This window comes from Dipodomys merriami, unplaced genomic scaffold (assembly GCF_024711535.1).
Source record: "Dipodomys merriami isolate MVZ:Mamm:240054 unplaced genomic scaffold, mDipMer1.0.p SCAF_286, whole genome shotgun sequence".
Taxonomy (NCBI): Eukaryota; Metazoa; Chordata; class Mammalia; order Rodentia; family Heteromyidae; genus Dipodomys; species Dipodomys merriami.
The window spans coordinates 680445-824623 of record NW_027204337.1 but is presented as its reverse complement, the minus strand read 5'-3'; the positions used below and the strand labels follow the sequence as shown (position 1 = coordinate 824623).

Genomic DNA, 144179 nt, shown 5'->3' with positions numbered 1-144179 from the left:
CTTTTTCAGGCGGTGGTACTGGTGGCCCTGGTCTTCCTGCCCAATGTGGGGCCGTGGGCTTTGGACCGTGAGAGGCAGCTCAGTGGCACCCGTGGGGGTTCAGAAAAAGTGCTGGTTCTAGCTGCGGGCAGGTGAGTGCCTCGGTCCGGTATGGCATGGAATGCTGCGCCCCCCCCCCCCTTCTCCAAATACTTTTCTGCTGCCCCTTCTTGCTCCTTCTCCTCCTGTCGGAGTCCTCAGAGGTAGCATGGGAAAAGTCTGCACTTTTTCCCACTTTTTTCCCCCAGATGGGGCAAATTGAGGCTCCAAGGATGAAAATGTGTCCACTCAATTGAGTCAGAATTAGAACCCAGGGCCATTGGTGCCCCAGTCTGGGACTCTTATTTCAAATTTCCATGCTTTACAGTCAGTCCTCCTTTCTGTTGCCCTCTCTCGTCCCCTGACCTCATCCAATGTTCTCTTTCTGGAGAGAACCCTGTATCCCAGGGTATCATGCCTTCTGTAGGACTGGTTCCCTCATCTCTGCTCTCCTCCCTCATCCCCCCCCCCCCCACCTCACCTGATCCTGTTGTTTCTGCTCAGGTCAGTCCCTTTTTCATTTTACCATTTGCACAGGGGCCCCTGCGCCTCCCTGCTCCCCTCTCCCTATTTGGCTTTCCCCATTCCTATTTTTTTTTCAGATCCTGTGGATTCCTTGGGGAGTGAGTGCAGAGATCCTCTTGGAGCTTCAGGTGCCTTGGATAGGGCGAAAGGTGAGTTTCTGGTTCCTGAGGAACTTGCCACCTTTAACTCTCCAGGAGTATGGAAGTGTCCTGGTGGAGGGATTCCCAAAATGTCCCAAAGCACAATTCCTTGAGGGTAGAATGCCACATGCCTTCCTCCTCTCCTCTGAATTGATGGGACTTGGTATTTTTTGCATTTCAAACTGTGATCATTTTTGTTATTGCCTTTTTGAAACTTAATCATGTACCTGTACCTGTGTACATGCATTAGGCTAAATTTGCATTTTTCTGTGTGTGTGTGTGTGTGTGTGTGTTCAGATCCTGGGACTTGAACTCAGGGCCTGGGTGCTGTCCTTTAGTGTTTTTCACTCATGGCCCGTGCTCTGCCGCCTGATCCACAGCTCCACTTCTGGCTTTTTGGTGGTTCATTGGAGATAAGTCGTACAGATTTCACTGGCTTAGAACAAGGATTCTCATATTTCAGCCTTCTGAGTAGCTAGGATGGCATGTGTGAACCATTGGCTTTGACTGCTCCCTCACATCATTCCAACTCCCTTATCTCCTAGCAAGTCTATGGGTACTTAAATTGCTTCCTATAGTGGGGCATTTCAGATTTGCTTATGGGATTTTTCCTGGTCCCATAAGAAGTGGGTAATTTGTGTATCAGGATCTGACTTGACTGACTGTTGGCTGGACTCAAAGGAAGAGGCTGAATTTTTTTTTGTTGGGGGGGGGGTCCTGTCGTGGGGCCTGAACTCTGGGCCTGGGTGCTGTCCCTCAGCTCTTCAGCTCAAGGCTAGCACTCTACCACATGAGCCACAGCACCACTTCCGGCTTTTTTCTTTTTGCTTATGTGGTGCTGAGGAATGGAACCCAAGGCCTCATGCATGCAAGACAAGCACTCTACCACTGAATTTTTGAGGTTGATGCTTTTCCTTTCTCCTCAGTCTCTGGCTGATCTCTGGCCATTCTGGTGTGTTGAGTACAGAGGGCTCTTTGCCACAGGGCTAATCAGTGGAGATTAGCAAATGCTCTAGTTAATACCTTGAGGTTAACTTGGCAGCAGAAGTATGTCCTGTAGCAGTTAATTGCCCTTGTCAGTGTTTGAATTGTGTGAGTTGTGTGTCTTCTGTATTTTGCATATGCCGGACCCTCTGCATTTCATACATGTGTCAGAGTCAGAAAGACAAAGACTTAAATGAAACTGTTGCTTCCTAACAACCACAATGGAACTGGGAATGGAGGGATCTCTCTTTGAGACCTCTCCTCTTTCCCAACTTCCTATGGGAACTGAAGGAAAGCTGGTAACCAGAGCTGCTAACACTAGCCCAGGGCCTGCAGGCAGGGTTAAGCTCCAGAGCTGCTAACACTAGCCCAGGGCCTGCAGGCAGGGTTAAGCTCTCCTCAGCAGGGATGATTAGCAGGTCTGGCCTTATCCTGGAGGAATGGAGCTGGCAGCAGGGGAGGTTCAGGAGCCTCTAGAGAAGCTCACCCCCACTTCAGGGTGATGGGTCCTACGTATGAGCCTAGCTCCAAGGTTTCTCAGTGGGCCCTGGCCTTATGGATTACCAGAGTGCTAGTTAATAAAGGAATATAGTTAGTTAGCTGGGCACCAGTAGCTCATGCCTGTAATCCTAGCTACTCAGGAGGCTGAGAACTAAGCTCATGATTCAAAAACAGCCTTGGCAGAAAAGTCTGAAACTTTGCTCTCCTATTAACTACTAAAAAGCCACAAAGTGGATCTATGGCTCAAGTGATAGGAGCACAGAAGCTCAGGGACAGGATCCAGGCCCTGAGTTTAAGCCCTAGGACCAGTCCCCAAAATAAAACAAAACTGAAACACAAAGTTACTCTGTGCTATGGCTGGCAATTCTAGGTGCTAGTAGGACTCTCATTCCAGAAACCTATAAGGAAACTAGGGTTCTGTGGGGCTTGAACTTGTTTAAGATCCCTACCATGAGCTAGATTACCATTGGCCTTCCTACCAAGGCTATCTAATTATTGGGCATGTACAGCCTTTTAATTTAACTTTCATTTCCTTGCAAGTGAGCTGCGGCTAAAGTGGTAGAGCATCAGCCTAGAGAGAAAAGGTTATGAGAGAGCACACAGACCCAGACTTTAAGCTCCAGCACTGGCACAAATAAACGCACTCTCTTTTCCACCTATATGAGCCATGGAGAGACTGGTGTTGGAGTGAATGCAGTTGTGCTCTTTTGCTTACTAACTGGTGGGTCTTTATGTACTTTATAGTGCCAGCTGTGGCTTGAAATCATGGCCTGGGTACTATAAACTGAGCTTTTTTGCTCAGTTCTACCACTTGAGCTACAGCTCTAATTCTAGGTTTTTAGGTGGCTCATTGGAGGTAAGAGTCTCATGAACTTTCCTGCCCAGACTGGTTTGACCCATGATTTTCAGATTTCGGCCTCTCCTGAATAGCTAGGATAACAGATGTGGGCCACCAGCACCTGGCTTAGCTGGCTAAAATGCAAAAACCACCTGGAGGCAGCCCCAGAGACTTGGATTTAGTTGGTTAGGTTGGGGCTGGCACTATGCTGTGTGTCTGTGTCTGTGTCTGTACGTGCTTGTGTAGTTGCCTAAACACAGGACCTCATATTCTATTTTGTTGTTGTTGATGCTGGGGTTGAACTCAGGAACTAGGGAAATATCCATGAGAGTCTTTTTCTCAAGGCTACCACTGAGCCACAGCTCTATTTCCAGCTTTTTCTGAGTAATTTACTGAAGATAGCATTTCATGGAGTTTTGTGCCCAGGCTGGCTTTGAACTGTGATCCCCAGCATCCTGAGTAGCAGCAGCAAGGATTACAGGTATGAGCCAGCAGGTCCCAGCTCATATTTGTAAAGAAGGATGAGGTAGTGATTATCTTTTATCATAAAGCTTGCCTCTGGGCATAAATAGTTTGTGTACTACTTGTTGTTGTTATTGTTGTTATCACGTCAGAGGTGGGGATGGAACTCAGGACCTTGTACTTATCAGGACAGGCTTCTCCAAGAGCTAAATCCCCAGCCCCACCTCATATTTTTTATTGTTTTTTTTCCCCTCACAATTGGTGCTCTACCAGATGAGCCCCATCTCTATTTCTGTTTTATGTTTTTGATTTTTTTTCTTGTTAATTGGAGGTAAGAGTGTCAGACTTGCCTGCCCAGGCTGGCTTTGAACTGCAATCCTCTCATCTCAACCTCAGGAAGTAGAATGGTGGGCTTCCAGAGGCTGGGAAAAGGCATGGATGGGTGCTGCTAATTAATAGGTACCCAATTTCAGTTTGGGATACTGAGAAAGTTCTAGAAATTGGTATCAGTGAGGTTGCTTGAAATGTGACTGTACTTAAAGCCACTTCTACTTGGTTTGTATAGCATGTTTTGTGCTATACTTATTTTCACACAATGAGAGAATAATTAACATTGCAGCCAGAGAGGGGCTGGACAAGAAGGGTTGGCAGGAGGTGTAAAGTTCACTCATTCAGTTTCTCACCACCAAATATCTGTTGTTGGACCATTTGTGCTGGGCCTGTGCCAAGTTGGAACAAAGGCAGTGGGTGGTTGCTTGGAACTGGTGGTCTATTACTTGAGCCACACTTATACTTCTGGCTTTTTGCAGGTTAATTGGAGATTAATCTCTCAGATTTAGCTGCCATGGCTGGCTTTGAACTTAATATACTATCTTAAACTCATGAGTGGAACCTGCTCTCTCTCATTTTTTTTTTTTTTTTTTGTCAGTCGTGGGGCTTGAACTCTGGGCTTGGGTGCTGTCCTTGTGATCTTCAGCTCAAGGCGAGCGCTCTACCCGCTTGAGTCACAGCACCACTTCCGGTTTTCTAGTGGTTTATTGGAGATAAGTGTCTCATGAACTTTCCTGCCCGGGCTGGCTTTGAACCATGATCCTCAGATCTCAGCCTCCTGAGTAGCTAAGATTACAGGCATGAGCCACCAGCTCCCGGCCTGCTCTTTTTTTTTTTTTTTTGATGTTTTTGGTTATCAGGCTGGGCACTGACCCTGAGTTCTTCTGCTTAAGGCTAGTTTTCTACCACTTAGATCCACTGCACTACTTTTGGTTTTCTGGTGATTAATTAGATTTAAGAGTCTCACAGACTTTGCTGCTCATTAGCCTTTATCTTCAATCCTCTGATCTCAGCCTCCTGAGTAGTTAGGATTACAGGCAGGAGCCCCTGCACCTTGCTGGAGACCTGCTCTTCTATGAGGGAAGGGGCTCTGATTATCTCCATTTTACAGATGTAGAAACAGAGGCAAAAAAATTAAAATGACTTGTCTATGATGTCATGAGTTAGTAAATGCCAGAGCTGGGACTTTTATCTTTTAGCAAAGCTCACCCTCAAATAATACTCCATTTGTGTGTGGCCTTTGTCATCCCATCATATTCCTGTACCAAGGAATCAACACCCACAGGTGTGATTAAGAACATGGCCCTGTCTGGTGAGGAGAGTGCCTGGGTTCGAGTCTCATGTTCACTATTGAATTTGGATTGAGATGTTTGTATGGCCAAGATTCAAGTTTTATGATCTTGGCCCTGGCCAATCATTTGTTCTGTGTTCCAGTGGCCAGGTCTGTAAGACTAGGATAATTTATTACCAAGTTCACCCATTAAAGTCAGCTTTATAGTTCATTTGAGTGAAGATGGCAACCTTGGGCTGAGTATCTCATTCAGTGGTATTCTGTACATTTTTAGCATGGTGGGAAGGAGGAGGGAGGTGAGGATAGAGGAAGAAGAACCAAGAGGAAGAAGTAGAGGTGGAAGTTGGCCAGGTATCAGTGTCTGGAGCCAGTAATCCTAGTTACTCAGGGGGCTAACATCTGAAGATGATAGTTCAAACCAGCCAGTACAGGAAAGTCTAAGATCTTTGTTGTTGTTGTTGTTGTCAGTCATGGGGCTTGAACTCTGGACTTGGGTGCTGTCCCTGCACTCTTCAGCTCAAGGCTGAGCGCTTTACCACTTGAGCCACAGCACCACTTCCGGTTTTCTAGTGGCTTATTGGAGATAAGAGTCTCAAGGACTTTCCTACCTGGGCTGGCTTTGAACCTTGATCCTCAGATCTCAGCCTCCTGAGTAGCTAGATTTACAGGCGTGAGCCACGAGTGCCCGCCAAGATTTTTATCTCAAACTACTCAGAAAAGACTGGAAGTGGAACTGTGGCTCAAGTGGTAAAGTACTAGCCTTTTTTTGTGTGTGTGGGGTCTGGTCCTGGGGCCTGGGCGCTGTCCCTCAGCTCTTCAGCTCAAGGCTAGCACTCTACCACTTCTTTTTTGCTTATGTGGTGCTGAGGAATCGAACCCAGGGCCTCATGCATGCAAGGCAAGTGCTGTACCACTGAACAACCTTCCCAGCCCTAAAGCACTAGGCTTCATTGAACACAAAGAGGCTCATGGACAGTGCTCAGGCTCTGAGTTCAAGCCCCAAGACTAGCGAAAAAGTAAGAGACAAAAGCAGAAAAGATAGGGTTTTGTGTTAGTAATATAGTTTGTTGTTGCTGCGACAAAATACTTGACAGAAATAACCTAAGGGAAAAAGGATTTCTTTTGCTTCATGTCAGAGGCAATCTTGGCAAAGCAGAACAACTCATGGTAGCCAGGGAGTTAGGGAAAGGGGTAAGAGTGGGAAAGAGAATGCCTGCCTGCATTGCAGTATTCTCTCCCCCACCCTACTTTAATTTCATATGGCAAGCCTGCCTATGGAATGGTGCGACCTATATGCAGGAGAGATTCAGTTAATCTGATATCCAGCCCAACCCCCCCCCCCACACACACACAAAGGCGTGCTTTACTCATCAGCTGGATGCATCTAAACCAATCGATCTCAATTAAGTTCATCCTCAAGATTTAACCATCACAGATGTCAGCTTCATTTGCCTCCAGATTTACCTTACTTGTTCTCTCACAACTCACCTATAATTTGTCATTGTTGGGTTTTGTTTTGTTATGTTTTGTTGGTTATGGGGCTTGGGCCTGGGCTCTGTCCCTAAGCTCTTCAGCTTAAGGCTAGCACTCTACCACCTGAGCCACAGTGCCACTTTGAGTTTTCTGAGTGGTTTATTGGAGATAGGAGTCTCACAGACTTGCCTGCCTGGGTTGGCTTTGAACTATGATCCTCAGATCTCAGCCTCCTGAGTAGCTAGGATTACAGGCATGAGCCACCAGCACCCAGCTTCATTGTTGGTTTTTTTTAAGCACTCTTAAACTACTATGTGTGTGTGTATATGTATGCACCTGCACGCATGTGTACACATGCTGATACTGTGGCTGGAACTCAGCCTCTGTGAGTGAGTTCTTCCTTTTGTATTCAAGATAAGGCTGATGCTACCACTTGAGCCATGCCTCCATTTTGGTTTTTTTAGGCCAGGCTCAAGTGGCTCACACTGTAATCCTAGCTACTCAAAAGGCTTGATATCTGATGTTGAGGTTCAAAGCCAGCCAGAGCAGGGCTTTTATCTCCAATTAGCAACCTACTGTGATTTAAAGTGGTAGACCACTTGCCCTGAGGAATAGGAGTTCTGGTGGGTACAGCAACCAGGCCCTGAGTTCAAATTCCACAAACAACAACAACAAAAAAACTGAAAACTCTCATGAACTTTCTTGCCTGACCTGAGCTGACTTTGAAACGTGATCCTTAGATCTGAGGCTCCTGAATAGCTAGGATTACAGGTGTATGTGAGCCACTGGCACCCAGCTTTTAAATTCTGAGATAATGGATGTTCCTAAAATTGCCAGAACTTTTTGCCTTGAATGGAGCCTGCAAGATGCAGAACAGGGTCAAAGCTGGGTGTAGAGTGGCTCTGCCCAATGGAAAGAGCAGAACTGATCATCTTTGCAAGCTGAGTGGCTTAGACAACAGTTGTTAACCCTCCCCTGGGGTCCACATCGGTCAGACCTTGGGGCCTTCCAGAGCAGCTCTGTATGTCACGGGGGGGGGGGGATGTTGTATATAGAGTTATTCAGTCAACTAATCCAGTAAACAGGATCAGCAGGACCTAGCTGGATTTATGGATTGCCAGAGGGCCTTTCACTGAAGGAGATGTGCCTGCTTGTGGCTCTTCTGCTCACCACTGGCCAAGCTTGAACTCAGTATCTGAACACTGTTCCTGGGCTCTTTGGCTCCAGACTGCTACTCTACCACTAGAGCCATAGCTCCATTTCTGGTTTTCTGGTGGTTAATTGAAGATAAGAGTCTTATGGACTTTCATGCCCAGGTTGTCTTTGAATTGTAATCTTCAGATCTCAGCTTGCTGGGTAGCTAGGATCACAGGTATGAGGTACCAGCTCCCAGCCATTTTTTTTTTTGAGCCCAAGTTTTTCTGTTTGTAGAATAGTGATGTTCTGAGTACATTTGCAGTATTGTTATTTTGTGTTTCTGTGTGTCTGTGTCTGTGTCTAATGGTCCTGGGACTTGAACTCCGGGCCTGAGTACTCTCCCTAAGCTGTTTTTTTGTTTGTTTGTTTTTGTTTTGTTTTTTTGCCCAAGGTTAATGCTCTACCACTTGAGTCTAAGCTCCATTGCTGGCCTTTTGGTAATTAGTTGAGTAGCTAAGAAACAGGCCTAAGCCACCAATGAGAAAGGTACATTTTACCAAAACAAATATGCTTACATCCAAAACAAGAATACACATGTCATGTCAGGTACCCATGGCTCATGTCTGTAATCGTAGCTCCTGTGTGAGCCCTGTGACAGGCTCTACCTTTTAACAGCAGTCATTTTTCCTCACTTACTTACTGTCTCCAGAATTCTTTCATTAGCTGGGCACCAGTTGCTCATGCCTGTAATCCTCACTACTCAGGAGGCTGATATCTGAGGATCACTGTTCAAAGCCAGCCTGGGCAGGAAAGTCCCTGTGAGACTCTTAGTTCCAATGAACCACTGTAAAACTGGAAGTGGAGCTTTTTGGCTCAAGTGGTAGAGTGCTAGCCTTGAGAACAAAAACTCATGGATAGCACCCAGATCAAGATTTTCAACCCCAGGACCAGAAAAAAAAATTCCTGCATTGTGAAGAAGTGACAGTACATACCACTAATCAATACTTAGAGGATTGAGTGTGATTAAGATTCCTTCCTAAGCCAGGGACCAGTGGTTCACGTCTATAATCCTAGCTACTCAGGCAGTTGAGATCTGATAATCAAGGTTTAAAGCCAGCCTGGGCAGGAAAGTCTGTGAGGCCCTTATCTCCAATTAACCACCTTTTGAAAAGCCAGAAATGGAAGTGTCACTCAAGTGGTAGATCACTAGCCTTAAACAAAAGATCAAGGAGGGGGCCCAGACCTTGACTTCAAGCCCCAGAATTGGCACACATGCACAATTTTTTCCTATGGTCTCTGTTCTCTTGGCCTCTGCATGCAGGCCATGAAGCATGGCTGGTGTAGATTCAGAACCACTGCTGCCTTGGTGGGTGCCAATGATGCCCATTGAGCAATGCCCTCTGACCCTTTTACCATTTCCATGGCTCTGCTCCTCAGCCCTCAACACCTGTGGCTTTCTTTAGAGGAGAAAGCAAAATAGAGGGATGACCAAATGGATTAGGGCAGCAGGAGGAGATTGTTCACTGCAACTCAAGGCTCTCCAAGTTCAGGTTTGCACAGAACCCCATATCACCCCGTTATACTTTGCTTCTGCTGCTGATCCCCTGGAACATCATACACCTTACATATAATCATTTCATGGACTCCCTAGAAACCTTGAGGAAGCATCACTCCTTCATTGCTGTCTATTCTTCTTCTCTGTCCACATACTGACTTCACTGAGTATATCCCTCTTCCCCAGCATTCCTTCAGTCTCCATGGAAGTGCATTGAAGGGACATAGGCATGTAAATGAGAGTCACTGTCTGACAGATCTATTGTGTGTGTGTGTGTGTGTGTGTGTGTGTGTGTGTGTGTGTGTGTGTGTGTGTGTGTGTGTGTGATTCCTAGGGTTTGAACTCAAATCTGGGTGATGCCCCTGAGTTTTTTGGCTCAAAACTCGTGCTCTGCCGGGTGCTGGTGGCTCACGCCTGTAATCCTAGCTACTCAGGAGGCTGAGATCTGAGGATCACTGTTCAAAGCCAGCCTGGGCAGGAAAGATTGTGAGACTCCTATCTCCAATAAACCACCAGAAAACTGGAAATGGCGCTGTAGCTTAAGTGGTAGAGTGCTCGCCTTGAACTGATGAGCTGAAGGACAGCGCCCAGGCCCAGAGTTCAAGCCCCACGACCGACAAAAACAAAACAAAACAAAACAAAACAAAAAACAAAAAAAAACTTGTGCTCTACCACTTGAGCCACAGCTCCATATCCAGGTTTTTGGTAGTCGATTGTAGATAAGATTCCACTTGCTTTCCTTCCCAGGCTGTCTTTGAACCATGATCCTTAGATCTCAGCCTCCTGATTCAGCTAGGTTTACATGCATGAGCCACCGGTGCCTGTCCCTAAGCCTTTTTAATTTACCTTCAAGGTCACTGAAAGCCCAAGAGTTCTTCAGACAATCTGACAACTCTCCAGGAATCATAACTGTCCTTGATTCTCTGCCCTCATGAGGGCGCTCTGAGTATTTGGATACAAGGAAATGTGCCATTTGACAATTATCATTGAAACAGTATAACACAAAAAATATGTGTTGTGTACATTTTCCCTCTATAAATTTAGGTGAAAAATACTGAGTTACAATATTCATGTTCTCCATGGTGTTTAAATATGTAAATGAATGTTAGAATACAAATGCTCAGTGGAGTCCTAGGATGTCTTTGCATTAGTAGAATAATAGATCATACATCTCTAAGTGTATTTGAGTAATAGCTAGTTTTAGTGAAGATGTGACTTTTTGATTATTTAATTATTTTTGTAGGAACATCAGTTTTTATTAATTCTGTATGTACATTAACGGAGAAATGAATTGCTTTTGTACTATCTGTTAGGGTATATTAGACTTTGCAAGAGAACCATGCAAACATCCAGGTACAAAGAACAAAGAAAGTATTATTGACAGCAGTGGAACTGGCAAGACCCCTTCTCACAAGTGAAGAATGAGAAGAAGTGCAGGCTATTGTTTGCGGTGACCTATATAACTCGGGGCTAGGAGGTGGAGACCCCAGTGTGGACATGTGGACCAAGGGATCCATCATGGTGGACTAGGATTTATGGCTGCTTGCCCAAATAGTAGATAAGGGGCTCTGCAGCTGCCCAGACCTTAAGGTCACTCTAGGGAGTTCTTGCTGCCCTATATCGTAGTAGCTACCCCAGAAGAGTGCCATCTCAAGATAAAGGGGGCTTGGAGGGAGGCTGATTATTAACTGCCTAGTGTTGACCAGGAAGGGAGCATGCCAAGCTGTGGAAAGGGGAAGGAGCATGCTTAGCTATGGGAAAGAAGCTTATTGGGCTAACAGTATCTAGCAACTAAGGACTGTGGATTTGTCTTTAGTGGAGAGTTTGATGCTTTACTTGAGACAAAAGATTCTTTCTTGTGCTAGTACTAGATCTTGAACTCAGTCAGTCAGCTTCCTCAATCGCTGTTGACACGCTCATTTAAACCATGCCTCCAATCTGTTTTTAGCGACTTAATTTGAGTTGTCCACCAAGGCTGCTTCCAGACCTCAACCTCCTTAGTAAATAGGATACATTCTCGTTCCTGAAACACTTGCTTTTGTTTTTCTTACCAGCATATACTGTTATTGGCTTATGTGGAATTAATATTCAACCTCAACTCCAAAATTTCAAATGAATTTGAGTTGTCTACCATGCTGGCTTCCAGACCTCAGCCTCCTTGAGTAGCTAGTGTCTGATAACAGTCTTGAGCTAGAGCACTTGTTTTGATTTGCTTTTTTCTTACCTGAACATTTAATACTAACAGTTAATTTGATACTAAAACAAGATTATTGTTACTGGTTTATATAGAATTAATATTCAACCTCAATTCCAATATTTCACGTTTCAAATTAAGTCTTGTATTTTATTTCTAATAGTTTTAACTATTCTAACTGGTATATTTTCTTCACTAAGCAAACAGTTTAGGCTAGCACAACTACATGGAAGGATTGTTTTATAATTAATTTAATTTATTGTTATAGAGATACAGAGAGATTACAATTACATGAGTCAGGTAATGAGTATATTTTCTTTCACAGAGTGTCTTCCTTACCTTACTCTCTCACAGTTCCTCCCTCCCTTCTCTAATCATGAGTTGTATAGTTTATTTTTGTTAGTGTCTAATGAATTCCACTGCTGTACTTTTTCCCTGTTTCCCTGGAGTTCTGACTTTCCCCCACCCTCCAGAAAATATACCTGTGAATAGATCATACATAGTTAAAAGCATTTGTTTTTAGTGCAAAGGCGAAGTAACAAAGTGACTGCTTTTCATAGCCTATAAAACATAGTGATAATGTACATTTCTCCCATATCCATGCTAATTTCCCTGTGTTTATTTCACTCATAGATTTTTAGAAATATATTACTTAACTGTAATGTGTTTATAACCTAGCTTTATATCTCATTTTTTCCTAGGAAGTTTGTCTTGAGAATTACTCTCATTGTTTTAGTCTTCATAAAATTAACACTGCAGTACTTTATAAACAGCATTTAGTTTGAAATAATGCCAGTGATATGTATGTTCCTGCTGATGTTTTGTCCTGATGTTTATAAATTAGAGGAGTATTACTTTTCCAATAGTCATGGAAGATTAAAAAATTACAATTCTGTGGCCTTTTTTGCACAGTTCCTTGATCTCAGGCATTCATTCTCTCTAAGCTTCTTTCCCTGAAGTCTAGCACTCACTGCTTGAGCCACAGCACCACATTCAGCTTTTTTTGTTCATGTGGTACTGAGGAATCAAAACCATTACTTCATGCATGCTAAGCAAGCAGTCTTTATAAGCCATGTTCCCAGCCCTAAATTTATTGCCTTTTTATTTTCTTTTGGTAGAATTAATTCGTTGGTCTCAGGCCTTCATATTTATCAAGCAAGTAAAGTATTAATTGATACATATGCCTAGTGCAAATACTTTGTGTATAATACACTTGTGCATTTGTATATTGAATCTTAATAAATTAGTTTTTCTTCCATGAATTGTTTCAGAAAGATTACCTAAAATCTAACATATGTTCTACAGATTTCCTTTTTAATGACCTTGTCCTATGTGTACATGCATGTTGGCATCTTATTCTTTTGAAGCAGGATAATTTTTTGTAACAGTCTTAAAATGCAGATGTGTTATTAATGAATTATCTTTCCATTTAAATATCTCCAATCTACATTTTCTGAAGAGTTCCGCTACCCAATGGATTATCTATTGAAGATTATTTTCTTTCAACACTTGACACATATATTTCCTTTTTTGTGTGCTAGTCAGCATTCACCACTAGTATTGTCACGCATGGCTGGATTGGTAGGATGATCGTTGGCTATTCTTCCTTTGTAATGGGGTTCAAAATGGGAATCAAAAGACTTTCCTTTTAGCCTCTGCAAAACAAAATAGTACTATATTTCATTCCAACTTTTAAAATTTCCTTCTGTAGGTTTTAGGTAGCATCACTTTTTATCCTTTTTATTCTCTGTTGTGCTGTGGTCATATTTCACAATTTTTTTTGTCATTTTTTAATGTTCCATAAGCCTTTTGCCCTTTGCCTCCATCCTTCAATAAAAGACTGATAAAATACAATTGTAGTCAAGGAACATTTTATTCCTCTGCCATCTAAATTTCTTATTGTAGGAGGTATGCAGCGTTCACAAAAGTTCATGTAGCAGGTCTTACAGAGGAAGGAAGTATCAGGGTATCTATGACCACATTTCAATCATTAGAATTTCTTCAGGCTGGGGAAGCATCAGCTGCTGCATGGGGAGGAGGCTGCGGCCACTGCTCCATGGGCCCCTGGCCCCTCTGTGCCTGTGTCTGGGAAAGCCAGTGTGTAAGATGAAGATAGTCTTTCCCCAGCCACCTGGATAATCAAGAGTTTGGGACAGATCCTTCGATAGTGAGGAGCTAGGAGAAAAGCACAGAGTATGGTGTTACATGGATTAATAAGGAATAATGTTCTCTTATATTCTGTTATGTAATGACAGCCCATATCATGGAGGTGTATTTTTTTAACAATTCATTTTCCTACAGACTACCCAACAAACCACCTGAGGTTGCATTTACAACAAGAATTTAGCATCCAAATATTAACAATATTGACAGTATTTGTCTTGATATTCTAAGGTCACAGTGGTCTCCTGCTTTAACTATTTCTAAAGTTTGTTTATCCATTTATTTACTGCTATGTGATCCGATCCTAGAGATTGCATGGACAATAAAACAGACAGAGACAAATACAACAGAGTATCTTGGAAATAGAATTAAAAGTATGTCATGTGATGATACCTAAAAGTCAGAATAACCTGCATTATAGCTGGAATGAACTTGAAACTACTGTTCCTTTTTTGATTTCTTATCTGGCTGCTCCCCTATTAGATGTCATCTTTTCTTTTAAATTTTATTTTTCACTTAGCTCCCTCCCTCCATTCATTTAGATTCTCATCTGAGTAGACTTAAACTGTAGTTACAAGAAAGCAGTTGCCCAAGACTCAAAAATTTTTTTAAAGTTCAGCATTTGTATTATACAGCCAGTATGTTCACTTTTTTTTTTTTTTTTTTGGTCGGTCATGGGGCTTGAACTCTGGGCCTGAGCGCTGTCCCTCAGCTCTCCAGCTTAAGGCTAGCGCTCTACCACTTGCGCTACAGCACTACTTCCTATATTCACTCTTTTTTTATCTTTTTTTTTGTGCTTTTCTTTTTTTATTGTGAAAATACTGTACAGAGGGGTTACAATTACATGGGCAAGATAATGAATACATTTCTTATCAAGCATTGTAGCCTCCTCCTTTGTTTCCCCTTCCCATCCCTTCCCATCTGCCCCCCAACCCCCACCCAACCTATATTCACTCTTAACCTGATTATGAAACCAAACCATTCCTCACTACTCTAACATGATGAAGAAGCCACCTGAGGGGGCGGGAGCTGGATTCTCAGTTGTCACATCAAAGGAAACAACATTCTAGCAGCATCCATTCTTGTTGAAGCCTTCCACTGTTAGAGATTTGAGGTTACATGTACTTTATGCTCCTAACTGATGTGGCTGGAGAATTGATATTGAATTTATAGTATCAGCAGAACAGAAAATGTGGTGTATTTTATACAGGTCAAAAAAGATGTGAGCTGTTCTTCTCCAGAGAGTGGAAATTAGAAGTCAAACACCCTTTGTATTTCAAAATAGGGTGTCAAATATTTTGTAATTTTCATTTAAATTCTTAGGAGGCTTGGCGCTATTAGTTAAACTGTCTTCCAATACACTGCTTAATATAGCACTGAATAAATGATGCAAGTTGTTACTAGATAAGTGATGGATAGCTCTGCTAGTAATTGATTTATTTTTCTTCAATAAAGTTTCATAAACCAGTTAGCTGCCTGAATTAATCAGTATGGGGAATATATTTTGTAAATGGAAAGCTGTTTTTATTATTTTCCATGTACATTCCCTAAATAAACCTCTTTATCATGTGCATTTGAAGCTGTGGGGTGGGGGGGAGGGAAAAAGGAAGTAATAGTAGGTTACAGTTTACAAAATAAAGTACTGTTGTGGGAGTCGTAATGAGGCTGTGTTGACTATAACCATGAGATATTGGGCATCCGTGGGTTTGTTCAGCCATTTACATTAATGAGCATTAAATGCAGCAGATATCATTTCAGGTGACTTAACATGAATAAATAAAAGTCAATGCTACTATAAAAAATTTTAATAACAAAAACAGTTAACAAAAATATTTTTATGTGCTAAGTCAAATCTTAAAATGTCCAAATCAGTCATTAGCTACTTTCTTGAGTACTGTTAACTCTCTTTTACATTCACATGAACACTGCTTTTCATAGGTTGATGAATATGGTATATATTCGATATAATATCCTGAATGTGTTGTGCTTGCTTATGTGAGAGCACTTTTTTTTTTTTTTTTGGTCCGGTCATGGGGCCTGAACTCTGGGCTTGGGTGCTGTCCCTCAGCTCTTCAGCTCAAGGCTAGCGCTCTACCACTTGAGCCACAGGGCCATATCCGGCTTTTTTCTTTTTGCTTATGTGGTGCTGAGGAATCAAACCCAGGGCCTCGAGCATGCAAGGCAAGCGCTCTACCACTGAGCCACCTTCCCAGCCCATGTGAGAGCACTTTTTAAGTGAGGCAGAATATGAAAATGCAAGAAAAGCTTCCTGTTTACTTCATTGTCACCCTGATACATAGGAAATTTTATCAAAGTAAGCTAAACATACTCTTTTACTACCTAGACTTAATGTGGGCATGCCAGATTATTATCTCCTTAGAAATGTGTGGTGATGTATTAGGGAAACTATTTTTTTTTTATTTTTTTATTTTTTTATTTTTTTATTTATTTTTTATTTTTTTTAATTGTATTTTATTTTATTTGAGAACATACTGTACAGGGGGGCTACAATTACATGGGCAGGATAATGCATACATTTCTTACCAAGCATTGCAGCCTCCTCCTTTGTTTACCCTTCACTTCCCTTCCCTGCCTCCCCCCTCCCCCCACCCAATTTTACCCCCCTCCCGCCACCCAATTATACCCCCCTCCTCCCCCCCACACCGACATTGTAAAGCTGGTTTTGACATGACATTTTGTACTTCTCATTGTTGCAACAGGTCCACCTGAATCCTTAAATGACTTGTTTGTCCCCATCTCCTCCACATGTTATACTGACATCAAATATAGTGAAAGCGGGGGTTACACTGTGGGGGAGGGACATACAAAGCAACAAATAAATAATCTTATAAATGCGTTAGAAACACATGCATGAAAGAAACGAAAACATTAAAATACATATTTAAGGGTTCATTTTCCTAACATCACATAATCTGACCTTTTCCGCTTGACTCATACCTATACTAGATATTGCAAATAAGGGAAACCATGGGACCTATGCTTCTTTGGGCCTGGCTTACTTCACTTAATATAATTTTTTCCAAACCTTTCCATTTCCTAACAAATGGGGAAATGTCATTCTTTCTGATGGAGGCATAGAATTCCATTGTGTATATATACCACATTTTCTTGATCCATTCATCTACTGAAGGGCATCTGGGTTGGTTCCATATCTTAGCTATGGTAAATAATGCTGCAATAAACATAGTTGTGCTGGTAGCTTTAGTGTGGTCTTGTTTGTAAACATTTGGGTAAATGCCCAAAAGTGGGATTGCTGGATCATAGGGGAGATCTATGTGAAGTCTTCTGAGGAACCTCCATACTGCTTTCCAAAGTGGTTGAACAAGTTTACATTCCCACCAACAATGAAGTAAGGTTCCTTTCTGTCCACATCCCCTCCAGCATCTGTTGTTGTTAGAGTTCTTGATTTTTGCTGTTCTAACTGGAGTGAGGTGATATCTCAATGTTGTTTTGATTTGCATTTCTTTTATGGCTAGGGATGTTGAACATTTCTTCATGTGTCTATTGGCCATCCTTGTTTCTTCTTCAGAGAAGCTTCTCTTTAAGTCTTTCGCCCACTTATTTATTGGGCAGTTGATTCTTTGAGGATTTGTTGTTGGGTGGTTTAATTTTTTGAGTTCCAAGTATATTTTAGATATGAGACCCTTGTCCGTTGTATGGCTACTAAAGATCTTCTCCCAATCGGTGGGCTTTCTATTGATCTTGCCAGCTATGTCATTTGCCCTGCAGAAGCTCTGCAATCTTATGCAATCCCATTTGTCCAACCTTTCTTTGATTTGTTGTGCTTCCGGGTCTCTATTCAGAAAATTTCGACCTGAGCCAAGGAGACCTAGGGTTTCTCCTATTCCATCCTGTAATGTTTTCAGAGTGTCTGCTTTGAGTTCAAGGTCTTTGATCCATTTGGAGTTGATTCTGGTACAGGGTGATATATAAGGATCTAGCTTTAGTTTTCTACATGTAGTTAACCAATTTTGCCAGCACCATTTACTGAAGAGGCTGTCTTTCTTCCATTCTATTCTTTTAGCTTCCTTATCGAAGATTAGATGGCTATAGGTCTGTAGGTTCATTTCTGGGTTTTCAATTCTATTCCATTGGTCCTGAGGTCTGTTCTTATGCCAATACCAAGCTGTTTTGATTACTATGGCTTTATAGTAGAGTTTGAAATTTGGTATTGATATTCCTCCAGCAGTGTTCTTTCCGTTGAGGAGCGTTTTTGCTATTTGGGGTCTTTTATTGTTCCATATGAATTTTTGGATTGCCTCCTCTATTTCCTTGAAGAATGAGGGTGGAATTTTGATAGGTATCGCGTTGAATTTGTAGATAGCCTTGGGAAGTATTGCCATTTTCACGATGTTAATCTTGCCAATCCAGGAGCATGGGAGGTTTTGCCATTTTTTAAGTTCTGTGTTGATTTCCTTTTTTCAAGATTTTAAAGTTTTCATCATAGAGGTCCTTCACTTTTTTGGTTAAGTTAAATCCTAGGTATTTTATTTTTTGTGGGGCTATTACAAATGGAGTTGCTTTCCTAATTTCAGCCACACTTTTCTCATTGTTGGCATATAGAAAAGCCATTGATTTTTGGGGGTTAATTTTATAACCTGCTACTTTGCCAAAGTTTTGAATCAGCTTGAGTAATTTGGGAGTGGAGTCTATGGGATTCTTTAAATACAAGATCATGTCATCTGCAAAGAGGGAGAGTTTTATTTCTTCTTTCCCTATTTGGATCCCCTTTATGTCTGCATCTTGTCTTATTGCTGTAGCTAGGCATTCTAATACTAGATTGAAGAGAAGTGGAGAGAGTGGGCATCCTTGTCTTGTTCCTGAGTTAAGAGGAAATGGCTTTAGTTTTTCACCATTGAGTATAATGCTGGCTGTAGGTTTGTCATATACAGCCTTTATTGTATTGAAGAATGTTCCATGGATTCCTAATTTTTCCAGAACCTTCATCATAAAGGGGTGTTGGATCTTGTCAAATGCTTTTTCTGCATCTATTGAGATAACCATGTGGTTCTTATTCTTGCTCCTGTTGATGTGATGAATAATATTAATTGATTTGCGTATATTGAACCAGCTTTGCATCCCTGAAATGAATCCTGTTTGATCATGGTGTATGATTTTTTGGATGAATTGTTGAAGTCGATTGGCCAAAATTTTGTTGAGAAGTTTTGCATCAATGTTCATCAAAGAAATGGGTCTATAGTTCTCTTTCTTTGATGAGTCCCTGCCTGGTTTTGGGATGAGGGTTATGATGGCTTCATAGAATGTGTTCGGTAGTGAGCTTTCTCTTTCAATTTCATTGAAGAGTTGGAGGTGTATTGGTGTGAGCTCTGCTTTGAAGGCCTTGTAAAATTCCGCTGTAAAACCATCTGGTCCTGGACTTTTCTTAGCTGGGAGGTCTCTTATTGCTGTTTCTATTTCAATGCTTGATATGGGCCTGTTAAGCTGGTTTAACTCATCTTGGTTTAGTTTTGGCATGTCAATATTTGCTAGGAAAAGGTCCATTTCTGTCAAGTTCTCAAACTTATTAGCATAAAGTTTTGAGAAGTATCCCCTAATAATGTTCTGAATCTTGGTTGTTTCCGTGGTGATGTTTCCATTCTCATCTCTGAGTTTATTAATTTGGGTGTGTTCTCTCCTTTTTCTGATAAGGTTTGCTAAGGGTCTGTCAATTTTGTTAAGTTTTTCGAAGAACCAACTCTTTGTTTTGTTGATTCTTTCTATAGTTTTTTTGGATTCTAATTCATTTAATTCTGATTTAATTTTGATTATTTCTTTCCGTCTACTGGATTGGGGTTTATCTTGCTGCTCTTTTTCAAGGAGGTTTAGATGTGTCATTAAATTGTTAGTTTCCGATCTCTCCAATTTGTTGATGTAGGAGCTCAGAGCTATAAACTTGCCTCTGAGTACTGCCTTTGCTGTGTCCCAGAGGAGCTGGTAATTTGTGTGTTCATTTTTGTTGAATAGCATGAACATTTGAATTTCCTTTCTAATCTCTTCCATGACCCACTCATGATTCAGCAGTGTGTTGTTCAGCCTCCATGTGATACCGGACTTTCTTTGGTGGCTTTTGGTGTTGAGATCTAATTTTATTCCCTTGTGGTCAGAGAGAATGCAAGGTATAACTTCAATGTTTCTGAATTTAGACAAGTTTGCTTTGTGGCCTAAAATGTGGTCTATTTTAGAAAACGTTCCATGTGCTGCTGAGAAGAACGTGTATTCTGTTGCTGCTGGGTGAAATGTTCGGTAAATGTCTGTTAAGTCTAGTTGATCTATGCAGCTGTTTAGATCTGCGGTTTCTCTGTTGAGTTTTTGCCGAGTTGATCTATCTAGTGGGGAGAGTGGTGTGTTAAAATCCCCAACAATTAATGTCTTTGGATCTATATGGGATTTGAGGGAAAGTAGTGTTTCTTTGATAAATTTGGGTGCTCCATTGTTTGGCGAATAGATATTTAGAATTGTAATATCCTCCTGAAGGAGAGATCCTTTAATTAGTATGTAGCGACCTTCTTTATCTCTTCTCACGAATTTTAGTTTGAAGTCTATTTTATCTGATATTAGGATTGCAACTCCCGCCTGTTTATGAGGGCCGTTTGCTTGGTAGATTTTGTTCCAGCCTTTAACTTTGAAAATATGTTTGTTTTTACGGGCAAGATGTGACTCCTGCAGGCAGCAGATAGAAGGGTCTTGTTTTTTAATCCAACTAGACAGTCTATGTTGCTTAATTGGAGAATTCAGTCCGTTAACGTTAAGAGATAGGACTGAGAGCTATTTGGGAGTTCCTGCCATGTTATCCACCTTCTTGGGGGCTGTGAAAACTGGGTTCTTCCTAAGGTTCTTGGATTCTCAGTTTGGGTGCAGTTTCTTGGCCTTTGTTGCGTTCTTGTTGGTTTTCTATGTGTAGGACATCTTTAAGAATCTTTTGCAGGGCTGGTTTGGTGGAGATGTATTGTTTCAATTTTTCTTTGCTATGGAAGGTTTTTATTTGGCCTTCAGTTATGAAGGAGAGTTTAGCTGGGTACAGTATTCTTGGTTGATAGTTGTTTGTTTTTAGGGCATGGCATACGTCATTCCAGGCTCTTCTTGCTTTGATTGTCTCTGCTGAGAAATCTGAGGTAATTCTAATTGGTTTCCCTTTATAGGTGATTAACCTTTTCTCCTTGACAGCTTTAAGGATCTTTTCCTTGGTCTGGGTTGATCCTGTGTGGATAATAATGTAACGGTGTGATGTCCTATTCTGGTCTGGTCTATTTGGGGTTCTAAAAGCTTCTTGTATCTGAATAGGCCTATCTTTTTGTATGTTTGGGAAGTTCTCTGCTAGGATCCTGTTAAACAAATTTCCTAGACCATTAACTTCTGTTTCTAGGTGCTCCTCTACACCCATTATCCTTAGATTGGGCCTTCTGATGGTGTCTTCCAGGTGTTGGATAGACCTATCATATTTCTTGGACTTGTCTTGGATGGTTGTATGTTCTTTCTCTATAATATCTAGGCTGTCTTCAATTCCTGAGATTCGATCTTCTGCATGGTCTAACCTGCTGTCAAGACTCTCTACTTTGTTTTTTATCTCTTTTCCTTTTAATTGGTCAGCTTTGATGGCTTCAAGTTCTTTGTTGAAGCTCTGTTTTAGGTCTTGTATGATTTTCTTTACTTCCTTAATTTGGTGTTCAGTGTTTGTTCTCAAATCACTTAGTTGATTGGTTATGGTTTCTTTGGACTCCCATTCCTTCTGTTGGGTTCCATTCAGCATTCCCTTTGTGGTCTCCCTGACTTCCTTCAGCTCTTTGTTAATGGATTCCATGAATGTCTTTAGTGATCTTTGTGTATTCTCTACCTGGTCTCTTAATTCGTGAATTACTCTTTGATTAGTTTCCTCCCTTCTGTGGGATTCCTGCAGTTCTCTTTGAGTGTTCTCTGCCTGCTCACGCCATTCCTCCCTTTCTCTTTGAGTATTCTCAAGTTGTTCACGCAAATCCTGTATCAGTTTTTGAGAAGCTTCCTCACGCTTATGATATTCCTGTATAAACTTCTGGGATGCCTCCTCTCTCTCCCTATCACGCTCATACAGAGTCCTTTGTACATTGTCAAACTTCTTATTTATCATGTTTGCTATTAGTGTTTGTAGAGCTATTTGGGAACTCTCCTCTGGATTATTCTTTATCTGTTCTAATCCCTGATTATCAAGGTTGGGAATTGAGATACCCGAATTTGCCATTTTTCTTGTGTTTTTCCGGCTTACTCGGCCCATTTGAGATAAAGATTGCACCAGTTTTGTGCTAGAACACTATCTTAAGGCAACCATCAACCAAAGTTTGCATTTGTACAGTCAATAGTCTACAGATACAATCTAGTTCAGCAGATACATCTATTCAACATCAAACGACTATATGTTAAAGGACTTCGAACCGCAGAAAAGAATTTGGAAAACCAGAAATTATTAGGATTAGGGAGAGATGTGGGTAAAAAATAGGAATAGATTGGTGTGGGGAGGCACAGGGAGAGTTAACTATGTCTTAATCACAGTGCAGGAAATGAGTTGGGTAGGATGCAAGTAGAGAGAGAGAGAAAAAGAAGAGACGGAAAGGGGAATAAAGAGAGACCAGAAAAAGAATAGAAACGTAAAAATTAATGTTATTATAGAGGTTAAAAGACCGTCTATTTAGAGAGGAATGTGAATATGTTCAGAGAAGGGGAGGGACATAGAGGAGATGTGAAAAGCTTTAAGGATGGGAACGGGAGAAGAAAAGATCAGAAGTTCAGTAGAGCTAGATAAAAAACAAAAAGATAATTAAGAAAGAAAGAAAAAGAGAAAGAAGACAAGAAAAGAAAGGAAAACTCTTATTCACGTATTCCTAAAATAAAAATTATAAGATGAGAAAAAAAAAAGGTTACTGGAAAACAATTATTTTTTCAGAAGAGGCAAAAATTAAAGATTAATAAAAGTTTTAGAAGGGAAAAAATTTTATATATATATATATATATATAAGGTAACAAAAAACAAAAAACAAGCAAAAAAAAGAAAAGAAGAAGAAGAAGAAAAAAAGAAAAAAAAAGAAAAAGAAAAAAAAAAAAAAGAAAAAAAAGTCTTTTGATTTTTTTTTTTTGGGGGGGGGAGGAGTGGGAAGAATCCTGTATCTCCCTTTTGTCTGCAACCAGTCTCTTGTTGGAGTCTCTGGTCAGCTTGAGGTCCTGTGGCTTGATTGGTTTCTTAAGTCAGTTGGTTGGAAGAGGCAGAAAAATGCTCTGCTTTACCCAAGATTTTGAGATCCCCCTCCCAGGTTAGTTTTCTGGGAGGGTGGTCTGCTTTGAGAGTCACAAAAGAGGGGGATGTGGTGATGAGGCTAGGTTCTGGGTAGAGTTGAGGCCTTTCAATAAACAGTAGCTTTTCCCTGGGGCTATTTTGTGATAAAGCTCACAGCACCCAGCCTGGAGCCATTCTCAGGGTTTCTGTTTTTCAATTGTTTGTCGAGGCTGCTAGAGGGAGGGGCAGCCTCTGGCTCTGGTTACCCAGTGAAGCAAGGCACTCCGATGGCTGGCGCCTGAGCTGGGTGACTTTTCCCTGGATGGAGCTGAGTCTGGCAGGTCACTTCGCCGTTAAGTTCTTGTGACCTGCTAAATGACTCATTTTATTCCAAGGCCTGAGCTGGAGCTAGCAGCTCCTCCGAACTTTGTCGGTATCCAAGATGGAGATCACAGGTGCTGGGGGGGGAGGGGTGGCCTTCCCTCCTCTGCTCCCTGAGGAGTGAGGACGTCGGGCTTGTACTCACGCCGAGTCTTGGATCCTGGGTCATCTCTGGTCTGCAAACAGCAGGATGAAGATGTTCGTTCCTTGTCGGTTCTTGTTGGTGTTGAGTAGAATCTGCTCGTCCGCTGCGTTTGGCTCCTTCGTCCCCGACTCTCTGTGTCTCAGGTATGTCTCCGCGGCGGTGGTCGCCGCCGCCGCGGCCCCACCGCCGGAGCGGCAGCTGCTGCGTTTCCTTGGCTTCCCCTATCTTGTTTAACTCTCTGTCCTGTGATGACTCACTTGGTGTGATTCTCTGGCTTAGGACTGTTCACTGGAACTCTAAAACTCCTTTCTATGGGAGAGCTTGTTCAGATTCCAGCTTCTCCTCCGCCATCTTCCCGGAACTCCTCCATTTTTTTATTTTTTTATTTTTTTTAATATGATTTTATTTTATTTGAGAACATACTGTACAGAGGGGCTACAATTACATGGGCAGGATAATGCATACATTTCTTACCAAGCATTGCAGCCTCCTCCTTTGGGAAACTATTTTTTTTTATTTTTGTTGTCTGTGGGGTTTGAACTCTGGGCATGGGTGCTGTCCCTGAGCTCTTCAGCTCAAGACTAGCACGCTACCACTTAAGCCACAGAGCCACTTCTGGCTTTTTCTGCTTATGTGGTGCTGAGGAATCAAACCCAGAGTCTCATACATGCTAGGCAAGCACTCTAATACTGAGCCACCTTCCCAGCAGGAAACCTTGTATTTTAATTACCAAGTTAATACAGTGGCAAACATTTCTACTTTGATCATTCTTTCTCCCACTGTATAGATAACACAGCAAGCTCCAAACATTTTTATATAAGATAAAATGCATACCTGTAGACGAATGAAATTCCAGCCTTCGTGTTCTCATGACTCAGGCTAATTACTTGACAGAAATGTGTCCTTACAGAAGCTAGTGTCATTTGATGATGTGGCTGTGGACTTCAGCTGGGAGGAGTGGCAGTACCTGGACGTTGCTCAGAGGACCCTGTATAGAGATGTAATGCTGGAGATCTACTGTAACATTGTGTCCTTGGGTGAGCAAAAGTCACATTAACTTGTAAGGTCATGTGCTTTGTTTTTCGTAAATATATGAATATTTATGTTATTTAGATGTAGCATTCCAGAAGACTGTCTTCCCAACCTTGAGCATATTATTGTAAATGGTTATACAATCTAGAATATAATGTATATCACTGTTGGAAAGATGATCTGGAAACCACAGATGATCTATCTGTAGGTGACTTTGGTCTGTTAAAGCCGCCAAAAATCAATGTGTTTGGATCTGTGCATATTACGGGTTAAGTAGTATCTGTTTGATGAAGGGGGTATTCATTTGGGGTATAGCTATTTAGGATTATTATATCCTCTCATAGGAAAGGTCCATTTATTGGTATGTCATGGCCTTCTTAGTCTTCTTACTAATTATAATTTGAAATATATTCTATCTGATATTAGTATTGCTATTCTGGCCTGCTTGGGAGTATTTCCTTGATTGAATTTATTCTACCCATTCACATTCAGGATACTTATTTCTGTGGGCAAGGTGTGCCTCTTGAAGACAGATAGATGGGTCTTGTTTCTTGATTCAACTTATCAATCTTTTTCATTTAATTGGGAGTTAAGTCCTTGAGTATTGACAGGAGTGAAAAGTTTTGGCAATTCCTGCTATGTTACCCACCTTTCTATGGCCTGTGCCTTCTCATTCTTACTATGTTTATTTGGTTCTATGGTAAATAGCTATTTCTCTGACTATATCAAGACTGGGCTGGGTGCTCTTCTTTTCATTTTCATTTTATTGTATTGTAAAAGTGCAGCACAAAGGAGTTATAGTTACACGTGTAAAGTAATGAGTACATTTATTGTTGAACATCATTACCCTCTCCTTTCTTTATCTCCTACTATCCCTTCCCACTCCCACCTTGAAGTTGTCAAGTTCATTTCCAACATACTGTCACCCCTTTAATCCTATCACTTTTGGTTAAATCCACTATTTGAATTAATCTGGAGTGCAACTTCCAACCATGGTGTAATTGCTGTGGCTTAGAAATCCTATCAGAGGCTACTCTCTGATTGGTTCATATGCGATACTCTGTGTGGGGTTGGGTTATAAAGATGCCAGTGAGCCATCTTGCTCTCCATGAGCCAGTGCTCCCAGCTCATTCATTTCCTATGGAACCAACATCTCCATGCCCTCCCTGCAGAACCTCTTGAGCCACACTGGCAGGCTAGGCCATTTGAGATGAGGGCTCTATCCTGCCTCTCTGGAGAGCTACCAATGTTCAGTGTGGGTGGAAGAGCCAGGATGTCTGAGCTTTTCAATTCAATCATTGCTCTAGAACCCCATCATGGCACTTTTGCCGTACACGTGTCCTATGCACACTCCATCAGGAATCTGGAGTAAATTCAGCCTAAAAAAACTGGAACAAGATCTTGTTTTTACAACTAAATGGTGTGAGCATACCTCCATGTCTTGGGGCAGTCCTTGACTGTAATTTACTGTGCAAGCAATAAGTTGGTTTACAAAAGAAAGAAATTAAGTAGATGTCATTTCTCAGGTCCAAAAATAACAAAAAGCAAAAAAAATAAAGAGTATTACTTGTGCCTAGAATCCAAGCTACTCAACAAGTTAGAGATCAATGGATCACAGATCAAAATGATCCTGAACAGGAAACTCATCTCCAGTGAATCAGAAGAAATCCAGAAGTGGAACTGTGGCTCAAAATGGTAAACCACTTGAGTAAGACAGCTTAGGGACAACACTCCAGCTCCAAGTTCAAGCCCAGGATTGATCAAGAAAAGAATAAATCATCCCTCAGGTTGGTGATTCACACCTGTTGATGAGATCTGAGGATCACAGTTCAAAGCCAGTCAACCCAAGAATGACAGATAGTTATCTTCAATTACCCAATGAAAAGTTGGAAGTAGAGTCTGTGGGTCACCTGGTAGAGTGCCAGCCTTGAATGAAAAAAGCTGAGGGTGGACAGTGACCAAGCCATGCATTCAAGTCCCATTCCTGGCACACAACACAGACACACAGAAGAAGCAAAAGAGAAACAGAAAGAAAAATAACCATCTCACTTTCTAAGAGACTGAGAATGTTTATTGACTGAATAAATAAACAATGTATACATGGGTTCTGCTATGTGCACATGATTTACAACGAGCTAAACTTAAATAGCTTCTTGAGATTGGAACATCAGTAAAATACTATTTCTCATTTTAAAAATCAGATGATGAGCAACATGTCAGCTGTATGCAGTGTAATGAACACCATGGGAACTCTCATAGTCCATGGGAAGGGCAATGCACAGCCATCCTAAATACCAGAAATAACCTAACACATGTAAGTAAAAATATCTAAAGCTGTTGATCACAGGAGACTCATGACTATAAACCTGATGTCTGCGGATTGAGCCTTGAAACCAGCCTCAGAATAAAATTCCATAAGATTCTTATCCCCAAATAATCACCACAAATGTGGGAAGTAGAATTAGAGATGTGGCTCAACTGGTAGAGCAGTAGCCTTGGGAAAAGCTCGGGAACAGCCCTGAGGCAATGAGTTCAAGCCTTAAAATTGGATGTTTGTGATGTATAGAAATTAATATAGTGTGTATACATGTGTAAAATGCACACATATGTGTCAGTTGTGGGGCGTGAACTTGACCTGAGCACTGTCCTGCAGCTCTTAAGCTCAAGGCTATTGCTCTACCACTTGAGCCACAATGCCACTTCTGATTTTCTGGTGGTTTATAGGAAATAGGATGTCTCACAGAGTTTTCTGTGTTGGCTGGCTTTGAACCATGATCCTCAGATCTCAGCCTCCTGAGTAGGATTATAGGTGTGTGCCACCAGCACCTGGCAAAATTCACTTTTAAGAATTGCTCTTAGGGACTGGGAAGGTGGCTTGGTGGTAGAGTGCTTGTCTTGCATGCATGAGGCCCTGGGTTCGATACCTCAGCACCACATAAATAAAAAGAAAAAAGCCGGAAGTGGTGCTGTGGCTCAAGTGTAGAGCGCTAGCCTTGAGCTGAAGAGCTGAGGGACAGCACCCAGGCCCAGCGTTCAGGCCCCACGACCAGAACCCCCCCCCCAAAAAAAGAATTGCTCTTAGATGTAATAGGGTTGTGGGGGTATTTCATTAAGTCACTATTCATTTGAGGATGGCAGTGAACTCATTTCAAATAACAGTAAACCAATTGTGATGGAGTAGGCTTATAATTTTAATTGAAGAGGTGAAGTCAGGAAGTTCGCTAGTTTGAGAGCAACCCAACCTACATACTAAGATCCTGCCTCCAAACTAAGTTTCTGTTTGTGTGCATATATGGATGTTTGTATATATCCACACATTCAAGCATGCATGCATACATGTGCACATAGATAAAATACTGCTAGGTTATTGTAAAGAATGCTCATAGCAATGGTGAGCCAGGTAATGTGCTTAGTATCCTCTTTATATATACATACTGGTCCACATAGAAGTAGACATATTTTTGTAAAGCTGAGCACTTGAAATTTCATCTTGTTTTATGCTGCAACAGACATAAAAGTAAAGAAACAGCCAAAGGTGGTGTTTGCCTCTAAGTCTAGATATTCATGAACTGAGATGTGAAGATCAAGGAATAGAGCCACCGAGACAGAAAAGCCTACAAGACTAGCTCCAATTAGCCACCAAAAAAGCTGAGTTGTGGACATGGGATAAGAGGTAGTGAGCTCTGAGCAAGGAAATTCAACAAGCACAAAATCTGAGTTTATAAAACAAGGTAGAAGCTGAGTTGTGGCACAAGGATTAGAGCACTAGCCTTGAGGAAAAAAAGCTCAGAAAGCCCTCAAGCCCTGAATTCACCTGCAGGCCACACAAATGCACACAAAATTGTTCAACCATATTAAAAACGTTACTGTCTACTACTCTAGAGATGGGGATGGTGGCTCAGGAGTAAAGCACGTGCTCTACATGGGTGAGGCCCAAGGTTTGAACCTTAACTACTACAAACATTAAGAAACTGGCCTTGGGGCTGGGTGGGTGGCTCAGTGGTAGAGCACTTGCCTTGCATGCATGAGGCCCTGGGTTTGATTCCTTAGCACCACATAAGCAAAAAGAAAAAAGCCGGAAGTGGTGCTGTGGCTCAAGTGGTAGAGCGCTAGCCTTGAGCTGAAGAGCTGAGGGACAGTGCCCAGGCCCAGAGTTCAGGCCCCCGACCAGACCCAAAAACACCGGCCAAAACTTTATATGTGCATTCTAACTTAAATGTTTGTTACCAAAGGTTTGATGTGGAGACTTCATCTGATGTGGTGGAAGTTGGTTGGGCTCATGGTCTATGCCAGAACTCAAAGTGGAAGGTACAGGAAAGAAAAATTTGGTAAGGAGCCAGCTGAGTAGAGGAGGGCTCTGGCAAAGTCTTCATGCAACCGGCCAACCAGGCAAGCCCCTTGGGACAGGAGTGAGAAGCCCAGAGCAGGGTATGTGCTACCCCTCAGTCCACCAGCACAGCACGGCACCTGCAGCATGGGCCAAGGTGCACACGTGTTTCCTGCAGGGCTGACTGTTGACACAGGGACCTGTCAGAGCAGTCAGTAGCCTAATGTAATAGTCTTGTCCTATGTAGATAAGACAATTGCTTGTGGACTAGAAGAATTGGTAGTAAAACATTGTTAGATGAAGTAGTAAAAATACTTCAGGATCTGTGTGAATGTGTGTGTCCTAAGAAGAAAAGAAATTGAAAAGGAATTCTATGATAACTCAAATGACAAGTGTGGGACTTGAGTGCACAGCAAAATAGATCCATTACGATCACAACAACTAGGTGAAAAGGAAGGGTTTCCTTCATTTATTTTTACCAACCCTTACAAATCCTTTTGTGTTCAAAATAATAAAGGCAGAAATGTTTCTGTTGATGTTTACTGTTGTACAACAGCTAGTTTATAAGTGACAGCAGAAGCATAGGGTCTCTTCTGTATGCAGCCCCTGAACTCTCTGGAAATGAGGACAATACTATTGAAAGTGAAATTATGTCACTTGTAAGTTTGTCTTTTAAATTGCAGGGGAAGCATTGACTAATTTAAATGAGCAGAGTTTTTGTTTTGCTGGTCCTCTGGTTTGAACTCAGGATACAGGTGCTTTCCCTGAGCTGCTTTTGCTCAAGGGTAGCACTCTACCACTTGAGCCACAGCACCACTTCTGGCTTTTCCTGTGTATGAGAATCTGAGGAATAGAACCCAGTTCCTCATTCATGCAATGCAAGCACTGTACCACTTAGCTACCTTCCCTGTCCTATAAGCAGACTTTTTCTGTTAAAAGAAGAAAGAATAGGGGCTGGGAAGGTGGCTCAGTGGTAGAGCACTTGCCTTGCATGCCTGAGGCCCTGGGTTCGATTCCTCAGCACCACATAAGCAAAATGAAAAAAGCCGGAAGTGGCACTGTGGCTCAAGTGGTAGAGCGCTAGCTTTGAGCTGAAGAGCTGAGGGACAACGCCCAGGCCCAGAGTTCAGGCCCCACGACCGTGCCCCCAAAAAAAGAAGAAGAAGAAGAAGAAAGAATAGGTTGGTAGGCAGTATCCACTTTCCATGTGCAAGTCCCAAAGTTCAACCCCCCAAAGTGAAAGGAAGAAAGTAGAAAATGGAATGACAAGAAGTATTCAGTTACAACTACAAAAAAAAAAAAAAATAGAAGAACAAAGGCAATGAGCAAGTAATTAGGTTTTTGTTTGGGATTGTTTCTTTTTTCTTTCAGTTGTTAGCTGTGGGGTTTAAACTCAGGGAAGGCCTGGCATATTCCCTCTGCTTTTCACTAAAGGCTGGCATGCTACCATTTCCAGCCAGAATGTCACTTCTAGTTTTCTGGCATTTAATTGGTGATAAGTCATAATGAATTTTCTGCTGATGTGGTGCTGAGGCATAGAAACCAGTGCTTCATGTATGCAAGGCAAGCACTCCACCACTGAGCCACACTCCCAGCCCTGCCTCCTTTCTTAAAACAGTGTGGTTGGGGCTGGCACTGTGGCTTAGTGATAAAGTGCTTGCCTAGCATGCATGGAGCACTAAGTTTGAAATCTCAGTACCTAATAAACAACAACAGCCCCCAAATACCCTTAGAAGCACTGGTGCTGTAACTCAAATGGTAGAGTGGTAGCCTTCAGCATAATGATATTCAGGGACAGTTCTCAAGCCCTGAGTTCTAGCCTCAGGAATGTCAAACAAGAACAACAACAACACGATGAAATGGTAGATGAAAACAAGAAACCCAATGTCAGCAAGTTTCATTGATAAACACAACACACAAACACTCACACATAGATACACACACACACACAAATACACATTTATTAAACCATATTCACCTCTTTTTCCCTGTCTGCTCACCCTCCCTGCTCCAACTGCTGCCTACATCCACTGGAGAACTTATTCTATGTTTCTGTTGTTTGTGCATTCATAAAAAATTATTGAGTGAAAATTATGAGTGAAAATTGCATAAGCCAGTATGCATTTTTGCACAATTCCACCCAGTTATTAAACCTGGCGTTTATTTCCCTATATCACATTAAAATGTACCACTGTAAGTTATTGATCTCATTGTCTGGGTGCTATCCCTTACCATTTTAACTTAAGGCTCTATCACCATTTCTACTTGTAGATTTTTAGGTGATTAATTGTAGATAAGAGTTTCATTGACTTTTCTGAAAGGACTGGATGAAAACTCAATCCTCAGATCCTAGGTTTACCACCATGAGACACTTGTGTCCAGCACGTTTAAATAGTATTACATGCACTATGTTGTTTGTGGTGTTTAGTAGTGGACTTTTGTTTGTTTTTGTGCTGGTCCTGGGCTTGAACTAATGGTCCTAAGCTGTCCCAGAGCTCTTCAGATCAAGGTGAGCACCCTACCACTTGAGCCACAGCACCACTTTTGTTTTTCCTGTGATTAATTGGGGATAAGAGTGTCACTGACTTCCCTGCCCAGGCTGGCTTTGAACTGTGATCTTCAGATCTCAGCCTCCAGACTAGCTACAATTGCAGGCGTGATCCATCAGCATCCGGTTGTACTTCAAAATAATGTATTTACCTATCTATGCAATACAAAATGGGGCTGGGAAGGTGGTTCAGTGGTAGAGTGCTTGCCTTGCATGCATGAGGCTCTGGGTTCGATTCCTCAGGACCACATAAGCAAAAAGAAAAAAAGCCAGAAGTGGTGCTGTGGCTCAAGTGGTAGAGCGCTAGCCTTGAGCTGAAGAGCTGAGGGACAGCGTCCAGGCCCAGAGTTCATGCACCATGACCGGACTGCAAAAAAAAAAAAAAAAAAAGAGATGAGGATCACTATTTACCTGTATTTGACCTATCGAATATCTAAGCACAATCTTACTTCTGTCTCTTTGTGTCTCTCATTCCATGGATTCCTGTAACCATTTTCTAGCTAGTTTGTGCACTTCAATTTTTTAAACATATTTCTAATGATTTCATTACATTTCTGTGCTGCTACCATGTCTTAATTGTGTTTTGGTACAATTATCAAAAGGGAGCTGGAGCAAGGAATAGTAGTGGTGGTAGAGAGAGGTTTATCCTCCTGAGAACTAAGTTTCAGCCTCTAGAAAAGTGAGAAAACACAAATTCTTCACATCAGGAACACCTGTGTTTCATTATAACTCACTCAGCAGAACTACAAAATGGGCTAAGAGTGAATCAATCCAAGTGGCTTATCACAGTGGTTAATTAAACATAAAGTAAGCACTGAAATCCTTTTGGGGTTACTAATCAAAATCCAAATGCTTATGACTCTTGCTTTTATCAGCAAAGAAAGTGGAAGTGCAGGCATGGCTCAAGTGGTAGAGTGCTAGCCTTGAACTGAAGGGCTGAGGGACAAGCTCACACCCAGAGTTCAAACCCCATGAGCGACAGTAAATAAATAAGTGAACAAAAATTTAAAAAAATAAATACCAAACAAAACAAGATTAAGTGCATACAATGAAAACTTTGTATACTGAAAAGATCTATCAACGAAGAAGCAAAAGCATGGTAGGAGAAAATATTTGCATATGTCTTTAAATAGATTCCTAACAAATCTGAATTAGAAAATATAAAGAAAATCCTACAAGTAAACCCCCCACAAAAAAATTTAATTTAAAATGGGAAAAATATTGAAGAGACTTTTCTAAAAAGGACATACGCAAATAGCTGATTAAAATGTAAAAGTAGTATCAATAATCAGGAGACAAATTCAAATCAAAATTACAATATCTATTTTATACATGTTAGTGTGGCCGTAGTTTTAAACAAAACAACAAAAATCCTTCCAAAGTCTAAGAAAAGCTAGGAAAGATGTGACAACAATGTGAACCTTGGTGCATTTCTCTCAGGTATGTAAAACTATCAGAGATGGGACAATGAGTCCTAAAAAGAACCGAATATAGAATTACATAGAAATATCATCTAGTACTACTACACTTGTACATACCTTTGGGAAAAACAGAGATTTCTATAATTACCGTGAAATACAGCCTAAGAGTCAAGAAAGACAAATACCAAAAAGCAGTCCAAGAGTATTTACAGAGATTAATTGAAGTACTTATAACACACTCAGTCCTATACAACAGTCAAAGTTTTGTTTGACCACACTATTTCAGCAAATCCATTAAAACTTCATTAGGATAGTTTAATGTTATGTATGAGGCTGTGATGGCTGACCAGATTCTAGCCAACCTTTACCTTCCATGAGAAGTTACCTCCTAGGTGTCATTGAATCACATAAAAAGTGAGGCAACTTTGTCCTTGAATTAAAAAATGAGAAACAAACTAAAGCAAAACTGTACTTAACTTAGAAGGCAAGATTTGATAATCGGATAAATCTCCAAGCCATCTTTAGCTTCTTCAGAAACATGTTCCTGAAGCTGAATCTTTTTTTTTCTGTTCTTCAATTTTATACACAGTTAGGTTCATAAAATGGAATGTCAAACAGAGTGAGAAATAAAAGAATCTCATCAGAGATCCTTTCTTCTTTCTTGCTATTGACCATGAGTAAAGATTCTGGAACCATGGCTTGGAGAGAAGCCAAATGAGAGAGTCAGAAAAGAACCTGTGTGATTTTACCCTAGAAGTTCCTGGTCAGAACATGATAGGTGGGCTGGAAAAGCATAAAGCCTTCTTATGGGAAAAGAAACATTCCTGAATCAAGTAGAGCTTTAAAGTATCCACTAAAGACAAATCCACAGAAGAGTCAAGTCTTAAGTGTTACTAAACAATATTAACAGAAAATACACCCCAAAATGTAGGTGGTATTTCAATATTGTGATTTGCACTTTTTTATGGCTAGGGATGTTGAACATTTCTTCATTTGTCTATTGGCCATCCTTTCCTCTTCAGAGAATTTTCTCTTTAAGACTTTAGCCCACCTATTTATTAGGCAGTTGTTTCTTTGAGGATGTGTTGTTGGGGGATTTCATTTTTTGTATTCCAGGTATATTTTAGATCTATAGAAGTTCCTCAAAAGACTACACATAGAGCTCTCCTGTGATGCAGCAATCCCACTTTTGGGCATTTACCCAAATGATCACAAACAAGAATATCCTAAAGCTACCAGAATGACTACATTTATTGCAACATTATTTATCATAGCTAATATATGGAACTAACCCTGATGCACCTCAGTAGATGAATGGATCAAGAAAATGTGTCACACAATTGAATTCTATGCCTCCATCAGTAAGAATGAAATTGCCCCATTTATTAGGAAATGGAAAAACTTGGAAAAAATTATATTGAGTGAAGTAAGCCAGGCCCAAAGATACATAGGTCCCATAGTTTCCCTTATAATAACTGGTATATGTGTGAGACAAGCAGAAACGGTAAGATAAGTTGATGTTAGGGGAAATAAAACTGAAGATAAGGACACCAATGTTTTTTCTTGCTTCCTATTGTTGCTAATATATATATAAGATGATTTCTTTGTTGCTTTGTATGTTTCTACCATGGTATAATCCTTGTTTTCACTGTATTTGATATTGATATAATTTGTGGAGGGGAAGGGAAAAATTGTTTAAATAGAGATATAGGTGTACTCATTCCAACAATGAAAAGTACAAGATGTTATGTTGTAAAATGAATTTTACAAGTTTGGTGGGGGGTGTGGGAGATGGGAGGGCAGGGATGGTAAGAGGACACAAAGGAGGAGGCAACAATGCTAGATAGGAAGTGTACTCATTACTTTGCTCCTGTAATTGTAACCCTTGGGTTTGGTATTTTCACAACAACAACAAAAAAAAAGTAAAAAAATGGCTTTTACAAGAAGTATACTCTTTGTCTATTTAGAAAAGGATGCAGAGGCTGTAACATTTAATAAAGTGATTAAAAAAAATCAGTAATATTAAGTAAGGAGGTCAGGCCTGGCTGGTGCCATATTGGCCACAAGGTAGATGGTTGGGTCTGCCATCTTGTATTCATGTCGGGGAAGGAAATGACAAGATTCATCACCTTCCTCCCAGATGATGGATGTGCCTGGATCCCTGGAAGCAGGGGTGAGCATTTGGCTGATATGTTACTCAATCTGTTATTCCAGTGCTTGGGACTGGGAGTTTCCTGTGGACCTGCCCCCTGCTCCGGCCCTATTTAGGTTGGACCATCAGTGGCACCAGACACCATGCCACATGTCTCTGTGATCCTGTCCTGTGTCCTGTCTCCTGGCTTGTCTCTGGTAATCATGGTGTCCCAATTCCCAATTCAGTGCTGTATTGGTTTGTTGGTATTGTTTTTATTCTTTTTTTTTTTTCCCTTTCTGGCCTGTTGCCAAGCTGTCTAAGTGTATTTGTGGACAGCAATACTTTGTTACAACGGGCTGCTTGCAGACTGCTACCGGTGTAATAAAGATTCCAGTATTCCATCTTCCAAAATATGGCTTCTGTGCTCACTTCGGCAGCACATTGGCTGAAATTGGAACGATACAGAGAAGATTAGCATGGTCCCTGTTTAAGAATGACACGCAAATTCGTGAAACATTCCATATTTTTACAAAATAGTGTTCTAAACGTACCAAGAGCCTAATTACATCATTTATACAATAAAAAAATGTGACTTCTGAGATAATTCACCTTACAACAAATATACTGTCTTCATTTACATAAACACAAAGTTGGACCTAAAGTTAGAATTTCTAGAGCCAAGATAGATCCCTCTGTATAGTTACGTATTTAAACGTAGCCTGGATGCATTTAGAAAAAATGTCTGTGTTACATCAGAAAGTGCTTAATTAGTAAACCAAGACCAAGACTCCAGATCCTATATAAGCCAGTCATTCTAGATAAGTCCAGAGCTGTTTGCTTCCATGAAGAGCTCTACTTTCACACTTTCATGAACAAATGTTTTTGTGACAATATGAGGTCTTCACCTCAGGAACTGATTTAACATACTTGATATTTTCTCTTTTTTTATTTTTATTTTTTATTTTTATTTTATTTTATTTTTTTTGGGTCCGGTCATGGGGCCTGAACTCTGGGCCTGGGCGTTGTCCCTCTGCTCTTCAGCTCAAGGCTAGCGCTCTACCACTTGAGCCACAGCGCCACTTCTGGCTTTTTTCTTTTTGCTTATGTGATGCTGAGGAATCGAACCCAGGGCCTCAGGCATGCAAGGCAAGCGCTCTACCACTGAGCCACCTTCCCAGCCCTATTTTCTCTTTTTTTAAAGCAACACTATCACTCTACCACTTGTGCCACATCTTGATTTTTGGTGGGTAAGTAGAGATATTTCTACTGTCTTTTCTGCCATAGCTGGCTTCAAAGGAGATTCTCTCATCTTGGCCTCCATAAAAGCTAGGAATCAAAGCATGAGCCCTGTGGGCTTTTCTGAAGAAATCTTCTCTCTCTGGGAACAAGAGGTTTCATTGAGTACTTCACCTCAGGCTTCCTGTGCCTTCAACAATTTCAGTATTTGTTTTTATTGTTCAAAGAGAATCCTTAAATCCTGGCCACGATTCCATTTACAAGATAAGGACAGTGGACTTCACATTGCCAGATTTAGCTAGGTTGCTAGCTTAACTCCTTCCCTCACACTGTTCACCCTTCTGGTGGTCTGTACAGGCCTAGTACAAAAATGGAGGGATTGGGAGGCACTTGTGCCCTTGGCCTTCTTACTTGTGGCACACACACACACACACACATACACACACACACACACACACACACACACACATACACACACACACACAGAGGCATATACCAGGCATTTGGCCTTCCTACTTGTGGCACACACACACACACACACACACACACACACACACACACACACACACACATACACACACACACACACACACAGAGGCATATACCAGGCATTTGGAAATAGCTCATTCTCCCATGTTTACACACTGGATGCTTTCTGAGAAGGGATGGTTCACAGAGTGGAGTCCTTCTACCTAGGCTTGTCATATAGCTGAAATTAAAAGGTGGGAACCAAAATACCTCATTCATTCAACATAGGTCTGATGATAACATTTAATTATTGCTTTAATCATTTTTATTACTATCACTTGGCTAATACTTTTGGTTGAGCTCAAAATTTAAGGGACTTACTGCTCACTTAATGTAAGACCAGCAATTAAAAACGAGCCAGTTACATTCCCTCAAGTGTGGAATCTTAGCTACTCAGGAAGCTAAATTAGAACGGTAATATTTGTAGGCCATCCTGTGCAAAACCTTCATGAAAATGGTATCTTAATCAATAAAATGGTAGATCTGGTGATATGTGCCTATCTTGTTTGCTCCATGTGACATGTAATTATAAAAATTAGTCTAGAAATGCCCAGGCAGAGAAGCAAGACTGTAAGGTGAAAATTGAGTGGTACAAAAGGGCATCTGGCATGGAAGGTAAAGGAAGACTTACAAATTTTCCCCCTGAATTCAACCTGAGGACTACTAATATGACCTGTGCAAACAATACATTCTTCTAAATACTTAGTAGAAGAATTTGGATGTGGTTTACAGAATGATAGGTAAACAGTCCTTTACCAAGTGATTGCAAAAGGACTTTTGCATATGTCTATATGATGTTATAAATTTTATGTCCTATTGTGTGGAAACCATGACTCCTGCTTGAATCAAGTAGTTCAGATCTACTGATCTAACAGGGCACTGGTGCTACACATCTGAATTCTTAGTTGCTCAAGAGTATGAGTTTTAAGGATAACAATTGAAAGGCAAACTAGGTAGAAAATGCTGTGAAGGTGTTAGCGCCAATTATCACCAAATTTCCCACAAGTAGTGCTGTGAATCAAGTTGATAGACTATCATTACCTTTGTTCATTTATTTAAAAAGCTCAGGGACAGTACCCAGGCCTGAGTAGAAAAACTCCAAAGCCAGGGAAGATATTTTTTTAAAATGGGCTCTTTGTCCCTTGTGCAGAAAAGTTATCATTCCTGTGTAAGCCTAATGTACTCCATAGGGTATAGTCATTGCCCCTCAATTGAAGTTGATATTGAAATGTCTTATAAGCCAGGGTAATGATAGATTGTCATGAATATTTGGGTATCTTTTGTCATGTGAATGTACGTGCATATACCTTTATGTTTCTGACTAGTTCATAGGTCCTTGCAGAGGTTCAAGTTACTGTGTAGGACAATGTGGTCCATGTCTTTATGGAGTGGAATGAGACCTTCAATGAAAGATCTCAACATATAAAATGTGGCCAAATATTTCAGTATACTTGAAACAGTATCATAAGAAATGAAGGAGGCACATAGTGTTGATTTAAGATCCTAGAATACCAATATATCTGAACGAGAAGACTGTGGTCTTGTACTAGGTGCACATAGATGCAGGAGAAATACTCTTTTCAGTCTGATCTGTCAGATGTATTTAAGCATTTTTCTTGTTTTTCCCTTTCTGATTGCACTTTATTTCAAGGCCACTCTAAGGGGTGAGTGACAGGATATTTAGTTTCAGCTCATTCTAAAAGCTCCTATGTCCTGAGAAGAGAAGTGGTGAACCATGACTTGGGTACATATTCACCCTAGACCCAATCACTAAGAGTGGGTTAAGTTATATAATTTTTCAGAATGTCAAGGGTCCTACCACAACTTTCATCCTGTAGTAATTTCCAAAGTTAGGCCTTAGAAGAGTTCAGCTTTTGTATGAAGATTTCAGCTCTAAATTAGATTATTTTCAACAGCCATCTATTGAATGTTACTGGATAAAGTGTACAAATAAAATCATATTTATGTTATAGAAAATTGTGTTATCATCATCAGGATCAGTTAATATGACCCAAAGTCATGACCCTGAAGAGTCTGCTCTCCAGAGATCTAAGTATTTATCCAAGAACCTCCAGTTCCCAAGCAATCTTGACCCCAGTGAGAGAGCAGGATGTCAGGTGAACCTTTTTTCTTCCTCAGGTTAACCTGGAATGATGCACATCAGAGTGACTGGAAGGGACAGAAGCTGGGATACTGAGCACAGTGGATACTGAACAAGGTTATCATAGGATTTTCACTAGACCCTCAGGGACCACCCAAGACTCCCTTGCATTAGCTTGAACACTTATATCTTTATGATTCTCAAATTCTAGGTCATTTTTCCTCCCAGAATTAGGTTAACATTAAGTGTACAATTTTGTTCCATCAATGAATATTGAATTTCTTTTAAATTTTATTCTTTAAGTTTTCTGGATCACTTACACCCTTGTATGAAATTCTTGTTATAGAAGTCTCAGTACTTTGAGTACATGACTACCTGGAGCATCCACAGTCAACCATCTTTTGCCTCACTTGTATATGAAGTCTGAGCAAATCCCAGCCAAAACATTCTAACTTAAATATTTCTTACAAAAAGTTTGATGTGGAGACTTTATCTGGTGTGGTGGAAGTTGGTTGGGCTCATGGTCTAGGCTAGAACTCAAAATGGAAGGTACAGAAAAAGAAAAGTTTGGTAAGGAACCAGCTGAGGAGAGGAGGGCAGTGCCAAAGTCTTCATGCAAGAGACCAGTCTGGCAAGCCCCTTGGGACAGGAGTGAGAAGCCCAGAGCAGGGCCTGTGCTACCCATCAGTCCATCACCAGCACAGCATGGCACCTGCAGCATGGGCCAAGTTGTGCATATGTTTCTTACAGGGCTGACTGTGGACACAGGGACCTGTAAGACAAGTCAGTGGCCTAATGTAATAGTCTTGTCCTATGTAGATGATACAATTGCTTGTGGACAAGAAGCATTCGTAGTAAAACAATTGTTAGGTGTACTCATATAAATTCTTCAGGACGTGTGTGTTTGTGTGTGTCCTAAGAAGAAAACAAATTGAAAAGTAGTTCAGAGAGAACTCAAATGACAAGAATGTGGGACTTGAGTGCACAGCAAGATAGATCCATTACAATCACAACAAATAAGTGAAAAGGAATGGTTTTCTTCACTTATTTTTACCTACCCTTACAAATCCCATTGTGTTCAAAATAATAAGGGCAGAAATGTATCTGTTGATGCTTACTGTTGTACAACAGCTAGTTTATAAGTGACAGCAGAGGCATAAGGTCTGTTCTGTGAGTGTCCCCTGCAATCACTGGAAAAACAGTACTATTGGAAGTGAACTAAAGCCACTTATTGCAGAGGAAGCATTTACTAATTTCAATGAGCAGACTTTTTGTTTTGCTTGTCCTCGGGCTCGATCTCAGGGCCCAGGTGCTGTCCCTGAGCTGCTTTTGCTCAAGGGTAGCACTCTACCACTTGAGCCACATCACCACTTCTGGCTTTTTCTGGGTATGTGAACCTGAGTTATAGAACCCAGCTCCTCATTCATGTGATGCAAGCACTGTACCACTTAGCCACCTTCCCTGTCCTATAAGCTGACTTTTTATGTTAAAAGAAGAAAGAATGTGTTGGTATGTACTATCCACCTTCCATGTGCAATTCCCAAGGTTCAGTCCCCCAAAGTGAAAGGAAGAAAGTAGAAAATGGGATGACATGAAGTATTCAGTTACAACTACAAAGAAAAATAGAAGAACAAAGGCAATGAGCAAGTAATTAGGTTTTTGTTTGTTTGGGACCATTTGTTTTTTCTTTCAATTGTTGTGTGAGAACTTTAAACTCAGGGAGGGCCTGACATATTCCCTAAGCTTTTCACTAAAGGCTGGCATGCTACCACTTCCAGCCACAACGGCACTTCTAGTCTTTGGCATTTAATTGGTGATATGTCACAATGAATTTTCAGCTGATGTGCTGCTGAGGAATGAAAACCAGTGCCTCATGAATGTAAGGGAAACACACTACCACTGAGCCACACTCCCAGCCCCGCCCCCTTTCTTAAAATAGTGTGGTTGGGGCTGGCAATATGGCTTAGTGATAAAGTGCTTGCCTAGCATACATGGAACACTGGGTTTGATTTCTCAGTATCTAATAAACAACAACAACCACCAAACACCCCTAGAGGTGGTGCTGTAGCTCAAGTGGGAGAGTGAAGGTCTTCAGCATAACAAAATTCAGGAACAGTTCTTAAGCCCTGAGTTTAAGCCCCAGGAATATCAAACAACATCATCAACAGCAACAACAAATGAGTAAATGAAGACAAAAAACCAATGTCAGCAAGTTTCATTGATAAACATAACACACACACACACACACACACACACACACACACACACACACACACCCCTACACAAACACACTTTTTAAAAACCATATTCACCTCCTTTACCCTGTCTGCTCACCCTCCCTGTTCCAACTGCTACCTACATCCACAGGAGAACTTATTCTATGTTTCTGTTGTTTTTTCATTCTTAAAAATTTTTTCTGAAGATTTTATAAACACACACACACACACACACACACACACACACGTATCAATATATATATATATATATATATATATATATATATATATATGTATATATATGGGTGAAAATTACATGAGCCAGTATGCATTTTTGCACAATTCCACCCACTTACTAAAACTGGCATTTATTTCCATATATCACATTAAAAGTACCAATATTAGGTATTGATCTCATTGTCTGGGTGGTATCTCTGACCATTTTATCTTAAGGCTCTTTCACTCTTTCTACTCCTGTATTTTTAGGCGATTAATTATAGATAAGAGTTTCATTGACTTTTCTGAAAGGGCTGGATGAAAGCTCAATCCTCAGATCTCAGGTTTACCACCATGAGACACTTGTGTCCAGCACCTTTAAATATTATTACATGTACTATGTTATTTGTGGTATTTAGTAATGAATTTTTTGTTTGTTTTTGTGCTGGTCCTGAGCTTGAACTAAAGGTCCTAAGTGGTCCCAGAGCTCTTCAGTTCAAGGTGAGCACTCTACCACTTGAGCCACAGCACCATTTCTGCTTGTCTGGTGATTAATTGAGATCTGTGTCTCACAGACTTCCCTTACCAGGCTGGCTTTGAACTGTGATCCTCAGAGCTCAGCCTCAAGAGTAGCTAGGATTGTAGGCATGATGGATCAACATCCAGTTATACTTCAAAATACTGTATTTACCTATTTGTGGAATACAAAATGATGAGGATCACTTTTTACCTGTATTTTACCTATCGAATATCTAAGCACAATCCTACATCTATCTGTTAGTGTCTCTCAATTTATGGATTCCTGTAACCATCTTCTAGCTAGCTTCTGCACTTTATTTTTAACATATTTCCAATATTTTACATTACTTTTTTTTCTGCTACTATGTCTTAATTGTGTTTTTGTACAACTATCAAAAGGGAGCTGGAGAAAGGAATAGTAGTGGTGGAAGGGAGATGTTCATCCTCCTGAGAACTCACTTTCACCCTCTAGGAAAGTAAGAAAACACATCAGGGACTCTGGTGTTTCATTATAACTCACTCAGCAGAACAAAACAATGGGCTAAGAGTGAATCAATCATAAGAGGCTCATCACTAGTGATTAATTAAATATAAAGTAAGCACTGAAGTCCTTTTGGTTACTAATCCAAAACCAAATGCTTATGACTCTTGTCTTTATCACAAGAAAGTGCAAGTGTAGCTATGGTTCAAGTGGTAGAGCATTGTTAGCCTTGAGAAGAAATGATTCAGGAAAGTGTTGCTAGGCACCAGTGTCTCAGGCCTCTAATCCTACCTTCTCTGCAGACTGAGATCTGAGGATCATGTTTCAAAGCAAGACTGGGCAAGAAAAGATTAGGAGACTCTTATCTGCAATAAACAACTCAGAAAACCCGAAGTGGTGAGGCTCCTCAAGTGGTAGAGCAGTAGCGTTGAGCTGAAGAGCTCATGGCCAGTGCCCAGGCCCAGAGTTCAAGACCCAAGCCCAATTAAAAAACGTAAAGTGCCTATTCTCTGAGTTCAAGCTGTAAGACTTGTTGTAACCTGTTTGGTTTCTCTGATGCAAAATGAGTTATCTTCCAGGTGAGACTTCCCACATTTATTACATTCCTAAGGTTTCTCAGGTGTGTGAATCCTCATAGGTGAATGGAGGTGTGAATTCAGGGTGAAGGACTTACCCATTTCTTACATGCATAAGGTTTCTCTCATGTGTGTTCTCTGATGCAAAGTAAGCTTTCATTTCAATCTGAAGGGACTTCCACATTTGTTACAATCATAAGGTTTCTCTCCAGTGTGAATTCTCTTATGTGTGTTGCAATCTGAATTCCAGGAGAAGGACTTTCAACATTTGTTACATTCATAAGGTTTCTCACCTGTGTGAATTCTATTATGGCTGCAAAGCTGTGACCTCTGCTTGAAGGATTTTCCACATTTGTTGCAATCATAAGGTTTCTCTTCTCTATGTGTTCTCTGATGAAATGCAAGTTGTACCTTCCAGTTGAAAGACTTTCTACTTTCCTGATAGTCGTATGTTCATTCTCTGATGAACATGAAGGTTTGACTTAATGGTGGAAAGACTTTCCACATTTGTTACATTCATAATTTTGGTCTCCTGTGTGCTCTCTGATGCAAAGTGAGTTCTACATTTCTTGCATTCATAAGGTTTCGGGCTGGGAACGTGGCTCAGTGGTAGAGCGCTTGCCTTGAATGCATGAGGCCCTGGGTTCAATTCCTCTGCACCACATAATCAAAAAGAAAAAAGCCGGAAGTGGCACTTTGGCTCAAGTGGTAGAGCACTAGCCTTGAGCTGAAGAGCTGAGGGACAGCACCCAGGCCCAGAGTTCAGGCCCCACGACCAGACCCAAAAAAACAAATAAATAAAAACAAAATAAAATAAAAAATAAGGTTTCTCTTCTGTGTGAATTCTGTGGTGCGTGCTGAGAACTGACTTGTACATCGAAATTTTCTTACATTCCTCATATTTATAGGGTTTCTCTACTGTGGGCTCTTGTGGAGGGAAAATCAGTTCTGTTTTCTCAGACATAGATTTTGGACACTGCTGATGCTCATCAAGCTTCTCCTGTGGATACATCCTCTGAGGTTTTGTTAGGTGTATGTCCTTATTGAAAGATTTTGCAAATCCAGTACAAATATAAAGATTCTCTCCTGTGTACATTTTTTTATGTGAACTGACTGTAGGTATTTTTTTTTTTGGCTCCAGTCATGGGGGCCTGAACTCTAGGCCTGGGTGCTGTCCCTCAGCTCTTCAGCTCAAGGCTAGCGCTCTACCACTTGAGCCATAGTGACATTTCTGGCTTTTTTCTTTTTGCTAATGTGGTGCTGAGGAATTAAACCCAGGGCCTCAGGCATGCAAGGCAAACACTCTACCACTGAGCCACCTTCCCAGACCTACTGTAGGTCTTAAGTGGAATGATTTTGCACATACAGTACATTCAGGTGTTTTCCTCCCTCCCTGAAATATTTCTTGGGCAAGGACAGTAGAATTATCACACTCTTCTCTATATTCATTATGTTTACTGGAGTGTCCTCCAATACTGTCTAAAGAATATGGTCTCTTATTGTACTACCTTCCGTTCTCTACCGTATTCAAATGTTGCAGCTCATTTGGATTCTCATAATTTTGGATAAAAATGCTCAAAATATCTGTGGGGTTCTTCGACTTCAGTAGACACCCTGGGCATGCATCTCATCAGGTTCATTGAAATCCTTAGTCCTCATCCTTCAGGGTTCCCATTAGTCCTAGTCAGCTCTGCCTTATATTTTGAGCTCAAAATAAAAGTTGTTCCTAATCACACTCTTCCCTCAACTGTATCAGTAGTTGTGACTATTTCACACAGAGATTTATCCTGGAAAGACTTAATCACAGCATCTATTTTTTTGCATCTCTAAAATGATTCATAGGAAAAAAAATACAAAAACTTAATTGATATCCAAAAACTCTTCATTATAAAGATAACACATTATGTTTTTAAATTTAAGATTTTAAAATAGCAAAGTAGGAATTTATTTATGAGAATTATATGCCTTTCTCTCTAAGGTATTATGAAAGTAATAATGATATTTTATGATGGAAAATAATATTTTTCTGTGTTTAAGTTTTTCTTTCTTAGTCAATTCACACTTCTAAAAATGCAGATTATGGGTATTTTCAGGAAAGGTAATTAATTAATAACACATCTCCCTCTAAAACTGTTACAAGAAATTTATCCTGCTTCAAGACAATAAGAAAGATGTCAACATGAAACTACACATGAAAATTATAAATGTGTAGGTAATATAAAGGAATGTATAGAACATATATTTAATGTAATCTGTCTAAAATGATTTGTGAAGGGAAAACACAGCACAATATTCATGATTCATAAAGCATGAAGATTCAATATATAAATAGGTATAATCAAAACAAAATATGTGGATTAGTAATATGCATTAATTAGTACTGTACTTGCCTGGCAAATATGAGGACCAATGTTCAAAGAATACCAACAAAAAATTAAAAAGTGTAATTGATTCAGATTTTCAATGGAATTATTCCATTGAAAAGTAACTATATTATATAATGTCATAGGCTAATATTGTGAGAATATTGTAAACTCTTAGAGTACCTAGTAATAATGCAATGCAGTACCTCCAGTAACTTAACTACCTATGTCTGCCATAAGAAAAATCAGACTGTTTGGGAAATTTACTTTCTTGCAGTTCTATAGTATAGCAACAATTATGATGCATGTTTTACATATTTAGAAGTTCTGTGCTTCATCCTAAGGATGGTCTTTATTCTGTACACAAAATTTGTAGTAACTTCTTTTTTTTTTTTTAGATTTTATTTATTTATTTTTTATTGTGAAATACTGTACAGAGGGGTTACAATTACATGGGCAAGATAATGAGCATTTCTTATCAAGCATTGTAGCCTCCTCCTTAGTTTCCCCTTCCCATCACTGCCCATTCCCCCGACCCTCCTACCCAATCCTCCCCCGCCACCAAAGTTGTAAAGGTTGTTTTTCGACATAATGACTTGTATATCTCATTGTTGCAATGGGTCCACCGGCATCCCTATTTAAACGATTTGCTTGGGGTTACTTCTCTATTAAAGAAAACAGTCAAACTACAAGATTAGGTTACAGCTACTGTATAAGAGCATTTTTTTTCTTTTTGCTTTTCATCAGTCAAGGGGCTTGATCTTTGGGCCTGGGCTCTATCCCTTATCTCTTCAGCTCAAGGCTAGTGCTCTACCACTTGAGCCACAGCACCACTTCCAGCTTGTTCTGTTTATGTGGTGCTGAGCAATAGAACCCAGGGCCTCATGCATGAAAGGCAAGCACTCTACCACTGAGCCACCTTCCCAGCCCCTCTAGTAGCATTTTCAAAGGAGTATATTAGGCCTTACATATTTGTTTGTTTCACAGATTCAACAAACCATAGAACCAAAATACTTGACAAAGTATGGCACCTATAGTAAACATGGAGTCTTTGAAAAAACTGGCATTATCATGAACCATGCAGTATAACAACTATTTAGTAGGATTTAAAACGTAATAGGCATCAGAGGTGATTTGCAGTGTATAGAAGATTGCCTGAAATTATATTACAGGTGATTTACACTGTATAGAATGCTGTCTGTAGGTTACATGAAAGCAAACTAAGAAAGAAGAATCAGATGAGACATAATAAATAGCAAACATAATAAATAGCAAAGTAATTACTAAAATGAAATCATATTTATATTATAATCTAAAAATACTAAATATATCAGGTAATTTCTGATTTAAACTGAAGAAAATATACTCAAAAAACTCAATAAGCCATCCAAAGAAATATACATTAATTATTAAGAAATCAAAATAAATCAATAATGATACCTGAAGCAAAAAGCAATAATGAAAAGTAAAATACTGATAATATGAGAGGAAATAAACATCAGCACAAATTGCGTTACCACAGATACAGAGCATTGATAATAACAGGTATATCATCAATCTATATAATAAAAATTTTATTTTGAAAAGTAGTGTACAAAGGTATGGTTAAAAGGCCAAAGAATGTTAATTTCTTTAATCTATAATTATGATTGTAGAATTAATACTCCTCTTTTTTTTTTTTCAGTCGTGGGGCTTGTACTCAGGGTTTGCATGCTATCCCTCAACTCTTTTTTTTTTAAATTTAATTTTATTTTATTTGTGAACATACTGTACAGAGGAGTTACAATTACATGGGCAGGATAATGCGTACATTTCTTACCAAGCATTGCAGCCTCCTCCTTTGTTTACCCTTCACATCCCTTCCCAGCATCCCCCCTCCCCCCCAATCCCAATCCTTCTCCTTCCCCCCTTCCCCCCCCACCCGCACGGACTTTGTAAAGCTCGTTTTGGACATGACAACTTGTACTTCTCATTGTTATAACAGGTCCACCTGTATCCTTAAACAACTGGTTTTTCCCCATCTCCTCCACAAGTTATACTGACATCAAATATAGTGAAAGCAGGGGTTATACTGTGGGGGAGGGACATACAAAGCAACAAAGAGACAATCTTATAAATGCATTAGAAACATATGCATGAAAGAAAAAAACATTAAAATACATATCTAAGGGTTCATTTTCCTGACATCACATTATCTGACCTTTTCCGCTTGACTCATACATATGCTAGATATTACAAATAAGAGAAACCATGGGACCTATGTTTCTTTGGGCCTGGCTTACTTCACTTAATATAATTTTTTCCAAGTTTTTCCATTTCCTAACAAATGGGGCAATGTCATTCTTTCTGATGGAGGCATAGAATTCCATTGTGTATATATACCACATTTTCTTGATCCATTCATCTACTGAGGGGCATCTGGGTTGGTTCCATATCTTAGCTATGGTAAATAATGCTGCAATAAACATAGTTGTGCTGGTAGCTTTAGTGTGGTCTTGTTTGTAAACATTTGGGTAAATGCCCAAAAGTGGGATTGCTGGGTCATAGGGGAGTTCTATGTGAAGTCTTTTGAGGAACCTCCATACTGCTTTCCAAAGTGGTTGAACAAGTTTACATTCCCACCAACAATGAAGTAAGGTTCCTTTCTGTCCACATTCCCTCCAGCATCTGTTGTTGTTAGAGTTCTTGATTTTTGCCGTTCTAACTGGGGTGAGGTGATATCTCAATGTTGTTTTGATTTGCATTTCTTTTATGGTAGGGAGGTTGAACATTTCTTAATGTGTCTATTGGCCATCCTTCTTTCTTCTTCAGAGAAGTTTCTCTTTAAGTCTTTCGCCCACTTATTTATTGGGCAGTTGTTTCTTTGAGGATTTGTTGTTGGGGGGTTTAATTTTTTGAGTTCCAAGTATATTTTAGATATGAGACCCTTGTCCGTTGTATGGCTAGTAAAGATCTTCTCCCAATCCGTGGGCTTTCTATTGATCTTGCTAGCTATGTCATTTGCCCTGCAGAAGCTCTGCAACTTTATGCAATCCTATTTGTCCAACCTTTCTTTGATTTGTTGTGCTTCCGGGTCTCTATTCAGAAAATTTCGTCCTGAGCCAAGGAGACCTAGGGTTTCTCCTATTCCATCCTGTAATGTTTTCAGAGTGTCTGCTTTGTGTTCGAGGTCTTTGATCCATTTGGAGTTGATTCTGGTGCAGGGTGATATATAAGGATCTAGCTTTAGTTTTCTACATGTAGTTAACCAATTTTGCCAGCACCATTTACTGAAGAGGTTGTCTTTCTTCCATTCTATTGTTTTAGCTCCCTTATCGAAGATTAGATGGCTATAGGTCTGTAGGTTCATCTCTGGGTTTTCAATTCTATTCCATTGGTCCTGAGGTCTGTTCTTATGCCAATACCAAGCTGTTTTGATTACTATGGCTTTATAGTAGAGTTTGAAATTTGGTATTGATATTCCTCCAGCAGTGTTCTTTCTATTGAGGAGTATTTTTGCTATTCGGGGTCTTTTATTGTTCCAGATGAATTTTTGGATTGCCTCTTCTATTTCCTTGAAGAATGAGGTTGGAATTTTGATAGGTATTGCGTTGAATTTGTAGATAGCCTTGGGAAGTATTGCCATTTTCACAATGTTAATCTTGCCAATCCAGGAACATGTATTCCTCAACTCTTGATATCAAGGTGAGTGCTCTACCACTTGAGCCACACTGCCACTTCCAGTTTTCTAGTGCTTTATTGGAGATAAGAGTCTCATGGACATTCTTGCCCGTGCTGGCTTTGAACTGTGATCCTCATATCTCAGCCTCCTGAGTAGCTAGGATTACAGGCGTGAGTTACCGGGGCCTGGCATCTAATACTCCTCTTAATGACTGAACAACCAGATAAACGGTCATCACACACACACATGTGGAAGGCATTATCTTTATCTAAGTGCTGTTTATAAAGAACTATGCTGTTATATTTACCAAGACAGACACACTGAGAATAGATCTGAAGAAAAATTGTCTAGAAATTTGAAGTACCTGGTTTCAGATGCCCCTTTACAGACCACCAGAGACCATGATCAATGCAAACAGCAAAGAGTCGATTATTGCAAGCTTGAGCTTGGTCCTCCGTGCACTCAGTAACTGGTAATGCTCAGAGGCCCCGAGCACAAAATTAGTACAACTTTTATAGTATTAAACAAGTTCACAAGTTCAGGGCGTTTCCACACAAGCAAGTTCAGGGGGGTTTCCACACAAGCAAGTTCATAAGTTCAGGGGGTTTAAGTACACCCTGACTGTACTTCCCTTTTTCTGATGGAATACCTGGGCAACTGTTCTGTTCCTTAAGGTTGGGCAGGGTTGGTGGCAATCTGCGGTTTTTCTGAGAAATATTTTTTCCTTTGGCAGCACAGCTCTCTTTGGTGATTACTCTGAGGGCAGCACAGCTCAAGGGGCTTGATCTTAAAATAGAGTTACTTTAGCTCTTCAGAAATCAGTATGAGAAAGAAATCTATGTTATAAACACAATAAAATCCAACAATATGTTTCTAATGATCTATCAGTCAAACAAACAGATGGAAACTAGAATGGATCTGTAACAAATGTATGCTATCACTATGATTTATAGAATATTAAAGGGAGCCACACTCTTAATTCAGTTGTGAAATAATACAAGTGCTTTCAATTATGTATGGTGTATTCACATGTATATCTTCTGGAGGGTGTGGCAGAGCCACAGAATTTGAGGGATATAGGCAGATGAAAATATAGTATACAACTCAAGAGTAGAGATAGGAGGGAGGGATTGGGAGAGAGTGAAGGAATGGAAGACACTGTATAAAAATAAAAGTATTAATCTCTGTATGCATTACCTCCATAATAACATTAAATTACATTAATAATAAAATAATACCTCCAGCATAAACCATTTGCTTGGTGATCAAAATCTACCATAGTTAGAAGAACAGTTTCAATTATTAGACATATAATGCAACACTTAAATGGAAAGATAAACTATTTCAGTTTAGGTTGCATATTAATTCTACATAAACCAGTAACAATAATCTGTTTCATTGTAGTATTAAGTATTAAGTGTTAATGTTAAATGTTGAGGTAAGAAAAAACAAGACAAGCACTTCTGGATCAAGACTGTCATTTAACCCTAACTATTAATGAGGAAAATGAGGTCTGGAAGCCAGCTTAGATAGACAACTCAAATTAAGCAGCTAATGAACAGGTTAGAGGTAAGACTCAAGTGATAGTGCCAACAGTGAGTGAGGAAGCTGACTGACTGTGAGACCTGGAGTTCAAGCTCCAATAGTAGCTCTAGAAAGCTATGGTGGAGTCTGAGTTATGTGTATTACATGTGTTTCTAAATTAGAAACCTAATTGTTGTGAAAACTGGCAAGTCTTCATCTCAGACATAAAGAGAAAAGAAAATGAGTGGAGGAGAGAGAGAAGGGAAGCCAAAAGTCAGGGAAAAGGTGGAAGAAGAGGAGACAAGAGAGTAGTGGAGAGAAGGGAAAAAGAGGAAAAGGGAAAGGAGGAGGAGAAGACAGGAGAGGAAGAAAGCCTTCTGGCATTAGATTTGACAGTAAATCTTAAATAAGACACCAAAAGTGACTCATGCAACAAAGAGGCAAACAAACAAGTGCCAGGCTCTGGGGGCTCACACCTGGAATCCTAACTACTCAGGAGAGTCAGATCTGAGGATCATGGTTCAAAGCCGGCCTGGGCAGGAAAACCTGTGAAATCTTATCTCCAATGAAGCACCAGAAAGCCAGAAGTGGTGCAGTGGCCCAAGTGGTAGAGTGCTAGGCTTGAACTGATGGGCTGAGGCACAAGCTCAAACCCAGACTTCAAGCCACATGACTGACAATAAATAAATTAATGAATAAGGGCTGGGAAGGTGGCTCAATGGTAGAGTGCTTGCCTTGAATGCATCAGGCCCTGGGTTCCATTACTCAGCACCACATAAGCAGAAAAAGTCGGAAATGGGTGCTGTGGCTTAAGTGGTAGAGTGCTAGCCTTGAGCTGAATAGCTGAGGGATAGCACCCAGGCCCAGAGTTCAGGCCCCAGAACTGACCAAAACAAAACAAAACAAAACAAAGCCAAGAAAATAAATAATAAATAAAAATTAAAAAATAAATACAAAACCAAAAAAGAAAAAAAAACAAACAAGATTAAGTGCACACAAACATAATCTTGTATAATGAAAATAACTATCAAGGAAGAAGCAAAAGCATGGTAGGAGAAAATATTTACTTATGTCTTTAAATAGATTTCTAACAAATCTGAATGAGAAAATATAAAGAAAATCCTACAAGTAACCCCCACACAACAAAATCTAATTTTAAAATAGGAAAAAGATTGAAGAGACTTTTCTAAAAAGGACATACACAAATAGCTGATTAAAATATAAAAGTAGAATCAATCATCATGAGAATAATTCAAATCAAAATTACAATAAAATAACTATTTTACACATGTTAGTATGGCCATAGTTTAAAAAAAAAAACACCAAAAATCCTTCCAAACTCCAACAAAAGCTAGGAAAGTTGTGACAACAATGTGAACCTTGGGGCATTTCTCTCAAGTATGTAAAAGTATCAAAGATGGCGCAAAGTGTCCTAAAAAGAACTTAATATACAATTACATAGAAATATGGTCCAGCACTTCTACACTTGTACATACCTTAGAGAAAAACAGAGATTTCTATAAATACCATCAAAAATACAGCCTAAGTTTCAAGAAAGACAAATACCACAAAGCAGTCCTAGAGTATTTACAGAGACAATTGAAGTACTTATAACACACTCAGTCCTGTACAACAATCAAAGTTATGTTTGAACACACTATTTCAGCAAATCCAGTAAAACTTCATTAGGATAGTCTAATGTGTATGAGGATGTGATGTCTGACCAGTTTCTAGCCAACCTTTACCTTCCATGAGAAGTTACCTCCTAGGTGTCATTGAATCACATAACAAGTGGGACCACTTTGTCCTCACATTAAAAAATGAGAAACAAACTAAAGCAAATCTGCTCTTAACTTAGAAGGCAAGTTTTGATAATCTGCTAAATCTCCAAGCCATCTTTAGCTTTTTTAGAAACATGTTCCTGAAGCTGAATCTTTTTTTTTTTAATGTTCTTCAATCTTGTAAACACTTAGATTCATAAAATGGAATGTCAAACAGTGAGAAGTAAAAGAATCTCATCAGAGATCCTACCATTCTTTCTTGCTGTTGACAATGAATAAAGATTCTGGAACCATGGCTTGGAGAGAAGCCAAATGAGAGTCAGAAAGAACCTGTGTGATTTTACCCTAGAAGTTCCTGCTCAGAACATGATAGGTGGGCTGGAAAAGCATAAAGCCTTCTTTTGGGAGAAGAAACATTCCTGAATCAAGTAGAACATTAAAGTATCCAGTAATGACAAATCCACAGAAGACTAAACTTATGTGTTACTAAACACTATTAACAGAAAATACACCCCAAAATGTAGATCCATAAAATGCAAAGAAACACAACTTATATAGGTATGTGCTTTGGCTTATACTTGTTGGTTGATGACACAGGAAATTCTATTATCCAGCATTCAGTTATTTTTCCCATTTACCCACAATAGTAATTGTTAATATAAAATACATGAACTTTGCAGTGACATTTACAAAAAGCGAAAATTTATTCTATTTACTTCAGTGAGGTTGTTTTTGATAGGAAACACAATATGAATCTTTTAAAAGCAGTGTTTGCACATTAGTACTGGGTTTTTCTACATTATAAGAATATTTTCTTTCTTTGAAAAATTAAAGTGGAGCTGGGAAGGTGGCTCAGTGGTAAAGCGCTTGTCTTGCACGCCTGAGGCCCTGGGTTAGATACCTCAGCACCACATAAGCAAAAAGAAAAAGCTGGAAGTGGTACTGTGTCTCAAGTAGTAGAGGGCTAGCTTTGAGCTGAAGAACTGAGGGACAGCACCCAGGCCCAGAGTTCAGGCCCTACGACTAGACTGAAAAAAAGAAGAGAAAAACTTAAAGTTAATTTATTATAGCCTAAGTGTTCACATTCACAATACTTAAGATGAGGAGTGTTACAAATTTCAAAGTGGGATATTTTTGTGTGTTTTGGGATTTGCACTGTCCTCATCCACATTAGTGACTGAACAACCTGAGGTAGAAGGTACAAATATAGTATGGTATTCAGGGATAGATTATGGTTCTGACGTTCTCTGGAGGAAAAGGTGAATGAATGGAAAACATGGAGCTCATGCATAACACTTCTAGAATTCCTTCAGCAGGAGATGTGGTGCATCCCTCATGGGTTCCACTAGGCCTGGAGATTCCTGTGGTTGTGATGATCCACCCCCATGTAGGGCATGTGGATTATGGAGAGCCTGTGGATTTCACATCTTGTCTACTGTTGTACTGGTGGAAGTCTCCCAGTATGCATTGCATAACTGGGCTCAAGGAGTGACGTGATCAGTGGTACCTTGCTGGCCCCCATGTTTGTCAGCATGTTTGGACAAGCTCACCCTGACATCTGCAACTGGCTGCTGGCCTTTGGACTAATGCCTATCTCTATCCCATACCTCTGTATCAGAGACGTGTCCTGTTTCATGGTTTTGTATCAGTTACTGTGCAATGTTGTGTTATGTATCCATACATGCTGATAGCAGAGCTAGGTACGGTTTTCAAGGGTGGGGTAGTTTTTGATGCCTCTAGCAGGAACAATTGTGTTCTCACTAACTGCATAAATACTCTGAGGTTACTATGCGATCACCTTAACTTATGTTGCTTGTTCAGTTGATATAACCATTATGGTATGATAAATTTGGGTCTCTGTTTTCTATTGAGGTTTATAGGCTCTTAGCCATTGCTGCAGATTTTCTGGAATATTGGTTGCCAGCATTTTTGCTACCCTAAATGTTCTTGCTAGTGCTACTGCTTCTGATGTGAACCTGTTTCTGGTGCCCTGGGATGCAGGTGGGCTTGGATAAGATTGTGATATGTTTTATGATTTGGAAACAGCAATGATGTATATTGATAATCAAGTAGATGTGCTAAAGACCCAGTTAAAAATGATGTGACATGCGAATGGTTAGTACGTCTGTGTTATCCCTCAGTATGATATGGGCCAATATCAAGTGACATATTTGAGGAATCCGGACCTTTGATAATATTTTGGGGGGGAGGAGCTGGTCATAGGGCCTGAACTCTGGGCCTGGGCGCTGCAAGGCTAGCGGGCTACCACTTGAGCGACAGTGCCATTCTTGCTTTTTTCTTTTTGCTTATGTGGTGCTGAGGAATCGAACTCAGGACCTCATGCATGCAAGGCAAGGGTTCTACCACTGAGCCACACTGAGCCACCTTCCCAGCCCTCCTTTGATAAATTAAGGTTAGACATTAGGCAGCTACAGGGTCAGAAATCTGATATTGGTCACTCCACCCTATAGGTAGCACACCCTGCAGACTTAGCTGCATCAGTTCTCCATTATCTGCAGGGATTCAACCTGGGAAATAGCACTCCTTTTTCCATTTCTTAGGCATTTTCCTGTTTCTTGTTTTGGTATTCCTTTTTTTTCCATTCTTCCTGAGATGTAGGATCTGCTGAATTTTCCAGGCTCAGGCTGATAGACACTTGCTCAATTTACAAAATAAAAAGGACTTGTTGCAGACTCAGAGGTGCCAGGACTGTCAAGGTGTGAGCAAAAGCTCCACAACCATGGACTGCAACCTTCAGGGCTGTAAGTACTTGCCATTTTCATAGGAGGGAGTGTTCCTTTTAGCTTCTGGGCCTGGGGCCTTACCTGTAGGAGTTTGGTGGACAAAGGTTGAACTAGAATGAGGAAGGATTCACATGATCTGCAGTTGTTGCCACATTGAGTCCTAGAACAATGTGATGCAAGAACTGGACAGATATAGAAAGTGTCTATAGCTAAGAATATTGCTGAAATAAAGAGAGATTCATCATTGGCCTGGTCTCTGTCTCTTCTATTATCATCCCCTTGTTCTTCTGGAGCACTGCTGGTGTTGTGGCTGGCCCCCAGCAGTGGTAGTCTGCTTAACTAGCATCCCTGGTTCAAGTCCTCACTACCACATACACAGAAACACAAAATGTGGAATTGTGGCTCAAGTAGTAGTATGATAATTTTGAGCAAAAGAAGTTCAGTGACAGTGTCCATGCACTGAGTTCAAGCCCCAGGGTTGGGACATAAAACACAAGAAATGCAAGCTGGGTGCTGGTTCCTCATGTCTGTAATCATTGCTTTTGAATAGGCTGAAACCTGAGGATCCCAATTCAAAGTCAGCCTGGCCACCAACATGTGTGAGACACTTATCTCCAGAGACAATTAGAAATCCAGAAGTGTGTTGTGGCTCACATGGTAGAGTACTTGAGGTTAGAGATGGTTCCCAAGTTCAGAGTACAAGTGCCACGACTGACAAAAAAACCAAAAGGTAAAAATATAAGTAAATGCATCAGAAATATAGGCTTGAACAATGAAAACTACACTTCACATGTAGTCTTGGAAGTACTCCAATTCTTTCTGATCCTTTTCTCCTTGCCTCTCAGGAATTTACTTTTATAGAATGAAATTAATTTTTCTTTATATTATTAGAGGTGCTTGTAAGTTGAAGTCTATAAATCCAAATATACCCTTTGATTTCCATTTTCATGAGGAATAATTCAGGTCCACAAAGGAGATATGGAAAACCTATACATTGGAGAGCTAATACCAGGCATGAAACTTTCCAATCCAAACCATCTCAATTATATTGTATGTAAAGGATCACCAAAAATCACAATAAATATTTAAGAGACAAGTATAGGATCTCTGAATATGAGAGAGGGAGACTGTTGCAGACCCTGCGGTGCCTGCCAGGAGCAGGCAAACTGTGAACAGTCTCATAACCTCAATTTCATTATTAGAAGTAAGTACCAAAAAGTCAATGCATCTAATTCTCCCCATGTATATCCATTTTCTGGTAGGTCTTACAATATTTCACAAAGGAAACAGTGGTTTTGAAGAAGAAACTCAGCTCCCACAGCAGGGAGAGAAAAGTCCCAATGCATCCAAGCACTCTTCTAACCAGAGGTGAAGCAAGGTGGCGCCAAGCATTATGGGAATTGTAGTCTCCGTGGAGGGCTTTTGGTTTGAAAGTCCTGAGTTGTTTTTGTTTTGGGAGGGCGGAAGTGGCACAGAGATCCTTTTGCGCATGCACCTCCCCGCCCACCTGGGGCGTTTTAAGTCTGTCCCTTCTAGATTCTTTCCCTTTGCCTTGCTGCTGGAAGTGCACTGAAGTAAAGTTCGGCCTTCCATAGGTGGGAGCCAGGAGGCAGGCGCCCAGCTCTGTGCATTGAAGCTTGGGAGCTGTAACTTGAAAGAATCTTAAGCTTTGGAACTGATATCAGGTAGGAACTGTGGGATTGCTGCTGGAGTCTATCCTCCATGGGTTTCTTTTTCTGGTTCTGTTTTTTTTTGGTCGTTGGTGGGGCTTGAACATTGGGCCTGCAAGCAATGTTCCTGACCTCGTCAGCTCATAAGGAGAGCTTTACACTTGAGCCAAAGCACCTGTTTTCCCCTCCACGCTTTTCTCCAGTCTGGGGTTGATAAACAAGAACCTGTTTCCCAAATGTCTGAGAGCAAGCTTGGTGATTCTGCAGACAAGGAGAGCCCAAGAGCTGTGCATTTGTACTCCAAGACCAAGGGATTTTTCTATTAACCCATGTGATTTTATTTGCTTTACCCAGGTGGAAGAGGACTACAGGAAGAATTCTAGTGAAATTGTGAGGTGTGTGCCTGCCTTGAGTCCTCTTACATGGAAGTTGTATTTGGGGCTTCTGTGTTGTTTCTCCAAGACATATTTTAATCTTTTTGGCTTGAAGTTTTAATCTCCTGGCTTGAGTTCACAGATGTTTGTTCACAATCCTGTTTCTAGAGACAGTTGTACATGGGATATTGGAGTAGTGAGTGCTGGTCCTGGATTTTTAGGAATGAAGCCTAGCAATGTTTGAAGCAGAGCACCCTATGAATAAGAATCTCCATCCTAAATGGACAGACCTTTTCAATTCTGAGAAGCCCAAAAGGGAAGAAGCAGAAAAGCACAGGAAGGGGAAGATGTTGCTAGCTTCCCTTGCCTTATGCAAAAATTGTTGCTACTTCCCTAAGCACCAGATTCACGTGGTACTCTTTCCTACATCACTCTCAATCACTTTGTGTTGTTGCAAGATTTAAGCTGATTTCTAGGAGTCGTGATGAGCTGGCTTGAGGAATAACCCAGAGGCTAGTTATCAGAAGGTACCTGAGACAGTGGTTTGGTAAGGTGGGGTAATTGTTATGACTGAAAATATATATTCCTATAGTAATCCCTAATCCTCTTTTTTCTAATTTATTCAGCCTGCGTTACCACTATAATTTTTAGTATGTATTCATTGAAACTTATCTTAAATGTCCCATCTATGGATTTGTTAATGCTAGCTCTAATGTGTTGGCTGTGCCTCGTAGTTCAGAAAGTGTTGGTCGGGGACATTTGGCCTTAAATGAAAAATCACAGAAGAAAACTTGAGGTAATATGTCTTACTCAAGGTTGTATGCTTTGTAAGGGTTGCTTATCTTCAGGTGTGTCACTCCTATATGCAGTATTTTATGTTGTATCTTTAGGATGGTCAAGGTTCTTTCCAAGACTGTTAAGGGAAATGAACATTAGGGACTTCTCAAACCTGGGTTTACCTCATCTTTACTCATGTTCCTTTGGCCAAAGCATGTTAAATGGCAAATTACAAATCATTGCATATGTTTGCAATGATACAGTGAAATGTGCCATTTGACAACCATTATTGAAATAGTATAGCACAAGAAATATATTCTGTACATAGTTTCCTCTGTAACTTTGGGTGAAAACTACTGAGTTACATCATACATGCTTTCCATGATGTTTAAATATGTAAAGGAATGAGGTAGAAAACAAATTCCATTGGATTCCTAGGATACCTTTGCATTAAAAAAAGCAGTTCATACATCCCGAAGTATATTCAGTAATAAATAGTTTCAGTGGAAATGTGATATGTTTTTTCTTTCAGTTATTCAATATTTTTTGTTTGAACATTCACTTTTATAAATGTAGTATGTACATAAACATAGAAATTAGTTGGTTTAATAATATCTATGTACCAGGAAATGGACTGGATTTGTATTTATTGTAGACTTTAATCCTCTGCCTGAGACATTAAAGACTCTTCTCTTATAAGAAGTCTTTGCCATTTTCTAGCCCATGTATTGTGTTGCAAGAGGAAATTCTGGGCTGAAAGTCTCACAGATTCATTTCTGAATACATCATTTGTCTTGTATCCCAGCCATGCTTCCAGAATCTTCTGCTCATTGTCAGCAGCAAGACAGAATGAATGGATCTCTGGTGAGTTGTTTTTTTATTTCTCATTTGGTTTTATTCCATTATATGAACCTAAAGATGTTCAAGAATTTAAAACAAGTCCAACCACTCAGATTCAACCCCAGGAACATATTCATATGGCTTATAGATTATCAGATTAAGATTGCTTGTAGGTTTAGCAGATTAAATGGTTATATTCTTTCTAAGTTGAATGCAGATTGGCTTCAGAATGTCTAGGTTTCATGTTGTCATAAAATGTAATCAAATCTGTTATGTGATGTAATGACACCCAGCAGGTTACTTCTTACGGAAGGTTTAGGATAGCTTGTAAACAGATCACATCCTCATGAGCAACATTAAACTATTTCAATGAAATTTTCCTGGAATTGCTGAAATAGTGTGGTCATACACATACTTCATGTGTTCTTAAGGAATGATTAACCTGTATGTACTTAAATTACTCTCCATATATAGTACTTGGTCGACTTCATGCTCTTGGTCTTACTTGAAACTTAGGCTATATTTGTTGCTAAACTTTATGGTCTTTCTACAAATTCCTGTTTGTTTTCTAAAGTATCCTCACAAAATTTCTTTCCTCTATTTTATCTGTCTATTTTTGATTTTCTACTCACTAGTGTTGGTTATTTTTCTCTTTCTCTCTCTTTGTATCTATCTTTCTATCATTTTTTCTTCCTTTTCTCATTCCCTCTTTCCTCCATATGTGTCTCAGTTGTTTCTTTTCTTCAAATGATCTATCTGGGAGCTAGTTTTTCTTAGTGATCAGTTTTACTTTGCTGACATGGCTCTTAGGTTTGACATTTTTCTTACCCATTATATAGGAAAATTGTTACCTAGAGAGTTCTACAGGATTCCAGAAACAAACTTAGAAAATCACAAAAACATAAACAGATAGACTTAGGGAAAACCAGGGTTCCAAGGCTCTCCAGCACTTGGTCCCTTGGTGCCAGCAAGCAAGCATAGTTCCTTGAGTGCACACAGGGAAGATTACCATTGATAACATGCAAAAATGAAGTATCTATATTAATAGTACAATCAGAACCACAACAGGTTGTGAGGAAAACATGTTTCCTAATCTCCTGAGACAGAAGACTGGCTCCCAGATAAAATGCAGACATGAAGTTCACCTTACCTAGCCTTGAAGGTGAACAGAAGCTCAGTTTCAGATGCTATCTTTCCAACAGTAATGAAAAGGCCTGCCCTCCAGTCTCTTAATCCTCTCCAGAATTCTCTTTTAACCCTTCTGTGGCCAGCTCTCAGTGTTCTCATTGAAGTCAGGCTCGAATTCCAACCTCTCAAACCTTTTCCCCCTTGGCTCAACCTCAGAGTTCCCCACAGAAAAGTATTTCCTTCGCCCAGCTTATAAACTACAAGAAAATCAGTTTTCTCCTGATTCTGTTATCTTTGGTCTAACTTCATTTGATGTGGTATTCTGTTTTGTCTTTCCTTCCCACTACTTTTGAATATTTTAATTCACTGCCAGTATAGGATAGGAACTGGTTTTGATAAAAAAAAAAAATACAATGACAAGGTGTTCTTTATTAGAAATATCACTTGTTGCAAAATCTCACGGATGATTTCTCAGGAATTGATTTGGATCTCTGAGGAATTTTGCTATTAACTAACATAAGTGCAAATATATCCTTAGGGATCTACTGGAGAAATGACTCAGGAATATGTGACACATTGGAGCATTAGTGCATATTCATCATTTTTGTCATATTGAGTATTCCTTAAGCTTGTATACATTTTCCTCCACCTTCCATGAAGCCTATTAAAATGAAAATATTGTAAAGAATATTTTATTCCCCTCCCACATATATTTTGTATTGTAGAATGTAGGCAAAGTTTACAAAACCTCATGGTAGCAGTTCTTTTTTTACATAGGATGTAAATATCAGGGTATCTGTGACCACTTTTCAATATTTAGTATTTAAACCAAACATGGTTAACCTAGGATATTTTTATGTGTGAACTCAATTAAATCTTATATGGGAAAAATAAATCATTAGCTACTTTCTGGAGTATTGTGAGTATTTTTTAATATTTATGTGGACACTGCTTCTCATAGGTCTAGTAATGTTCTATGTTCTGTATTGCATGTCATATCCTGAATGTGTTCTGGTTGCTGATGAGAGTACCTGTTAATATAAAGTCTAAATAGGATTTATGGTGAAGCAGTATATGTAAATGCAGAAAAAATATTTGTTTAATTCATTGTTACCCTTATATGTACTAAAATTTTATCAAAAAATGATAATATAATTTTTCAGACACCTCCTTAGACTTATTGTTGTCATGCCAGATTATTGTCTCCTTAGAGTTTTTACCTTGTCTCTATTGCTAGCAGCAGAAATGTGTTTGCATACATTAGGGAAACTGTAATTTTTTATTGGTCTTGGGGCTTGAATTCTGGGCCTGGTTGTTATCCCTCAGCTCTTCAGGTCAAAGTGAGTGCTCTACCACTTGAGTCACAGTGCTACTTTCAGTTTCTGATGGTTTATTGGAGATAAGTGTCTCATGGACTTTCCTGCCTGGGCTGGCCTTGAACCTAGATCCTCATACCTCAGCCTCCTGAATAACTAGGAGGATAAGCCACCAGTGCCCTGCCAATCTGTGTGTTTTCATGACCAGGTTTATATATTGTCCAATATTTCTAATTTGCTATTTAATTTTCCCAGTGAATAGATAACACAGCAAGCTGCAAACATTTTATGTAAGACAAAAGCATAACTGCAGCATAATGAAATTCCAGATTGGAATTCTCATGACCTAGGTCTAATTTCTTGATGGAAATGTGCCATTACAGAAGCTGATGTCATTTGACGATGTGGCTGTGTACTTCACCTTGATGGAGTGGCAGGATCTGAATCCTGGACAGAGGAACCTTTATAGAGAAGTAATGCTGGAGACCTATAGCAACCTAATGTCCTTGGGTGAGCAAAGTTACTTTTATTTGGAAGATCAAGTGCTTTTATTTTAGTAGACATTTGACTGTTTATGTTATTTAGGTATAATCTTCCAGTCCACTCCCAGGTAAAAAACTGCTAGTATAAAAGCCAGCCAAATTCAGTTCTGGGTGCTTGGTGTTGTTTGCCTTTCGCACTACTGCATGAACCACAACTCCATTTTGGCTTTTGTTTTGGGGTATATTCTGGGTTTCCATGCTCAGGTTGGTTTCAAGCCTGCCACTTCTGATCTCACCTCGTCAATGAAGGATTAAAGTTATAAGCTTTTGAACCATATCATTTTCTAAAACAAACAAACAAACAAAAAAACTAAAAAAGATTCCAGTCCATGGGAAGTGTCATTTTTTGTAAGGGAAACTTCAACTTCATTATATGTAACTCAAGAGGTAATTTTATTCTCAATCTTTAACATTTCTAATCGATAGTTGTACAAAAGTTCTAAAGTATGATCCAATAATAGGAAACTGACTTCCCAGACTTGGGGTAATTATTATAGGTGGATCTACAGTCTAGATAGAATATACATTACTACTGACAGTATCATCTGGAAATCAGTAGGTGAACGTGTGTATTTGTAAGCCAAACTTGACACAGAGTTTAGTGCATCAAGATTGGAATTCTAGATACTCTGGAGGCTGAAATCTGAAGATTTTGGTTTGAAGCCAGCAACTGTGGAAAAGTGACCATGAAACTCTTATCTCCAAGTAACCATTCAAAAACTAGAATCGTAGGCAAGACTCAAACAGGTAGAATGCTAGCTTTGAGCAAAAGAGCTGAGTTCAAGCCACACAATGGACACAATAAACTCAAAGCTGGGGGAAACTCCACCATGGAGTTATTAAGAATAAAGAAACCATGGGCTGGGAAGATGGCTCAGGGGTAGAGTGATTGCCTTGCATGCTTGAGGCTCTGTGTTCGATATCACAGCACCACATAGGCAGGGAAATAAAGCTAGAATTGGTGTTGTGGCTCAAGTGATAGAGTGCTAGCCTTGTGCTTAAGAGCTGAGAGACAGCTCCCAGGCCCAGAGTTCAGGCCCCACAACTCGACTGCCCCTCACAAAAACAATTGAGAAACCAGATTTAGGAGCAACCTTATGAACAGGATGTCTGCGACCTTACATTAATGATGACCCAGCAAGAGCAATTGTTCTCCACTATTTCTTATTCACAGGGCACTGTGTTCCTAAACCTGAATTGATTGTGAAGCTGGAGCAAGGTGCAGAACCATGGATAAGAGAAGGCTCAGACAAGAATTTTACAGGTGAGTTAAAGCATCTTGAATGGTGATGATGGATCCAGAGCCCAATGAGTCTGTTTATATTCAGCGGTACAGAGCAGTAGTATTCCTAGTGCCCCTGAGTCATGTGTGGCAGAGAACTAGGTGATCCTTTGTCTCAAGGAATTGTCAATCCAGAATTCATGTGGAGACACACTATATTTGGTGTGCCAGTGTAGGTAGTGTTAGCAATTCCGTTTTTCTGTAGAGAAGTCATTCATAAAGAGAAAAAGAGAATAAGAAATGTAGAAAGGAGACCTCATTTTCTTTTAAACTAGTATTATGCAGGTAGGAGGAAAATAGGAGTATGCTAGGGCTGCTATCCTCTGATGGGGACAATTTCTTATCAGTGGTGCTGGGCATAGAGGGCGATTCAGAATGGAAGCATTAAGAGTATGGAGATGAATAATTTCAGGAAATATTTCCTGGGACAACATATAATAATCTGAAATACAGAAAAACGCTGTTTTGCATTGTAAAATGTCAGTACTACTTTCTTAATTACTACATTGCAGAGAAAAGTATATATTCTGCATAAAGCAATGCTTTGATATTTGAAAATGTAGTAACAGAATGTGAGGAAATATCATTATCGTAAGGAATTTGTGGGTCTCATTTATGTTTTTGTCTATTTTTCTATTATTCATTTTAGATGTCCCAGTAATGGAGGATGTGATTAGCACCTGTCAGGAAATTCACAATAAATATCGCTCTGAAGTAGCAGTCATGAATAGTAACCCAGGGGAGGAAAAAGTGAGACTTTTAAAAAGTTTTCATTTGAGCTCCATACAGAAGTCAGAACTGATTAAGAATAATGGGAACTCCTTAGGGATGAGGATAGAAAAGGTCACTGGCTGTCAGAAAATGGGTGTTTTCAGTGAACCTGGTAAGATGTGTGCTGCCCATAGTCCTCATGTGTCTTCTGTAGTTGAAGAATATAAACAATGTGAAAAGTCTTTCACTGAGAAGACACACGCTGTTGTCCCTCAGAGAACACACACAAGAGAGAAACCTTATGAATGTAACGTGTGTCGAAAGTCTTTTACCAAGAAATCAAATCTTACTGTCCACCAGAGAACACACACAAAAGAGAAACCTTTTCAATGCAACATTTGTGGAAAATCTTTCATCTGCAAGGCATATCTTACTAGACATCAGAGAACACACACTGGAAAGAAAATTTATGAATGTAACTTATGTGGAAAGTCCTTCTCCTGGAAGTCAACTCTCACTGTCCATCAGATAACACACACAGGAAAGAAACCTTATGAATGTAATGTGTGTGGAAAGTCTTTCGCCAGGATGGCATATCTTACTGTCCACCAGAAAACACCTACTAGAGAGAAACCTTATGAATGTAACATGTGTGGAAAGTGTTTCACCAAGAAATCAAAGCTTACTGTCCACCACAGAACACACACAGGAGAGAGACCTTATGAATGTAACCTGTGTGGAAAGTGTTTCACCCAGAAATCAAAGCTTACTGTCCACCAGAGAACACACACAAAAGAGAAACCTTTTGAATGTAAGATTTGCGGAAAGTTTTTCACCCAAAAGGGATATGTTACTACCCACCAGAGAACACACACAGGAGAGAAAATTTATGAATGTAACTTGTGTGGAAAGTCCTTTACCTGGAAGTCATCCCTCACTGTCCATCAGATAACACACACAGGAAAGAAACCTTATGAATGTAATGTGTGTGGAAAGTCTTTCACCAAGAAATCAAAGCTTACTGTTCACCAGAGAACACACACAAAAGAGAAACCTTTTGAATGTAACATTTGTGGAAAGTCTTTCACCTGCAAGGCATATCTTACTAGACACCAGAGAACACACTGGAAAGAAAATTTATGAATGTAACTTATGTGGAAAGCCCTTTACCTGGAAGTCAACCCTCACTGTCCATCAGATAACACACACAGGAAAGAAACCTTATGAATGTAATGTGTGTGGAAAGTATTGCATCCAGAAATCAAAGCTTATTGTCCACCAGAGAACACACCAAAAGAGAAACCTTTTCAATGTAACATTTGTGGAAAGTCTTTCACCTGCAAGGCATATCTTACTAGCCACCAGAGAATACATACAGTAGAGAAACTTCATGAATGTAATGTGTGTGGAAAGTCTTTCACCCACAAGGAGTACGTTACTGTCCACCACAGAACACACACAGGAGAGAGACCTTATGAATGTAACCTGTGTGGAAAGTGTTTCATCCAGAAATCAAAGCTTACTCGCCACCAGAGAACACACACACAGGAGAGACACCTTATGAATGTAACACGTATGGAAAGTCTTTCACCAAGATGTCATACCTTACTTGCCACCAGACAACACACACAAGAGAGAAACCTTATTAATATAACATGTGTGGAAAGGCTTTCACCTGGAAGTAAAACTTCACTGTCCATCAGAAAACACACATGAAAGAAACCTTATGAATGTCATATGTGTGGAAAGATTTTCAGCTAGAAGCTACACCTTACTGTCCACCAGAGAGCACACACAGGAGAGAAATTTTATGAATGTAACCTATGTGGAAATTCTTTCACCCAGAACATACTGTCCACCAGAAAAAAACCCACCAGAGAGAAATGTTATGTATGTAGTAGGCATGGAAATTCTTTCATCTGGAAGGCAAACCATAACATCCATCACAGAACACAAGGAGAGAAACCTTATGAATGCAACCAGTGTGGAAAGACCTGGAGTTCACAGTTTAACACACAGAAGTTGATTCACACAAATGAAATAACTTAGGATTGTTCCAAATGGGGAAAGTCTTTGATCTGTAAGAAAATTGAAATTGCAATACAGAACCAATACAGGATAGAGACCTTATGATATAGCAGATGTGGAGTCCTCCAACTACAAGACACAGCTCAGAGTGCATCACAGAACACCCAAAACACACAGAAACACAGACACATACTCTCACACACAAAGAGGAGAGAAAAAATATGTAGGAAAAAATGGAAAGGTTTTCAAGAAAAATTCCTAACTCAGTTTGCATCAGAGGACAGACACAGATGAGAAAATACAAATATATCAAATGTGGAAAGTCCTATACTAAGTATTCATAGATCCAAGTTCATATCACACACAGCAGAGAAATCTTAAAAATATTACAAATGTGGAAGGTCTTTGACCTGAAAGGAATATCTCAGTGTTCATGAGAGAACTGACTCACATAGGAGAAAAGGAAGTAGTGCATAGAACATATGTGAAATGACTTTCAATCAGAACTGAGTCCTCAGCATATGTGAGATCATACACAGGAGAGAAATTATGAGTATAGAAAACATTTTGCCAGAAGTCTAATCTGTACCGGTATCAGAGACCTGGACACATGACAGAATTTCTGTAAATATAAACATGAGAGGAAGTCTTTCAACCAGAAGCCAACCTTCAGCAATTATTAAAATATTCACCCAGGAAAGAAACCCAATGTAGGAAAATCTTTCTCAGAAAACCTCTGTAAATTATACAGAGAAATTCTTCATGGCAGAGGTAAGTTATGGGTGATGGGAAACCATTCTTCATTCTTCAGCTCTGTTTGAGCCAACATTTGTCATTATGTTGAGTGTGGATGGTGTCCTTCAATATTATCCAAAGCATGTAGAAACAACCTGTCTCGACAAGGAATTAAGAAATGGAAATAATTCACTTGTATCTTTTATACTAAGGAATGGTGTGTCAAGGTAATTTGATAGACTCTTCTTAGAAATATGAGCTCTAGCCCTTTGGGACTGGATTCAGATCATCTCCAACATGCTTATGGGAACAATAGATAAGTAAATACTTTTATGATTGGAGGCAAGAACATGAGAACAACCATATTTCTACTGCTCCCTTAAGTCTTCCTCTGTATGTGTGATCCATGCGTTATAGTACAAATGACTTACTTATTCCAGTTCAGTTTTTGAATGAAAGATCTAAAGGAAGACATTAGTCCTTGTTGCAGTACATACATAGTAGTAAAGTCCTTCTCAGAGATGTAACAATGCTCAAAAGGAAATGTATTCTTGACCTAACTCATAATGGTATAACCAATCTGTACAGTATGTTTAAAATAAAATATATATTTAAAAATATGATAGATTAATAAAGACTAGAATCTGCATTGTGCCTTGGGGGAGAACCCCAAAGTGTCTTCAGTGCTTGCTCTTTTCTTTAATTAATCATTGGTGATGAGCAACTTGTGATTGATTCACTCTTAGCCTATTTAGTTGTTCTGCTGAGCAAGCTATTACAAAACACCAGTGTGGATGATGTGTCGCACCTGTGTTATCTCATAGAGGGCCAAAGTGGATAGGATATTAGGGGAAATAATTGAGCACACAAAGATATTGATCAACCTCTCACAAAAATTGAAGTTAACAAAAAAATAAAACCATCTGCCACTTGAGTTACAGCATCACTTCTAGGCCCTGAGAGGAAGGAAGGAAAGAAGGAAGGATAGAAATAAGGAAAGAAGGAAGGAAGGAAGGCAGGAAGGAGTGATGTGAGAGAGGGAAAGAGGAAGGGAAGGAATGAGGAAGAAGGAAGAAATAAACTATTCAAAAGAAGAATGTTTAATTTTTGGTGAATGTGAGAATTATTGTTTCAGAGATGGGGCTCAAGAAAAATGGCTTTTACAAAAGGTAATTCTTGAACTGTTTACAAAATTATAAGGAAGCTGTAACATTTTATAAATTGACTTAATATTTCAATAATATTAAGTAAGGAGGTCAGGTTTGGCTGGTACCCTATTGGACACATGGTGGATGGTGGGGTCTGGCATCTTGTCTTCATGCAGGGGCAAGGAATACCTCCTTCATCACTTGCCACCCAACTGATAGGTGTGGCTGGTTCCCTGGAAGCAGGGGTGAGAATTTGGTTGATATGTTACTCAATCTCTTAGTCCAGTGACTGGGAATTTCCTGTAGACCTCCCTCCTGCTTAGGCCCTATTTGGGCTGGACCAGCAGTGGCACTAGCTGCTATGGTACATGTCTCTGTGATCATGTCCTGTGTCCTGTCTCCTGGCTTGTCTCTGGTCATCATAGTGTGCCAATTCAGCACTCTTTTTGTGCTGATTGTTTTCTTGGTTTTGTTTTACTTCTTTTTTTTTTCCTTTCTGTCCTGTTTCCAAGCTGTCTATTTGTGGACTACAAGTCATTTTTACAACAGGCTGCATGCAGACTGCTAGCTGTGTAATAAACACTGCAGTATTCCATCTTCCATAATGTGGCTTCCAACAAGTGTACTGTCTTCTTTTACAGAAACACAAAGGTTGACCTAAATTTAGAATTTCTAGAGCCAAGATAGATGCCACTGTTTTTCCTCCCATAATTAGCATAGTATTAGGTGTACATTTTTCTTGCTCCTTTGAGAAACATGTTATCCTAACCTCTCTTTTCTGTTTCCTCAATGAATTGTGAAGATCTTTTAAATATTTTTTTGTTCAGGTTTCTTGATCAGAAACATTCTTGTATGAAGTCCCTGTTATAGAGTTGTCAGTACTTTGAGAAGATCACTACCTGGAGCATCCACAGCTAACCATCTTTTCTTCACTTGTCCATGGGGTCTGAGCAAACCCAAGCCAAATCTTTATATGTGCATTCTAACTTAAATGTTTGTTACCAAAAGTTTGATGTGGAGACTTCATCAGGTGTGTTGGAAATTGACTGGGCTCATAGTGTAAGCCAGAATTCAAAATGGAAGGTACAGGAAAGAAAAGACTGGTGAGGAGCCAGCCAAGGAGAGGAGCACAGTGCCAAAGTCTTCATGCAATATGCAAGCCCCTTGGGACAGGAGTGAGGAGCCAGAACAGGGCCTGTGCTACCCATCAGTACACCACCAGCACCACATGGCACCTCCAGCATGGGACATGGTGTGCCCAGGTTTCAGGAGGGCTGACTGTTGACACAGGGACCTGTTAGTCAAGTTAAGCCAGTGGCCTAATGTAATTGTCTTGTCTTATGTAGATGATACAATTGCTGTGGACAAGAAGAATTGGTAGTAAAACTATTGTCTTATGAACTAGTTAAAATTCTTCAGGATATTTGTGTGTGTGTGTGTGTGTGTGTGTGTGTGTGTGTGTGTGTGTGTGTGTGTGTGTGTGTGTGTGTGTGTGTGTGTGTGTGTGTGTGTGTGTGTGTGTGTGTGTGTGTGTGTGTGTGTGTGTGTGTGTGTCCTAAGAAGAAAACAAATTGAAAAGTAGTTCAGAGAGAACTCAAATGACAGGAGTGTCAGATTTAAGTCCTCAGCAAGATAGATCCATTACACTCACAACCAATAAATGAAAAGGAAAGGTTTCCTTCACTTATTTTTACCTACCTTGACAAAGCCCATGGTGTTCAAAATAATACGAACAGAAATGTATGTGTTGCTGCTTACTGTTGTACAACAGCTAGTTTACAAGGGACAGCAGAGGCATAGAGTCTCTTCTGTGTGCGGCCCCTGAACTCACTGGAAAGGAGGACAGTAGTATTGAAAGGGAACGAAAGTTACTTGTAAGTTTGTCTTTTAAATTGCAGGGGAAGCATTGACTAAATGAGCAGATGTTTTGTTTTGCTGGTCCTTAGGCTTGACCTCAGAGGCCAGGTGCTGTCCCTGAGCTGCTTTTGCTAAAGTGTACCATTCTACCACTTGAGCCACAGCACCACTGCCAGGTTTTTCTGTGCATGTGGAACTGAGGAATAGAACCCAGCTCCTCAATCATGCAATGCAAGCCCTGTACCATTTTGCTACCTTGCCTGTCCTATAAGCTGACTTTTTATGTTAAAAGAAGAAAGAATAGGTTGGTACGTAGTATCCACTTTCCATGTGCAAGTCCCAAGGTTCAATCCCCCAAAGTGAAAGGAAGAAAGTAGAAAATGGAATGATATGAAGTATACAGATACAAGAACAAGGAAAAATAGAAGAACAAAGGCAATGAGCAAGTGTTTAGGTTTTTGTTTGTTCCTAATTGTTTCTTTTTTCTTTTAATTGTTCGCTATGGGGTTTAAACTCAGGGAGAGCCTGGCATATTCCCTAGGCTTTTCACTACAGGCTGGCATGCTACCTCTTCCAGCCAGAATGTCACTTATAGTTTTCTGGCATTTAATTGGTGAGAAGTCACAATGAATTTTCTGCTGATGTGGGGCTGAGGAGTGGAACCCAGTGCCTCATGTATACAAGGCAAGCACTGTACCACTGAGCCACACTCCCAGCCCTGCTTCCCTTCTTAAAACAGTGTGGATGGGCCTGGCAATGTGGCTTAGTGATAAAGTGCTTGCCTAGCATGCATGGAGCACTAAGTTTGATATTTCAATACCTAACAAACAACAAAAAGTACCAAACACTCCTATAAGCACTGGTGTTGTAGCTGAAGTGGTAGAGTGGTAGGCTTCAGCATAATGAAATTCAGGAACAGTTCCCACACCATGAGTTCAAGCCCCAGAAATGTCAAACAACAACAACAAATGAGCAAATGAAAACAAAAAACCCAGTGTCAGCAAGTTTCATTGATAAACACCACACAAACACACACACACACACACACACACATTTTTTTTAAACCATATTCACCTCCTTTACTGTGTGTGCTAACTCACCAGGCTCCAAATGCTACCTACATTCATGGGAGAACTTATTGTATGTTTCTGTTGTTTTTGCATTTTTAAAAAATTATTGTGGGGGCTGGTAAGGTGGCTCAGTGTTAGAGCACTTGCCTTGCATGCCTAAGGCCCTGGGTTCGATTCCTCTGCACCACATAAGCAAAAAGAAAATAAAAAGTGGGAAATGGCACTGTGGCTCAAGTGGTAGAATGGTAGCCTTGATCTTAAGACCTGTGGGACAGCGCCCAGGCCCAGAGTTCAAACCCTACGACCAGCCCCCCCCAAAAAAAAATTATTGTAAAGGTGATATATACACATTTACATCTGTACATACATACATATGTATGTCTATATATACATATATATGTACATATACATATGTGTATATATATACATATATACATATGTGTATATATACATCTATGTATATATATACATCTATGTACATATACATATGTGTGTATATGTATATATATATATATATATATATATACACATAGATGCATATATGTATGTCAAAGTTACATAAGCCAGGTATTGAATTCATTACTTGATTGATTACTCGATTGATTTCATTGATTTCATTACTTATTGAACAATATGCATTTTTGCACAATTCCAACCACTTTTGAAAAGTAGCATTTATTTCCATATAACCCAGTATAATATACCAATATTAGGTATTGATCTCATTGTCTGAGTGCTGTCCCTGACCATTTTATCTTAAAGATCTATCACTGGAGCCATCTATCAATTTCTACCCCTGGATTTTTAGGTGATTAATTGTAGATAAGAGTTTCATTGACTTTTCTGAAAGGGCTGGATGAAATCTCAATCCTCAGGTCTCAGGTTTACTACCCTGAGACACTTGTGTCCAGCACCTTTAAATATTATTATATGCACTATGTTATTTGTGGTATGTTTTTTCTTTTCATCATTCATGCAGCTTGATCTCTGGGCCTGGGCTCTGTCCCTCAGCTCTTCAGCTCAAGGCTACTGCTCTACTACTAAACCCACAGCACCACTTTCAGATTCTTCTGTTTATGTGGTGCTGAGCAACCTAACCCAGGGCCTCATGCATGCAAGGCAAGCACTCTCCACTGAGCCACCTTTCTAGCCCCTACAGTAGCATTTTTAAAGGAATATTTTAGGCCTTACGTATTTGTTTGTTGCACAGATTCAACAAACCATAAAACCCAAAGACTTGACAAAGTATGGCACCTATAGTAAACATGCAATCTTTGAAAAAAATGGTATTATCCTATGAACAATGCATTGTAACAACTATTTAGTACGATTTAAATTGTAATAGGTATCAGAGGTGATTTGCAGAGTATAGAAGATTCTCTGGAGATTATATGAGAGGTGATTTGCATGGTATAGAACGATGTGTGCAGGTTACATGAAAGCAAACTAATAAATACATGTCAGATGAGACAAACATAATAAATAGCAAAGTAATCACTAAAATGAAACCATGTTAATATTATATTATAAAAATAGTAAATATATCAGGTACTGTCTGATTTGAACAGAAGAAAACAGACTCAAAAAAATAAGCCAAACAGACATACATTAATTATTAAGAAATAAAATTAAATCAATATAAACATACCATAAGCAACAATCATTATTGAAAAATACAAGTAGTCATAATATGAAAGGAAAGGAACCTCAGCACAAATTGTTTTACCACAGATACGGAGCATTGATAATAACAAGCAAATTATAAATCTGTATAACAAAAGTTCTATTCTGAAAAGTAAAGTCTACAAAGACATGATTAAAAGGACAAAGAATGATAATTTCCTTAATCTATCATTATGATTGGAGAAGTAATTTTCCTCTTAATGACTGTATAACTAGACAAATGGTCACTAGAAACACAGACAGGGATAGCATTATCTTTACTAAATGCTGTTTATAAAGCACTATGCAGTTATATTTACCAAGACAGACACACTGACAATAGATCTAAAGACAAATTGTCTAGAAATCAGTATGACAAATAAATCTATGATATAAATACAAAAAAATCCAACAATATGTTTCTAATAATCTAACAGTAAAATAAACAGAAGGAAACTAGAATGAATATGTAAAAATGTATGTATGCTATCATTGTGATTTATTAAAGAGAGCTACTTACTTACTTCACTTGTGAAATAAAAACAATTGCTTTCAATTATGTATGGTGTATTCACATGTATATCTTCTGGTGGGTGTGGCAGAGTCATAGAATGTGAGGGAAATAGTGTGATGAAAGTAAAATATACAACTCAAGAGTAGAGATAAGAAGGAGAGATTGGGAGAGAATGAAGGCATGGAAGACACTGTATGAAACGAAGGGTATTTTTTACCTCACTCCTGACATATCTCTCTATACATCACCTCCATAATAAGATTAAATTACATTAATTATAAAACAATACCTCCAGCATAAACGATCTGCTTAGTGAAGAAAATCTACCACAGGTAGAACAGGTACAGTTGTTAGAAAAACAATACAACACTTAATTTGAAAGATAAACTATTTCAGTTTAGGTTGCAAAATAACTCTACATAAACCAGAAACAATAAACTATTTCATTGTAGTAGCCAATTAAGTATTAATGTTAAATGTTGAAGTAAGAAAAATCAAGGCAAGTACTTCTTGCTCAGACTGTCATTTTAGCCTAGCTACTAAGGAGGAAACTGAGGTCTGCAAGCCAGCCTGGATAGACAACTCAAACTAAGCAGCTAATGAACAGGTTAGAGGTATAGCTCAAGTGATAATGCCAACAGTGAGTGAGGAAGTTGACTGACTATGAGACTAGCAGTTCAAGCTCCAATAGTAGCTCAAGAACACCATGAGGTATGTTTATTACTGTGTTTCTAAGTTAGAAACCTAACTGTAGTGATACTAGCAAGTATTCATCTCAGATATAAAGGGAAAAGAAGCTGAGTGGAGGAGGGAGAGAAGGGAAGCAAAAGGTCAGGAAAAAGAAGGAAGAAGAGAGGACAAGAGAGTAGTGGAGTGGAGGGGAAAAGAGGAAAAGGGGAAAGAAGAGAAGAGAGATGGGGAGGAAAGTTTCCTGGCATCAGATTTGACAGTAACTGGTCTGGGAAGATTGCTCAGTGGTAGAGCGCGAGCTTATCATGCATAAGGCCCTGGGTTTAATTCCTCAGTACCACATAAGCAAAATGTTGGAAATGTTCCTTTGGTTCAATCTGTAATGTACTCAACATGAGCTGAAGAGCTAAGTGACAGCACACAGGCCTACAGTTCAGGACTCACTGCTGAGAAAAAAGAAAAGAAAAGAAAAAAATAAAGCAAGATTTGACAGTAATCCCATAAATAAAACTCCAAAACTACCTCTTGGAAAAAACAAAGAAACAAACAAACAATGTGAGTCTCTGGTGGATCACACCTGTAATATTAGGTACTAAAGAGGGTGAGATCTGAAGATCGGGTCTCAAAGTCAGCCTGAGCAGGTATAGCTGTGAAACTCTTACTTCCAGTAAGTCACCAGAAAACCAGAAGTGGTGCTGTGGCCAAAGTGGTAGAGTGCTAGTCTTGAATTTAAGAGCTGAGAGACAGTGTTCAGGCCCAGAGTTCAAGCCCCATGACCTATAATATATAAATAAATAACTAATAAATAAATACAAATGAAAACCTTGTACATTGAAAAACACTACCAATAAAGGGAAAAAAGCATGTATGTGAGAAATATTTGCATATATCTCTAAATGGATTGCTAACCAATATGAATTAGAAAATATAAAGAAAATCCTTCAAGTAACCCAGACAACAAAATCTAATTTTAAAGTTGGAAAAAGATTGAAGAGATTTTTCTAAAAACGACATACACATGTAGTACATTAAAATATAAAATTAGTTTAATATCAGTAGTCATGAGAAAAATTCAAATCAAAATTCCAATAAAATAACATTTGATACATGCTAGTATGGACATAGTTTTAAATAAAAACAACAAAAATACTCCCAAAGTCTCAAAAAAGCTAGGAAAGATGTGAAAAGGATGTGAACCTTGGTGCATTTCTGTCATGTATATAAAAATATCAAAGATGAAGCCAGGTACCCATGGTAAACACCTGTAAATATATCTACTCAGAAGGCTGAGATTTGAGGATCACGGTTCAAAGCCAGCATGGGCAGGAAAATCCGTGAAACTCTTATCTCCAATAAAACCACCAGAAAACCAGAAGTGGTGCTGTGGCTCCAGTGGTAGAGCGCTAGCCTTGAGCTAAAGAGCTGAGGGAGTACGGCTCAGGCCCGGAGTTCAAGCTCCTTGATCGTCCTAACAAACAAACAAACAAAAAAATCTATCAAAGATGGTACGAAGAGTCCTAAAAAGAACTAAACATAGAATTATATAGGAATATGGTCCAGCATTTCTATGCTTGTGTGCAACAGCAGATAAAGCAGGGAGTACAACAAATGCTTGGAGAATCACTTCTCAAAATCTACTCACAATAAGCAAAACATTGAAGCATGTAAACCAATAAATGTGTTCAAAGGAGAAAACTTTACTACATTTTATGGCAGGGATGAACTTTAAGTAAAATAAGCTAAATAAAACACACCAATCATAAAGGAGCAGCCATGGTATAATTTCCCTTACTGAGCTTCCAAGGATCAACAAACTTGTGGAGCCCAAATGTAGGATGATTCCAGAGACTGGGATAGAGAGGAACAGGAGCTGCCTATTCAATGATCAAATAGCTTCACAGATGGAAGATGAAAAGTGTTTTAGCTGGATGGATGGAATGGCTTCACAACAGTGTGGCCCAGTGTTTTATCAATGAACTGTACACATAAGAATGGCTAATGTAGCCACACACAGTCTGAAACACAAGTATTCTCCCTGGACTTGGGAAACTCAAGAAAGATTACTTGCCAGCCTAGGCTACATAAAAAGATGAAGAGCTTGCTTGGAGGTGGGTGGGGGAGTGTAGTCGAGGAGATGGGAGGGCTGGGATGGTAGGGGAAAAACAAAGGAGAAGGCAACAATGCTTAATAAGAAATGTACTCATTATCTTGCTCATGTAAGTGTAACCCCTCTGTATGGTATTGTCACAATAAATAAACTTATTTAACAAATAAGAGCTTGCTGGACTACATAGCTGGACCTATCATCCAAAGAAACATGGAAAAATCAAATTTTGGATTCTGTGAAGACATATGGGTGACAAACATATCTATTTTACCTACTAAAATAATAAACAAACTGAAAGTGTTTGAACACATGCTCAAACAGTGTTTAGTTGGAAATACACACTACAAATAGCATTAATAGCAAACACACATGGACAAAAATACAAATTATTATAATTTGTGTAGGTTTTGCAGATGATTTCACTGACTATTGCTCAAGTGTGTCACACATTCCTGAACCATTTCTTCCACTAGATTCCCGAGGATACATTGCCACACATGCTATTTAGTATTGAAGTTCCTGAGATTAAAGTTTACTACTTAGCAAATGTATGTCAGAATTTTCCATTAGTGATATTTCCAATTCCAAATCCATAGTCACTGTATGTTTATTTTCACAACAAGCTTCTGTGTTATAATATCAGTGAATGCAAATATTCAAGCAGAGCAAGAAGAAAAAGGAAAACTGCAGGAACCACATCAAATGAGATTAAACCAGAGAAAGATAATAGAATCTGGAAACTCAAATTATTTTATGTTTAGCAACAATTTTCCTGTATAATGAATAACAAAAATGTCAATTCTAAGAGCCATGTCACCAAAAGAAAACTGATCAGTAAGAGAAGCTACTTCCCAGATAAAACATTTGAAGAAAAGAAAAATTAAGAGACAAGTGGAGGAAAGAGAAGCAGAGAGAATGAAAGAGAAAAAGAGACAGAGAAAAATAGACAACAAGAGAAGAGAGAAATAAAGCTAGTGAACTCACATGGTGGTGGCTCATGCATGTAATCCTAGCTACTCAGGAGGCTGAGATCTGAGCATAGAGGTTCAAAGCCAGCCCAGGTAGGACCATCTGTGAGACTCTTATCTCCAATTAACCACTAGAAACCTGGAAGTGGCGATGTGGCACCACTGGTAGAGTACTAGCCTTGAGCTGCAGAGTTTAAGTATAGGGACTAGGCCCAGAGTTCCAGACCTACAACTGAAAAAAAAAAAGAAGAAAGAAGGATGGTAAAGGGAAACGAAGGAGGAGGCAACAATGCATGATAAGAAATGTACTCACTATCTTGCCCATGTAATTGTAACCTCCCTTTATGGTATTTTCACAATAAATAAATGTAATACAAAAGAAAGAAAAAAAGCTAATAAACATGAAAAATAGAATGAATTGGGAAAATAGGAAAGAGAACTCCTATGAGAACACCATAAAGAACAACAGAGATTTCTATAAATACCATCAAACTCAGCCTAAGTTTCAAGTAAAACAAAGAGCACAAAGCAGTCCAAGAGTATTTACAGAGATTAATTGAAGTACTTATAGCTCACTCAGTCCTGTAGAATATTTGAAGTTATGTTGGACCACACTATTTCAGCAAATCCAGTAAAATTTCATTAGGATAGTTTAATATTACATATGAAGATGTGATGTCGGAGCAGTTGCTAGCCATCCTTCACCTTCTATGAGAAGTCATCTCCTAGGTGTCACTAAATCACATAACTAGTGGGACAACTTTCTCTCACACTAGAAAAACTAGAAACAAACTGAAGCAAATCTGCACTTAACTTAGAATGACAGATTTTATAATCTGCTAAATCTCCAAGCCATCTTCAGCTTCTTCTTTTTTTTTTTTGTCGGTCCTGGGGCTTCAGCTCTGGGCTTTGGTTCTGTCCCTGTGCTCTTCAGCTCAAGGCGAGCGATCTATAGCTTGAGCTACAGCACCACTTCTGGTTTTCTAGTGGTTTATTGGAGATAACAGTCTCACAGACTTTCCTGCCTGGGCTGGCTCTGAACCCTGATGCTCAGCTCCCAGCCTCCTGAGTAGCTAGGATTACAGGTGTGAGCCACTGGTGTCCAGCTACATCGTTAGCATTTTTAGAAACATGTTCCTGAAGCTGATTCTTTTTTCTTTTCTTTTCTTTTCTTCAATCTTGGACACCCTTAGATTCATAAAATGGAATGTCAAACAAAGTGAGAAATAAAAGAATCTCACTAGAGATCCTTTCATTCTTTCTTGCTGTTGACAATGAATAAAGATTCTGGAACCATGGCTAGGAGTGAAGGCAAATAAGGGAGTCAGAAAAGAACCTGTGGGATTTTACCCTAGATGTTCCTGCTCAAAACATGATATGTGGGCTGGAAAAGCCTTCCTATGGGAGTAGAATCATTCCTGTCTTAAGAAGAGCATTAAAGTGTCCACTAAAGACATATGCACCGGGGCTGGGAAGGTGGTTCAGTGGTAGAGCACTTGCCTTGGATGCCTGAGGCCCTGGGTTCGATTCCTCAGCACCACATAAGCAAAAAGAAAAAAGCTGCAAGTGGCACTGTGGCTCAAGTAGTAGAGCGCTAGGCTTCAGCTGAAGAGCTAAGGTACAGGGCCCAGGCCCAGAGTTCGGGCCCCACCACCAGACCCCCACACCTCCCAAAAAAACAGAAAATAAAACTAAAGCTCCTACAAAAGATTGTTGAAAACTTGAACCCAAAAAAGGAAAACATGCCACCTGTTCACTAAAAGTAATTACCACTGAAATACATCTAGGGATATATAAACTATTTTTCTATTAAGGTAAAGGTATCTTAGGATTCCATTGATTATTTGTACTCTACCTCATTTATTTACATATTCAAAGACATGTATGTTATGAACAGTATTTTCACACAAAGTTATAGAGATAAAATATATACAACACATATTTTTTTGTTTTATAATATTTCAGTAATGGTTGTCATATGGCACATTATCCTTTATGCAAATAATTAGCATACCTTGTACAATGACTTGCAATTTGAGTTTGAACCTGCTTTGGCCAAAGGTACCTCAGTAATGATATAAACACAGATTGAGAAGTCCCTCACTTTCCTAAGTAGTCATATTAAGAATCATGTCCATTCTGCTGGAGATACAGGGCCTAATAAAGATGCAACATAAAATGCTGGTCAGATGAGTGACAAAATCCCAGTCAACCATCCCCAGCCAAGGCACTAGTAAATTGAAGTCTTATGTGTTACTAAACAACATTAACAGAAAATACACCCCAAAATGTAGATCCATCAAAATTAAAACCAACCAATTATATCCCGATGTGCTTTTGCTTGTACTTATTGGTTGATTACACAGGATATTCTGTTATCGAGTAGTGATGTAGTTTTTACAATTATGTAGAATGGTAATTGTTAATATAAAATACATCACCTTTACAGTGACATATACAAAAAGTGAAAATCTATTCGGTATACATCAGTGAGGTTGTTTTTGCTCAGAAAGACACTATGAATCCTTTAAAAGCAATACTTGCACATTACTACTGGGTTTTTCTGTCACAAGAATGTTTTCTTATTTTGAAAAACTTAAAACAATTTATTATAGACTAAGTGTTCACATTCACAATACTTAAGATCAGGAGTGTTACAGATTTCAAGGTGGGGGCATTTTCTGTCTTTTGGGATTTGGACTGTCCTCATACACATTAGTGACTGAACATTCTGCCTTAAAATTTTCAAGTTTTCTATTTCATATTATTTCATTAGAATATAATCTGAATTTAAAAAAGAGCATTGTAACTGGGCTATCATGGCTAATAGCTGCAATCTATGGTATTCAGACTGCTGAGATCTGAGAAAGTTAGTATTATCCCAACCTTTAGTGCTCAGCTCCACCCAGACCTGAGCTCCTCCCAGACCTAGAGTTCCCTCCCTACAGCTGGCCACTCCCTCTGTCATCTCAGACACACCTGAGCATTTACTTAACTCACTTACTGCCCCTCAGATTGTGTTGCAACCTGAAGAGGGACAAATGCTTGTGCTCCCTGTCCTGGGAAATATGGTCCTTCTAATAAACATAATAATCTTTCTCCCGTTCCTGCTTGTGGTCCCCTGTGATGGACATGAAGAAACCCTACAAGGATCACTGATTGAAGCCAGGGTGATAAGAAAGTCTGAGAGTCTTATGTCCTATAAAATACCAAAGTAGTGGGAAGTGCAAATGCGGCTTAAGTGGCAGAACATTATCATTGAACCAAATAATTTCAAGGTCAGTTTCCAGACCTTGAGTTCAAGAATCAGGACAGGCAGACACATATCAAGGGCATTGTATTGTATTCAAATTTTAACATATTTTTGATTTCACCTGATTCTGTTATCTTTGGTCTTACTTAATTTGTTGTGGTACTGTTTTGTTTTTCCATACCACTACTTTTAAATATTTTCATTCACTGCCAGTATAAGTATTTATCATTTTTGTCATCTTGAGTGTTCCTTGAGCCTGTATAAATTTGCCTCCACCTTCTGTGAAGGCCTATTAAAATGAAAATCTTGTCAGGGAACATTTTATTCCCCTCCTACCTATATTTTGTATTGTAGAATGTAGGCAAAGTTTACAAAAGTTCATGGTAGCAGTTCTTTTTTACATAGGAACAAAGTATCAGGGTATCTATGACCACATTTCACTATTTAGTATTTAAACCAAACATGGTTAACCTAGGATGTTTTTATGTGATAACTAAATCAAATCTTATAAGGGCCCAATAAATCATTAGCTACTTTCTGGAGTACCGTTACTGTTTTTTAACATTCATGTGGACACTGCTTCTCATCAATCTAGTAATGTTATATGTTTTGTATCCCTTGTGATATCCTGAATGTGTTATGCTTGCTTATGAGAGTACTTGTTAATAGAAGGTCTAAATAGGATTTATGGTGAAGCAGTAAATGTAAATGTAGAAAAAATATTTGTTTAATTCATTGTTACCCTGATATGTAGTAAAATTTTATCAAACATGATAATATAAATTTTTAAATACGTTTTTATTGTGAAAATACTGTACAGAGGGATTACAATTACATGGGTAACATAATGAGCACATTCCTTATCAAGCATTGTAGCCTCCTGCTTTGTTTCTACTTCAGATACCTTCGTATGCTCCCCCCCACCCCTCCGCCCCGGTCCTCCCCACCAAAGTTGTAAAGTTCATTTTTCAGCATAATGAGTTGTACAGATAACATAATTTTTTAGACACCACCTTAGACTTAATGTTGTCGTGGGGGCCTGAACTCTGGGCCTTGGCACTGTCCCTTAGCTTTTCAGCTCAAGGCTAGCACTCTACCACTTGAGGCTTGGCCCCACTGCTGGGTTTTTCTGCTTATGTGGTGATGAGGAATCAAACCCAGGGCCTCATGCATGCAAGGCAAGCACTCTACCACTGAGCCACCTTCCCAGCCCCTATCCTTAGAATTTTTATCTATTGCTACCAGCAGAAATTTGTTTGTATGCATTAGGGAATCTGTAACTTTTTATTGGTCTTTTGGCTTGAATTCTGGGCCTAGTTGTTGTCCCTCAGCTCTTCACATCAAGGTAAGTGCTCTACCACTTAAGTCATAGTGCTACTTTCAGTTTTCTGGTTGTTTATTGGAGATAAGTGTCTCATGGACTTTCCTGCCTGGGCTGGCCTTGAACTTTGATCCTCAGACCTCAGCCTCCTCAATAGCTAGGATTACAGGCATAAGCCACCAGCGCCCTGCAAATCTGTGTATCTTAATGGCAAGCTTTATGTATTGTCAAATATTTCTAATTTGCTATTTAATTTTCCCAATACATAGATAACACAGCAAGCTGCAAACATTTTATGTAAGACAAAAGCATACCTGTAGTATAATGAGTTTCAGATTGGAATTCTCATGACCAAGGTCTAATTTCCTGATGGAAATGTGCCATTACAGAAACTGATGTTATTTGATGATGTGGCTGTGTACTTCACCTGGAAGGAGTGGCAGGATCTGGATCCTGGTCAGAGGACCCTTCATAGAGATGTAATGCTGGAGACCTATAGCAACCTAATATCCTTGGGTGAGCAAAGGTCACTTTTATTTGGAAGATCAAGTGTTTTCATTTTAGTAGACATTTGACAGTTTATGTTAGTTAGGTATAAGATTCCAGTCCATTCTCAGGTAAAGAGCTGCTAGTATAAAAGCCAGCCAAATTCAGGTCTGGGATCTTGGTGTTGTTTGCCTTTCATGCTACTGCATGAGCCATTTGGCTTTTGTTATGGGGTATATTCTGGGTTTCTGTGCCCAGGTTGGTTTCAAGCCTGCCTCTTCTGATCTCACCTCCTAAATGTAGGGTTATGGGTGTAAAGTTTTGGACCATTAAATTTTCTAAAAAAAAAAGGATTCCACTCCATGGGACATGTCATTTCTTTTGAAAGGAAACTTCAACTGCATTGTATGTAACTCAAGAGCTAATTTTATTCTCATTCTTTGTTGTTGTTGTTATTTGGTCCCATCATAGGGCCTGAACTCTGGGCCTGGGCACTGTCCCTCAGCTCTTCAGCTCAAGGCTAGCGCTCTACCACTTGAGCCACAGTGCCACTTCTGGCTTTTTTTTGCTTATGTGGTGCTGAGAAATCAAACCCAGGGCCTCAGGAATGCAAGGTGAGTGCTCTATGACTGAGCCACCTTCCCAGTCGTTTATTCTCATTCTTTAAGAAGGCAAATCAGTAGTTGGACAAAAGTTCTAAACTATGATCCACTAACAGGAAACTGACTTCCAAGACTTGGGGTCATTATTATAGGTGGATCTACAGTCTAGATAGAATATACATTACTACTCTCAGTATGATCTGGAAATCAGTAATGGAAAGTGTGAAAGTGTATATTTGTAAGCCAAACCTGACATAGGTTACATTGCTTCAAGCTTGGAATCCTAGATACCCTGGAGGCTGAAATCTGAAGATTTTGATTTGAAGCCAGCAACTGTAGAAAAATGAACGTGAGACTCTTATCTCTAACCATTCAAAAACTAGAAATATAGCCAAGACACAAACTAGTAGAATGCTAGATTTGAGCAAAATAGCTGAGTTCAAGCCACACATTGGCAAAAAAAAAAAAAAAAAAACCCAAAACTGGGGGAAAGTCCACCATGGAGCTGTTAAGAATTGAGAAACCATAAGTTGGTAAGGTGGCTCAGTGGTAGAGCGCTTGCCTTGCATGCTTGTGGCCCTGTGTTCAATTCCTCAGCACCAAAAAAGCAAAAAAAAAAGCCAGAATTGGCATTCTGGCTCATGTGTTAGAGTGCTAGCCTTGAGCTTAGGAGGTGAGAGACAGTTCCCAGGTTCAGATTTCAGGCCCCACAACAGAACCCACCACCCAAAAAATAAAACAATTGAGAAACCATATTTAGGAGCAACCTTGTGAACAGGATGTCTACCGCCTTACATTAATGATGACACAGCAAGAGCAATAGTTCTCCACTATTTCATATTCATAGGGCACTGTCTTCCTAAACCTAAATTGATTGTGAAGCTGGAACTAGGTGCAGAACCATGGATAAGAGATGGCTCAGAAGAGAATTTCACAGGTAAGTTAAAGCATCTTGAATGGTGATGATGGGTCCAGAGCCCAGTTTGTCTGTTTGCCTTGAGCTGTACAGAGCAATAGTATTCCTAGTGCCCCTCAGTCATGTATGGCAGAGAACTAGGTGATCTTTGTCTCAAGGAATTGTTAATCCAGAATTCTCATGGAGACAAACTGAATTTGGTATAACAGTTTAGTAATTGTTAGCAATTCTCTTTGTTTGTAGAGAAGTCATTCTTTTTTTTTTTTTTTTTTTTTTTTGGGTCCGGTCATGAGGCCTGAACTTTGGGCCTGGGCACTGTCCCTCAGCTCTTCAGCTCAAGGCTAGCGCTCTACCTCTTGAGCCACAGCGTCACTTCCGGCTTTTTTCTTTTTGCTTATGTGGTGCTGAGGAATTGAACCCAGGGCCTCAGGCATGCAAGGCAAGCGCTCTACCACTGAGCCACCTTCCCAGCCCCGAGAAGTCATTCTTAAAAAGAAAAAGACAATAAGAAATATAGAAAGAAGATCTCATTTTCTATTAAACTAGTATTATGCAGGTAGGAAGAAAATAGAAGTATGCTAGGGCTGCTATCCTCTGATTGGGACAATTTCTTATCAGTGGTGCTGGGCTTAGAGGGATATTCTGAATGGAAGCATTAAGAGTACGTAGATGAATAATATGAGTCAATATTTCCTGGAGAAAAATATAAAAATCTGAAATACAGAAAAACGCTATTTTGCATTGTAAAATGTCAGTACTACTTTCTTAATTACTACATTGCAGAGAAATGTATATATTCTGCATAAAGCAATGCTTTCGTATTTGAAAATCTTGCAACGAAATGTGAGGAAATATCTTTACATTAAGGAATCCATGGATCTCATTTATGTTTTTGTCTATTTATCTATTATTCATTTTAGATGTCCCAGAAATGGAGGATATGATTAGCACCTGTCAGGAAAGTCAAAATGAATATCTATCTGAAGTAGCAGTCATGACGAGTAACCCAGGGGAGGAAAAAGTGAGACTTATAAGAAGTTTTCATTTGAGCTCCATACAGAAGTCAGAACTGATTAAGTATAATGGGAACTCCATAGGGATGAGTATAGAAAAGGTCACTGGCTGTCAGAACATGGGTGTTTTCAGTGAACCTGGTAAGATGTGTGCTGCATATAGTCCTCATGTGTCTTCTGTAGTTGAAGAATGGAAAGAGAGTGAACAGGCTTTCACTGAGACGACACACGCTGTTGTCCCTCAGAGAGCACACACAGGAGAGAAATTTTATGATTGTAACCTATGTGGAAAGTCTTTCACCCAGAACATATACCTTTCTTTCCATCAGAAAAAACCCACCAGAGAGAAATGTTATGTAGGTAGCAGGTATAGAAATTCTTTCACCTAGAAGGCACACCTTAATATCATCACAGAACACAAGGAGAGAAACCTTATGAATGCAACCAGTGTTCCAGTGTTGAAAGACCTGGAGGTCACAGGTTAATACACATAAGTTGATTCACACAAATGACATAACTTAGGATTGTACCAAATGGGAAAGTCTTTGATCTGTAAGAAAATTGAAATTGCAATACTGAACCAATACAGGATAGAGACCTTATGATATAGCAGATGTGGAGTCCTCGAACTACAAGACACATAGCTCAGGGTTCCTCACAGAACACACAAAACACAGACACACAGACACACACACACCCTCACACAGAAAGAGGAGGGAAATTTTTATGTAGGAAAAATAAATGGAAAGGTTTTCAAGAAAAGTCCTAACTCACTTTGCATCAGGAAACAGACACAGGCGAGAAAATACAAATGTAACGAATGTGGAAAGTTCTTTACGAAGTATTCATGGATCCAAGTTCATAGGACATACACAATGGAGTAATCTTAAAAATATTACAAATTTGGAAATCCTTTGATCAGAAAGGAATACCTCATGTTCATCAGAGAACTGACTCACATACGAGAAAAGAAAGTAGTGCATAAAACATATGTGAAATGACTTTCAACCAGAGCTGAGTCCTCAGCATATGTGAGAGCATAGACAGGAAAGAAATTATGAGTATAAAAAACATTTTGCCAGAAGTCACATCTGGACAAGTATCCAAGACCTGGACACATGACAGAATCTCTGCAAATATACACATGAGAGGAAGTCTTTCAACAAGAAGCCAACCTTCAGCAAGTATTAGAACATTCACCCTGGGAAGAAACCCAATGTAGGAAAATCTTTGTCAGAAAACCTCTGTAAATTATACAGAGAAATCCTTCATGGCAGAGGTAAGCTAGGTGTGATGGGAAACCATTCTTCACTCTTCAGCTCTCTTTGAGCCAACATTCCTCATCCTGTCATCATGTTGAGTGGGTATGGTGTCATTCAATATTATCCAAAGCATGTAGAAACAACCAGTCTCAATGAGTAATTCAGAGATTGAAGTTATTAACTTGTGTCTTTTATACTAAGGAATTTTGTGTCAGGGTAATTTAAAAAACTCTTCTTAGAAATATTAGCTCTGGCCATTCGGGACTGGATTCAGATCATCTGCAACATGGTTATGGGTACAATAGATGAGTAAAGACTGTTATGATAGGAGGCAAGAACATGAGAACAAAAGAAGAATTTTTAATTTTTGGTGAATGTGAGCATTATTCTTTCAGAGCTCCGGCGCAAGAAAAATGGCTTTTATAAAAAGCAAATTCTTTAACTGTTTACAAAATGATAAAGAGGATGTAACATTTTATAAGTTGATTTAATAATTCAGTAATATTAAGTAATGAAGTCAGGTGTGGCTGCTGCCCTATTGGCCACATGGTAGATAGTGGGGTCTGGCATCTTGTTTTCATGCAGGGGGAAGGAAATGCCCCATCCATCACTTGCCTCTCAAATGATGGGTGTGGCTGGATCCCTGCAAGCAGGTATGGGCATTTGGCTGATATGTTACTCAAACTGATAGTCCAGTGCCTGGGACTGGGAATTTCCTGTAGCGCTGTCTCCTGCTTAGGCCCTATTTAGGCTGGACCAGCAGTGGCACCAGATGCCATGCCACATGTCTCTGTAATCATGTCCTTTGTCCTGTCTCCTGGCTTGTCTCTGGTCATCATAGTGTCCCAATTCAGCACTCTCTTGGTGCTGATTGGTTTCTTGGTGTTGTTTTTATCCTTTTTTCCCCTTTCTGTCCTGTTTCCAAGTTGTCTAAGTGTATTTGTGGACTGCAAGTCTTTGTTACAACAGGCTGCTTGCAGACAGCTAACTGTGTAATAGACTCCAGTATTCCATCTTCCAAAATGTGGCTTCCAACAAATATAGTGTCTTCTTTTACAGAAACACAAAGGTTGACCTAAATTTAGAATTTCTAGAGCTAAGATAGATGCCACTGTATAGTTATGTAATTAAAGATATCCTGGAGGTCTTTAGAAAAAATATCTGTTATATCAGAAAGTGCTTAATTAGTAAACCTAGACCAAGATTCCAGATCCTTTAAATGCCAGTCATTCTAGATATGTCCAGAGCTGTTCGGTTACATGAAGAGCTCTACTTTCACACTTTCATGAAGGAATGTTTTTGTGCCAATATAAGTTGTTGAACTTAGGACCTGAGTTGAAGCCAGCCTGAACTGGCTTCAAAGTAGATTGTCTCATCTTGGTCTCCATAAAAGCTAGGAATCAAAGCATGAGCCCTGTGGGCTGTTCTGAAGAAATCTCTCTCTGGTAACAGGAAGTTTGCTTCAGTGCTTCAGCTCAGGCTTCCTGTGGCTTCAATAATTTCTGTATTTATTTCAATTGTTCAAAAATAATAACTACTCTGTATGGTATTTTCACAATAAAAAAAAGATCCTTTAATCCTGCCTGTGATTCTATTTACAAGATAAGGACAGAGGAGTTCACATTGCAAGAGTTAAGTAGTTGCTCTTTAACCCCTTCCCTCACATTGTTTACCCTTCTCCTTTTTTTTGGGGGGGGTCCAGTTATGGGGCCTGAACTCTAGGCCTGGGTGCTGTCCCTCAGCTCTTCGGCTCAAGGCTAGAACTCTACCACTTGAGCCACAGTGCCATTTCCAGCTTTTTTTTCTTTTTGCTTATGTGGTGCTGGGGAATCAAACACAGGGCCTCGTGCATGCAAGACAAGTGCTCTAACACTAAGCCACCTTCCCAGCCCAACCCTTCTGCTTATCTACAGAGGCCTAGTTTTAAAAAATAGGGGTATTGGGAGGCACCTGTGCCCTTGGCCTTCCTACTTGTACCACACACACACATGCACGTGCACGCACACACACACACACACACACACACACACACACACACACACACACACCACATCCATTTGGAAATAGTTCATTCTCCCATGTTTACAGACTGGATAATTTCTGAAAAGGGATGGTTCACAGATCAGAGTCCCACCTAGGCTTGTTATATAGCTCAAATTATGAACCAATGTGCCACATTCATTCAAAGTATGCCTGATGATAACTTATTTAATTAATTTTTTTATTATTTCTGTTATCATTTGGCCAACACTTTGCTTGAAATCAGAATTTAAAGGACTAAATGCTCACTGAATTGGTAAAATACCCTTTCCTTCTTTTAATTTAAGACTAGCAATTAAAAATGAGCAATTACACTCCCTCATGTGTTGAATCCTTGCTATTCAGGAAGCTGAAATTAGATAGTATTTGTAGGCCATCCCATGGAAATGCTTCATGAAAATGGTATCTTAGCCAATAAAAGCATGGCTCTGGTTATATGTGCCTATCTTGTTTGCTACTTGTGATATGTAATTATAAAATTAGTGTGTTGAAAGGCCCAGGCAGAGAAGCAAGACCCTAAGGTGAAAAATCAGTGATACAAAAGGGCATCTGGTATAGAAGGTAAAGGAAGCCTCACAAATTTTTGCCCCTGAATTCAACCTGAGGAGCCATAATAAAATACATGTAACCAATACATTCTTCCAAATATTTAGTGGAAGAATATGGATGTGGTTTACCCAATGATAGGTAAACAGTCCTTTACTAAGTGATTGCAAAAGGACCTTTGCCTAGGGCTATATGATGTTATGAATTTTATATCCTGTTATGTGGACACCATGAGTCCTGCTTGGATCAAGTAAGTAAGATCTCCTGATCTAACAGGGCACTGGTACTTCACATTGGAATTCTTAGTTGCTCAAGAGTATGAGGTTTAAAGATCACAATTGAAAAGCAAACTAGGTAGGAATTGCTGTGAGAGTGTTATGGCCAATTATCACCAAATTTCCCACAAGTAGTGCTGTGAATTAAGTTGATAGACTCAACAATTTTGTCCCTTTATTACCAAAGCTCAGGGACATTACCCAGGCCCTGAGTAGAAAGCACTCCAAGGCCGGAGAAGATATTTTCTAAAATGGGTTTTTGGCCCTCGTGCAGAAAAGTTACCAGTCTTGTATGAACATAAACTCTTCCATAGGGTATAGTCATTGTCCTCAATTGAAGTTGATATTGATATATCTTATAAGCCAGGGTAATGGTAGATTGTCACGAATAGTTTCGTATCTTTTTTCATGTGAATGCACATGCACATACCTTTATGTTTCTGTCTAGTCCATAGGTCCTTGCAGAAGTTCAAGTTACTATGCAGGACAATGTGGTCCATGTTTGTAAAGTACAGAATGAGTCCTTCAAAGAGAGATCTCAACATATAAAATGTGGCCAAATATTTCAGTATACTTGAAACAGTAATATAAGAAAAGAAGGAATCAACTGGTGATGATTTAAGGTCCCAGAATACCAATATATTTGAACGAGAAGGCTGTGGTCTTGTGCTGTGTGCACATAGATGTAGGAGAAATACGCATTTCAGTTTGAGCTGTTCAGATGTATTTAAGCATTTTTGTTGTTTTTCCCTTTCTGATTACACTTTATTTCAAGGCCACTCCCACGGGTGATTAACAGGATATTTAGTTTCAGCTCATTCTAAAAGCTATGTTCAGAAGAGAAGTGGTGAACCATGACTTAGGTACATATTCACCATAGACACAATCACTAAGAATGGGTTAAGTTACAAAAGTTTTCAGAATGTCAAGGGTCCTACCACACAGTTCATCCTGTAGCCCTTTTCAAAAATAGGCTTTAGAAGAATTCTGCTTTTGTATGAAGATTTCAGCTCTAAATTAGATTATTTTCAATAGCCATTCAGTGAATGTTACTGGATAAAGAAAACAAATAAAGTCATATTTATTTTAGAGAAAATTCTGATATCATGCTGGGGCAGTTAATATGATTCAGTCAGGACCCTGAAGAGTCTGCTCTCCAGAGATCTAAGTATTTAACCAACAACCTCCAATTCCCAAGCACTCTTGACCCCAATGATAGGTGAACCCTTGTTTCTTCCTCAGGTTAACCTGGAATGATGCACCTCAGAATGACTGAAAGGAGCAGAAGCTGGGATACTGAGCACAGTGGGTACTGAACAAGGCTATCATAGGATTTTCACTAGACTCCCAGTGACCAACGAAGGCCCCCTTGTGTTACCTGGAACACTTGTATCTTTATGTTTGTCCAGCTCTAGGTAATTTTTCCTCCCATAATTAGCTTAACATTAAGTATACATTTTTTCTGTTCCCTCAATGAATTTGAATTAAGAAATTCTTTTGAAATTCTCTCTTTCATTTTTCTGGATCACTTACACCCTTGTTTGAAGTCCCTGTTATAGAGGTCTCAGTACTTTGAGTAGATGACTACCTGTAGCATCCACAGCCAACCATCTTTGCCTCACTTGTATATGGGGTCTGAACCAAACCCAGCCAAAATTTTATATGTGCATTCTAACTTAAATGTTTGTTACCAAAAGTTTGATGTGGAGACTTCATCTGATGTGGTGGGAAGTTGGTTGGGCTCATGGTCTATGCCAGAACTCAAAATGGAAGGTACACAAAAGAAAAGTTTGGTAAGGAGCCAGGTGAGGAGAGGAGGACATTGCAAAAGTCTTCATGCAATAGGCAAACCTGGCAAGCCCCTTGGGACAGGAGTGAGAAGCCCAGAGCAGGGTATGTGCTCCCCATCAGTCCACCACCAGCACAGTATGGCACCTGCAGCATGGGCCAAGGTGCACATGTGTTTCCTGCAGAGCTGACTGTTGACACAGGGACCTGTCAGAGCAGTCAGTGGCCTAATGTAATAGTCTTGTCCTATGTAGATGATACAATTACTTGTGGACTAGAGAATTGGTAGTAAAACATTGTTAGATGAACTAGGAAATATTCTTCAGGATGTGTGTGAATGTGTGTGTCCTAAGAAGAAAACAAATTGAAAAGTAGTTCAGAGAGAACTTCATTTATTTATTTATTTATTTTTGGGTCCGGTCGTGGAGCCTGAACTCTGGGCCTGGGCGCTGTCCCTCAGCTCTTCAGCTCAAGACTAGCACTCTACCACTTGAGCCACAGCACCACTTCCGGCTTTTTTCTTATGTGGTGCTGATGAATCGAACCCAGGGCCTTGAGCATGCAAGGCAAGCGCTGTACCACTGAGCCACCTTCCCAGCCCCAGAACTTAGACAGCCATGTTTTTTTGTTTTTTTGTTTTTTTTGGGGGGGGGTCCGGTCATGGGGCCTGAACTCTGGGCCTGGGCGCTGTCCCTCAGCTCTTCAGCTCAAGGCTAGCACTCTACCACTTGAGCCACAGCGCCACTTCTGGCTTTTTTCTTTTTGCTTATGTGGTGCTGAGGAATCGAACCCAGGACCTCAGGCATGCAAGGCAAGAGCTCTACCACTGAGCCACCTTCCCAGCCCAGAGAGAACTTCAATGACAAGTGTGGGACTTAGGTGCACAGCAAAATAGATCCATTACTATCACAACAAAAAGGTGAAAAGGAAGGGCTTCCTTCACTTATTTTTACCTACCCTTACAAATCCCATTGTGTTCAAAATAATAAGAATAGAAATGTATGTGTTGATGCTTAATGTTGTACAACAGCTAGTTTATAAATGACAGCAGAGGCCTAAGGTCTCTTCTGTGTGCGGTCCCTGAACTCTCTGGAAAGGAGGACTATACTATTGAAAGTGAAGTTATGTCACTTGTAAGTTTGTCGTTTAAATTCCAGAGGAAGCACTGACTAATTTAAATGAGTAGACTTTTTTTTTTGCTGGTCTTTATGCTTGAACTCAGGGGTCATGTGCTGTCCCTGAGCTGCTTTTGCTTAAGGGTAGCATTCTACCACTTGAGCCACAGCACCACTTCTGGCTTTTTCTGTGTATGAGAACCTGAGGAACCAGTTCCTCATTCCTGGGATGCAAGCACTGTACTACTTAGCTACCTTCCCTGTCCTATATGCACACTTTTTATGTTAAAAGAAAAAAGAATAGGTTGGTATGTAGTATCCACTTTCCATGTGTATTTCCAAAGGTTCAACCCCTCAAAGTGAAAGGAAGAATGTAGAAAATGGAATGACAGGAAGTATTTTGTTATAACTACAAAGAAAAGTAAAACAAAGGCAATGAGCAAGTAACTAGGTTTTTGTTTGTTTGGGATTGTTTCTTTTTTCTTTCAATTGTTAGCTGTGGGGTTTAAACTAAGGGAGGGCCTGGTATATTCCCTAATCTTTTCACTAAAGGCTGGCAGGCTACCACTTCTAGCCATACTGTCACTTGTAGTTTTCTGGCATTTAATTGGTGATAAGTCACAATGAATTTTCTGCTTATGTGGTGCTGAGGAATGGAACCCAGTGCCTCATGTATGCAAGGCAAGCACTCTACCACTGAGCCACACTCCCCGCCCTGCCTCCATTCTTAAAACAGTGTGGTTGGGGCTGGCAATGCTGGCGAGTGATAAAATGCTTGCCTAGCATGCATGGAATACTAAGTTTGATATCTCAGTAGCTAATAAACAAGAACAGCCCCCAAATAACCCTAAAAGCACTGGTGCTGTAGCTGAAATGGTAGAGTGGTAACCTTCAGCATAATGAAATTCAGGAACAGTTTTCAAGCCCTGAGTTTTAACCCCAGGAATGTCAAACAAGAACAACAAAAACAAGATGAAATGAGCAAATGTAACAAAAAACCCAATGTCAGCAATTTTCATTGATAAACACAACACACAAATGCACACATAGACACACACGCACACACACAAATAGACTTTTATCAAACCATATTCCTCTCCTTTACCATGTCTGCTCACCCTCCCTGCACCAACTGCTACCTACATCCACTGGAGAACTTACTCTGTGTTTCTCTCGTTTTTCCATTTTAAAAAAATTTATTGTGAACACAGATGCAAAGATCCTTAACAAGATTCTAGCTAACAGAATCCAGAAACACATAAAAAAAATAATTCACTATGACCAGGTAGGCTTCATCCCAGAGACACAAGGATGGTTTAACATACGTAAGTCAATAAATGTAATCCAACATATCAACAGAGCCAAGGTCAAGAATCACATGATTATCGCTACAGATGCAGAAAAGGCCTTTGACAAAATTCAACATTCATTCATGCTAAAAGCTCTGGAGAAAATAGGAATAGAAGGAACATTTCTAAAAACAATAAAAGCCATTTATGACAGACCAATAGCCAATATTATACTTAATGGGGAAAAGCTACAACCAATTCTCCTAAAATCAGGAACAAGGCAAGGATGCCCACTGTCTCCACTCCTCTTCAATATAGTCCTAGAACCCTTAGCCAGGGCAATAAGGCAAGAAAAAGACATTAAAGGGATCCGCATAGGGAAAGAAGAAGTTAAACTATCCCTTTTTGCAGACGACATGATACTATACCTCCACGATCCCAAAAACTCCATCCCCAAACTCTTAGAAATCATAAATCACTTCGGCAAAATAGACCCACAAAAATCAGTTGCCTTCCTATACACTGATAATGTACAGGAAGAGAGGGAAATAAAGGGAGCAACCCCATTCACAATAACCTCCCGAAAAATAAAATATTTAGGAATTAACCTAACCAAAGATGTAAAAGAACTATTTAATGAGAACTATAAAAAGTTAAAGAAAGAAATTGCAGAAGACACTAGGAAATGGAAAGACCTCCCATGCTCCTGGATAGGCCGACTTAATATAGTAAAGATGGTAATACTTCCAAAACTAATATACAAATTCAACGCAATTCCTATTAAAATCCCAATGACGTACATCACTGAAATACAGAAAACAGTCCAAAAATTCATATGGAACAACAAAAGACCTAGAATAGCCAAAACAATTCTAGGGGATAAAGACAATATGGGAGGGCTATCCATGCCGAACTTCAAACTCTACTACAGAGCTATAATAACAAAGACAGCATGGTACTGGCACAAAAACAGACCCGAAGACCAATGGAACAGAATAGAAGATCCAGAAATAAATCCACAGGCCTACAGCAGCCAGCTGATATTCGACAAAGGAGCCAAAGACATACAATGGAAGAAACACAGCCTCTTCAACCGCTGGTGCTGGGAAAACTGGGCAGCCACATGCAGAAAACTAAAAGTGGACCCCAGCCTATCACCATGCACCAACATCAACTCAAAATGGATTAAAGACCTTAACATTAAACCTGAATCTCTGAAACTACTGCAGGACAGAATAGGAGAGACACTTGAACTAATAGGCACAGGAAGGAACTTCCTGAACAGAGTCCCAGGGTCACAACAAATTGGAGAGAGACTCAACAAATGGGACTACCTTAAAATAAAAAGCTTCTGCACAGATAAAGCTATCGCAACCAAGCTAGAAAGACAACCAACTAATTGGGAAAAAATATTTACCAGCAATATATCAGACAAGGGGTTAACATCCTGTATATACAGGGAACTCAAGAAACTAATCCCTCCCAAACCCAACAAACCAATTACTAAATGGGCAAGGGAACTAAAGAGGGACTTCTCAAATGAAGAAATAAAAATGGCAAAGAAACACATGAGGAAATGTTCATCATCCCTGGTGGTGAAGGAAATGCAAATAAAGACAACCCTGAGATACCACCTTACCCCAGTCAGAATGTCCCACATCCACAAATCAGCCAACGACAAATGCTGGAGGGGATGTGGAGAATGAGGAATGCTATTACACTGCTGGTGGGAATGTACACTCATACAACCACTTTGGAAAGCAGTCTGGAGGGTCCTTAGAAAGCTAAAGATTGACCTCCCTTACGACCCAGTCATACCACTTCTAGGCATCTACCCTGAACAACAGGAACCAATATACAAGGACACGTGCACCTCCATGTTTATTGCAGCACTGTTCGCAATAGCTAGGATATGGAAACAACCTAGATGCCCCACCACAGATGAATGGATCCAAAAATTGTGGTACCTATACACAATGGAATATTATGCAGCCATTAGAAATGACAAAATAATGGCATTTGCAGGGAAATGGATGGAGCTAGAAGGAATCATGTTGAGCAAGGTAAGCCAAGAACGAAGAGACAAACAGTACATGGTCTCCCTGATAAGTGGATGATGAATCCAAAATGTTAGGTGATATGACAAAACTAACAGGACTTAAGAAACAAAGAACTCCCACTCATCTGGTTGAACCACTACTAAATATCCCCATGCTGCTGATCACATATATGGTATATAACATATGAGCACCGTTATATATTACAGACTGTGATAGACAATTTGCTCCAGGAAAGTTAGAATGAACTTGTGACTTTAAATGAGCATCATTATTCCACAATACTGTGAATTTCCGGAAATTAAGTAATCACTTAATCACAATCAAAAAAAAAAAAAAGAACCTTGGGGAAGGGAGGGAGGGAGGGGATGGTAGGGGGAAAACAATGGAGGCGGTAACAATGTTCAAGAGGAAGTGGAAGTGTACTCATTACCTCACTCATGTAACTGTAACCCTCTGTATAGTATCTTTACAATAAAAAAAATTAAAAAAATTTATTGTGAAGATTAAAATATAAAAGTATCAATAATCATGAGAAAATTCAAATCAAAAGTACAATAAAATAACCATTTTATACATGTTAATGTGGCCATAGTTTTAAACAAAACAACAAAAATCCTTCCACAGTCTAACAAAAGCTAGGAGAGATGTGACAACAATGTGAACTTGGTGCATTTCTCTCAGGTATGTAAAACTGTCAAAGATGGGACAAAAAGTCCTAAAAAGAACTGAATATAGAATTACATAGTAATATGGTCCAGCACTTCTACACTTGTACGTAACTTAGAGAAAAATAAAGATTTCGATAAATGCCATCAAATAAGGACTAAGTTTCAAGAAAGACAAATACCACAAAGAAGTCCAAAAGTATTTACAGAGATTAATTGAACTACTTATAACACACTCAGTCCTGTACAGCAGTCAAAATTATGTTTGAACACACTTTTTCAGCCAATCCATTAAAACTTTATTACGATAGTCTAATGTTATTTTTGTGGATGTGATGCCTGACCAGATTCTAGCCAACCTTTACCTTCCATGAGAAGTTACCTCCTAGGTGTCATTGAATCACAAAAAAGTGAAGTAACTTTGTCCTCACATTAAAAAATGAGAAACAAACTAAAGCAAATCTGCACTTATCTTAGAAGGCAAGATTTGATCATCTACTAAATCTACAAGCCATCCTTAGCTTTTTTAGAAACATGTTCCTAAAGCTGAATCTTTTTTTTTTCTTTCTGTTTTTCAATTTTGGACACAGTTAGGTTCATAACATGGAATGTCAAACAGAGTGAGAAATAAAAGAATCTCATCAGAGATCCTTTCACTCTTTCTTGCTTTTGACAATGAGTAAAGATTCTGGAGCCATGGCTTAGAGAGAAGCCAAATGAGAGAGTCAGAAAAGAAACTGTGTGATTTTACCCTCGAAGTTTCTGGTCAGAACATGATAGTGGACTGGAAAAGCATAAAGCCTTCTTATGGGAGAAGAAACATTCCTGAATCAAGTAGAGCATTAAAGTCTCCACTAAAGACAAATCCACAGAAGAGTGAAGTCTTATGTGTTACTAAACAATATTAACAGAAAATACACCCCAAAATGTAGATCCATAAAATTTAAAAGAAACAACTTATATAGGGATGTACTTTTGCTCATAATTGTTGGTATACAGGAAATTCTTTTATTCAGCATCCTGGTTTTTCTTACACTTACCCACAATGGTAATTGATAACATAAAATACATAAACTTTGCAGTGACATTTACAAAAAGAGAAAATCTATTCTGTTTACTTCAGTGAGGTAGTTTTTGATAGGAAAGACCATATGAATCCTTTAAAAGCAGGTTTTGCACATTAGTAATGGGTTTTCCTACATCACAAGAATGTTTTCTTACTTTGAAAAACTTAAAGTGAATTTATTATAGTCTAAGTGTTCACATTCACAATACTTAAGCTGAGGAGTGTTACAAATTTCATGGTGGGGTATTTGCTGTTTGTTTTGGGATTTGGACCAACCTCATCCACATTAGTGACTGAACATCCTGCCTTAAAATTTTCAAGTTTTCTATTTCATATTATTTTATTAGAATAGAATCTGAATTTAAAAGAGGACATTGTAACTGGGCTCTCATGTCTAATGGCTGTAATCTTAGCTACTCAGAAGGCTGAGATCTGAGGAAAGTTAGTATTATCCCCGCCTTTGCTCCTCATCTCCACCCAGACCTGAGCTCCTCCCAGACCTAGAGTTCCCTCCATACTGCTGACCACTCCCTCTCTCTACCCACACCAACCTGAGCATGCACCTACCTAACTTCCTGCCCCCAGCTCCTGTTGCTACCTGAAAAGAGACAGATGAATGTGCTCCCTCTCCTGGGAAATACTGTCTTTCTAGTAAACCTTATAATAATCTTTCTCCTGTGCTTGCTTTTGGTCCCCTGGGATGGACCTAAAGGATCACTACAAGGATGACAAATTGAAGTCATGGGTACAAGAGTGTCTGAGAGACTTATCTCCAATAAAGTAGCCAAATAATTTCATAGTCAGTTTCCAGACCTTGAATTCTAGAATCAGGACAAGCACATATATCAAGGTCATTGTATTATATTCAAATTATATTTTAACAATTGATTTGGAATACATATATAGAAAGTCTCTCTCATTTATTTTGGCTGTCATTGGGCCTGAACTCTGAGCCTGGGAACTGTTCCTCAGCTCCTAAACTCAAAGCTAGCACTCTACCACTTGAGCCACAGTACCCTGTGAGTTTTTTCTACTTATGTGGTTCTGAGGAATCAAACCCAGGGACTTATTCATGCAAGGCAAGCACTCTACCACTGAACCACCTGCCCAGCCAGTCTCTCTCAATTTAAGTGATGTAAAATAGGCTAATTATATTAGTGGAGAAATTGTAATTTGTTAAGAACAGACACATTCATTGGAGTATATCTGTGCCAGCAGCATTTTGAAAGCCATAGGAAGTGCACAGGGTGAAAAGAGGATCAATGTGTTTATATAAGACATTTTTTCAAGGAATATTTACTATTCATAGGCTTCAATACACAAAAAGCAAGTTTATGAAGTCACATGGATGAGTACCAGAATCTCTAGGTTCAGGAGTATAAACGCACAACTCCTGACTCTCCATGTCTACAGGACCAGAGGTTTGTGAGCCAATTTCTGACAGCTGGAGGAACAAGTGCTAATGGCAGCACAAACCCAAGAGCCCATAAAATATCATCCACCCCAGACTAGGGAAAGATGCTAAGGGCAGACTCTGGCTCCCAAATCAGATTGCTTCAAGTTACAGCTCCCAAGTGCCTATGAAGAAGAGGCACTGGGCTTCTTCCTTTTGGCTCTGACTATGGAGTGCAAAGCTGTACTTCAGAGCTCTTCCAGCAGCAAGGTAAAAGGAAAGAAACCCGAATTTGCAAACTAAAAACACCAACAGTGGCCAAGGAGACTCAAATGCCTTACCCTAGCCCCCCTCCACACTTTGAAAGGATCTGTGCCCCAATAAAAACTACAATTCCCATAATACCATGCATTCAACTAGAGGAAGTGGGCTTGTTACAGGGTTTGGACTGGTACCAGAGACTTGGTCCTAAGTGTGCTTGGTTGCTTGGGGACATTTCTCTCCCAACTGTGGGAAACTAAGGTGAGTTTCCTCTTGTAAAATCGATTTACCTCCTGAAACATTGTGAGATCAACCAAAACATAGAATTGTATTAGGAGCATTAGATAATTTGGCTTTTTAATTCTTAGTTTATTAATGTAATTGATGTTATAAGACTCCATGGTTATTGATTTTGTTTTTATTCAAAGTGTATGTTCCTCTGAACATAAATTATGTCTCTGTTTTGCCTTAAAAATTTGAATATCTCTCCTCTCAGTTTAAAAAGGTATTTGCAGCTGGGTGCCAGTAGCTCATGCCTGTAATCCTAGGTACTCAGGCGGCTGAGATCTGAAGATGCTGGTCTAAAGCCATCTTTGGCAGGAGAGTTCATGAGCTCTAACTCCAATTAACCACCAGAAAAATGGAAGTGACCTTGTGGCTCAAGTTCTGGAGAGCTCAACTTGGGGGAAAGAGCTCAGGGTTAGTGCTCAGGCCCAGAGTTCAAACCATAGGATCAGGTATTTACAGACACTTAACTGATTGATTCTGGGAGTGTTCATTTTAGCTTCTGGGCCTGGGGCCTTACCTGTAGGAGTTTGGTGGACAAAGGTTGAAGTAGAATGAGGAAGGATGCATATAATCTGCAGTTGTTGCCAGGTTGAGTCCTAGAATAAAGTGATGCAATCACTGGACAGATATAGAAAGTGTCTATAGCTAAGGTTGTTGCTGAAATAAAGAGAGATTCATCATTAGCCTTGTCTCTGTCTCTTCCATTATCACCCCCTTGTTCTTCTGGAGCACTGCTGGTGTTGTGGCTGGCCCCCAGCAGTGGTAGTATGCTTACCTAGCATGCATGAAGCCCTGGTTCAACTCCTCACTACCACATACAGAGAAAAAGCAGAATGTGGAAATGTGGCTCATGTAGTAGGGTGCTAGTCTTGAGCAAAAGAAGTTCAGTGGCAGTGTCCATGCACTGAGTTCAAGCCCCAGGGTTGGGACATAAAACACAAGAAATATAAGCTGGGTGCTGGTCCCTCATGTCTGTAATCCTGGCTTTCAATAGGCTGAAACTGAGGATCCCAGTTCAAAGTCAGACTAGCCAGCAACATGTGTGAGACACTTATCTCCAGTGACCACTAAAAATCCGGAAGTGTGTTGTGGCTCACATAGTAGAGCACTTGAGCTCAGTGATGGTTCCCAGGCTCAGAGTACAAGTGCCATGACCCAACAACAAACAAAAAGAGGATAAAAGTATAAATAAATGCATCAGAAATACAGGATGGAAAAGTGAAAACTACACTTCACAGATAGTCTTGGAAGCACTCCAGTGTTTCCTGATCCTTTTCTCCTTGCCTCTTAGGAATTTACTTTTACAGAATGAAATTAGGTTTTCTTTATATTATCAGAGGTGCTTTTCAGTTGAAGTCTATAATCCAAATATGGCCTTTGATTCCCAGTTTTCATGAGGAATAGTTCAGCTCCACAAAATGGACATGCAAAACCCATACACTGGAGAAATAAAATCATGGAAGAAAGTTTCCAATCCAATCCATCCCAATTATGTTGGGATCACCAAAAATCAAAATAAGTTTTAGGAGACAAGTATAGGATCTCTGATTATGAGAGAGAGAGAGAGAGACTGTTGCAGACCCTGGGGTACCTGCAGGAGCAGGCAAAATGTGAGCAAAGGCTTCAGGGCCATTGACTCCCACCCTCAGGACTGCAAGTCCTTGCCCTTTATGGTTTGAGGAAGTGTGTGTTCTAGCTGATTGGCCTGGGGCTTTAAGTGAAGGGAAGCTTTGGTGGAAAACTTAGATTGAAATAGAATGAGGAAAGAAGTGTGCTGTTTGCACTTTTTGGCAGAGTGGGCTTAGACCAATATTACACAAGCATTTGAGAGACATAGCAGAATTGTGCCATCAGCCCACTCTCTGTCTCCTTAATTACCATCCCATTGGACCACAGAAGTCTTGCTTGTGCTCTGATGAGACTGGGGCAGGAGACAAAAGATTTATTCCACAGCTTAATGGATAAGGTCTGAGAAGACAAGTCTGAGGTCCCCTAGATATGTAGCCTAAAGCTACTGAGAGGAACTTTAAGTTTCAGAGAGGAGGTAAGACTACTAAAGAGATTTTCACATGCAAAAATGAAAAGACAAAATCAGACTGATTTGCAAGTGATTAAGCATTACATCAACATAGACCTACCCTAAACTTCACTTTTCTACACACCTGCATTCATTCTGACCCCCAAATCACTCTCTTTGTAGGAAAATCAGGGTAATGTGCCATGTACTTCAGAATCCCTGTGAGGAAACTTTTCACTACTTACCTGAAGAAATTATTAAAGGACATGCAAATAGAGCACCGCAAATGCTCACAGATAGTGTACAAGCTCTGAGTTCAAGCCACAGGACCAAGAGCAAAAACAACAATCATAACACCCTTAGATGAAAAGCAAACTGCAGAAACAACCTAAAACTCCTTTTGATTTAATAGATAGAATTGGGGATGTTCTGGAAAATTAATTGTTAGATTTTTTTCGAAATGCAAATCAACACAAGGATTATGCTGCATATCCACGTAACAATCTTCCTATTCTATGCCCTTGTGTACATTACAGCAATGGGCTGTAATGTAGATATTGTAATGTAATGGAGATATTAAACAATTTAAGGCAAAAGAGAGATATAATTTACATTCAGCAGAACACAGGAATGGAACAAAAAGAAATATATGAGCAACACAGTCACATGAACTCAATTTCATTATTAGAACAAAGAACCAAACAGTCAATGCATCCACTTGTCCCCATATATTTACATTTTGTGGCGGGTTTCAGGAAGGAAATAGTGTTTTACAAGTAAAATTCAGCTTAGCTCCTACAGCAGGGAGAGAAAAGTCCCAATGCATTCAAGCACTCTTGTGACCAGGGTGGTGCCGGGCATTGTGGGAATTGTAGTCTCCAAGAAGGACATTTTCGTTGATAGTCCTGGGTTGTTTTTGTTGTTTTGGAGGGCAGAGGTGGGGCAGAAGATCCTTTTGCGCATGCGTCTCCCCGCCCACCACGGGCATTTTAAGTGGGCTTCTTCTGGATTCTTTCCCTTTGCCTTGCTGCTGGAAGTACCCTGAAGTAAAGTTTGGCCTTCCATAGGTGGGAGCCAGGAGTCCGGCCCACAGCTCTGTGCAGTGGAGCTTTGGAGCTGTAACTTGAAGGAATCCCAGGCTTTGGAACTGATGTCAGGTAGGAACTGTGAGATTGCTGCCGGAGTCTCCCCTCCACGGATTTCTTTTTCTTTTTCTGTTTCTGTTTGGTCATTGGTGTGGCTTAAACTCTGGGCCTGCAAGCACCATAACTGAGCTCGTCAGCTCAAAGGGAGAACATTACACTTCGGTTAAAGCTCCTACTGCCCCCTCCAGACTTTTCTCCAGTCTGGAGTTGGTAATTTGCTTGAGGTTCAGGAGTTTGTGCTGTCATTAGGCTCTAGGCCCTGAGGTACAAGAACCTGGTTCCCAAATATCTGAGAGCAAGCTTGGTGATTCTACAGATGAGGAGAGCCCAAGAGCTGTGCATTTGTACTCCAAGACCAAGGGATTCTTCTATTAACCCATATGACTTTATTTGCTTTGCCTAGGTGTAAAAGGAGTAGAGGAAGAATTCTAGTGAAATTGTAGGGTTTGTGACTCCCTTGAGTCCTCTTACATTGAAGTTGCATTTATTGCTTCTGTGTTGTTTCTCCTAGAGATATTTTAATCTGTTTGGCTTGAGTTTTTAATCTCCTGGCTTGATTTCACAAGTGTTTTTGTTCGACTCTGTTTCTAGAGACAGTTGTACCTGGGATATTGGATATTGGTCCTGTATTTTTAGGAACGAAGCCTAGCAATGTTTGATGCAGAGCACCCTATTAATAGGAATCTCCATCATAAATGGACAGACCCTGTCAATTCTGAGAATCCCTAAAGGGAAAAACAGAAAACCACAAGAAGGGGAAGATGTTGCTAGCTTCCTTTGCCTTATGCAAAAATTGTTGCTACTTCCCTGAGCACCAGATTCAGGTGGTACTCTTTCCTACACCACTCTCAATCACTTTGTGTTGTTGCAAGATTTAAACTAATTTCTAGGAGTCGTGATGAACTGGATTGAGGAATAAGCCAGAGTATAGTTATCAAAGGATATCTTAGGCTGTGGTTTGGGATGTTGGAATAATTGTTATGACTGAAAGTATCTATTCATGTAGTAATCCCTAATCCTCTTCTTGCTAATTTATTCAGCCTGTTAACAATGATTTTTAGTATGTCATCATGCAAACTTACATTAAGTGTGCCATCTATGGATTTGCTAATGCTAGCTCTAATCAGTTGGTTGTGCCTGGTAGTACAGAAAGTGTTGGTCTGGGACATGTGGCCTAAAAAAGAAAATTCACAGAATAAAACTTGAGGTAATATGTCTTACTCAAGATTGTATGCTTTGTAGGTGTTACTTATCTTCAGGTGTGTCACGCCTATATCGATTATTTTATGTTATATCTTTAGGATGGCCAAGGTTCTTCGCATGACTGTTTAGGGAAATGAACCTTAGGGACTTCTCAAATCTGGGTTACCTCATGTTTACTCATGTCCCTTTGGACAAAGCATTTTAAATGGCAAATTGCTAATCATTGCATATGTGTGCAATGGGTAGAGTGAAATGTGCGATTTGACACCCATTATTGAAATAGTATAACATAAGAAATATATTCTATGTACATTTTTCTATCTAACTTTGGGTGAAAATTACTGTTACATCATAAATGCTTTCCATGGTGTTTAAATATGTAAATGAATGTGGTAGAACACAAAACCCAAGGATTCCTAGGATATTTTTGCATTAAAAAAGCATTTCATGGGCTGGAAAAGTGGCTCAGTGGTAGAGTGCTTGCCTTGCATGCATAAGACCCTGGGTTCGATTCCTCAGCACCACATAAGCAGAAAATGCTGGAAGTGGTGCTGTGGCTCAAGTGGTAGAGCACTAGCCTTTAGCTGAAGAGCTGAGGGACAGCGCCCAGGCCCAGAGTTCAGGCACCAGGACTGGCAAAAAAAAAAAAAAAAAAAAGGAAAAAAAGCAGTTCATACATCCTGAAGTATATTCAATAATAACGAATGACTTTTAGTGGAAATATATGTATTTGCTTTCAATTATTCAATAATTTCAGTGGGAACATTCATTTTTTCCAATTTAGTGTGTACATAAATATATAAATTAGTAGGTTACATAATATCTATTTATCAGGAAATGGGCTGGATTTGTGTTTATTGGACACTTTAATGCTCTGCCTAAGACTTAAAAATTCTTCGCTTATAAGAAGGCTTTATGTTTTCACAATAAAAAATAAATAAAAATTAAAAAAAGAAGGCTTTACAGTTTTCCAGTCCATGTATCATGTTTGCAAGAGGAAATTCTGGGCCCCAAATCTCACAGATTCATTTCTGAATGCATCATTTCCCTTAAATCCCAGCCATGCTTCCCGAATCTTCTGCTCATTGTCAGCAGCAAGACAGAATGAATGGATCTCTGGTGAGTTGATTTTTTTATTTTTCATTTGTTTTCCATTCCACTATATCAACCTAAAGATGTCCAACAATTAAAAACAATACCAACCACACAGATTCAGCCTCAGTAACATTTTCATAAATCAGATAAACAAGGCTTGTAAATTAGCAGATAAAGATTGCTTGTAGGTTTAGCAGATTGAATGGTTATATTCTAAGTTGAATTCAGATTGGCTTCAGAATGTCTAGGTTTCAACTTGTCATAAAATGTAGTCACACCTGTTATGTGATGTAATGACACAGAACAGGTTACTTCTCATGGAAATTGAAGGATAGATTGTCACCAGATCACTTCCTCATGAGTAACATTAAACTCTCTCAATAAAATTTTCCTGGAATTGCTGAAATAGTGTGGTCATGCATACCTTCGTGTGTTCTTAATGAATGATTAACCTATATGTACTTAAATTACTTTCCATATATAGTTCTTGGACTGCTTCATGGTCTTGGTCTTACTTGAAACTTAGCCTGTATTTGTTGCTAAGCTTTATGGTCTTTCTACACATTCCTGTTTGTTTTCTAAAGTATTCTCACAAGATTTGTTTCCTCTATTTTCTCCCTCCATTTTTGATTTTCTACTCACTAGTGTTGGTTATTTTTCTTACTCTCTCATTGTATCTTTTATCATTTTTTTCTTTTTTCAATCCCTCTTTCCTCCATATGTGTCTCAGTTGTTTCTTCAAATGATCTATCTGGAACAAGATTCTCTTAGAGATCAGCTTTATGTTGCTGACATGGCTCTTAGGATTGACATTTTTCTTACCCATAGTATAGGAAAATTGTTGCCTAGAGAGTTCTACAGGATTCCAGAAACAAAGAAAATTAGAGAAACACAAAAACATAAACAGATAGACTTAGGGGAAACCAGGGTTCTGAAGCCTCTCTGGCACTTTGTCCCCGGGTGCCATCAAGCTAGCAAAGTTCCTTGAGTTCACACAGGGAAGATTACCATTGATAACATGCCAAAATGAAGTATCTATATTAATAGTACAATCAGAGCCACAACAGGTTGTGAGGAAAACATGTTTCCTTATTCTCCTGACACAGAAGACTGCTACCCAGAGAAAATGCAGACATGGAGTTCACCTTACCTAGCCTTCAAGGTCAACAGCAGCTCAGTTTCAGATGCTATCTTTCCAACAGTAAGGAAAAGGCCTGTACTCCAGTCTCTTAACCCTCTCCAGAATTCTCTTTTAACCCTTCTGCGGCCAGCTCTCATTTCTCTCAGTGGTGTCAGGCTGGAATTCCAACCTCTCAAACCTTTTCCCCTTCAGCTCAACTTCAGAATTCCCTACAGAAAAGTACTTCCTTCTTCCAATTGATACACTGCAAGAAAATCTGTTTTCTCCTGATTTTGTGTTGGTCTAACTTCATTTAATGTGCTATTCAGTTTTGTTTTTCTTTCCCACTACTTTTGAATATTTTAATTCATTGCCAGTATAAGATTGGAACTAGTGTTGAAAAAAAAATAATACAGTGACAAGATGTTCTCTATTAGAAATATCACTTGTCACAAAATCTCACTGATGTTGGCTCACTAATTGATTTTGACCTCTGAGGTATTTTACTATTAACTAACACAAGTGAAAATATAACCTTAGAGATCTACTGGAGAAAGGACTCAGGAATATGTATCGCATTTGAGCATTTGGTCATATTTATCATTTTTGTCATCTTGAGTGTTCCTTGAGCCTCTCTATATTTGCCTTCAACTTCCATGAAGGGCTATTAAAATGAAAACCTTGTAAGGAACATTTTTTTCCCTCCACCTTTATTTTGTATTGTAGAATGTAGGCAAAGTTTACAAAATTTCATGGTAGCAGTTCTTTTTTACATGAGAAGGATATATCAGGGTATCTATGACCACATTTCAATATTTAGCATTTAAACCAAATATGGTAAACGACGGATATTTTTATGTGGGAATTAAATCTTATAAGGGCCTAATCAATCATTAGTTACTTTCTGGAGTACTGTTACTGTTTTTTTTTTTTTAATATTCATGTGGACACTGCTTTTCATAGATCTAGCAATGTTCTATGTTCTGTATTCCATGTGATATCCTGAATGTGTGCTGCTTGCTTTTGAGAGTACTTGTTAATAGAAGGTCTAAATAGGATTTATGGTGAAGCAGTATGTGTCAAACAGGAAAAATATTGGTTTAATTCATTTTTACCCTGGTATGTACTGAAATTTTATCAAAAATAATAATATAATTTTTCAGACACCTCCTTAGATTTAATGTTATCATGCCAGATTATTGTCTCCTTAGAGTTTTGATCTTGTCTCTATTGCTAGCAGCAGAAATGTGTTTGCATACATTATGGAAACTTTAATTTTTTATTGGTCTTGGGCTTCAATTCTGGGCCTGGCTGTTTTTCCTCAGCTCTTCAGGGTAAGGTGAGTGCTACCACTTGAGTGACAGTGCTACTTCCATTTTCTGGTGGTTTATTGGAGATAAGTGTCTCATGGACTTGCTTGCCTGGGCTTACCTTGAACCTTGATCCTCAAACCTCACTCTCCTGAATAGCTAGGATTACAGGCATAAGCTACCAGCGCCCTGCAAATCTGTGTGTTTTAATGACCAGGTTTATGTATTGTCAAATATTTCTAGTTTGGTTTTGAATTCTCCCAGTGAATAAATAACAAAGCTAGCTGCAAACATTGTATGTAAGACCAAAGCATACATGCAGCATAATGAAATTCCAGGTTGGAATTCTCATAACCCAGGTCTAATTTCTTGATGGAAATGTTCCATTACAGAAGCTGATGTCATTTGATGATGTGGCTGTGGACTTCACCTGGAAGGAGTGGCAGGATCTGGATCCTAGTCAGAGGACCCTTCATAGAGATGTAATGCTGGAGACCTATAGCAACCTCATGTCCTTGGGTGAGCAAAGGTTATTTTCCCTTGGAATATCAAGTGCATTTATTTTAGTAGACATTAGACTATTTATGTTATTTAGGGAGAAGATTCCAGTCCATTCCCAGGTAAAAAACTGCTAGTATGAAAGCAAGTCAAATTTGAGTTTGAGAGCTTGGTGTTGTTTGTCTTTCACACTAGTGCTTGAGCCACAATTGTATTTTGGCTTTTGTTTTGGGGTATATTCTGTGTTTACATGCCCAGGTGGGTTTCAAGCCTGCCTCTTCTGATCTCACCTCCTAAATGTAGGATTACAGGTGTAGGCCTTTGGACCATTACATTAAAAAAAAAAAAAAAAAAAAAGGCTTCCAAGCCATGGGAAGTGTCATTTTTTTCTAAGGGAAACTTCGACTTCATTATATGTAACACAAGAGCTAATTTTATTCTCGTTGTTTAAGAAGGCAAATCAGTAGTTGGACAAAAGTTCTAAGCTGTGATCCACTAATAGGAGACTGACTTGCCAGACTTGGGTAATTATTATAGGTGGATCTACAGTCTAGAATAGAACATACATTATTACTGACAGTATGCTCTGTAAATCAGTGTGTGAAAATGTGTATTTGTAAGCCAAACCAGATACAGTTTAGTGCTTCAAGCTACAAATCCTATATACTCCAGAGGCTGACACCTGAAGGTTTCAGTTTGAAACCAGCAGCTGTAGAAAAATGACCATGAGACTCTTATCTCCAATTAACCATTCAAAAACTAGAAATGTAGAAAAGACTCAAACTAGTAGAATGCTAGATTTTAGCAAAAGAGCTGAATTCAAGCCACACAGTTGGCAAAATAAACCCAAAGCTGGATGCTACTCCACCATGGAGCTGTTAATAACTGAGGAACCATGGGCTGGGAAGGAGGTTCAGTGGTAGAGGAATTTCCTTCCATGCATGAGGCCCTGTGTTTGATTCCTCATTACCACATAAGCAAAAAAAAAAAAAAAAGCCAGAATTGGGGTTGTGGCTCATGTGATAGATACAGTGCTAGCCTTGAGCAGAAGATCAGCTGGACAGCACCCAGGCCCAGAATTCAGACCCCACAACTGGACTCCCACCCCACAAAAAACTATTGAGAAACCAGATTTAGCAGCAACCTTGTGAACAGGATGACTTCCACCTTACATTAATGATGACCCAGCAAGAGCAATAGTTCTCCACTATTTCTTAATCACAGGGCACTGTGTTCCTAAACCTGAATTGATTGTCAAGCTGGAGCAAGGTGCAGATCCATGGATAAGAGAAGCCTCAGACAAGAATTTTACAGGTGAGTTAAAGCATCTTGAATGGTGATGATGGGTCCAGAACCCAGTTGGTCTGTTTATCTTGAGCTGTACAGAACGATAGTATTCCTAGTGCCCCTGAATCATGTATGGCAGAGAACTAGGTGATCCTTTGTGTCAAGGAATTGTCAGTACAGAATTCTCGGGGAGACAAACTGGATTTTGTGTGCCAGTGTAGTTAATGTTAGCAATTCTCTTTTTCTGTAGAGATGTCATTCTTTAAGAGAAAAAGACAATAGGAAATGTACAAAAGGAGATCTCATTTTCTTTTAAACTAGTATTATGCATGTAGGAGGTAAATAGCAGAATGATAGTGCTGCTGTTCTCTGATAAGGACAATATCTTACGAGTTGTGCTGGGCATAGAGTGAGATTCAGATTGGAAGCATTAAGAGTACATTGATGAATAATTTCAGTAAATATTTCCTAGAAAAAAATAGAAAAATCTGAAATACAGAAAAACATTATTTTCCATTGTAAAATGTCAGTACTATATTCATAGGTAGTACGTTGCAGCGAAAAGTTTATATTCTGCATAAAACAATGCTTTGATATTTGAAAATCTTGTAACAGTTAAAATGTGATAAAATACCTTTACAGTAAGGAATTTATGGATCTCATTTATGTTTTTGTCTATTTTTTTGTTATGCATTTTAGGTATCCAAGAAATGGAGGATGTGATTAGCACCTGTCAGGAAAGTCACAATAAATATCTCTCTGACATAGCAGTCATGAATAGTAACCCAGGGGAGGAAAAAGTGAGACTTATAAGAAATTTTAATTTGAGCTCAAAACAGAAATCAGAACTGATTAAGCATAATGGGAACTCCTTAGGAATGAGGACAGAAAAGGTCACTGGGTGTCAGAAAATGGGTGTTTTCAGTGAGCCTGGTAAGATGTGTGCTGTATATACTCCTCATGAGTCTTCTGTAGTTGAAGAATATAAACAATGTAAAAAGTCTTTCACTGAGAAGACACACCCTATTGTTCCTCAGAGAACACACACAGGAACGAAACCTTATGAATGTAACGTGTGTGGAAATTCTTTCGCCAAGAAGGCATGCCTTACTATCCACCAGAGAACACACACAAAAGAGAAACCTTTTGAATGTAACATTTGTAGAAAGTCTTTCACCTGCAAGGCATATCTCACTGACCACCAGAGAACACACACAGGAAAGAAACCTTATGAATGTAACATGTGTGGAAAGTCTTTCACCAAGAAGTCAACCCTTACTGTCCACCAGAGAACCCACACAGGAACTAAACCTTATGAATGTAACATGTGTGGAAAATCTTTCACCCAGAAGTCAACTCTCACTGTCCATCAGAGAACACACACAGGAAAGAAACCTTATGAATGTAACATGTGTGGAAAGTCTTTCACCCAGAAATCACCGCTTACTGTCCACCAGAGAAGACATACAGGTGAGAAACAATATGAATGTAACATGTGTGAAAAGACTTTCACCCGGAAGTCAGAGCTTACTGTCCACCAGAGAACACACACAGGAGAGAAACCTTATGAATGTAACATGTGTGGTAAGTCTTTCGCCGAGAAGACAAACCTTACTGTCCACCAGAGAACACACACAGGAAAGAAACCTTATGAATGTAACGTGTGTGGAAAGTCTTTCACCAAGAAGTAAAACCTTACAGTCCACCAGAGAACACACACAGGAAAGAAACCTTATGAATGTAATGTATGTGGAAAGTCTTTTACCCAGAAGATACACTTTACTGTCCACCAGAGAAACACACACAGGAGAGAAACCTTATGAATTTAACATGTATGGAAAATCTTTCACGAAGAAGTCATACCTTACTGTCCATCAGAAAACACACACAAGAAAGAAACCTTATGAATGTCATATGTGTGGAAAGTATTTCAGCCAAGAGTTACACATTACTGTCAACCAGAGAGCACACACAGGAGAGAAATTTTATGAATGTAACGTGTGTTGAAAGTGTTTCACCCAGAACATACACCTTTCTGTCCATCAGAAAAATCCCACCAGAGAGAAATATTATGTATGTAGCAGGCATGGAAATTCTTTCACCTGGAAGGCACAACTTAACATCCATCACAGAACACAAGAAGAGAAACTTTATGAATGCAACCAGTGTGGAAAGACCTGGACTTCACAGCTTAACACACATAAGTTGATTCACACAAATGAAATAACTTAGGATTGTACCAAATGGGAAAGTCTTTGATCTGTAAGACAATTGAAATTGCAATACAGAACCAATACAGGATAGAGACCTTATGATATAGCAGATGTGGAGTCCTCCAACGACAAGGCTCACGGTTCATCTCACAACACACAAAACACACAGACACACACACACACCCTCACACACAAAGAGGAGAAAATCCTATGTAGGAAAAATAAATGGAAAGGCTTTTAAGGAAAAGTCCTAACTCAGTTTTAATCAGAGAACAGACACAGGCGAGAAAATACAAATGTAACAATTGTGGAAAGACCTTCACCAAGTATTCATGGATCCAAGTTCATAGGACACACACAGCACAGTAATCGTAAAAATATTAAAAATGTGGAAATCCTTTGATCCGAAAGGAATAGCTCATGTTCATCAGAGAACTGACTCACATAGGAGAAAAGAAAGTAGTGCATAGAACATATGTGAAATGACTTTCAATCAGAACTGAGTCCTCAGCATATGTGAGAGCAGAGACAGGACAGAAATTATGAGTATAGAAAACATTTTGCCCGAAGTCCCATCTGTACATGTATCAGAGACCTGGACACATGACAGAATCTCTGTAAATATGAACATTAATGGAAGTCTTTTAACCAGAAGCCAACCTTCAGCAAGTATTAGAACATTTACCCAAGAAAGAAGCCCAACCTAGGAATATCTTTGTCAGAAAACCTCTGTAAATTATACAGAGAAATCCTTCATGGCACAGGTAAGCTAGGTGTGATGGGAAACCATTCTTAACTCTTCAGCTCTCTTTGAGCCAACATTTCTCATCCTCTCATATTGTTGAGTGGGGATGGTGTCATTCAATATTATCCAAAGCATGTGGAAACAACCAGTCTGGACAAGTAATTCAGAGATTGAAGTTATTATCTTCCGTCTTTTATACTAAGGAATGGTGTGTCAGGGTAATTTGATAAACTCTTAGAAATATAAGGTCTGTCCCTTTGGGACTAGATTCAGATCATCTCCCACATGGTTAGGGGAACAATAGTTGAGTGAAGACTGTTATGATTGGAGGCAAGAACATGAGAACAACTTTTTTTCTATTGCTCTCTTAAGTCCCACTCTGTATGTGTGATCCATGCATTACAGTACAAATGACTTACTTATTCCAGTTCAGTTTTTGAATGGAAGATCTAATGGAAGATATTAGTCCTTATTGCAGTACATACATAGTAGTAAAGTCTTTCTTGGAGGGGTAACAATGCTCGATAGGAAATGTATTCATGACCTAATTCATACAATTGCATAACCAATTTGTACAATATCTTTACAATAAAATATATATTCGTAAAAATATGGTGGATTAATAAAAACAAGAGTCTCAAGATTTTGCTTTGGGGGAGACATTTTCTCAAAATGTCTTCAGTGCTTGCTCTTTTCTTTAATTAATCACTGGTGATGAACAACTTGTGATTGATTCACTCTTAGCCCATTTAGTTTTTCTGCTGAGTGAGCTATAACAGCACTGTGAATGATGGGTCACACCTGTGTTATCTCATAGAGGGCCAATGTAATATAACATTAGGGGAAACAATCAAGCACACAATGATATTGATTAATCTCTCACAAAAATTGAAATAATAAAAAAAATACTATCTGCCAATTGAGCTACAGCATCACTTCTAGGCCTCAGAGGAAGGAAAGAAGGAAGCAGGGAAGTGAGAAAGGGAAAGAGGAAGGGAAAGAATGAGGAAGAAGGAAGAAATAAACTATTCAAAAGAAGAATGTTTAATTTTTGGTCAATGTGAGAATTGTTCTTTCAGAGGTGGGGCTCAAGAAAAATGGCTTTTACAAAAAGCAAATTCTTGAACTGTTTACAATATGATAAAGAGGATGTAACATTTTATAAATTGATTTAATAATTCAGTAATATTAAGTAAGGAGGTCAGGTTTGGCTGGTGCCCTATGCTGAAAAGTAAAGTCTACAACCACATGATTAAAAGGCCAAAGCATGATAATTTGTTTAATCTATCATTATGATTGGAAAACTAATATTCCTCTTAATGAGTGAATAACTAGACAAACGGTCAGTAGAAACACACACATGGATGGTGTTATCTTTACTAAATGCTGTTTATAAAGCACTATGCTATCATATTTACCAAGACAGACACACTGAGAATAGATATGAAGACAAATTGTCTAGAAATCAGTATGACAAATAAATCTGTGTTGTAAATACAATAAAATCCAACAATATGTTTCTAATAATCGAAGAGTAAACAAACACATGGAAACTAGAATAGATCTGTAAAAATGCATGCTTTCACTGTGATTTATTCAATATTAAAGGGAGCCACTTTCTTCACTTGTGAAATAAAAACAATTGCTTTCAATTATATATGGTGTTTTCACATGTATATCTTCTGGTGGGTGTGGCAGAGCCATAGAATGTGAGGGAAAGAGGGTGATGAAAGTGAAGTATACAACTCAAGAGTAGAGATAGGAGGGAGGGATTGGGAGAGAGTGAAAACATGGAAGACACTGTATGAAAGGAAAGGTATTTATTACCTGACTCATGTCATTATAATCTCTGTATATATGACTTCCATAATAACATCAAATTACCTTAATTATAAAACAATACCTCCAGCATAAACGATTTGCTTAGTGAAGAAAATCTACCACAGTTAGAACGGTTACAATTGTTAGAAACACAATACAACACTTAATTTGAAAGATAAACTATTTCAGAGTAGGTTGAATATTAATTCTACATAAACCAGTAACAATAATCCTTTCATTGTAGTATCCAATTAAGTGTTAATGTTAAATGTTGAGGTAAGAAAAACCAAGGCAAGTACTTCTGGCTCAAGACTGTCACTTTAGCCTAGCTACTAAGGAGGAAACTGAGGTCTGCATGCCAACCTGGATAGACAACTCAAACTAAGCAGCTAATGAACAGGTTAGAGGTATGGCTCCAGTGATAGTGCCAACAGTGAGTGAGGAAGTTGACTGACTGTGAGACCTGGAGTTCAAGCTCCAATAGTAGCTCAAGAAAACCATGAGGTATGTGTATTATTGTGTTTCTAAGTTAGAAACCTAACTGTAGTCATACTAGCAAGTCTTCATCTCAGATATAAAGGGAAAAGAAGATGAGTGGAGAAGGGAGAGAATGGAAGCAAAAGGTCAGGAATAAGAATGAAGAAGAGAGGACAAGAGAGTAGTGGAGAGGAAGGGAAAGAGGGAAAAGGAAATGAGAAGGAGAGAGGAGGGGAGGAAAGCTTCATGACATCAGATTTGACAGTAACTGGTCTGACAAGATTGCTCAGTAGTATAGTACTTGCTTTGCGTGCATGAGGCCCTGGGTTCGATTCCTCAGCACCACATAAACAAAAAGTTGGAAGTGTTCCTTTTTTCAATTTCTAATGTACTTACCTTGAACTGAAGAGCTGAGCAACAGCCCCCATGCCCACAGTTCAGGACCCACGCGTGAGCTAAAAAAAAAAAAGAAAAAGAAGAAAGATTTGACTGTAACCCCATAAATACAACTCCAAAAGTACCTGCTGGAAAAAACAAAGAAACAAGCAATGTGAGTCTCTGGTGGATCACACCTGTAATCTTAGGTACTGAAGAGGGTGAGATCTGAAGATTGGGTCTCAAAGTCAGCCTGGGCAGGTATAGCTGTGAAACTCTTACTTCCAATAAATCACCAGAAAACCAGAAGTGGTGCTGTGGCAAAAGTGGCAGAATGCTAGTCTTGAACTTAAGAGCTGAGGGACAGTGTTCAGGCCCAGAGTTCAAGCCCCATGACCTACAATGAATAATAAATAAATAAATAAATAAACAAATAAAACAAATGAAAACCTTGTATATTGAAAAACACTACGAACAAAGAAAAAATAGCATGGTATGAGAGAACTATTTGCATACCTCTAAATAGATTGCTAACCAATAGGAATTATAAAATAGAAAGAAAATCCTTCAAGTAATCCACACACAACAAAATCTAATTTTAAAATGGGAAAAAGATTGAAGAGACTTTTCTAAAAAGGACTACACATGTAGTTGATTAAAATATAAAAGTAGTTTAATATCAGTAGTCATGAGAAAAAATCAAATCAAAATTCCATTAAAATAACTATTTTACACATGTTAGTATGGACATAGTTTTAAATAAAAACAAAAATAAATACTCCCAAAGTCTAAAAAAACCTAGGAAAGATGTGAAAAGAATGTGAACCTTGGTTCATTTCTGTCAGGTATGTAAAACTATCAAAGATGAAGCCAGGTGCCCATAGCTCACGCCTGTAATCATAGCTACTCAGAAGGCTGAGATTTGAGGATCACAGTTCAAAGTCAGCATGGGCAGGAAAATCCGTGAAACTCTTATCTCCAATACAACCACCAGAAAACCAGACGTGGTGTGGTAGCTCTAGTGGTAGAGCGCTAGCCTTGAACTAAAGTGCTGAGCTACTGCGCTCAGGCCCGGAGTTCAAGCTCCTTGATGGAACAAACAAACAAACTATCAAAAGTACATCAGTAATGATGATATAAACACAGATTGAGAAGTCCCTCACTTTCCTAAGTAGTCATATTACGAATCATGTCCATTCTGCTGGAGATACAGGGCCTAATAAAGATGCAACATAAAATGCTGGTTAGAGGAGTGACAAAATCCCAGGCAACCATCCCCAGCCAAGGCACCAGTAGATTGAAGTCTTCTGTGTTACTAAACAATCTTAACAGAAAATACACCCCAAAATGTAGATCCATCAAAATTAAAACCAACAAATTATATCCCTATGTGCTTTTGCTTGTACTTATTGGTTGATTAAACAGGTTGATTATCCAGAGTAATGATGTAGGATTTCAATTACATAGAATGGTAATTGTTAATATAAAATACATGACCTCTACAGTGACATATACAAAAAGTGAAAATCTATTCTGTATACATCATTGAGGTTGTTTTTGCTCAGAAAGACACTATGAATCCTTTAAAAGCAATACTTGCACATTACTACTGGGTTTTTCTGTCACAAGAATGTTTTCTTACTTTGAAAAACTTAAAAGAATTTATTATAGACTAAGTGTTCACATTCACAATACTTAAGATCAGGAGTGTTACAGATTTCAAGGTGGGGGCATTTTCTGTGTGTTTTGGGATTTGGAATGTCCTCATACACATTAGTGACTGAACATTGTGCCTTAAAACTTTCAAGTTTTCTATTTCATATTATTTCATTAGAATATAATCTGAATTTAAAAAAAAAGCATTGTAACTGGGCTATCATGTCTAATAGCTGTAATCTTAGGTATTCAGAAGGCTGAGATCTGAGGAAAGTTAGTATTATCCCCACCTTTAATCCTCAGCTCCTCCCAGACCTGAGCTTCTCCCAGACCTAGAGTTCCCTCCACACAGCTCGCCACTCCCTCTGTCATCTCAGACTCACCTGAGCATGTACTTAACTCACTTCCTGCCCCCCAGATCCTGTTGCAACCAGAAGAGGGACAAATGCTTGTGCTCCCTGTCCTGGGAAATATGGTCCCTCTAATAAACCTTGTAATAATCTTTCTCCTGTGCCTGCTTGTGGTCCCCTGGGATGGAAATGAAGAAACTCTACAAGGATCACAGATTGAAGCCAGGGGGATATAAAAGTCTGAGAGACTTATCTCCAATAGTCTACCAAAGTAGTGGGAAGTGCAAATGTGCCTTAAGTGGTAGAACATTATCATTGCACCAAATAATATCAAGGTCAGTTTCCAGACCTTGAGTTCAAGAATCAGGACAGGCAGACACATATCAAGGACATTGTATTGTATTCAAATTATATTTTAACAATTGTTTTTGGTGTACATGTATAGGAAAACTCTCTCATTTTTTTTGTCGGTGTGGGGCCTGAACTCTGACCCTGGGCACTGTCCCTCTGACCTTCAGCTCAAAGCTAGCAATCTACTACTAGAGCCACAGTACACTGCTGGCTTTTTCTGCTTATGTGGTTCTGAGGAATCAAACCCAGGGCTTCATTCATGCAAGGCAAGCACTCTACCAATGAACCACCTGCCCAGCTAGGCTCTCTCATTTTAAGTGATGTAAAATAGGCTAAATATATTAGTGGAGAAATTGTAATTTGTCAGAACAGACACATCAATTGGAGTATATCTGTGCCAGCAGCATTTTGAAGTTTCAAAAGCCATAGGAAGTGCAGAGGATGAAAAGAGGATCAATATGTTTATATAAGACATTTTCAAGGAATGTTTACCATTCATTGGTTTCAATTCACAAAAAGCAAGATTATAAAGTCACATGGTTGAGTACCAGAATCTCTAGGGTTAGGAGTATAAACTCAAAACCCCTGACTCTCCTTGTCTCGAAACTCAGTGGTTTGTGAGCCACTTTCTGACATCTGAAGGAACAAGTCCTAATGGCAGCACAAACCTAGGAGCCCATAAAATATCATCTACCCCAGACTGGGGAAAGATGGAAAGGGCAGACTTTGGCTAATGAACCTCAGCTCGCTTCCAGTTACAGCTCCCAAGTTCCCCTGAAAAAGAAAAGCTGGGCTTCTACCTCCTGGCTCTGACTATGGAGTGCAAAGCTGTACTTCACAGCACTTCTAGCAGCAAGTGAAATATTGTGAGACCAATGAAAAACACAAATGTATTTGGACCACTGCATAATTTGGCTTTTTAATTCTTAGTTCTTTTAATATAATTGAGGTTATGAATCTACGTAGTTTTTATTTTTGTTTTTGTTAAAAAAAAGTACGTTCTGCAGAATGCAAATTATGTCTTTTTTTCCCTTAAGGTTTTGAATATCTACCCTCTCAGTTTGCAAAGGTATTTGCAGCTGGGTGCCAATGGCTCATGCCTGTAATCCTAGGTACTCAGGAAGCTGAGATATGAGGATCCCAGTTCAAAGCCAGCCTGGGCAGGAAAGTTCATAAGCCTTATCTTCAACTAACTACCAAAACAATTAAAGTGGCCTTGTGGCTCAATTGGTAGAGAGCTCACTTTGAGCTGAAAAACGCAGGGACAGTACTCCGGCGGGGTTCGAGCCACAAGATCGACCAAGAAAAAAAAAAAGTACTTGCAGACAGTAACCTGATTGATTCTGGCATCATCTTCCTCTGCTCTAATATATATACTGGAATAAAATAACAGAATTTAAAGACAGATATACTTTATAATCTTTGAATTAAATTGATTTCTCAAATTCTACTCATTAGTTTCCCAGAAACTCCCAAATTCCATCTATGAAATTTTAAGGAGTTTTTGGTTATTTGTGTCTGAAATTTGCCTTTCCTTATAAAGTTTATCCCTCATTTTGTTGTTAGTCCTGTGGCTTGAACTCAGAGCTTGGGCACTGTCTGTGAGCATTTGCTGTGCTGTAATTGCCTTTCTTTTATTAATTGCTTCAGGGGAATAGTGAAAAGTTTCCTCCCAGGGGTTTCTTAGAAAATGTTACTCCTCCTCCAAGACTCTTCAAAAAAAATGGTTGTCTAGGTAGATCAGGATGAATGTGGGAGGAGGTAGAGTTCAGGGCAGGTCTATGTTCATGTGAAGCTTGATTACTTGCTCCAAACCAGTCTGTTTTAACTTTTTTGTTTTGCATATCCTATTTTGTTTTGATTTTCTACCTCTTCTCGGACCCTAGAAGTTCCTGTCAGCAAGTCTAGGCCACATATCTAGGGGTCTTCAGACTTGTCTTCCCAGACTGTATCCATTACACTGTGGAATAAATCTTTTGCCACCCTCCCTCATATCAGACATCCTAAGCTTGTCTCCTAATGGTTTGTTGTGATTGTTTTTTTTTAATTTAATTTAATTTTATTTGTGAACATACGGTACAGAGGGGTTACAATTACATGGGCAGGATAATGCGTACATTTCTTACCAAGCATTGCAGCCTCCTCCTTTGTTTACCCCTCACATCCCTTCCCAGCCTCCCCCCTCCCCCACAATCCCAATCCTTCGCCTTCCCCCCCCCCCCGCACCGAAGTTGTAAAGCTCATTTTTGACATGACAACTTGTACTTCTCATTGTTGCAACAGGTCCACTTGTATCCTTAAGCAACTGGTTTTTCCCTATCTCCTCCACAAGTTATACTGACATCAAATATAGTGAAAGCAGGGGTTTTACTGTGGGGGAGGGACATACAAAGCAACAAAGAGATAATCTTATAAATGCGTTAGAAACACATGCATGAAACAAGAAAACATTAAAATACATATCTAAGGGTTCATTTTCCTGACATCACAATATCTGACCTTTTCCGCTTGACTAATACATATACTATATATAGCAAATAAGGGAAACCATGGGACCTATGTTTCTTTGGGCCTGGCTTACTTCACTTAATATAATTTTTTCCAAGTTTTTCCATTTCCTAACAAATGGGGCAATGTCATTCTTTCTGATGGAGACATAGAATTCCATTGTGTACTTATACCACATTTTCTTGATCCATTCATCTACTGAGGGGCATCTGGGTTGGTTCCATATCTTAGCTATGGTAAATAATGCTGCAATAAACATAGTTGTGCTGGTAGCTTTAGTGTGGTCTTGTTTGTATACATTTGGATAAATGCCCAAAAGTGGGATTGCTGAGTCATAGGGGAGTTCTATGTGAAGTCTTTTGAGGAACCTCCATACTGCTTTCCAAAGTGGTTGAACAAGTTTGCATTCCCACCAACAATGAAGTAAAGTTCCTTTCTGTCCACATCCCCTCCAGCATCTGTTGTTGTTAGAGTTCTTGATTTTTGCCGTTCTAACTGGAGTGAGGTGATATCTCAATGTTGTTTTGATTTGTATTTCTTTTATGGCTAGGGATGTTGAACATTTCTTCATGTGTCTATTGGCCATCCTTCTTTCTTCTTCAGAGAAGTTTCTCTTTAAGTCTTTCACCCACTTATTTATTGGGCAGTTGTTTCTTTGAGGATTTGTTGTTGGGAGTTTAATTTTTTGAGTTCCAAGTATATTTTAGATATGAGACCCTTGTCCGTTGTATGGCTAGTAAAGATCTTCTCCCAATCCGTGGGCTTTCTATTGATCTTGCTAGCTATGTCATTTGCCCTGCAGAAGCTCTGCAACCGTATGCAATCCCATTTGTCCAACCTTTCTTTGATTTGTTGTGCTTCCGGGTCTCTATTCAGAAAATTTCGGCCTAAGCCAAGGAGACCTAGGGTTTCTCCTATTCCATCCTGTAATGTTTTCAGAATGTCTGCTTTGAGTTCAAGGTCTTTGATCCATTTGGAGTTGATTCTGGTGCAGGGTGATATATAAGGATCTAGCTTTAGTTTTCTACATGTTGTTAACCAATTTTGTCAGCACCATTTACTGAAGAGGCTGTCTTTCTTCCATTCTATTGTTTTAGCTCCCTTATCGAAGATTAGATGGCTATAGGTCTGTAGGTTCATTTCTGGGTTTTCAATTCTATTCCATTGGTCCTGAGGTCTGTTCTTATGCCAATACCAAGCTTGTCTCTTAAGGGTTTGTTGTGATTGTTGATGATCCTTTCCCCACATCATGATTGGGTAGGATTGTGTAGGAAATTTTCATGCCTGATATGCAGTCCTCCAGTGTAAGGGTTTTCCATCCCTCTTTTAGTGGACCTGAGCTATTCCTCATGAAAATGGAGATCATGAGGTACATTTGGATGTATAGATGGCAACATTGGAGCACCTAGAAAATATGAAGGAAAAAGTATTCTTTCTTTCTGTAAAAGTTAAAACTAAGTTCCTGAGAGGCCAGGACATAAGGATCAGGTAAAAATGGGTGCTTCCTAAACTAGCTGTGTCCCATAGTTGTCATTGTTCTTCATTACATTTTTCAAACATTCATTTCTATGTATTATGTTTATTGTACTAGCATAAATATAATTTACTTCATACATTATTTTTGAATTGTTCATTGCTCACAGATGTAAGTCTCATTATTATACAAATATTATATCCTCTACTTCATTGATCACAGTTATTGACTATTGCAGATCCTGAGGTAGAAGGTAAAAATATGTAAGGTATTCAGGGATAGATTATGGGTCTGACTTCCTTTGGAAGAAAAGGTGATACAATGGAAAAAGATGGAGCTTATACATAACACTTGCAAAATTTCTTTGGCAAGAGATGTGGTGCATCCTTCTTGGGTTCTACTATGCCCAGCGATTCCCATGTTTGTGATGATCCATCGTCCTGGAGGGCCTGTGGATTTCACATCTTGTCCATGGTTCTGGTGGTAGGAGTCTCCCAGTATGTATGGCAGGTCTCAGAGGAGTGATGAGATCAGTGGTAGCTTGCTGGCTCTGATGTTTGTCAGTTTGTGTGGACAAGCTCACCCTGACATCTTGAGCCTGGCTGCTGCCATGAGGCCTATTTGAACTAATGCCTCTCACCATCCCATACCTCTGTTTCAGAGACCTGTCCTGTTTCATGGTTTTGTATCATTTACTGTGCAAGCTTGTGTTATGTATCCATATATGCTAGTAGTTGGGCTGGGTATGGTTTTCAAGGGTGGGGTGGTGTTTCATGCCTCTTACAGGAACAATTGTGTTCTCACTAACTGCATGAGTAATCCTAGCTTACTATGCAATCCCCTTAACTTACATTGCATGTTCAGTTGATAGAACCATGGTATAATAAGTTTGGGTTTCCATTTGCTATTGAGGTTCAGAGGACTCTTAGCCATTGCTGCAGATTTTGGGGAATATTGGTTGCCCTCATTATTGCTACCCTGACTCTTCTTGCTAGCACTCGTGCTTCTCCTATGATCCTTGTAGACACAATATATACAGCACAACATGTTAATACTTTAGTTTGAAATGTTTCTGGTACCTTGGGATGCATATAGGAATAGATAAAATGATTGTGACATGTTTTATGATTTAGAAACAGCAATGATGTGTGTTGATAATCACATAGACCTGCTAAAGACCCAGTTAAAATGATGTGTCATGCTAATTGTCAGTACATCTGTGTTATCCCTGTTGAATATGATGGAAATATGATTTGGACCAATATCCAGTGACATATTTGAGGAATCTGGCCCTCTGATAATTTGAACTTAGACATTACGCAGCTTCAGGGTCAGATATCTGGTATTGGTCACTCCACCACGCAGGCTTAGCTGTATTAGTTCTCCATTACCTGCAGGGATTCACCTGGGGAAATAGCACTCTTTTTGCTATTTCTTAGGCATTTTCCTGTTTCTTGTTTTGGTATATCTTTTTCTTCCATTCTGCTGCTTTTTTCCAGGTTCAGGCTGATAGACACTTGCTCAATTTACAAAATTAAAAAAGGGGAAGTGGTGCAGAACCTGAGGTGCCAGGAGTTGGCCAGGGGTGAGCAAAAGCTCCACAACCCCGGACTCCAGCATTCAGTGCTAATATGTACTTTGCTTTTTGTTGGAGGGAGTGTTCCTTTTAGATTCTGGGCCTGGGGGCTTACCTCTAGGAGTTTGGTGGACAAAGGTTGAACTAGAATGAGGAAAGATGCATATGGTCTGCACTTGTTGGCACGGTGAGTCCTAGAACAATGTGATGCAAGCACTGGAAAGATCTAGAAAGTGTCTATAGCTAAGTTATTGCTGAAATAAAGAGAGATTCATCATTGGCTTTGTCTCTGTCTCTTCCATTATCATCCTGTTGCCCTTCCAGCGCACTGTTTTTGTTGTGGCTGTCCCGCAACAGTGTTAGAGTACTTACCTAACATGCATGAAGCCCTGGTTCAAGTCCTCAGTACCACATACATAGAAAAAGCTGAATGTGGAATTGTGGCTCCAGTACTAGGGTGCTAATGAGGAGCAAAAATTTTGGGACAGTGTCCACACACTGAGTTCAAGCCCCAAGGCTGGGACATAAAAGAAAAGAAATGCAAGCTGGGTGCTGGTACCTTATGTCTTTAATCGTAGCTATTCAAAAGGCTGAAACCTGAGGATCACAGTCCAAAGTCAGCCTGGCCAGCATTGTCTGTGAGATACTTATCTCCAATAAAAACCACAAAACCAGTATTGGTGCTTTAGCTCACAATGTAGAGCACTTGACTTGAGCTGAAGGGCTGAGGGCTGGTTCCTAGGCTCACAGTTCATGTGGCGTGACCAAAAACAAAACCAAACAAAACAAAAGGATAAAAGAATAAAGAAATTCAGCACAAATGTAGGCTTGAACAATGAAAACTATATTTCAGGGATGGGACGGTGGTTCAGTGGTAGAGTGCTTGCCTTGCATGCATGAGGTCCTGGGTTTGATTCTTCAGCACCACATAAACTAAAATAAGAAAGCTGGAAGGGGTGCTGTGGCACAAGTTGTGGAGCGCCAGTCTTGAGCTAAAGAGCTGAGGGACAGAGCCCAGGTCCAGAGTTCAGGCCCCATGACTGAACCCCCTCTCCCCCAAAAAGAAAAAGAAAAGTAAACTACATTTCACATGTACTCTTGGGAGCACCCCAGTTTTTACCTGTTCCTTATGTCTTTGTATCTCAGGAATTAAGTTTTATGGAGGATTTTTTTTTTTTTTTTGGTCTTGGGGCTAGAACTCTGGGCCTGAGCACTTGTCCCTCAGCTCTTCAGCTTAAGGTGAGCGCTCTACCACTTGAGCCCAGCTCCATTTCACAGGAATATAGTTTTAAAGAATGAAATTATTTTTTCTTTATATTGTTAGAGGTGCTTTTAAGTTGAAGTCTATACATTCAAATATGCTCTTTGATTCCCATTTTCATGAGGAATAGTTCTGGTCCACAATAGAGACATGGAGCAACTATACTTTGGAGAACTAAAATCAAATGTGAAAATTTCCAATCCAGTCTTTCCCAATTATTTTTTATGGAAGGGATTACAAAAAAATCACAATAAACATCTAAGAGAAAAGTGTAGGTTCTCTGATAAGAGAGAGGGAGACTCTTGCAGACCCTGTGGTGCCTGCCAGGAGCAGACAAAATGTGAGCAAAGGCTTCAGGGCCATTGACTCCCCCTCAGGACTGCAAGTCCTTGCCCTTTCTTGGTTTGAGGAAGTGTGTGTCCTAGCTTTTGTCCTGGGGCTTTAACTGACAGGAGGCTTGTGTGGAAAAGATGTATTGAAATAGAATGACGAAAGCTGTGTGCTGTTTGCACTTTTGGGCACAGTGGGTCTAGACCAATATTACACAAGCATTTGAGAAATATAGCAAAATTGTGCCATCAGCCATCTCTCTGTCTCCTTAATTATCATCCCATTGGCTCTCAGAGCCTTGCTTGTGATCTGATGGGATTGTGGCACGAGACAAAGATTTACTGCATACTTTAATGGTTAAGGTCTGAGAAGACAAGTCTGAGGTCCCCTAGATATGTAGCCTAAAGCTACTGAGAGGAACTGTTAGGATCAGAGAAGAGGTAAGAATTCTGAAGAGATTTTCACATGCAAAATGGAAAGACAAAAGCAGACTGATTTGCAAATGATTAAGCTTCACATCAACATAGCCTAGCCTAAACTTCACTCTTCTATCTCTCCTGCATTCATCCTGACCTCCATAACCACTATTTCTTTGAAGGGAAATGGAGGTGATGTGCCTGGTTCATAAGAATCCCTGTTTGGGAAATTTTCACTAATTACCTGAAGAAATTATTAAAGGAAATGCAAATAGAGCATAGCAAATGCTCACAGACAGTGCCCAAGCTGTGAGTTCAAGCCACAAGACCAACAACAAAACAAAATATAAAATCCTTAAATGAAATACAAAATTCAGAAAAAAAACAAAAACTCATTAGATTTAATAGCTAGAATTGGGGAGTTTCTGGAAAATTAATTGTTAGCTTTTGTGAAATCCAAATCACCAGAAATATTATGCTGCATATTTACATAACAATCTCACTATTTTATGCCAGTGTATACATTACAGCAATGGGAAATGACCCAGGTATAAGCTTAGTGGTTGTGAATACCTTTGTAAAGTAAGAGGAGATGTATTAAAAAAATTTAAGACAAAAAAGAGATATAATTTACATTCAGCAGAAGGCAGGCATTGAATAAACACAAAGGTATAAGCAACGCTGTCTCATAACCTCGATTTCATTATTAGAACTAAGAATCGAAAAGCCAATGTAGTCAATTCTCCCCATATATATCCATTTTCTGGTTGGTCTTATGTATTTCAAGAGGAAACAGTGGTTTTCAAGAAACTAAGCTTAACTTCCACAGCAGGGAGTGAAAAGTCCCAATGCACACAAGCACACTTGTTCCCAGGTATGTAGGAGTGTGGCACCGAGCATTGTGGGAATTGTAGTCTCCATGGAGGATATTTTCTTTGAAAGTCCTGGGTTGTTTTTGTTTTTTGGAGAGTGGAGGTGGGGCAGAAGATGCTTTTGCGCATGCGTCTCCCCGCCCACCATAGGCGTTTTAAGTTTGCGTCTTCCTGATTCTTTTCCTTTGCCTTGCCGCTGGAAGTGCGCAGAAATGCAGTTTTGCCTTCCATAGGTGTTAGCCAGGAGCCCTGCGCCCAGTTCTGTGCAGTGGAGCTTGGGAGCTGTAACTTGAAGGAATCTCAGGCTTTGGAACTGATGTCAGGTAGGAACTGTGCGATTGCTGCGGGAGTCTCCCCTCCGTGGGTTTCTGTTTTTTTCTGTTTCTGTTTGTTTGGTGGGGGATGAACTCTGGGCCTGCAAGCATCATTCCTGAGCTCCTCAGCTCAGAGGGAGAGCTTGATACTTGAACCAAAGTGCCTACTTCCCTCTCCATGCTTTTCTCTAGTATGGAGTTGGTAATTTGCTTGAGGTTCAAATGTCTGAGAGCAAGCTGTGTGATTGTCCAGACCAGGAGAGCCCAAAAATTGTGCACTTGTACTCCAAGACCAAGGGATTCTTCTATTAACCCATATGACTTTATTTGCTTTGCCTAGGTGTAAGAGGAGTACAGGAAGAATTCTAGTGAAATTGTGAGGTGTATGCCTGCCTTGAGTCCTCTTACATTGAAGTTGTATTTGGGGCTTCTGTGATTTTTCTCCTAGAGACATTTTAATCTATTTGGCTTGAGTTTTTAATCTAGTGGCTTGAGTTCACACGTGTTTGTATTCGACACTGTTTCTAGAGACAGTTGTACACTGGATATTGGAGTAGTGAGTGCTGGTCCTGTACTTTTAGGAATGAAGCCTAGCAATGTTTGAAGCAGAGCACCCTATGAATAGGAATCTCTATCCTAAATGAACAGACCTTGTCAATTCTGAGAAGCCCTAAAGAGAAGAAGCAGAAAAGCAAGGAAGGGAAGATGTTGCTAGCTTCCTTTGCCTTATGCAAAAATTGTTGCTACTTCCCTGAGCACCAGATTCACGTGGTACTCTTTCCTACACCACTCTCAATCACTTTGTGTTGTTGCAAGATTAAACTAATTTCTAGGAGGCATGATGAGCTGGATTGAGGAATAAGCCTGAGCATAGTTATGAGAAGGTACCTGAGGCTGTGGTTGTGGATGGTGGGGGAATTGTTATGACTGAAAGTATCTATTCATGTAGTAATCCCTAATCCTGTTTTTGCTAATTTATTCAGCCTGTTAACACTGTGATTTTTAGTATGTAATCATGCAAACTTACATTAAATGTAAATTTGCTAATGCTAGCTCTAATTGTTTGGTTGTGCTTGGTTGTACAGAAAGTGTTGGTCTGGGACATGTGGCCTAAAAAAGAAAATTCACAGAAGAAAACTTGAGATAATATGTCTTACTCAAGGTTGTATGCTTTGTAGGTGTTACTTATCTTCAGGTGTGTCACGCCAATATCGATTATTTTATGTTGTATCTTTAGGATGGACAAGGTTCTTCGCATGACTGTTTAGGGACATGAACAATAGGGACTTCTCAAACCTGGGTTACCTCATCTTTTCTCATGTCCCTTTGGCCAAAGCATTTTAAATGGCAAATTGCTAATCATTGCATATGTGTGCAATGGGTAGAGTGAAATGTGCGATTTGACATCCACTATTGAAATAGTATAACATAAGAAATATACTCTATAAAGATTTTTATCTCTAACTTTGGGTGAAAATTACTGAGCTACATCATACATGTTATCCACGGTGTTTAAATATGTAAATGAATGAGGTAGAACACAAAATACAATGGATGCCTAGAATACTTTTGTATTAAAAAAGCAGTTCATGGGCTGGAAAGGTGGCTCAGTGGTAGAGTGCTTGCCTTGCATGTATGATGTCCTGGGTTCGATTCCTCAGCACCACATAAGCAGAAACCCCTGGAAGTGGTGCTGTGGCTCAAGTGGTAGAGCACTAGCCTTGAGCTGAAGAGCTGAGAGACAGCGCCCAAACCCAGATTTGCTGCACCTTGTCTGGCAAAAAAAAAAAAAAAAAAAAAAGGAAAAACAAAAACAGTTCATACATCCTGAAGTATATTCAGTAATAATAACTTTTCGTGGAAATATATGTTTTTGCTTTTAATTATTCAATAATTTCATTGGGAACATTCATTTTTTGTATTTAGTGTGTACTTAAACAAAGAAATTAGTTGCTTTAATAATATCTAACAGGAAATTGACTGGATTTGTGTTTATTGGACACTTTAATGCTCTGCCTGAGAAATTAAAGTTTCTTTGCTTATAAGAAGGCTTTACGTTTTCAGGTAAAAATAAATAAAAAAATTTTAAAAAGTTTATGGTTTTGCATCCCATGTATCATGTTTGCAAGAGGAAATTCTGGGCCCAAAATCTCACAGATTCATTTCTGAATGCAACATTTCCCTTATATCCCAGCCATGTTTCCAGAATCTTCTGCTCATTGTCAGCAGCAAGACAGAATGAATGGATCTCTGGTGAGTTTTTTTTTTTTTATTCCTCATTTGTTTTCCATTCCATTATATGAACCTAAAGATGTCCAAGAATTACAAACAATACCAACCACACAGATTCAGCCTCAGGAGCATATTCATAAATCAGATAAAGAAGGCTTGTAAATTAGCAGATAAAGATTGCTTGTAGGTTTAGCAAATTAAATGGTTATATTCTAAGTTGAATTCAGATTGGCTTCAGAATGTCTAGGTTTCATCTTGTCATAAAATGTAGTCATACCTGTTATGTGATGTAATGCCAAAAAGCAGGTTACTTCTCATGGAAGGTGAAGGATAGATTGCCACCAGATCACTTCCTCATGAGTAACATTAAAGTATCTCAATGAAATTTTCTTGGAATTGCTGAAATAGTGTGGTCATACATACCTTCATGTGTTCTTAAGGAATGATTAACCTATATGTACTTAAATTACTCTCCATATATAGTTCTTGGGCTGCTTCATGGTCTTGGTCTTACTTGAAACTTCACCTGTATTTGTTGCTAAGCTTTATGGTCTTTCTACAAATTCCTGTTTGTTTTCTAAAGTATTCTCACGAGATTTCTTTCCTCTATTTTCTCTCTCTATTTTTGATTTTCTACTAGCTAGTGTTGGTTATTTTTCTCTTTCTCTCTCTTTGTATCTATCTTTCTATCATTTTTTTTCTTTTTTCATTCCCTCTTTCCTCCATATGTGTCTCAGATTTTCTTAGTGATCAGCTTTAAGTTGCTGACATGGCTCTTAGGATTGACATTTTTTTTACCTGTAGTATAGGAATATTATTGCCTAGAGAGTTCTACAGGATTCCAGAAACAAAGAAAATTAGAGAAACACAAAAACACAAACAGATAGATGTACGGGAAACCAGGGTTCCAAAGGCTCTCTGGCATTTTGTCCCTGTGTGCCAGAAAGCTAGCATAGTTCCTTGATACTTCATTTTTGCATGTTATCAATGGGAAGATTACCATTGATAACATGCAAAAATGAAGTATCTATTTTAATAGCGCAATCAGAGCCACAACAGGTTGTGAGGAAAACATGTTTTCTTATTCTCCTGAAACAGTAGACTGTCGCCCAGAGAAAATGCAGACATGGAGTTCACCTTACCTAGCCTTCAAGGTGAACAGCACCTCAGTTTCAGATGCTATCTTTCCAATAGTAAGGAAAAGGCCTGCACTCCAGTCTCTTAACCCTCTCCAGAATTCTCTTTTAAGCCTTCTGCAGCCAGCTCTCAGTGCTCTCAATTCTGTCAGGCTGGAATTCCAACCTCTCAAACCTTTTCCCCCTTCAGCTCAACTTCAGAGTTCCATACATAAAAGTACATCTTTCCCCCAATTGATAAACTACAAGGAAATTTGATTTCACCTGATTCTGTTATCTTTGGTCTAACTTCATTTGTTGTAGTATTCAGTTTTGTTTTTCCATACCACTACTTTTAAATATTTCACTCACTCCAGTATAAGATGGGTAATTTTGATAAAAAAAAAATACAGTGACGAAGTTTTCCCTATTAGAAATATCATTTGTTGCAAAATCCCACATATGTTTGCTCAGGAATTGATTTTGATCTCTGAGGAATTTCTCTATTAACTAACACAAGGGAAAAATGTATCCTTAGGGCTCTACTGGAGAAATGACTGAGGAATATGTAACACATTTGAGCATTTGGTCATATTTATCATTTTTGTCATCTTGAGTGTTCCTTGAGCCTATATTAATTTGCCTCCACCTTCCATGAAGACCTATTAAAATGAAAATCTTCTCAAGGAACATTTTATTTTCCTCACACCTATATTTTGTATTGTAGAATGTAGAGAAAGTTTACAAAACGTCATGATAGCAGTTCTTTTTTACATAGGAAGGAAATATCAGGGAATCTATGACCACATTTCAATATTCAGTATTTAAACCAATCATGGTGAACCTAGGATATTTTTATGTGGGAACTAAATCAAGTCTTATAAGGGCTCAATAAATCATTAGCTACTTTCTGGAGTACTGTTACTGTTTTTTAATATTCATGTGGACACTGCTTTTCCTTGATCTAGTAATGTTGTAGGTTCTGTATCCCATGTGATATCCTGCATGTGTTCTGCTTGCTTATGAGAGTACAAGTGGTAGAGCACTAGCCTTGAGTAAAAAGGAGCTCAGGGACAATGCTCTGGTCTAAATAGGATTTATGGTGAAGCAGTATATGTAAATGCAGAAAAAATATTTGTTTAATTCATTTTTATGCTGATATGTACTAAAATTTTATCAAAAATAATAATATAATTTTTTAGACACCACCTTAGACTTAATGTCACTATGCCAGATTATTGTCTCCTTAGAGTTTTTATCTTGTCTCTATTGCTAGCAACACAAATGTGTTTGCAGGCATTAGGATATTACAATTCTAAATATCTATTCGCCAAACAATGGAGCACCCAAATTTATCAAAGAAACACTACTTTCCCTCAAATCCCATATAGATCCAAAGACATTAATTGTTGGGGATTTTAACACACCACTCTCCCCACTAGATAGATCAACTCGGCAAAAACTCAACAGAGAAACCGCAGATCTAAACAGCTGCATATATCAACTAGACTTAACAGACATTTACCGAACATTTCACCCAGCAGCATCAGAATACACGTTCTTCTCAGCAGCACATGGAACGTTTTCTAAAATAGACCACATTTTAGGCCACAAAGCAAACTTGTCTAAATTCAGAAACATTGAAGTTATACCTTGCATTCTCTCTGACCACAAGGGAATAAAATTAGAACTCAACACCAAAAGCCACCAAAGAAAGTCCGGTATCACATGGAGGCTGAACAACACACTGCTGAATCATGAGTGGGTCATGGAAGAGATTAGAAAGGAAATTCAAATGTTCATGCTATTCAACAAAAATGAACACACAAATTACCAGCTCCTCTGGGACATAGCAAAGGCAGTACTCAGAGGCAAGTTTATAGCTCTGAGCTCCTACATCAACAAATTGGAGAGATCGGAAACTAACAATTTAATGACACATCTAAACCTCCTTGAAAAAGAGCAGCAAGATAAACCCCAATCCAGTAGACGGAAAGAAATAATCAAAATTAAATCAGAATTAAATGAATTAGAATCCAAAAAAACTATAGAAAGAATCAACAAAACAAAGAGTTGGTTCTTCGAAAAACTTAACAAAATTGACAGACCCTTAGCAAACCTTATCAGAAAAAGGAGATGAGAATGGAAACATCACCACAGAAACAACCAAGATTCAGAACATTATAAGGGAATACTTCTCAAAACTTTATGCTAATAAGTTTGAGAACTTGACAGAAATGGACCTTTTCCTAGCAAATATTGACATGCCAAAACTAAACCAAGATGAGTTAAACCAGCTTAACAGGCCCATATCAAGCATTGAAATAGAAACAGCAATAAGAGACCTCCCAGCTAAGAAAAGTCCAGGACCAGATGGTTTTACAGCGGAATTTTACAAGGCCTTCAAAGCAGAGCTCACACCAATACTCCTCCAACTCTTCAATGAAATTGAAAGAGAAAGCTCACTACCGAACACATTCTATGAAGCCATCATAACCCTCATCCCAAAACCAGGCAAGGACTCATCAAAGAAAGAGAACTATAGACCCATTTCTTTGATGAAAATTGATGCAAAACTTCTCAACAAAATTTTGGCCAATCGACTTCAACAATTCATCCAAAAAATCATACACCATGATCAAACAGGATTCATTTCAGGGATGCAAAGCTGGTTCAATATACGCAAATCAATTAATATTATTCATCACATCAACAGGAACAAGAATAAGAAGCACATGGTTATCTCAATAGATGCAGAAAAAGCATTTGACAAGATCCAACACCCCTTTATGATGAAGGTTCTGGAAAAATTAGGAATCCATGGAACATTCCTCAATACAATAAAGGCTGTATATGACAAACCTACAGCCAGCATTATACTCAATGGTGAAAAACTAAAGCCATTTCCTCTTAACTCAGGAACGAGACAAGGATGCCCACTCTCTCCACTTCTCTTCAATCTAGTATTAGAATGCCTAGCTACAGCAATAAGACAAGATGCAGACATAAAGGGGATCCAAATAGGGAAAGAAGAAATAAAAATCTCCCTCTTTGCAGATGACATGATCTTGTATTTGAAGAATCCCATGGACTCCACTCCCAAATTACTCAAGCTGATTCAAAACTTTGGCAAAGTAGCAGGTTATAAAATTAACCCCCAAAAATCAATGGCTTTTCTATATGCCAACAATGAGAAAAGTGTGGCTGAAATTAGGAAAGCAACTCCATTTGTAATAGCCCCACAAAAAATAAAATACCTAGGAATTAACTTAACCAAAGAAGTGAAGGACCTCTATGATGAAAACTTTAAAATCTTGAAAAAGGAAATCAACACAGAACTTAAAAAATGGCAAAACCTCCCATGCTCCTGGATTGGCAAGATTAACATCGTGAAAATGGCAATACTTCCCAAGGCTATCTACAAATTCAACGCGATACCTATCAAAATTCCACCCTCATTCTTCAAGGAAATAGAGGAGGCAATCCAAAAATTCATATGGAACAATAAAAGACCCCGAATAGCAAAAACGCGCCTCAACGGAAAGAACACTGCTGGAGGAATATCAATACCAAATTTCAAACTCTACTATAAAGCCATAGTAATCAAAAGAGCTTGGTATTGGCATAAGAACAGACCTCAGGACCAATGGAATAGAATTGAAAACCCAGAAATGAACCTACAGACCTATAGCCATCTAATCTTCGATAAGGGAGCTAAAACAATAGAATGGAAGAAAGACAGCCTCTTCAGTAAATGGTGCTGACAAAATTGGTTAACAACATGTAGAAAACTAAAGCTAGATCCTTATATATCACCCTGCACCAGAATCAACTCCAAATGGATCAAAGACCTTGAACTCAAAGCAGACATTCTGAAAACATTACAGGATGGAATAGGAGAAACCCTAGGTCTCCTTGGCTTAGCCCGAAATTTTCTGAATAGAGACCCGGAAGCACAACAAATCAAAGAAAGGTTGGACAAATGGGATTGCATACGGTTGCAGAGCTTCTGCAGGGCAAATGACATAGCTAGCAAGATCAATAGAAAGCCCACGGATTGGGAGAAGATCTTTACTAGCCATACAACGGACAAGGGTCTCATATCTAAAATATACTTGGAACTCAAAAAATTAAACCACCCAACAACAAATCCTCAAAGAAACAACTGCCCAATAAATAAGTGGGTGAAAGACTTAAAGAGAAACTTCTCTGAAGAAGAAAGAAGGATGGCCAATAGACACATGAAGAAATGTTCAACATCCCTAGCCATAAAAGAAATGCAAATCAAAACAACATTGAGATATCACCTCACTCCAGTTAGAACAGCAATAATCAAGAACTCTAACAACAACAGATGCTGGAGGGGATGTGGACAGAAAGGAACCTTACTTCATTGTTGGTGGGAATGTAAACTTGTTCAACCACTTTGGAAAGCAGTATGGAGGTTCCTCAAAAGACTTCACATAGATCTCCCCTATGATCCAGCAATCCCACTTTTGGGCATTTACCCAAATGTTTACAAACAAGACCACACTAAAGCTACCAGCACAACTATGTTTATTGCAGCATTATTTACCATAGCTAAGATATGGAACCAACCCAGATGCCCCTCAGTAGATGAATGGATCAAGTAAATGTGGTATATATACACAATGGAATTCTATGCCTCCATCAGAAAGAATGACATTTCCCCATTTGTTAGGAAATGGAAAGGCTTGGAAAAAATTATATTAAGTGAAGTAAGCCAGGCCCAAAGAAGCATAGGTCCCATGGTTTCCCTTATTTGCAATATCTAGTATAGGTATGAGTCAAGCAGAAAAGGTCAGATAATGTGATGTTAGGAAAATGAACCCTTAAATATGTATTTTAATGTTTTCGTTTCTTTCATGCATATGTTTCTAACGCATTTATAAGATTATTTCTTTGTTGCTTTGTATGTCCCTCCCCCACAGTGTAACCCCCGCCTTCACTATATTTGATGTCAGTATAACATGTGGAGGAGATGGGGGCAAACAAGTCGTTTAAGGATTCAGGTGGACCTGTTGCAACAATGAGAAGTACAAAATGTCATGTCAAAACCAGCTTTACAATGTCGGTGGGGGGGGCGGAGGGGGGTATAATTGGGTGGGGGGGGAGGGGGGAGGCTGGGAAGGGAGGTGAAGGGTAAACAAAGGAGGAGGCTGCAATGCTTGGTAAGAAATGTATGCATTATCCTGCCCATGTAATTGTAGCCCCTCTGTACAGTATGTGCTCAAATAAAATAAATTAATATTTTAAAAAAAAAGATAACACAGCCAGCTGCAAACATTTTATGTAAGATAAAAGCATACCTGCAGCATAATGGAATTCCAGATTGGAATTCTCATGACTCTGGTCTAATTTCTTGATGGAAATGTGCCATTACAGAAGCTGATGTCATTTGACGATGTGGCTCTGTACTTCACCTGGAAGGAGTGGCAGGATCTGGATCCTGGACAGAGGAACCTTTACAGAGAAGTAATGTTGGAGACCTATAGCAACCTAATGTCCTTGGGTGAGCAAAGGTCATTTTTATTTGGAAGAACAAGTGCTTTTATTTTAGTAGACATTTGACTGTTTATGTTATTTAGGTATAATATTCCAGTCCATTCCCAGGTAAAAAACTGCTAGTATAAAAGCCAGCCAGAGTCAGGTCTGGGAGCTTGATATTGTTTGCCTTTCACACTACTGCTTCAGCCAAAACACCATTTTGGCTTTTGTTTTGGGGTATAGTCTGAATTTCCATCCCAGGTTGGTTTCAAGCCTGCCTGTTCTGATCTTACCTCCTAAATGTAGGGTTAGAAGTGTAAGCCTTTGGACCATTACATTTTGTTTAAAAAAAAAAAAAGATTCCAATCCATGGGAAGTGTCATTTCCTCCTAAGGGAAACTTCAACTTCATTGTATGTAACTCAAGAGCTAATTTTATTCTCATTCTTTAACAAGGCAAATTAGTAGTTGGACAAAAGTTCTAAACGATGATCCACTAACAGGAAACTGACTTCCCAGGCTTGGGGTGATTATTATAGGTGGATATGCAGTCTAGAAAGAATATATATTACTACTGTCAGTACGATTTGGAAATCATAGGTTGCATTGCTTCAAGCTTGGAATCCTAGATACTCTGGAGGTGGAAATCTGAAGATTTTGGTTTGAAGCCAGCAAGTGTAGAAAAATGAACATGAGACTCTTATCTCCAATTAACCATTCCAAAACTAGAAAGGTAGCCAAGACTCAAAGTAGTAGAATGCTAGATCTGAGCAAAATAGCTGAGTTCAAGCCACACAATTGGCAAAATAAATGCGTAGCTGGGGAAAAGTCCACCATGGAGCTGTTAGAATTGAGACACCATGGGTAGGGAAGGTGGCTCAGTGGTAGAGCGCTTGTCTTGCATGCTTGAGTCACTATGTTCGATTGCTCAGCACCACATAAGCATAAACAAATCCGGAATTGGCGTTGTGGCTCAAGTGATAGAGTGCTAGCCTTGAGCTTAAGAGCTGAGAGACAGCTCCCAGGTCCAGAGTTCAGGCCCCACAACAGAACCCACCCACCAAAAAATAAAAAAATTGAGAAACCAGATTTAGGAGCAACCTTGTGAGCAGGATGTCTGCAACCTTCTATTAATGATGACCCAGCAAGAACAATAGTTCTCCACTATTTCTTAATCACAGGCCTCTGTGTTCCTAAACCTAAATTGATTGTCAAGCTGGAGCAAGGTACAGATCCATGGATAAGAGAAGACTCAGAAGAGAATTTCACAGGTGAGTTAATTAGCATCTTGAAGGTGATGATTGGTCCAGAGCCTATTGGTCTGTTTATCTTGAGCTGTTTAGAGGGAAATATTCCTTGTACGCCTGAGTCATGTGTAGCAGAAAAGTAGGTGATCTTTTGTCTCAAGGAATTGTAAATCCAGAATTCACGTGGAGACAAACTGAATTTGGTGTGCCAGTGTAGTTAATGTTAGCAATTCTCTTTTTCTGTAGAGAAGTCATTCATAAAAAGAAAAAGACAATAAAAAATGTAGAAAGGAGATCTCATTTTCTTTTAAACTAGTATTATGAAGTTAGGAGGCAAATAGGAGTATGCTAGGGCTGCTATCCTCTGCTGTGACAATTTCTCATCAGTTATGCTGTGCATAGAGTGAGATTCAGAATGGAAGCATTAAAAGTACATAGATGAATAATTTGAGTAAATATTTCCTTGACGAATAAAGAAAAATCTGAAATACAGAAAAACATTATTTTCCATTATAAAATGTCAGTACTACTTTCTTAATTACTACATTGCATAGAAAATATATATTCTGCATAAAGGAATGCTTTGATATTTGAAAATCTTGTAACAGTTAGAGTGTGAGAAAATACCTTTACATTATGGAATTTATGGATCTCATTTATGTTTTTGTCTATTTTCCTGTTATTCATTTTAGATGTCCCAGAAATGGAGGGTGAAATTAGCACCTGTCAGGAAAGTCACAATAAATATCTCTCTGAAGTAGCAGTCATGAATAGTAACCCAAAGGAGGAAAAAGTGAGACTTATAAAAAGTTTTAATTTGAGCTCAAAACAGAAGTCAGAACTGATTAAGAATAATGGGAACTCCTTAGGGATGAGGACAGAAAAGGTCACTGAATGTCAGAACATGGGTGTTTTCAGTGAACCTGGTAAGATGTGTGCTGCATATCGTCCTCATGTGCCTTCTGTAGTTGAAGAATATAAACAATGTGAAAGGTCTTTCACTGAGAAGACATACCCTATCATCCCTCAGAGAAAACAGACAGGAGAGAAACCTTATGAATGTAACATGTGTGGAAAGATTTTCACCTGTAAGGCATACCTTACTGTGCACCTGAGAATTCACACAGGAAACAAACTATATGAATGTAATGTGTGTGGAAAGTCTTTCACCCAGAAGTTACACCTTACTGTCCACCAGAAAAGCCACACAGGTGAGAAACCTTTTCAATGGAACATGTGTGAAATGTCTTTCACCTGGAAGTCAAACCTTACTACCCACCAGAGAACACACACAGGAAAGAAACCTTATGAATGTAACATTTGTGGAAAGTCTTTCAACTGGAAGTCAAGCCTCATTGTCCACCAGAGAACACACACAGGAGAGAAACCTTATGAATGCAATGTGTGTGGAAAGTCTTTTGTCAAGAAGACATGCCTTACTGTCCACCAGAGAACACATACTAGAGAGAAACCTTATGAATGTAACATGTGTGGAAAGTGTTTCACCCAGAAATCAGACCTTACTCGCCACCAGAGAATACACACAAAAGAGAAACCTTTTGAATGTAACATTTGCAGAAAGTCTTTCACTTGCAAGGAATACCTTACTAGACACCAGAGAACACACACAGGAGAGAAAATTTATGAATGTAACTTGTGTGGAATGTCCTTCATCTGGAAGTCAAGTCTCACGGACCATCAGAAAACACATACAGGAAAGAAACCTTTTCAATGTAACTTGTGTGGAAAGTCATTCATCTGGAAGTCAAACCTCACTGTCCACCAGAGAACACACACAGAAGATAAACCTCATGAATGTAATGTGTGTGTAAAGTCTTTCACCTGTAAGGCATATCTTACTAGACACCAGAGAACACACACAGGAGAGAAACCTCATGAATGTAATGTGTGTGGAAATTCTTTCATCCAGAAAACAAAGCTTGTTGTTCACCAGAGAACACACACAAAAGAGAATCCTTTTGAATGTAACATTTGTGGAAAGTCTTTCACCTGTAAGGCATATCTTACTAGACACCAGAGAACACACACAGGAAAGAAACCTCATGAATGTAATGTGTGTGGAAAGTCTTTCACCCAGAAGGCATACCTTACTGTTCACCAGAGAATACATACTGGAGAGAAACCTTATGAATGTCCCATGTGTGGAAAGTCTTTCCCCCAGAAATCAAGGCTTACTAGACATCAGAGAACACACTGGAGAGAAACCTCATGAATGGAACAGGTGTTGAAAATCTTTCACCAAGAAGTCATACATTACTGGCCACAAGACAACACACACAAGAGAGAAACCTTATGAATGTAACATGTGTGTCGTCTGTCACCTGGAAGTCATACCGCACTGTCCATCAGAAAAGACACACAGGAAAGAAACCTTATGAATGTCATATGTGTGAAAAGTCTTAGCCAGAAGCTACACCTTACTGTCCACCAGAGAGCACAAAAACAGGAGAAAAATTTTATGAATGTAAGCTATATGGAAAGTCTTTCACCCAGAACATACAACTTTCTGTCCATCAGAAAAAAACCCACCAGAGAGAAATGTTATGTATGTAGCAGGCATGGAAATTCTTTCACCTGTAAAGCACACCTTAACATCCATCACAGAACACAAGGAGAGAAACCTTATGAATGCAACCAGTGTGGAAAGACCTGGAGGTCACAGTTTAATACACATAAGTTGATTCACACAAATGAAATAAGTTAGGATTGTACCAAATGGACAAAGTTTTTGATCTGTAAGAAAATTGAAATTGCAATACAGAACCAATACAGGATAGAGACCTTATGATATAGCAGATGTGGAGTCCTCCAACTAGAAAACACAGCTCAGGGTTGATCACAGAACACACAAAACACACAGACAGAGACACACCCTCTCACACAAAGAGGAGAGATATCCTATATAGGAAAAATAAATGGAAAGGTTTTCAAGAAAAAGTCCTAACTCAGTTTGCATCAGAGAACAGACACAGATGAGAAAATACAAATGTAACAAATGTGGAAAGTCTTTTACCAAGTATTCATGGATCCAAGTTCATAGAACACACACACTGAAGAAATCTTACAAATATTACAAATGTGGAAATCCTTTGATCAGAAAGGAATACCTCATGTTCATCAGAAAACTGACTCAAATAGGAGAAAAGAAAGTAGTGCATAGAACCTATGTGAAATGACTTTCAATCAGAACTGAATCCTGAGCATATGTGAGAGCATAGACAGGAAAGAAATTATGAGTATAGAAAACATTTTGCCAGAAGTCACATCTGTACAGGTTCCAGAGACCGGGACACATAGCAGAATTTCTGTAAATATAAACATGAGAGGAAGTGTTTCAACCAGAAGCCGTCCTTTAGCAATTAGTAAAACATTCACCCAGGAAAATAGCCCAATGTAGGAAAACATTTGTCAGAAAACCTCTATAAATTATATAGAGAAATGCTTCCTGGCAGAGGTAAGCTAGGTATGATGGGAAACCATTCTTCACTCTTCAGCTTTCTTTGAGGCAACATTTCTCATCCTCTCATCGTGTTGAGTGGATATGGTGTCCTTCAATATTATCCAAAGCATGTGGAAACAACCAATCACAACAAGTAATTCAGAGATTCAAGTTATTAACTTGTGTCTTTTATACTAAGGAATGGTGTGTCAGGGTAATTTGATAAACTCTTCTTAGAAACATGAGCTCTGGCCCTTTGGGACTGGATTCAGGTCATCTCCAAAATGGTTAGGGGAACAATAGATAGGTAAAGAATGTGATGATTGGAGGCAAGAACATGAGAACAACCATTTTTCTACTGCTCCCTTAAGTCTCCCTCCGTATGTGTGATCCATGCCTTATAGTACAAAGGCCTAACTTATTCCAGTTCAGTTTCTGAATGGAAGATATTAGTCCTTATTGCAGTACATGCATAGGAGTAAAGTCTTTCTCGGAGGGGTAACAATGCTCAATAGGAAATGTATTCATGACCTAACTCATATAATGGTATAACGAATCTATATAGTATATCTACAATATATATTTTTAAAAAATATGGTGGAGGGCTTGGAAGGTGGCTTAGTGGTAGAGTGCTTGCCTTGCATGCATGAGGCCCTAGGTTCAATTCCTCAGCACCACATAAGCAAAAAGAAAAAAGCTGGAAATGGTGCTGTGGCTCAAGTGGTAGAGCACTAGGCTTGAGCTGAAGAGCTGAGGGAGAGTGCACAGGCCCAGAGTTTAGGCCCCAGGACTGGACGAAAAAAAAAAAAAGAACAAATGAAAAAATATGGTTGATAAATAAAGACAAGAGTCTCTGCATTTTTCCTTGGGGCAGAACCCCAAAGTGTCTTCAGTGCTTGATCTTTTCTTTATTTAATCACTGGTGATGAGCAACTTGTGATTGATTCACTCTTAGCCCATTAAGTTCTGCTGATTAAGCAATAATAAAACACCAGTGTGGACGATGTGTCATGCCTGTGTTATCTCATAGAGGGCCAATGTAGATATGACATTAGGGAAAATAATCAGGCACAAAATCATATTGATCAATCTCACAAAAATTGAAGTTAACAAAAAAATAAAACCATCTGCCACTTGAGCTACAGCATCACTTCTAGTCCCTGAGACAAGGGAAGGAAGGAGGGAAGTGAGAGAGGGAAAGAGGAAGGGAAGGAATGAGGAAGAAGGAAGAAATAAACTATTCAAAAGAAGAGTAATTTTTGGTGAATGTGAGAATTTTTCTTTCAGAGTTGGGGCTCAAGAAAAATGGCTTTTACAAAAAGCAAATTCTTTAACTGTTTACAAAATGATAAAGAGGATGTAACATTTTGTAAATTAATTTAATAATTCAGTAATATTAAGTAAGGAAGTCAGGTGTGGCTGGTGCGCTATTGGCCACAAGGTCGTTGGTGGCGTCTGCCGTCTGGTATTTATGCTCGGGGAAGGAAATGACAACATACATCACTTGCCACCCAACAGATGGGTGTGTCTGGTTTCCTGGAAGCAGGGGTGAGCATTTGGCTGATATGTTACTCAATCTGTTAGTCTAGTGCCTGGGACTGGAATTTCCTGTAGACCTGCCTCCTGCTTAGGTCCTATTTAGGCTTGACCAGCAGTGGCACCAGATACAATGCCACATGTCTCTGTGATCATGTCCTGTGTCCTTTCCCCTGGCTTGTCTCTGTTCATCCTAATGTTCCAATTCAACACTCTCTTGGTGCTGATTCGTTTCTTGGTGTTGGTTTTATTCTTTTTTTTCCTTTCTGTCCTATTTTCAAGCTGTCTAAGTGTATTTGTGGACTTCAAGTCTTTGTTACTACAGGCTGCTTGCAGACTGCTAGCTGTGTAATAAACACTGCAGTATTCCATTTTCTAAAATATGGCTTCCAACAAATATACTGTCTTCTTTTACAGAAACACAAAGGTGGACCTAATATTAGAATTTCTAGAGCCAAGATAGATGCCACAGTATAGTGATGTAATTAAAGATATCCTGGAGGCATTTACAAAATATGTCTGTTACATCAGAAAGTGCTTAATTAGTAAACCAAGACCAAGACTCCAGATCCTATATAAGCCAGTCATTCTAGATATGTCCAGAGCTGTTTGGTTACATGAAGAGCTCTACTTTCACACTTTCTTTTTTTAAATTTTAATTTATAATTTTATATTGTGAAAATACTCTACAGAGGAGTTAAAATTCCATGGGTGATATAATGAGTATATTTCTTATCAAGCATTGTAGCCTCTTCCTTTGTTTCCCCTTCCCATCCCTTCCCTTCTTCCCCACCCCCCCAACCAATCATCCCCGCTTATCCCCCCTGTCCCCCCCACCAAAGTTGTTAATTTCATTTTTCGACATAACGACTTGTACATCTCATTGTTGCAATGGGTCCACATGTATCCCTATTTACTTTCACACTTTCATGAAGGAATGTTTTTGTGCCAATATGAGGTGTTGAACTCAGGAACTGAGTTGAAGCCATCTAGAGTTGGCTTCAATGGAGATTCCTTCATCTTGCCCTCCATAAAAGCTAGGAATCAAAGCATGAGCTCTGTGGGCTGTTCTGAGGAAACCTCTCTCTGGTAACAGGAGGTTTCCTTCAGTGCTTTACCTCATGCTTCCTGTGCCTTCAACAATTTCAGTATTTATTTTAATTGTTCAAAGAGAATCCTTAAATACTGCCTATGATTCCATGTACAAGAAAAGGACAGTGGACTTCCCATTGCAAGATTTAGCTAGTTGCTAGCTTAAACCCTTCTGTCACACTGTTCACCCTTTTGCTTTTTTGGGGGGGGGGGGGGGAATACGGTTTTGTGGCCTGAACTCTGGGCCTGTGTGCTGTCCCTCAGCTCTTCAGCTCAAGGTTAGCACTCTACCACTTCCAGCTTTTTTTTTCTTTTTGCTTATTTGGTGCTGGGGATTTGACAGGGCCTCATGCATGCAAGGCAAGCACTGTACCACTGAGCCATCTTCCCAGCCCAACACTTCTGCTTATCTACAGAGGACTAGTCAATAAAATTGGGGGATTGGGAGGCACCTGTGCTCTTGGCCTTCCTACTTGTACCCCCCCCCCATACCATCCATTTGGAAATAGCTCATTCTCCCACGTTTACAAACTGGATGCTTTCTGAGAAGGTATGGTTCACAGACTGGAGTCCTACCTTGGCCTGTTATATAGCTCAATTTATGAATCAACATACCACATTCATTTAAAGTATGCCTGATAACATTTTATTAATGTTTTCTATTATTTTGTTATTATCATGTGGCCAACACTTTGCTTGAACTCACAATTTAAGGGACTTAATGCTCATTGAATTGGTAATGTACCCTGTCCTTCTTTTAATTTAAGACCAGCAATTAAAAATGAGCAATTACACTCCCTCATGTGTGGAATCTTAGCCACTCAGGAAGCCGACATTTGATAGTATTTGTAGGGTATCCCATGCAAAAGCTTCATGAAAATGGTATCTTAGCCAATAAAAGTGTGGCTCTGGTTATATGTGCCTATCTTGTTTGCTACTTGTGATATGTAATTATAAAATTAGTGTGTCAAAAGACCAAGGCAGAGAAGCAAGACCCTAAGGTGAAAAATCAGTGATACGAAAGGGCATCTGGGATGGAAGGTAAAGGAAGCCTCACAAATTTTTGTCCCTGAATTCAACCTGAGGACCAATAATAGGATCTGTGCAAACAATGAATTCTTCCAAATATTTAGTGGAAGCATTTGAATGTAGTTTACAGAATGATAGGTAAACAATCTTTTACCAAGTCATTGCAAAAGGAACTTTGCATATGGCTATATGATGTTATGAATTTTATATCCTGTTTTGTGGACACCATGAGTCCTGCTTGGATCAAGAAATTAAGATCTCCTGATCTAACAGGGCACTGATGCTTCACATGTGAATTATTAGTTGCTCAAGAGCATGAGCTTTAAAGATCACAATTGAAAGGCAAACTAGGTAGGAATTGCTGTGAGAGTGTTATCGCCAGTTATCACCAAATTTCCCACAAGTAGTGCTGTGAATGAAGTTGATAGACTGTCAACACTTTTGTTCCTTTATTACCAAAGCTCAAGGACAGTACCCAGGGCCTGAGTAGAAAGCACTCCAAGGCCAGGGAAGCTATTTTTTTAAATGGGTTCTTTGGCCCTCGTGCAGTAAAGTTACCATTCCTGAGAAGGCCTAAAGTCCTCCATATTGTATAGTCATTGACTTCAATTGAAGTTGATATTGAAATGTCTGATAGATTGTCACGAATAGTTTGGTATCTTTTTTCATGTGAACCCACATGCGCATACCTTTATGTTTCTGACTAGTTCATAGGTCCTTGCAGAGGTTCAAGTTACTATGTAGGACAATGTGGTCCACGTGTGTAAAGTGCAGAATGAGACCTTCAAAGAGAGATCTCAACATATAATATATGACCACATATTTCAGTATCCTTGAAACAGTATCACAAGAAAAGAAGGAATCAAGTAGTGATGATTTAAGGTTCCAGAATACCAATATATTTGAACGAGAAGACTGTGGTCTTGTGCTGTGTGCGTATAGATATAGGAGAAATACTCTTTTCAGTCTGAGGTGTTCAGATGTGTTTAAGCATTTTTGTTGTTTTCCCTTTCTGATTGCACTTTATTTCAAGGCCACTCCCAGGGGTGAATGACAGGATATTTAGTTTCAGCTCATTCTAAAAGCTATGTCCTCAGAAGAGAAGTGGTGAACCATGACTTAGGTACATATTCACCCTAGACACAATCACTAAGAGTGGGTCAAGTTACATAAGTTTTCAGAATGTCAAGGGTCCTACCACATAGTTCATCCTGTAGCCCTTTTCAAAATTAGGCTTTAGAAGAGTTCTGCCTTTGTATGAAGATTGCAGCTCTAAATTAGATTATTTTCAATAGCCATTCAGTGAATGTTACTGGATAAAGTATACAAATGAAGTCATATTTATTTTAGAGAAAATTCTGATGTCATCAGCACGGGCAGGTACTATGACTCAAAGTCAGGACCCTGAAGAGTTTGTTCTCCAGAGATCTCAGTATTTAACCAAGAACCTCCAATTCCCAAGCAATCTAGATCCCAATGAGAGGACAAGATGTTAGGAGAGCCCTTGTTTCTTCCTCAGGTTAACCTGGAATGATGCACCTCAGAGTGACTGGAAGGGACAGAAGCTGGGATACAGAACACACTGGGTACTGAACAAGGCTATCATAGGATTTTCACTAGACCGTTAGGGACCACCCAAGGCCCTCTTGAATTACCTTGAGCACTTATAACTTTATGTTTAACCAGCTCTAGGTCATTTTTCCTCCCATAATTAGCTTATCATTAAGTGTACATTTTTTTCTGTTCCCTCAATGAATTGAGTTCTTTTAAAATTCTCATTCATTTTTCTGGATCACTTACACCCTTGTATGAAGTCCCTGTTATACAGGTCTCAGTACTTTGAGTAGATGACTACCTGGAGCATCCACAGCCAACCATCTTTGCCTCACTTGTATATGGATCTGAGCAAAACCCAGCCAAAACTTTATATGTGCATTTTAACTTAAATGATTGTTACCAAAAGTTTGATGTGGAGACTTCATCTGATGTGGTGGAAGTTGGTTGGGCTCATGGTCTATGCCAGAACTCAAAATGGAAGGTACAGGAAAGAAAAGTTTGGTAAGGAGCCAGCTGAGGAGAGGAGGGCAGTGTCAAAGTCTTCATGCAATAGGCAAACCTGGCAAACCCCTTGGGACAGGAGTGAGAAGCCCAGAGCAGGGTATGTGCTCCCCATCAGTCCACCACCAGCACAGCATGGCAATTGCAGCATGGGCTAAGGTGCACACGTGTTTCCTGCAGGGCAGACTGTTGACCCAGGGACCTGTCAGAACAGTCAGTGGCCTAATGTAATAGTCTTGTCCTATGTAGATGATACAATTACTTGTGGACTAGAAGAATTAGTAGTAAAACATTGTTAGATGAACTAGTAAAAATTCTTCAGGATGTGTGTGAATGCGTGTGACCTAAGAAGAAAAGAAATTGAAAAGTAGTTCAGAGAGATCCCAAATGACAAGTGTAGGACTTGAGTGCACAGCAAAATAGATCCATTGCTATCACAACAAATAGGTGAAAAGGAAGGTTTTCCTTCACTTATTTTTATCTACCCTTACAAATCCCAATGTGTTCAAAATAATAAGAACAGAAATGTATGTGTTGATGCTTAATGTTGTACAACAGCTAGTTTATA

At 39.3% G+C, this 144179-nt stretch overlaps 2 protein-coding genes and 1 non-coding gene across 3 annotated transcripts; all 3 read left to right on the top strand.

The window, feature by feature from the left end:
• The first annotated feature begins 35339 nt into the window (after positions 1–35339).
• Positions 35340–35446, top strand: LOC138838655 (U6 spliceosomal RNA). The gene has a single exon (XR_011375700.1). It is a non-coding gene; the product is annotated as a U6 spliceosomal RNA (small nuclear RNA).
• A 23045-nt stretch (positions 35447–58491) lies between these two features.
• Positions 58492–85448, top strand: LOC138838634 (zinc finger protein ZFP2-like). Its single transcript, XM_070038036.1, is given in 8 exon segments — positions 58492–58548; positions 61352–61478; positions 63442–64621; positions 64623–64748; positions 67515–67659; positions 81246–81372; positions 83781–84014; positions 85375–85448. Coding segments are annotated over 8 exon segments (2070 nt in total).
• Positions 85449–85760: 312 nt separating this feature from the next.
• On the top strand, positions 85761–136669 carry LOC138838633 (zinc finger protein ZFP2-like). The gene is given in 5 exon segments (XM_070038035.1): positions 85761–85788; positions 108296–108396; positions 108820–109380; positions 135698–136006; positions 136427–136669. Coding segments are annotated over 5 exon segments (1242 nt in total).
• The last annotated feature ends 7510 nt before the right edge of the window (positions 136670–144179 follow it).